This window comes from Pelodiscus sinensis, chromosome 18, assembly GCF_049634645.1.
Source record: "Pelodiscus sinensis isolate JC-2024 chromosome 18, ASM4963464v1, whole genome shotgun sequence".
NCBI classification, from domain to species: Eukaryota; Metazoa; Chordata; order Testudines; family Trionychidae; genus Pelodiscus; species Pelodiscus sinensis.
Window position 1 is genome coordinate 22,742,656 of NC_134728.1, and position 114,877 is coordinate 22,857,532.

A 114,877-nucleotide genomic window follows, 5' to 3' on the forward strand; every position below is an offset into this window, starting at 1 on the left:
CACTGTTCACAGTCACTAATGTCTTGGATGGGCTTGCTAGATGTGGCGACTGCTTTTCTTCCTTACGGTTCCTGGTGAAACAGTTTCTGCATGAAGGCTTCACGCAGCTCCCTGCTGCTAGCCCCCTCTACTCTGCCTCCGGCATCCTTCCCTCTGCACCCATGGTTCCTTGCCATGTAAAATAAATCCAGAACATCTAAGCTGACCTTGGTTTTACATCTTCATGGTTGAATGAGCCTTCTAACAGGTTGTTATACACCAACTTCATCCCCACATAAATTTTTGCCACTGTGTTTTACAAGATGTCTTTAATAAGCCATTAAATGACACAACTGCATGTAGCAATCAGCTACAGATTGTTAACATGTTCATAAATGGGAATCTTAACTGATTTTTAAACAACCGGAATTTTGAACTCTCATTTTCTCTATCTTGAGTGTCACTAGTGCAATTCTCTGATGTGCTGCTTATTTTTAAACATTCCAGTGAAACATCATGACTCAAAAGACCTGGAATTCATAGCAGAGCCTGGAAGCTTTATCACCAGTGACTGGCAGAGCAGCTCTATTTGCATTTGTAACGTTTAGTCTCTAGACACAAATCAGGCAGCTCTTGGCTTGGAAAACTGCTTGGAATTCTTCCCTTTAGAAATTTTATTGTTCATTTCTTATTTGACTAATGTAGAAGGAAACATGAAATCCCCTGTTTGGGTGACACAGATAGTGTATAATATAGAAATTTAGGGGGCAAGAAAGGATTCTTGTTGAGAGGCTTTCAATGAAAGCTGGTCAAAAAAATCCAATTTGTAATTATTTTGTGAATAAAAGCAGAGTTCGGTGCATCCTTGCTCATGGGATCATATTGTTTGTTCTTCATGAACCTTCAGGTTACCGCTGGATACACGTGACTGAGTGTGTGGAATCCCCAAAGCTTCACAAATGACAATTCTCTTGACAATTCTTTTTGGAAATTCATTGCTCATTATTCTGCAGCCAATGAGTTTCAGTCATCCACACAGAATGCAGGATCAATACCATGTGACCAATCACACACCACACACAGTGGGTATCAAATATTTGTAGATGGAAAACTGTCAGTATCTGAGAGTGACTCTGGTGACTTCTCCTTGTCTAACTCTGTACCACATGGGAAACAGAGACATCTAGTGCTCCCTGAATTGGGAGTCTGGGCGAGTGTATACTATATACATGCCCACCCACCCCGAGAGGAGTGGGGAGTGGGTCCCAGTAACCACCCATAATCTGGCCAGCAGAGCTGCACTGTTATAACTGGAGAGGGGAAGTGGTACCCTTTTGAGGACTACTTTCCCCACAGAGCAAGGGTGGGAAGCAAAGAAAGAACTGGGTCTATACTTCCTTCATTTGTTATTTTTGACCATACGTAGGAGTGTGCAAAGCACTTTGCAGAACAACAGCAACAAGAGACAAACTCCCAGAGCATAAATTGCAAACAAATGGATGTGATTAGGCAGGGACAGCTAGGTGAGGATGTTGGGAGGAAGAACTAAGGTTGTTTGAGAGAGGCTATTGGACTAGATAGACCACGGGTCTGATCTAGTTTGGCAATTTTTCCCTTTCAGCAGAATGAACGCATGGTAATAGCTGTGATCCAAGAATCCCTTAGTGCCAATTGGCAAGAGGGTTACAGGCATATCTTGATTGTGGGATATACATTCTGGGTCACCAAAGAGTGCCATATAAAGTCTTAAGTGAAAGCTGAAGTCATCCTGGCCACTTCCATCATTGTGAGATGTATGCACCAATACTATGTATGGAATTATCTTTATATCTGGGAAATACGGTTTTAAAGCCTATATCCAAGGCAGGGCTGAAAAACAGGTTGTCCTCTAAACAGGAGATAAGAAGCATATCTCTCTGTCACCGTATACATTAAATGTGGTGAACTAACACAGTGCATGTCAATTTACATACAAAATAAAAAAGCAAGGAGATGTGAAGTTAACAGGGGAAGGAGCACCCTGAAAACACAAACCACAGCTAGTTGGTTGTCCTGGCTGTGTTCAAAACTAATAAGGCTTGGGGATATATCTATGAGGCAAAGAAGACACCCCATCATCCTGCACCAAGAAGTAAATCAGCAGTGTGTTTACAGTCATGAAAACAGGATCTCAGTCAGCCTGGATTGAAAAGCTGCAGAAGACACTGAGTCTGCGAGAAAAATCTTCTTTAGACAAGTGGTTAACTGGTTAAATTTTGTCTCTAGAAAGTGTGCTATGATTTTGTTGCGTATGTAACTATTTGTTTCCAATGTTCTTAATCCTAGTCAATTGAATCCATGATAATAGGCTTCTTATTGGTTTTCACTATAATTATATGTAAGTGCTGTGACACCTAATCAAAGAGCTGATCCTGAGCAGAATCATGTAATTTGGTGTGTACACGGCTCCTTTTGGGGACAGCAGACCTAGTATGTTTGTGAGTGTTCATTGGATAAGGGGACTGGACACTACATGTGAATGCTTCCAAGGCACTTGGGGGTACACCTATTGTTAACCTGCAAGGCAAAGGAAGGGCTGGCATGCTCTGGGTATTCATAAGCCTGTGATTGCCAGAAGCTAGGATTAGCCAACAGGCAATAGATCAGTTCATAATTGTCCTCGTCTTCTCAATTCCTCGGACGCATCAGGCATTGACCACTATTGGAAGACAGGATACTGAGCTAGCTGGACCATTGGTTTGGCATAGTATGGCCATTCTGATGTTCTGTTGAGAAAAAATAGACTATTCATTATTTTAAGGTGCAACTGACAAATAAATTGTTTCAGAGGCAAGAAACAGAGGGAGGCCAGTGAACTAGCCAGAAGATTAAAGGGCCTATAGTTGAAGTGTCCTCCTAAAATAAAACATTGTGTTATGCAAGGCAGATGTGAAATATGGGAGTCCAGTGCAGGTTCCGTTGTACCACATGTAAACCCCAGCTAGGAAAAATTGTGGAGAACATGCTCACAGGAATAATTCTGCACTGGGTGATGGGTTGGGCTACATGGGACAAGACAGATATTCATCTTTACTCCTATGATTCACCAACAGCAGAAAGCTAGTGGGTGGTTTGGATACAGCACATTCCTTCAGTCCCATCTGCAAAATACAGTTCCACCAGCTGCTGTGGGTTATCTTCCTTCAAGGCACAGCTTGTAGACACTATCTCTGATTTCACAGTGGCATTTCTGTGGTTTTAGTTTGCAGGGGAAGGGAAGTTGATGCCCTTCAGCACACAAAAGGGGATGTTGGTGTAGGGCACCTGTCGGCAATCAAAAAATAAATTATTAGCAGAATGGAATGAAAATAATTGAGATGCAGAAGGCTGTAGATGGCAACTCAAAAAGATTTCACTGGCAAATGGAATATCACAAGCCTATCTAGCCAGCGTAAATGAATGTAATTTTACCCTCAGACAGACAGGGCCTGAGACCTGTTATATTGGTTGGCAATTTCACATAATCACCATCAACTATCAATACAAATAAAAAAACCAATCCAGCTCTGAATTGACAGCACGATTCAGTGGGAGGATTCTGAATTGATTCTGTTGCTAGCTAAATTGAATACCGCTCACAGTTGACCCAAGCTGTTAATCTAGTATCCTTTTTCTTTTTAGTGATAGAAATGTAGCCGTGTTAGTCTGGTGTAGCTGAAGCAAAATACAGGATTATGTAGCACTTTAAAGACTAACAAGATGGTTTATTAGATGTTTTTTCGATACAAGAAAGTACAAAATAAATATGTAAAAAAGAAAGGTTTTAAGTCTATTGATAACGAACCTTGAAACATACCAAAGGGAACCCGACTCTTGGGCTATGTCTAGACTGCAAGCTTCTTTCAGAAGAAGCTTTTCCGGACGAGATCTTCTGAAAAAATGTCTTCCAAAAGAGCATGTCCACACTGCCAAAGCACATTGAAAAAGCGAACTGCTTTTTTGAAAGATAGCGTCTCCACTGAATAGACGCTATCTCGCATGTAAGCTGCGATTGCTATGGACAGAGTGGCCATCAGGGCACCTGTGCTTTCTCCTCTTTCCTCTTCTTCTGAAAGAACTCCCTCTTCCCCGTGCACACATGGGCTTTTTCCAAAAAAACTCTTTTGGAAAAAAGCTTCTTCGTCGTAGAAAGAGGATTACCAATGCTGGAAAACCCCCTCTGTTTTTAATTTTATTTCAAAACATGATTGCAGTGTGGACATAAGTGACGTTTTTTCAGACAAATGGCCATTTTCCTGAAAACACTCTGTAGTGTAAACATACCCTCAGGGAAGGCACTGGCCTGGTAAAAGTGGCATTGTTCTCCCTTATCTCGCTACCATCTCTAAATGGCACAATCTACCAGGGGCATTTAGAGTAGGAATAACCATACTTTCTGCTCCGTTCTCTCTTTTAGTTGGTCTTTTCCCTTTTTTTCCCCCCTAGTTACCCTTAGTATCCTCCCCCAGCATTTAAGCAAGAGCTACTCAAGCCAGATACAAAAGAGGCCCTATTGGCTGGTGTAAAAACACAAATCCTGCCTGGTTAAGTGCTTGGAAGTTCTAAAACCCACTACCCAACTGGTTGCATATCCTGTCTCCCTTGGATTGGAGTGCATTGGCTTCTGTCTTTAGCTGTAAGGCCTGGGAACTGGGGCCCACGGTCAGTTATGCACTGAGCTGTATGGTACAGCAGCACGTGTACTTATAATTATCACTCTTTAGAAAGGCCATTATGCCCGGCAGCTAGATTACCATGTTGGTGCAAGGCAAAATGTCATCTGGTGGCTTCGTAAGAGGCAATTAGCTGGGATAACTGTACAAGGCTGAAATTCCCAGCCACGTTCCTGAGCTCCATGCTGTTACTCCATTGCTGTGCTGCATGCTAGGCATTAAGGTGCTAAAAAGGGAGGGCTCTATCAGTCTGGGGAGCAAGAGTCTCATGCAGCACTCACTCTGAAGTATTAACCTGTCCTGGGGTAGGCCTTCCAGCAGGTTTTTCTTGCACCAGCAGCTGTTTGGTCTAAATAGACAGGCCAGCCAAGGACTTTGCAGCTTCACCCACAGATTCAGGTTGGGTAGCTTGATCACATGTGAGAATTCTTAGTGGAGACGGTGGAGGGAAAGGGCTCTCCACAGTCAGCACCCAAAAAAACTGAGAGAGGAGCAGATGCCTTCTTCCTAACCCAAGCCACCTTCCTCCCGGTCATGCAACTCAAGTCACATCAAACCCGGTTGGTGGCAAGGAACAGACAGAGGAAGAGAAACAAGATGCAAAAGGGATCGACGGGAATATTCTAGTGTCAATATCCAGGATAATGGGCAACCCTGAGGCCAGCCGAACTTTTAGAGAACTCCTCTTCCACTCGTCGTACAAGTTTCCCTTTCATGACAGGAAAACATCTTTGGATTGGTATTGCTGTCACTACCCAAATGCAAAAAATCCTTTAAGAACCCAGGAAGATGCCTTTGGGAATTTTGTCCTGTGAATACCTTCAAGTTCTTTAACCCTCCTTCTGGAGAGACCTTGAAAAAGCTATTTTTTCTTACTAGCTGGCTTTGCCATTTTAGGCACAGGTACACAGATTCTCCTGCCTTCTAGGACACAGGAATCTCATCGTGGTCTTAAAAAGGTGGTGGTGGGGGGGGTTATTAACAAACCAAAGAACACATCCTTGGTTGCCAGGTATTACAGAACAACTGAAAAGAAAAAAGAAAAAGATTAAAACACAGAGAATTGCTTCCCTAGGAATCAGTTTGGAGAGTTACATTGTAAGAGCGTAGTTGCATGTGATCAGCACAGAGAAGTCCAACAACCCCCAAAATAAAGAAAATAACCTGACCGCATCTAACTAACATTCCCTGTTCTAATAACGTATTTGTTGTTCCAAGATTTAGTCCTTCCAAGGCATGAATGTCGCTGGATACCCCATGCTCTGCCCACTGGTCACACAAAGACTGGAACAGAAGGTCACTGTGTTACCCACGCAACATTCTCTGTCACTGTCACACTCCAGGAGCACACATCTTTACCCAGTTCCTTGGGCTCGAGGTGTAACCCGGTTGATTTAAATACCCACCGTCACCCACTTCCTAGGGCACAGGGTATAACTTCCTGTGGGTTTACAGGATCTTTTACCAATGAAAGAGCCTTACACAGTAATATCCATACTTTCTATTTATTAACCATTAACAAGGGAGAATAATATACATGCTAAGCATACTGTGTCATGCTCACCAATCCTGATCAAGGCAGACAAATTTCCCCTGTTGGCCAGGCAAGGTTAGTCTTGTCTGGATTCTGGTTACTGCACGTCCCGGTCATGCACTGGATTCTTGGCAGCTCTGGTCTTAGGCTGTGTCTTAGAAGTGAGTTCTTCTTCTTCAAGGTCATTCCTTCTTCCTGTTCCGCCTTTTCCTTTCATTCTTCCTCACTTGCCTCCTCCTTCAACCTCAGTTTATATGGCGAAACCCGAGTCCTGCTTAGATATACCTTAACCCAGTGTTTCTCAACCTTTCTTTCTAAATACTCCTTTAAAAAAATTATAAATACCTCCAGTACCTACAATTTTCAGACACATTTTTTTCAACCATTGCAACACATTTGTTTAAACAACTTAATCATAGCCAGGTGATCGATGAAATTTTCGGGTGTAAAAAATACAAAAATAATAAAACGCTGTAAAACTTAAAACAAAAATTCAGTTTTTCTTCAAATTTCAGTTGTATTGACGTTCCCCCCCAGATTTCTCTCAAGTACCCCTAAGGGTACTTGTACCACTGGTTGAGAAACAGTGCCTTAACCAATTACTTTACTAATATTTTATTAACCAATCATAACATATGGTAACAGAATTGTCTAACCAATCATACCCCCACCACCTTAGTTGATTTACATCTAGAAAAATTAATTATATAGCAGACAGAAACAGTTACAAACCAGACAGAGATCAAACAGAATTTCTTGCCTAGCTAAATGCTGTCAAACTAAGTTTTCTTTAACCATCTTGAGCTCTGCTTCTTTATCTGGTGATAATGGGAGCCATTAGGATGGAATTGCTTTTAAACAGTCTGGTGTCACGCTATTTTAATCCAATTTATATGGAACGTGAGGATGTGATTCCCTGCTTTATAACTAATGGCTGCTGTTCTTTCAGTCTGACTGCATTTGAAGGCCCTATGCTTTAGACCTTCCAATATGGCTTCCAATGGGTTCCAATTAAAAAACCCACACTCTGTTTTCATTGTCTCTCTTTGCTTCCTGCCAACTCACTTCCTGCTTCCCTCGCAAATTGTGTAGCTTATTTTGGGTATATTTCGAAATAAAGAGCTATTCCAAAACATCCTTTAATCCTCGTGGAACGAGGTTTATAGGGATGTGGGAATAGAGAGCCTGTTATATTTTGAAATAACAGGCTTGCTTAAAAGATGCAGAAAAGCTATTTTGGGATACTGGAAGTATTCTGAAATAGCTCTGCTCTCTAGATCAGTGTTTCTTAAACTGTTTAAGACCAAGGAACAGCAAACAATTTTTTTGTGAGGAACGCCACGGCTTTTTTGTTAAGCAAAAAAGAACTCATCTGCCCCTTTAAGGGCAGCCATTTTGAATTCTGTTGTTCTCCGTGGCACACTGATGTGCTGCAGAACACAGTTTAAGAAATACTGCTCTAGACGTATCCTAGGACCCACTGTCCATGGTTTTAACTCTGACAGACACTTCAATTAACTGAATGGCTGGACTGTCCAGAAAAGGGGAGCACCCCTCCCATTCATCACAGTAGTAGATTGCAGGTAGCCATGCCTCATTCCCACAGAATTCTGAGAGCTTTTTCAAGGGCATTCATTTTGCAGAAGGTTTTAACTCCAATCCTGCCAGATCCTGTGGAGGGTCCGTTCATTCTACTATAGGGGAGCTTCTCAAAAGGGGGCTTTTGTACCCGGAAGTGAAGCGCACTGCTCTACACAATGGAGCTGTGGAGTATGCAGTGATCCTGGGCATATTCTATTCTCATTCCACCATTAAAGGAAACTCTAAATGCAGATCGAGGAGGTATATTCAGTCCAAACCTATGCATGTGGATGAGAAGGGGATAAGAAGAAACAGGGCAGGTACTTTTTTAGTTATGTCCGAGGGCCCTAGAATAGGTGAGAGACATGCAAATGGCAGGATCGTATCTAAAAAATGCCAGGTGAAATACTTTTAGAGTCAATTTGGCCATAATCTAGATGCGGAAACAATACTTGGGGATTCTGCCTTGAGCAGCAGGTTTCTCCATTTCCTATTGCTCATTCCTGCAGCAGTTCAATTGGTGAATCTTCTTTTGCACATTTCTCTTCCACTTCCCTTTCGAAGGGCATGTCTACACTAGGAAATTAATTCAATTCAAAATAACAACTCCAGAAATAACAACATAAAAATAGCATGTCCCCACTTTGGGGGATCCTCGAAATTAGTCCGAGGCAGGCTCCATTATTGAGGACATGCTGCCTTGACTTAGAGCCCCAGGAAGCGCTGGGGAGTAATTACTTGGAATTACTCTAGGGCATCGTTATTTTGAAATAGCAGCAGCAGAGCATCCTTACTATTACCACTATTTCAAAATAACTATTTCAAAATAAGTGTTATTCCCCAAGGAAAGCAGAACAAATTTTGAAATAACCAGCCTGTCAGGGGGTTCACACCCCAGTGCGCCTCAGTGCCCCCTGACTGTCTTCATATAGCCCATCTCAGGGCAGAATACAGTCTGTATGGGTTGCTCATCATAGGCATTTGGGCTTATCTCCGTGGCGCCGCTTACCTAAGCCAGGCTGTACCTGTCTCCACGCCCGGGCCTTTCCTCCGGCCCCTCATCAAGGTAGCCTTAGCTGGCCTTCTCCCAGCTCTAGCTGGCTAGCCCCAGCAGGTCTCCCTCCTGGGAGCTCCTGCTTCCTCCACAGCCAACCCCTCACTGGCCTCTCTCCTCCCTCTTGAGCAACCTGGGCTTCTCTATATATACGAGCCAGCTGTGCTCATACTCGCCCTGATAGGTTCAGCTGGCTGCCCCCAGCCACTCGGGCAGTCCTGGATCTTTGCCAGCTGGGCTCTCCCACACCCTGATAGGTTCAGCTGGCTTCTACCAGCCATTCGTGCAGTCCTGGGTCTTGGCCAGCTGGGCCCTCTCTAGCCCTAACTAGCTCCCGCTGGCCTCCTCTCTGCTAGCCCCGGCTCCGGGCCGGGGTCCTGGTATTAAAGGGCCAGTGCAGGGCAGGCGCCCTGTCACACAGCCCATTATTTCAAAATAACGGGCTTGGTTGTGTGGACACTCCGCTGATTATTTCAAAATAAGGAGCAGTTATTTTAAAATAATTCCCTAGTATAGAAAAAAAGAGCAAAAGTATCTGCTTGTATGTGTAGATACCAGCGATCTCTTCCTTTACCAGGAGAGGCTCTCAGATTTACATGACAAGAGCTAAGCCCAGCAATGCACACCACAACTATCTAAAATAATAACAACACTGAGTTCTTATTAGTAGTTCTCAAAGCGCTTTACAAAGAAAAGGAAGTGTCAGTATCCCAATTTTACAGATATGGAAACTGAGGCACTGAATGATTAAGTGACTTAGCCAAGGTCACCCAGCAGACCAGTGGCAGTGTCAAGAATATAATGTGGTTCTCCTGCATCCCAGGCCAGTGCTCTATCTACTAGGAAACACTGCCTCTCGCTTTACCTGCTGTATGACTGGGTAGTAGATTTTGCAGGGGAAATTTGAACTGTCTCAGAACAACACAACTTGACATATACTTTAAGAGAAGTCCTGCTAACTCATCCAGCGTGCTGCCTGCATGTCTCTCCACCCAGGCAGGCTCCTTATTCAAGGTTTGTTAATTCTTTCTGAACCCTGCTTTGAGTTACAGCCTCTCATCAAACGGTACACTCTCTGATCACCGCTGTAAAGTGGGCCAAAGAAAATTCCACACCTGTTTTGCAGCACCTCCCTGTGTCCACTGTCCTATACACTCCCCGGTGCTGATCTAAGGCCTGGATCAACAAAAGTATGGAGGCACCCAAGTCCTTAGGTAAAATTCCCTTTGAAGTCAGTAGGCTTTCTGCTTGTGTAAGTTCTGAGGAAAGATCTGTGCAAGGCCCCGTGTATGGCCCCAAGTAGGTCTGATGTGCACCAACCACTTCCTTCTGGACACAGATCCTGGGCCTTCATGCCATTGAGGTAATCACCTCCCCGTTGCTCCAGGCTGGCAGGCAAGGAGAATATCCTCTGTCAAAAATTTCTAGTATAAAAATGTCCAGCACTTGGCTCAGCTAATGCATGAGCCAGCAATATTATTACTCTCTAGCTGCAGAACAGCCAGCCAGCCAAGAGAGCAAACATTAACTAAGCAGCTGGTAAGAGAAATACTGGGGAAGAGGCTATTGCAATGAGAAACGGAGAAGGCTCCGTGTTTGTCAATGAAGTGCCACTGAGCCGGGGGGGTGGGTGGATGTTATATTAACACATCGGGTATAGAGGGGTAGTTTTCAGAAAACATGGAAGTGAAAATAAATTAAAATAATCTATGCTTAAAATTTTGTCCGTTTCCCTTTAAATGGGAAGAAGGAGGAGCTCTGGGAAGTAACCATTCTCCCTGCAATAGGAGCAACAGACTACGCAGATCATGTGTAAGTCTATGGTCACGGCATCAGCTTTGGATGGTCAGGGCCCATCCCAGAAAACCTTTCCTCCCACAGAAGACATTGCCCCATTGATCTGACTGAGGTCACTTGCTTCCAGCAAGCTTTGCAGGGCTGGGCAGCGAGTCAATGTGAGAGGGACCAATAACAAGCAGAGTTATTCAGGGTTCAAAGCTGGCATGTTTATTAACCTTCCCTCCTGCAGGCAAAGAGCCCAAGATCCATCTGCCTAAATAAAGCAGGAATCCTTTCCTTTATGCTTTGAGGTGGCTGGTACCGATGACACATTTTAACCATTGGATTAACTTCCTCTGTCCCTTCAGCTATCCCATGTTCACTGTACTCCTTGGCAATGGGCCAGGCACCCTCCACCCCTCTTGTACAACAGATAGGACATTGCTCTCACCATAGATCTCTGTCTTCAGTCTCTGCTAATTGTTTCACTCCACAGCAGTAGTACATTTATCTTAGAGCTCGCCCCTCTCCAGGTGATTACTTCCCATTGTTCCATAGGTCTTATCCATGCAACCAAATCACCCCCTCTTTAGTCATGTCTAACAGACTCCCAGGCTATGTCTACATTGCGGGTTCTTGCACAAGAACGGCTGTTCTTCCGCAGAGCGTCCACACTGCCCACTGCTCTTGCACAAGAAGATTCACAGTACGGCGTCTGAAGACAGGGGTTCTTGCGCAAGAGCTACGCTCTTTTCTAACAGGTGTAAGCCCTATTACGCAGAAGCTCTTGCACAAGAAGGAAATGTGGACACGCGACAGGGGTTTCTTGCGCAAGAAAGCCCTATGGCTAAAATGGCCATCAGAGCTTTCTTGCACAAGAAAGCGTCCACACGGCCATGGATGCTCTTGCACAAAAGCACATGGCCGTGTGGACGTGTTCTTGTGCAAGACTTCTTGCACAAGAACCCGCCAGTGTAGCCATAGCCCCTGAGTCTAGCGAGTGAGGATTAAGGGCCTGATCCAAAGATCACTGACATCAGTCAACAGAGTTCTGTTGACCTCAGTGCCCATTAGTTTGGCCTATGGTGCCTATAACCTCAATAGAGACTCCAGAATCTGCAGGCAGGTAGCCGAGAGGCAAATGCTGCTGAGATCCTATTTGTGGGACTCAGACTGAAAATTTCATAGCTCTCCTTGGTCTCCTTTGAAATCCCATTCAAATAGGCCTCAGTAACAGAGACAGCCACAAATCAGGCTGACAACCTCAGTTAAGAGGAGGGAACACATTATTAAAAATACATAACCATACCGTTCAGCTAAAATGCTCAAGCCCCCTAAGGCTGTGCCGAAGATCTGAATAACTGGATAGAGACTAAGCTTTATAGAGGGGAAAGAATGGATGAACCTCAAGTCTATCTACTGTCTATATTTTAGAAATGTGCATCTGTCTGTCTGTGAGTTGGTTTGTTCAAGAACTTCTCTTAAATGGTAAGGGCTAGTACCACCAAATTTGGTATGCAGCTTCTTCTCTTAACTTAAAGCAAGGTCATAGGTTGGTTGTGCCAAGAAAATGGGAAGTGCTGGGAACGGAACTGTTTTCCATAACATGGAAAGGAAGGGTCACAGAGAGGAGGGACACAACCCTGAGCATGGCCACTGGGGGCAGCAAGCGCAAGGGAGAGCTATACCACAGCGTGGCCACTGGGAGAAGCTGCACCACCAAGAAACTGGCCAAAAGAATTGAGGATCCACCATCTTGCTTGCCACCAGGTCAGGGAGGTAGCCAAACCCTTTCTCCCTCTCCGGTCCTTGGCCACAGCACCGGGGAGAGGGGAGAGAGATAAAAAAAGGTTCTTGGTGGCTGGTGGGGGGGCTCGGAGGAGACAGATGGCCTGTGCTGGCTGGGGGTGGGGGACTGGGTGGAGAGAGAACGTCTCTGCAGGCCAGAGGGGCTGGGAGGAGGAGAAAAGGCCCCACTGGCTGTGGGGGAAAGGAAGCCCTACTGGATGGGAACTGCATCCTGAACCCCTCCTCACCACCAACCCTCACTCTCATATCCCCCATGGCCCCAGCCTCCTGCCCTAACCCCTCATATCACCAGAACCCTGCCCTGATTTCTGCACCCCCCACAGCATCAGCCCCCTGCCCTGAAGGACCTGGGCAACACTGGGTAAGTCTTCTAGTTAAATAATAAAGTAAAATATGGTTCATTGGAAATTATCTGGTGTCACATTGTTCCTCTGAGCTAATTAGTTTGACACACACTCTGGGAGCAAAGCAAATAGCCACTGTTGAAGGAGCAGCCATTGAGCATGGGAGGCGTAAACCGGCTGAGAAAAGATGGTCTCAGCCATATAATATAATCAATTACATTAAATTTGTTTCATTTGCAGTCCCTGCTTGGAAAGGACTCCTGGGAAGCTTTCAAACAGCATCTATGCTCCTGTCCTCTGATGTGGAGAGCTCAGTGGCAGCTCTTCAGCACATTTTTTAATCAAGACCTTTAGTTTCACAAGTGTATTTAAAAAGGCCGTGCGTCAAGCCCTGGGTTCATAGAGGGGTCCTTCTGCTACAGAGTAATTTAATTTTCTGAGCACTCCAGCTGCATGGGCAATGCTCCCTGACACAGAGCGGGTGAGGCACTTTTGATTCTGGTGTGCTGGTAACGTTCAGGGAGGCTGATCTACATGAGCAGTGAAGCTCAGTGAGCGATGGCTGGCTATTTAGAATCACAACTGGGGAATCATCAGTAGTGGTGCCAAGGTAGGGGGGTCACGGTGTTCGCCTCCCTGGCTGCAAAGTTGCTGTCTTACTGCACAAGCAAGTGGCTGCCATGGGTCTGGTGCCCCCCTTCAGGAGGGTGTGCATGCTGCCTCCCATCGTAATAGGAAGCACCCTCCCTTGCACACTCGGCCATAGTGCCACCTGTCCACACCTTCGCTCTGTCCCTGAGGTGGCAGGAGTGAGTGGTTCGTGGCCAGTGTTTGCTCTGGAAATACCCCCACCGAAATCTGGTTTCTGGGTGTCAGCGTGAGTCTTTCCACTAGCTTTGGACCAGCCATGTATGGACTGGCCTGATACTGTCTGTATGTACCATGCATTGCAGCAGAGCCGCCGAATTTCTGACTGGCTCCGGGACATGGCATGGCTCCTGGCTTTACCTCTGTATCATTATTGTGCAGCTCGTTTGTCACCCAGGGCTGTTCCCCTGGCAGCCTAATGGCAGCTAGAGAAATAGAGTCCAGGGTGTTTGGGTTGTTCCCGCTGTCACAGTATTGGAGAGCCTCTTCCCAGAGGGAGGGAGTGCTTACCTCTAGCTACAGACATCAGCCCGGGCTCGGCTCACACACACCAACATTCCCCTGAGTCATGCACATACATAGCTCTGATCCTTGTGCTAATTACTCTGGAAATGGAAATGTGAGGTGACGCTTTAAAGAAATGAATCTCCATCTGATGGCATCTCTCTGCTCTGCTCTTTTCTTTCTTGGCCCATTGACTCCCTTGCCTTGTGGCTTTTGGGCCCGGTTCTCACCCTTGGGAGTAGTCCCATTCATTCATAATCCGGGCTTTTCGGGAATTGGCAGGGTGACCACTACAGTCAGGTACTAGTATTCAGTATAAATTAAGGTGGCAGAATCCGGAGTCTCTGTGGGGCTGAGCTGGACAGTTAGGAACACAGGAATTGCCTGACTGGACCAGGCCCATAGTCTGCCCAGCCGAGTGTCCTGGCTGTGACCAACACCATCTGCTTCAGAAGAAGGGGCGAGAACCCCCCCAGTGCACAGCTATCACCTACTTAAATGTGACACTGTTTGGGGCCACGGAGGCAGGACTTCCACCAAGCAAGCCCTGCACCCAACTTCTGAGGGCTGAATAATGTGAGAGGTTGCTATGGCTGGCTGATATACAGGAACACATAGAAAAGCACCTGTCGGATGCTCTGTCTTATGTCAGCGGCACATTCACAGGTGTTTGTATTGACCCCTCTGGATGGAAACTCAGTCAGAGTAGCAGCTCCATAGTGCCTCCGCCACTGTTCCATGTTAACGAGGCTTCCCTCGTACAGCTGCTTTTCTAAAGTACACTGTTTCTTTTAATATCCACTCCACAAGTTGTGCACCGACTGTGCTGTTGCTATAGAGACCAGGGAAAGGACAAACACTTTACCGCTTCTCATTATGTCTCTGAAAGGGAAAGGATGTTGCCATTAGCGGTGAAGAACTTTAGACAGAGTAATAGGCTCTCCAAGCATCTCGGAGCAATACTTTTAAAGGAAGTTTTATGTTCCGTTTTGCAGGGGAATAAGCGTTTATGCCCTTGCTTTCCATTGTACGCTTGTCATTAGCCCTGCTTCTACCCACCAACAAATCCAAGTTTCTTTGCAACAAACATGATTTTCAAAGGGGATGAAAAGGTTAGGGTTGTGCATGAATAGCCAGCCTTAGAATAAATAACTGAGCCAGAGCCTGATTTTTTAGAGTGTGTAGGAAGCTGTCAGTGCCTACAAGATAGAAGTTCACCCAGCTTATCTCTGGAAAAGAGACTCAATTCCAGAGAAACTGTCTGTATGTCTGTCTTTGCAGACGTGAGGCAGAAGCTGTTCCAAAGAGATAAGATAAAAGCAACTCCATCTATGTCTGCTGGGGACTCCAGGCATCCCTCAAATCCTTGTGGTCAATGGTACCAAAAGCTGCTGTCAGAACTAAAGGAATTAATGGGCTATCTCCAGCCCTCATTCGCAAGAGATCAGCAACCCAAGCAGGCAGGGATGTCTCCGATCACTCTGTACCCAGGCCTGAAAACTTGATTGAAATCAAGAAACGTTAGTGGAGGCACCATCAGGTTCCTGGGAACAGCTTGGGGGACAGTCTCAGATTAGGGCATTGTGGGGAGGGGAAGAGAACTCATTGGGATTCTAGGCCTAGGCCAAATTCAGGGTTCAGTGGAAGGGAGGATTTGGGCCCCTTGACGATGCAACCGCTCACCGACTGATACCATCAGTTATTTCAAATAAAAAGTGTTTATCTCCGACAGGCAGTGGCAGGGATTTGCTATGCTTTGTAGACACAGAAATAGATCAAATTCAGACAGCTGCTCTTGGGGCCAAGCCCCTTCCGAATGCCTCGTAAGTTCTAGCCTGCAGCTAGTCCTTAGTCTGTCCGAGGAATTAATTTGTCAGCCCTGGGCATCTGTGAGGGGTTTTGCTCCTGCTGGAATGCACATATCTGCACGTCACCCATGGCCGCTGTTTGTGGTGCAGAGATGGGGGCTGGGGAGCTGTCCAGCTGAAGGGGGTTAACTCTTTCACCATTCATAGCAAAGCAGCAGGTATCAGCACAAGGAGAATTTATTTCTCTGCTTCCCATCAGTGTTTCCTCTAATTATTTCCATCCATGTGCAGAATACATTTTGTTATGTGCATCAAAGCATGTGCAGATGTGCACCACTGGTAGAAACACCTGCTGCCAGCTATGGGTACTATGGGCACTCTGCTGATTAGCTGGGGGGCATTTGAATCTCTCCTGGGTGGCTGCCCAAGCATTCAGCTTTCAGGAAACACTACTCTCCACCACACAGACCTGTTGATGGGAAAAGGCGGGGGAGGGCAAACAAGGCAGTTGCTTCAGGGCCTGGCCAGTCAAAGGGGTCTGGAGCTCCTGACTGCTGCTGTTGGCCAGAGCCCGAGGCCAGTGTTCCCTGTAAGCCGGGCAATTGGCAAGCTGCACAGGAGAGATTTAAATGCTGCCCAGCTAGTTAGTAAAGCGCCCACAGCTAGGTTTCTGTTTGTACTGGTGGTGCACATGCACATGCCTCAGTGCACATACAATTATTCCACACATGGATGGAAAACATCCACATACAGAAGGAAAAAATTAGAAAGAACATTGCCCTGGGCACTTTAAATCCCTGCCAGAGCACCGTGACTTACACTGCATGCAGTTCTAAGGGTTGGGAGGGGCACAGCATGCTGCCCCTGCCCTCCTGTTTCTGCCCAAGGCCCCACCCTTTTTGTGAGCATGGAGCTGCCCTCCCCTCACTTTGCCCAGGGACCTATGGAGGCTGTTGGCTCCCCTGCCATCACATGACTTGCAGAGGATAAGGCCGAATGAGCGGCCAAATCCATTCATTTCATATTGACAGGTATTCTTTGTGTTAGTGGCATTGAAAGGTCCCAAGCGAGATGGAGAGAAGAACTGTGCAGACACATGGTAAGAGACAGTTCCTGCTCTAGGAGCTTACAGACCCAAACACCGTAACTGGATGGTGCTGCATTTCTCTGCCAGGGAAAGCTTATGGGTGAATAAGCTCTACCCAGATTGGATGGCTCGGGGGAGCTTAGGTTTACTGAATCTGATGTGTATCCCCTCCGCAACTGGGTTCTCCAGCTGCCCACCTGATTCTATCACTCCCACCCTGCATGTGGTGCACTGGCCCGTGAGGCAGGCACACTCATTCCCCCTTCGATGAGCTGCTGGCATGCTGGCCACCCTGCACTGGAGGCTGCCAACTCCTTCGTAAGTTGCTGTCCCGCCAGGACTCCCTTGGAGACAGAGTCTTGCGTTGTAGCATCCATGTGGACACCTATTCCCAACCCCTACCCTGCAGCCGAGGGTGTGAGAGGCAGCGTTTGCTATTTCGCTTTTCTCCCTACAGCTGCAATCCTCACCCCTCCCACCCCATTGCATTTGCAGGAATTCGATGCATGCTGCAGTTGGCTCCTCTGGCTTCTCCCGCTCCCTACTCGCTCACAGGAGCAGGAGTTCTCTTGTTCCAGCCAGTTGCTCCGTCTGTGGATCTCTGGGCACATGCCTGACGTCAGGGCTGTCAGCTCTGAAGATCTCCAGGGGCTCCTTATAAAGTCATTGGATGGGGCCCATAATAGCTTATTCTGTTTATACGTTAAACTAAGGAGGTGAAAACCCCTTAGATAAACATGCACAGAGGCGCCAAATGGAACCAGGACTATGATGTAAATGCAGGGCTGAATCCTGCTCTGTGCTGGACAAGTGGGAGAGGTGAGGATCAATGTCCCCTCTAATTTTTCCACCCATGTGCAGGATAAATTTTGCTATGTGCCCTGAACAGCTCCATTGATTCATGGGGGTTAGGTCTATCAATGGCTATTAGCCAGGATGGGTCGGAATGGTGTCCCTAGCCTCTGTTTGTCTGGAAATCACGTGAGGATTACCTGTGTTCCCTCCCTCTGGGGCATCTGGCATCAGCAGACAGGACACTGGGTTGGATGAACCTTTGGTCTGACCCAGTCTGGCCGTTCTTCTGTTAAGCATATGTGGATGCGCACCACTAGTAGAAACGGGTGCTGTTGGCGGTGGGCTCCGTGGGCACCCTGATAATCAGCTGAGAGAGATCTGAATCTCTCCTGGGCAGCTGCCCGAGTGCTGAGCTGAGTGGAACGCTCTTCCCTGTTTCCTCTTGGCCCTAGCGACGCAGCAGGGCGGGAGTCCTACCTCATCCACAGCAGAGTGCTCGGAAGGGAAGCTGGTTTTCTGACCACCTGAAGCACCACGGCCTTGTGAGGAAGGGGGCCCTGTTGGCTGGATGGCAGGGCCAAGCGCTCAGCGGGTCTGTGCTCCTATTGCAGCTGGAAGCACATTACCAAGGGAGACAACGTGCTCTATCACAAAACAAGCACCACATGCATGTTCCCCGTCCCCTGGCCAGGCTGCCCTGGGCCAGCAGCAGGCTCCTGAGCTGAGCCATTTGTTGTTTTGTGCCAAGCCATGCTGCCAATCAGGGTAAGGCGGCACAGTTAGCCTGCGTGGCTCTCTCCTCCCTGTCTCTCACCGCAATCACCTTCCTGCACAAAAGTGGGGGCCATTCAAAGCAAAAAGAGAAACACGCTCTGTCTCCTGCCTTGTTTTCATTCTGTCCCTTCACCCACCCACCAGCCCATGGGTTCCCAACCTGGGGGGCATGAAGAAATTCCAGGGGGGGCATAAGGCGACCCAGCCACATACACCCCCATCAATTCCACCCCAAATTTTGCTGCTATTTTTTTGGGTGGGGGGGGCATGAGGGTTTCTCAAAAATCAAAAAGGGGGCATGATGCCGAAATGTTTGGGAACCACTGCACCAGCCTGTCCACCTCCTCTTGCATGAGTTTTCCCTGGACACAGTGAGCTCAGTTGTGTGCAGCAGACTCCCTGTCTCTGAGCAAGAGGTGCCTCTCAGACTTGGGTGAAATGCTTCCGTTTCCCTTACTGGGGTTTGTGCAAATTGTCCTCTGTGAGCTTAGTCCACCTGGGTTTGCAGCAGGATTCTCTTTTCCTCCGCTGTAGACTCCCCGCTATGGTCTTTTCACCCATCTCTAGCTCATGTCCCCTGAAATTTTACACAGTGTCACAGACCAAGAAAGCTCAATCAACACTGCCAGAATTTCCCAGGATTCGTGTAGCATCCGGAAAGAGGTAGGAGGTAGAATTTCCCCCGGTTGGTGCGGATGTGAAACTAGCAATCAGCCCGAAAGGCCAGTCTTTTGACAAACCCTGCCTGGAGTGTATTGTAGTTTATAACAGGACAGGAAATCACATGGTTGCATTATAAACATTCCGCAGAAACAAAGAAACTGCTACAGCAAGGCAGCCCAACAGGCCAGCTAGTCTGTAACCTCTCTCTGATGGGAGCCAAACCAGATGCTTCAGAGGAAGCAGAAGCCCAGAAAGGGCCGTTTATGGAATAATTTGCCTGTGTGGGTGAAGAGCTGTTGGGCTTCATCTCAAGAGAAAGGTCTGTGTGCTTGGGATCAAAGGATGCCCAGGTCATTGCAAGAGCTAAGGTTCCATGATACATTCATGGAGGTTAGATCCATCAATGCTTATTAGCCAGGATGGGTAAAAATGGTGTCCCTAGCCTCTGGCTGCAAATGGGAGACAGAAGAGGGATCACATGATTAGGATAGGAAGCCTAATCCGAACTAGCTAGTCCGTGCCGCGTGTAGCCGCGCGGCACGGGGTCCGACCTAGCCGGCATTTAAAAATGGCGCCGGCCGGCTTTATGGAAATGAAGCCCAGGAAATTCAAATCCTGGGCTTCATTTGCAACTCCGTATGACTACATTACCCCCCCTAGTTCGAATTAGGGAGTAGTGTAGACATACCCCAAGTCAGAGAGAAGAGACAGGACATCTAACCTACATGTCCACTCACAGCAGCTCACGTTAATGTGTCAATAGTAAATGAGTAAAGTCTGTTAGTCTATTTGTGAGTAAGCGACACTTTAGCGTGTCGAAAAATAGAACTTTTTTGGCCCAGGGGAAATTCCGAGATTTTAAAATTTGGTTTCCTCCCAAATTGGAACCAATGTCAAAGTCTGCACATTTTTTGCTAAATAAAATATTCTGAAATGTTTTGATTCAACCTTATTGAAATGTTTGCATTTCTGCTAGGCAAAAAAAGTTGATTATTTTAGACATGCATGTAGGAGGATCAGGGATTTGCCTGTGACTGCTGATGCTCAAATGTAGCTAGAAATTCTGCTAGAGAAATTATTCAATGAAACTAGAACAGAGAGGGGGAAATATGGCAGGGAAAAAGCCTTTTCTGTGAGCATTAGGTATGTTCAGAACCTCTTGCCATGAAGCGCCAAGCCATACAATGCTCATAGCTAGAGGTGATCATTGTTAACACTCCTTTGACTCTACAGGAACTTGCTAAAAGCCCTGTTTAATGAAGCCATCAGCAATAAAACTATTGGTACCCCATCACCATTCCCAGCACTGTTACCTCCTGTCCAGGTGGAACTGTCCAGCTGGGAAGTGACTTTTCTCCAGGAAGTTCCAGCCATAGTGATCAGAAGAGAAATTTCCAGGCAGTTAGCTTAGTCAGTTAGGGCAGCCACCAGCCATTGATCAGACTTGTAGTTTCAAGACGCTCCAGGTGAAAAGCAAAGGGGGATTGGGGCCCATCATGCAGTCCCGTGGGGTCACTGCTCACTGAAGGACAAGGCTGAGTAAACCAAAGGTGGGGAGAGTTGCAGCTGAGATGACTGGCAACTTAATCTGCTTCCTGGCATTGAATCTTAGAATCATAGAACTGGAAGGAACCTTGAGACTTCATCAAGTCCAGTCCCCTGCACTCACAGCAGGACCAAGCACCATCTAGACCATCCTTGACTGGTGTTTATCTTACCTGGGATTCCAAAAAGCTCCCTACACAATTTATTCTAGTGCTTAACCACCCTGACAGTTAGGAGGTTTTTCATAATGTTCAACGTAAACCTCCCTGCTGTAATTTAAGCCCATTACTTCTTGTCCTGTCATCAGAGGTTGAGAATAATTTTTCTCCTTCCTCCTTTAGGTACTTGAAAATTGTTATCTAGTCCCCTCCTCAGTCTTCTTTTTTCTAGACTAAACAAATGCAATTCTTTCAGTCTTCCCTCATAGCTCATGCTTCCTTGACCTTTAATCATTTTTGTTGCTCTTCTCTGGACCGTCTTCAATTTGTCCACATCTTTCCTGAAATATGGCACTCAGAACTGGACACAATGTTCCCGCTGAGGCCTAAACAGCATGGAGCAGAGCAAAATAATTACTTCTCATTTCTACCTTACAACACTCCTGTTAATACATCCCATAATGATATTTGGAGGGGGTTTTTTTGTAACAGTGTTACACTGTTGACCCATATTTAGCTTGTGATCCACTGACTCTTAGATACCTTTCTACAGTACTCCTTCCTATACAGTCATTTCCCATTTTGTGTGTGTGCAACTAATTGGTCCTTCCGAAGAGGAGTACTTTGCATTTGTCCTTATTGAATTTTTATCCTATTTGCCTCAGACCATGTTTCCATTTTGTCCAGATCATTTGAGTTATAATCATATTCTCCCAAGCACTTGCAATTCCACAGACTTTATAAACGTACTCTCTATGCCATTATCTAAATCATTGATGAAGATATTGAACAGAATCAGACCCAGAACGGATCCTTGAAGAATCCCACTTGTTATGCCCTTCCAGCCTGACTGTGAACCATTGATAACTGTTCTCTGAGAACAGTTATCCAACCAGTGATGCACCCACCTTACAGTAGCTCCATCTAGTCTAAATCTAGACTACAGGCTTTTTTCGACAGAGGCTTTGTCGACAGATACTGTCGACAAAGCCTCTGTTGAAAAAGAGCATCCAGACTACAACCAGTTCTGTTGAAAAAGCAAGACACTTTTTTGAAAGAGAGTGTAGACGCTCTTTTTTGAAAAAGCACAGTGTAGATGCAATAGCGCCTTTTTTCTACAGAACTCTGTTGAAAAAAGGCATTATTCCTCGTAAAATGAGGTTTACCACCGTCGACAAAACTGCCGCATTCTGTCAACAGTAAGTGTAGACAGGTAGTGTAGACTCAGGTATAGTTTTGTCGACAAAACCCTGTAGTCTAGACACATCCGGTGGTATTTCCCTAGTTTGTTAATGAGAAGGTCACATGTGGCTGTATCAAAAGCCTTACTAAAGTCTAGATATAGCACATCTACCACTCCTCCTCCCATCTACAAAGTTTAGATTAGAGAGATCCCAAACAAAGACAGATGCGAGAAGAGAGGCTGTAGGGAGTAGCAGGGAGTAGGGCTTTGTGATAGGGAATTAGCTGCATGTTTATGAAGGCAAACAAGTGAATTAAGAAAAACTTGCCAGAGGCAACATTGCCCAGGAAATAAAAAGCCCCACAGTAATGTGAATATGAGTCCAGCCATGGATAAAGTGCTGGCTGGAATGGAGTTTGGGGAATAGAAGGCAGCTTTCTCCAGCAATATCTGTGCTGCAGTCCTAGGGAGTGATTGTAGCTCCCAGGAGCCCCCAGAGGCATGCTTGAGCTAGCTTTGGGTGCTGAGCAGTGAAGCCATGGCAGCGCACACTTCTGTGGGGGCTCTGCAAACCTCTCTGGCATGCTGGGTAATTACACACATGGCTCGCCTGTGCAGAAGGCTGTCCTGCTCTGGCTTTACTGTGCTGGTACCCCAAGCTAGCTTGAGTAATGCAAAACTTGGATTCTGTGTACACCTATTACAGTGACTCCCTGTGATTGCTCAGGAGCCAGACTCTAGCAGCACATCTTTCATCTCTTGCATTTCTATTGCAACCACCACGATAGCAGCTCCGTGCCTCTGTGGGTATGTCTGCACTGCAGCTGGGAGGCGGGCTAGCACACTCAAAATAGCAGGGTGGATGTCGTCCCACCTTGGGTGCACTGCCCAGGCTCAGACTCAGGCGCTAGCCTGAGTTACCATCAGTGTCACAACATCTTGTGTGCTACTTTTTGCACATTAGCTCAAGCTGGGCTAGCGTGAGTCTGTCTAGCCACGCTGCCAGTAGCACAGAAGGTTTATTAGTTGACAGGGACACAGCATAGAACAGACTTGTCAGCACAGTAACCAGAAGCAGTCAGCACAATCCATCTATGGGGAGGGGGGGAGCCTGGACCTGACTCTCCCCCTGCACCACAAGCCAGCTGAGACTGACCCACTCCCAGCTTCTGGTCCCAGCTCCCATCCAGGCTCCTCCTCCAGTCTTTGTCCTGGTGACAAAAAGAGTCACCTGGCTGCACCCCCTCCCATGCTCAAAGGGCATCAAACATTGTGGAGATGGGGAAGCCTATCGCACTTTACATTCTCATCACCATCTAGGTATTAATGCAGTGCCCACAGGGTTACTGTAGGACAGTGGAACTCACATGTAACATAACATGGGGGAGTAAAATCCCCACAGTCCCCACTTCACCACACCCTTCGACCCCCTTTCTCCACAATGAGTTAGTTGCTAGAAGTACAATGATGAGGTGGACCAAACCAGCAAACATCTTGTGCTGAGCGATAGCTCACATGCCTCTGAAGCTTGGGAAGCTGTTGGAGCGAGAGAGGGAGCATTGGTTGGGACACCGGATTTATCCTGAGTCTTCCCTATAATCACGGTGGGAGTTTTTTCTTCCTCCCAGAAGGCCCATGGTGGGAGAGAAGCAGAGTCTCTGTGGCAGCCCCAGCCTTGGCTAGCCTGGAGCAAGCAAGTGGGCCTGGGTTTCTCCATAATGCAGAGTATTAGCCGCACACTTACTGGGACTGCCTCTGAAAGAGCCTTCTTGGATTTCAGGCCTTTACACAAGAAGGAAAAGACTCTCTCCTGTTCCTGTTGAGGCTGTCACGTTACCCAGCTTTCCTGTGGAACAAGAACTGAGGGTATGTCTACACTACAGCACTAATTCGAACTAACTTAATTCGAATTAGTTAATTCGAACTAAGCGAATTCGAACTAACGCATCTAGACCTAAAAACTAGTTCGAATTAGCATTTTGCTAATTCGAACTAGAATGTCCACATTGTGTGGACCCTGAACTGAGGTTAAGGATGGCCGGAAGCAGTGCCGGCAGGGCATCAGGTTAGGACTTAGAGCGTGGAGCTGCTGTCTCAGGCTAGCTGAGGGCTGTGCTTAAAGGGACCCGACCCCCACCCCAGACAGACAGTTCTCAGGGGTGCCCCGCTTGCAAGCAGTCCTGGCTTGGAGTGCCCTGAGTGCCCACACTCGGCACATCCCAGCACTCGGCCATCAGCCCGGCTGCACTTGCTGCAGGCTGCCATCCGGGGGAGGGGGGTCAATCGAGGGGCTGCAGGAGAGCTTCCACCCCAAGGAGTCCGCAGAGCCACCCCAGTCCTCCCCATCGGAGACTCGTACCCCATTCCTCCCTCACCTCCTTCCACTTACCCCTTCCTAGCCCCCCCTTCCTGATGTACAAAATAAAGGACACGTGTGTTCAAAAATAGAAACAAAACTGGGGGAGACTGGGAAAAGGAGGTGGGAGAGGGGAAGAGAGAGGGTGGGAGAGGGGAGGGCAACTAAAATGATCAGGGGTTTGGAACAGGTCCCATATGAAGAGAGGCTAAAGAGACTGGGACTTTACAGCTTAGAAAAGAGGAGACTGAGGGGGGATATGATAGAGGTCTATAAAAGCAGGAGTGGTGTGGAGAGGGTGCATAAAGAAAAGTTCTTCATTAGTTCCCATAATAGAAAGACTAGAGGACACCAAATGAAATGACAGGGTAGCAGGCTTCAAACTAATAACAGAAAGTTCTTCTTCACAAAGCAAATAGTCAACCTGTGGAACTCCTTGCTGCAGGAGGCTGCGAAGGCTAGAACCATAACAGAGTTCAAAGAGAAGTTAGATAAAGTCATGGAGGTTGGGTCCATGGAGTGCTATTAGCCAGGGGGTAGAAATGGTGTCCCTGGCCTCTGTCTGTGGAAGGCTGGAGATGGATGGCACGAGACAAATGGCTTGGTCATTGTCTTCGGTCCATCCCCTCCAGGGTACCTAGTGTTGGCTGCTGTCAGCAGACAGGCTACTGGGCTAAATGGACCTTTGGTCTGACCCAGTATAGCCATTCTAAGCTCAGGGCTCAGGGTCGGGGGTCTCACTGGACCACCCTGATTTTCATGCACACCTGCTTCTGGGTGGCCAGGCTGGCAGCTCTCCTGTCCTAGACGGCCACTTTCCTGTGCCTAGTGCGGAGGTCGTGGATGAGGTCCACGATGTCCGCTCTAGACCAGGTGGGCACCCGCCTCTTGCGGACCTGGGCAGGCTCCCGGGAGCCGCCAGCCTGGTCCCGGGAAGAGGCGGAGGGCTGGGTGGCAGCGGGTGGCTGGCTCGTGCCATGCCAGGTGCAGGGTCTGCTGCCTGGGTGCTGGCAGGCTTGCACCTGGCACGGGCACCGTAGCCAGACCGTGCCCCTTTAAGGGCTCCGGGGCCAGGAGGGGGACAGAAGAGTTTCCCTGGTGGTGCCCAGAGTGGCCACCAGGGAAAGCTGGGGAGGGCTAGCCTCCCACTAGTTCGAATTAAGTGGCTACACAGCCCTTAATTCGAACTACTTAATTCGAAGTAGGCGTTAGTCCTCGTAGAATGAGGTTTACCTAATTCGAATTAAGTCCTCCGCTAGTTCAAATTAAGTTCGAACTAACAGTTTGCCCGTGTAGCGCCTATCAAAGTTAATTTGAACTAACGCCTGTTAGTTTGAATTAACTTTGTAGTGTAGACATACCCTGAGAGTGGCGCCCAAGTGGCAAATTCCTGCTTTAATCTCCTGGAGGATGGGGGGGTGAGGAGGAAGCTTTGTCTGGAGTTTTTATCACCAGCCTGATTTTAGAGCCATGGGGTGAGGCTTTGGGGGGCAGCAGGCAAGGCAGGCACTCCTTTGTGCCTAGGCCCCTCGGAGATGAGCTGCTGGTACCCAAAGCTACATAGCCTCCCTGAGAAGGGCACAAGGGGCTCTGCTGAAGGCTCCCCATGACGACCATTTGAAGATGACACCCGCAGCAGGACATGGCTGTTCAGGTGGCTCTCAGCCAGCTCTCACTGAAGTCAATGGGAAGTCATGGCCAGTGGCTTCCCTAGGAGCTGAGCCGGGGCCTTCATTAGCCTTATGGATCCTATTATCCTGCTTGCCAGAGAACTGATCTGCAATTCACTGTGGCATGGGAGCCAAGGGGGTTGGTTTTTCCTTGCGCTAATACCCAATGATGTCACTCTGGAGGCAGGCCCACTCCTTGGAGAAATAGCCTCTGAGCAAGAGGCCATTTCCCTGACATAGAGCTGCCAGTGGCCCTGCCTCAGCCCACCTCTAGGCCCGACCTAAGGAGTACGTCAGAGAGGCAGGGGTCAGGTTAAATCATAAGATAAGGAACAAATATTTCTTGCTTCCCACGGCCCTGGTGCCCCAGCTCTCCTGTGCTTAGCGCAGGGAGGAAGTGACTGAGACTGAAGGATGAGGACAAAAGGTGGACAGTGATATGTGAAGCCCTCCATGGACTGGGCTCAAGAGAGACCAGCTGATCTCCATACGCATTGTCGTGACAGCTGAGGTCAGCTGTTGCGTGCCCTAGTTTGGCTGCTCACGGCAGGGCATTACAAAGGACAGCTTGCCCTGCAGCCTTCAGCTACTAGGGCTGGAACCCAGCACTCTTCTCCTGCATGAAAGGAACAATGTTGTAATTATTAGTAATGATGTAGTCATTTTCACTGCTTTAGGAGCAAGCCCATGCCCTCTGCCCCTCCTGCCCAGCTCCATGCCCTGCCTTTCTCTGCCTTGTTCCTGGGGAGCGGCTCCATGCACCAGCCTGTGATTGATTAGGTGCAACCCAACTCTTATTACTGAGCCCTCCCCCACAACCCTTCTCACAGGGTGTGAATGAATGAGGTGGCTGGTTCCTCTGTGATTAGTAGACTAATTTCCTGTCCTCTCAGTCTTCCTTACGACATTCATTCTCCCACCAGATCCCCTGAAAGACTGTCTGACAACTGCATGTGCACCTCCCTCCCTGCATGGTCTGAGCCTGTGTCCATAAATTCATGCTGTCCTGTTACTCTGTAGTGACTGGCTGGTGTCCGGGTTGGCCTCTCCAGAAATAGAACATGAATCTGAGGTTCCAGCAACTCTGGATTCCTCCACTGCTGTTAGTTGATCAGCCCCTGCTGAGCCCAGGAAAGCCGAGCCAAGCATTGCTCTCCTGTTCTCACCCATAAATCTTCCTGCCTTCCTTATGCTGATGTCCACGTTGCTTGGAGGGTTAGCAAACAATTCACAGTCATGTTGTAAACAGGAGCTGAATACAGAGTGAGGGCGAAGCACTGCATGGACCAGCTGATCTCCCAGATTCACCACTGATTTTGGACAGCTCCAAATGCTTAGGGTGAGGAATGAATTTGAGTAGCTCTTCCTGCTTCCACTCTGTTTGCAGAGAGAGCCACATCCGTCCCCTGGGCTCACTGCACTCCTCACCCTGTCTTTCCCTGCAACTTCACCCTGAGCTTCTGATGCTGCTCCTTGAATCTGTCTATTCGGTGGCCTCTGGGGTAGATGATCAATGTCTGCCTAGCAGACGTGGGGCTGTGTCGATTTGGACGAGGAGTAGCACCTTGAGAAGTTGGCACAATCTGGATGTGCCTTTGCTGGGTTGCATGACACTGGCGGAAGGGTGGAAAACAGAAAAAACAACATAGTTACTAGGAACCAATCCGAGACTGGGCAAGGGATGGAAAAAGCAACTTATCTGCTACCCGTCCCATTTGCTGGTGATGGGTTGTCTTCCCTGGGGTGCAGCCTGGGAGCCATGAAAACTACTTACTCAGGTGGACTGGGCCTGCTCACACTGCTTTGTTGGCAATATCACCAGCTTCACCAAGCCCTGTTATCACCCAGCATGACAGGTGGTAGAGCTACACACCCAACTGCCTGAGTGCTTTAGCACTCAAAGACAGGCAAGAGACAACAGCCAGTTTCCCAGATTATCCACCTTGTCTCCTTGCTGGAGTATAAACCCAGAATTATAGTCTCTTACCCTGCACAGGCATCTGTACAGCATAAGCTCATTAATTTTGCTCATTGTTCCCTCAGTGTGGGAAAGATAGAAAATGGCCTTTGTACACAAAGCTGAGTTCCAAAGGTGACTTCATTCAAAATGCACTGGTTGGGAAAAAGCATAAACCTTTTTAACCATAGAAAAGCATAAAGTTTATTAACCATAGAAAAATAGATTTTAAGAGTTAGCAAACAGATCAAAGCAGGTAACCTAGCAAATAAACAAAAATACTCACTAAGTCTAACATGCTAAATGGAGAGGATTTGAATGAGCTCGCCCTGATTAACAGTACAAGCACTTTATCTAGTTTCCATACATAGGCTAATTATCCCTGGGACCAGCACTTACCCCAGTTCAGTCTTTGTTCTGCAGGTTTTTCCAGGAGTTCTCTTGTGCAGGGAGTGAGACACCAAGATGATGTCACACTCCACCTTATATAGCTTTCCCCTTATGACAGGAACCCGTTGTTCCAAACTCTGTGCCTTATCCAGTCGTGGAAAAATACAAGTAACAAAATGGAGTACAGCGTCACGTGTTTGGTCATAGCAGTCATTACTCACATGCTGCCTACAGTGGGTGTTCCCCAGATGTACCCACATTTGAAATACAGATTTATAGTCAATATTCATAACATCAGATATGAAAATGATAGAGGCACACAAATAGCATAATGCTAGTCAGCAAATCATAACTTTTCCAATGACACATCACAAGCTACATCTTGTACCAGAAGCTTCACAATTATGTTATAATCAAATCATAATCATACAGTTATGAAGAATGTGGGGTGCAGTGTCACACTAACCACCACTATTCAGTTAGAACATGTACCGGGAGTCAGCATTCCTGGGTTAAACCAACTTTTCCATTGATTCGGACACCTTACCCTCTCTGTGCCTCAGTTTCCCACCAATAAAAGGCCAAGATGAGGCTCAAGGATGAGCATTTATGTATATTTGTATCCATAAGTCAATTTTATAAAGCACGAGGGCGGGGGACCATCACAGTAGAGTTATAGTATATATTAGTGTTATAAGAATGTGGCCAGATTTTATGGAATGCTTATAGGATGCTGCATGTGTTAATTGTACTTAACGCTATAATGTCTGTATCCCATGGTATAATATTTAAATGTTCACTCTGCAGCTTTCAAAATGTTTGCTAAAAGGGGTGTCATTTCCTGCCCAACAAGAGAAGACAATGGGCAAACCATTGTGGACATATGACTTTGTTGATGGCTTCCCCCACATTCATGCACAAACCCTCATTCCCCTCAAAGCCTGAATAGTAGGGGAAGAGAATAAAAATGACTGTTAAGGAAAAATTGTTATTCCTATGTTGCTTGAACTCTGGGGCTATGTCTACACTGCCGGTATTCCAGAAAAACCCCGCTGCATCCAGGGAATGCGTTTGCTCTTCTGCTTTTTTTTTTTTTTTTTTGCGGAAGAGCAGATGCACTCTTTTGAGGAGCCCTGTATACCTTGTTCTATGAGGAATAAGGGCTCCACTGAAAGAGGAGGCTTTTCTGCCATTTGGCCTCATCTAGACAGGGTCAAATGACGGAAATGCCTCTTCCAGAAAAGCAATTGGAAAAAGCAATGCAAACTGCGGAGTGCAATTTGCATAGCTTTTTCCGAAAAAAAGCCTATAGTGTAGACCTAGCCAGTGTGTGTGTGTGAAGATTTCTAAGTGTAAGCAAGGGATCCCCAGCTATTTAGGATATATAAAGTCTGCATATTATAGCAGCTATTATCATCTTTTTGTACCTAAGATTATATGTAATTTCAGTGTGTATCTTTACTTGCTTTAATTTTATAAATTACCCTCATTTCTTTTTCCTAGTTAATACATCTGATAGTTGGTTTGTTACAGGATTGTCTACAGGAGTTGACTTTGCTTTGACAGCGCAATACAATTGCCCTGGGTTAAGTGACTGGTCTCTTGGAACTAAGAATAACCTGAATATTGTTGTGTTTTTGATGTAAGGGGCCATCTGTCACAGAGACAAGCCTGCTTGGGTGGCAAGAGAGCCCAGTGCCCAAGAAGACTATCTGTGACCCTGTGGTAAGATGGTAAGTGTGCTTTAGGAGCTCTCACTTTCTACTGGGTGGGTAAAATCTAATTAGAACATAAAACCAGTTTGTGTTTGTGCCCTGTTCCTTGGCAGTCTGCTCTGAGGTTGACATTCCTGCTCATGAACCACATCAGCACCATGGCAAGAGCAGAGAGGGGCAGTCTTACAACTGCTTTTTGGCTCCTTTTTTCTCAATGCAGCCTCCAGAGAAAGGAGGTCACAGGTCACCAAGGACCGAAGCCCTAACATTTATTGAGCACTTTACGCTCTCTGCCAGCACCCTACAAATAATTCTGATTCATGGTCTGATTCATGGTGACTGATTCATGCTCACTATACCCCAGAGAGGTGCCATGGTACAATTACCTCCACTTTACAGAGGAAGAAACTGACCTTAGAGAAGCGAAGCGACTTGCCCATGATCACACAGAGAGTCTATGGCAGAGGCTAAGAATAGAAGCCAGATGTTTCTGTCCCAGAGCTGCTCTCCACTAGCCCTACTGCTTCCCTAGCGTATTGGCAAAGCACAGAGGGGTGCCCACCCTATAGAGGTCCATGCAAAGTGGCATTAGACGCGAGTGTGTCTCGAGAAATGTGCTTGACAGCATGTTCAGCTAACGGATGGGAACATTTGCTTAATGATTAGAGTGCATGGTGTTTGGGCTGCTAATGCATCCTAAATCCTCACGGCTAACTGGCTGTTGTTTGTAATTGCCATTACAGTGGAGGTAATTAAGGCAGCAGGTTTAGATGCTAATGTTTATTCTAATACTTTGAGAAGAAATGTGTTGTCCCCACCCCCGTTACCCTCTGTCTTGCCTTTGTTCTTTCACATTTCAAAGTCTTTCCCCTGCATTTGACACTCATTTTATTTTTTTTCCACACGCTTCCCCAGTGCCCTGCCTGTCTGGGAAACAGAGATAAAGCCAAGCAACCATGAGGAACTCAGACTGGCAGATAGTTACATGAAACATTCCACGCTCTCCTCTGTTCTCCTGGATGGTGCCTAGATGCCAAGGTGATAGGTACCTTAATACTCTAGACAGAAAGGTTAGACAGACAGTAGATGCAAGTGAATTATGCATGAGAAGGAGAGTAGATTGGTTTGTGCCAGTGCTCTGATTTCTCCTAAGGTGCACAATGTCTATTAAAGCTGAATGAGAAAGAACTTCAGGTATATTTTTAACATAGTGAATAATATGATAATAAAATGCTAACAATATTCCCTCCTTCTACAGTACCTTGCATCAGAGGCTTGTAGACTTAATACTCCTCAATGCAAGCATTCATTCACTTGTGATGCAATTAATGGAATAAATTTCAGAGTTCCCCTGTAAAGTAGACACGTTTTACACCCATTTCACAGAGCGGAAAAGTGAGTCATGCCGTAGGAAAAGCTCCCATTTTCCTAAGTGGCCACTAATTTTGTTGCCTCCATTTTTCGATGGCTAACTTGAGATACCTTTGGCCTGATTTTCAGAGAAGTTAAGCATGGACACTGGCATTGGCTTCAATTCAATCATTGCCTGACGTATCACTAATTGATGCCCTAAATGTGGCTACAGTGTCTTTAAGGACACAGAGCTCTGTCCTAGTGGGAGGAGCTAACTCCAGGACAGCTTCTTACAAGGGGAGAAGCCTGTTGTGTAGTAGTAAGCCTGACTAGTTAAGGAATCAACAGTAGGTGGCAGTAAAGGGTTGTACTTGGCAAAATAACCTATTTTCACTTGATCAATATGTGCATGATAAAAAGGACCATTTCCCCTCTGGGGGACACTGCCTGCCACTTTCCCAACCATTCAAAGTAAAGACAAGAAACATCTGGCGTTTGTGCAAACCTTTGTCTCGCTTAATCAACTCTGCCACTGCAGCGACTGCAGTGCGGATGACCGCTTGGTCTCTGCTGTTCTGTGCCAGTGGCACACAACAACATGTTAGTCTTCTCTCAAGAACTAAGAAGCTTTGCTTTGACTGAAGCCATCGGGCCCAGCACCGGGATGCTTGATGCTGTGAGCTACCCAGACGGTCAGACAAAGTGCTCTAATGGCTGGGGCCCTAGACTCTATAGGTCTACACTGGCCCCCTACCTTCCAACTAGGGAGGCTAATGTAGGCATTTGAAATTGCAAATGAAGCCTGGGATTTAAATATCCCAGGCTTTATTTGCATCTTCCCGTCCAGGTGCCATTTTTAAATCTCCTTAGTCCGAACTAACTGCGGCTACACACGGCAGTTAAACGTTAATTCAAACTAAGTCCTTAGTTCGAATTAACTGTTACACCTCATTCCACCCCCTCTGCTCCCCTCTCCCGCCTCCTTTCCCCAGTCTCACCAGAATTTCATTCCCTCCCCACCAGTTTTGTTAAATAAAGAGAGTTTGTGTTCATGAAAATACATGTATTTTATTTGACATCAGGAAGGGGGGTTAGGGAGGGGTAAGTGGAAGGACGTGAGGGAGGAATGAGGTACAAGCCCCCAGTGGGGCAGTCCAGGGAGGCTCTTAGTGCTCAGGGTGGAAGCTCTCCCGCAGGGCCTCCTGGATACTGACAGCCCCCCAATGGACCTCCCGGATGGCAGCCAGGCTCACAGCAACGCGTCCAAGAGAAGCACCAGAGTGCCCAGGGGCAGCTCTGACTCCGTGTTGCAGAGTGCTGTGGTGTCCCGAGTGAGGGCAACCAGAGCATGCAGAGACAAAATGCTTTGCTGTCCCTCATCGAGTTAGGCAAGCAAGCAGGGAAACCTGAGAACTGGCTGTCCGGGGGGGGGGGGGGGGTTCCTTTAAGCACAGACCTCAGACAGCCTCAGGCAGCAGCCCCACACAGTAAGTCCTGACCTGGTGCTCTGCCAGACCTGGTTCTGGCCAGCCTTAAATGCAATTCAGAGTCCACTCAGTGTGGACATGCTATTTCGAAATAGCAAAATGCTATTTCGAAATGCATTTTATGTATAGACGCGTTATTTTGAAATAAGCTATTTCGAAATAAGACATTTCAAAATAACACTGTAGTGTAGACATACCCCCAGAGACTTCCTCCTCTTCCTATGTAACCCAGGAAACAAGAGGATTCAGTGTATGAATCCCCTTTGTGTTGCACACAAGAGCCAGTTTCCCTGTGATGGACACACACTTCACCAGTACCGTGCAGGAACATATGCATCTAGGTATTATCACCAGTGTGTGCACCATAGTGTAATCTTGTACATGTGCAAGTGTTGGAATTGCAGCGGCTGGCTTTGCAGATGCAAATGCTAGTATTTCTATGTTTGTTTCTGCTGGGCTGCAGATGTTTAGCAACAAGGATGCCTGCTTAATCGGACAGCGATGTAGAGTATAAGTTAGGGCTCTGCTGAAAATCAACCTCTCAGTGTCTTTTACATCAGATGCAAGACTGAGGCACTTTGCGCAAAATGTGTGATGTGAGCAAGGCTAAATTCCAACCTGGTAATTAGATTCTGCTGGTCTGCTTTCTCCGTGATTGAAACTAGCAAGGAGGTCATTTTCCATTTCCTCTTGTAGCAACAATCGTGTGGTGAATTCTAGCTACATTCCACCCCGGTGGATCGTCAATTTCAAAGGTGAGGGAACAGTCTCGGTCTATACTGTGTGTGAAGCAGTGGGTGATCTTTAGGATGAAAGGTGTTATACAAGAATATGTATGCCCTGTTATTGTAAATTGCAAGTACCGCATGTGCAATGCAAGCAGGCCATGTGCTTTCACTGACAAGTCTTGGAGGGGCATTACATTTGAGTAAATATCAAATCTCTGTGCCTGTCTGAGTTTGACCAGTACATCTGGCTAGTTGGTTGTCAGTACTATCAGGTATTGACTACATCACGAGGTTCTTAAATCAGCCCACAAACGGATGGCGGAAGTAAGCTGGTGCGTTCTGGTGCAGCGTACCGATAAGAGAATGGCCAGCAGGGGTCAGGGCTCTGCTGGCCGACATATACTGATGGGCTGGGCTGGAGCCAGCATCCACAGGTCATTGGTGGTGTGACCAGAGCGCACACAGGCTCCAGCCCCAGTGCTTGGATGGTCGGGCAGCATGGTCTCCACTGCCCCAGCCAGACCCAGGGATCCAACGTCCTGGTAGCGTGGTCCCTGGTGTTCCAGCCAGCCCCACATTCTCCCACCTCCCTGTCCTGACTCCTGCACCTCCCACATCCCCACACCCTGCCCCCCAGAACCTCCAACCTCCTGCCATGAGCCCCCCCACACCTCCCAAACCCTCCACACTCCATCCCACACTAACATTTCTTACAGGTATTGTGGTATCACAACCTCCTCCAACTGCCCTGAACCCCCTTCCCCAAAGGTTGAAATACAACAGAACCTCTATGAAATGTAAAAACTTCAGAGGGGGAGCTGAGCGAGTCTGTAACAGGAAAAACTTAAAAAACAACGATTAGTCTAGTAGCATCTCAAAGACTAAATAGTTACAAAAGGCTGATAAGAACCATTAGTTTGTGCTTGGAAAGAAAGATGATGATGATGTCTGTGTAGACTCTGGTGTTGGTCATCTTCCTTTCCAAGTGCAGACTAATGGTTCTTTTCTATTTAGTCTTTGAGATGCTACTAGACTAATTGTTGTTTTTTAAGTTTTTCCTGTTACAGACTCACTCAGCTCCCCCTCTGAAGCTTATCTACTCACTGACTTTTTTTTCTTCCTCCCCTTCTATGTTTTTCTTTACCCCTATCCCCTCCCTTCCCTTATTTATTCTTGGATCTAGACTTCCAACACTCCGGTCATCTGAAGAAGTGGGTTGTGCTCACAAAAGCTCATGATACCTTCTGCATGTTTTGTTAGTCTTTAAAGTACTACTAGAATATTTGTTGTTTTTTAAGTTTTTTTATTAAATGTAAGTTACTTTGACCCCTGCCTCAAATTTAGGCAGTAGTTTGGAGAAAGAAAATTACCGCATCACTTCCTCTCTTCTCTGTCAATCCAGAGAGATTGTGGAGATGAAGGTGCAAGCTGAGAGCCAATAGTAAGTTCTTAGGGCTTGTTTCTACGACATGGTGGATTGAAGTGGCAGTGATCAATCTACCGGCAGTCAATTTATCATGTCTGCTAAATGCGATGAATTGACCTCCGAGCACTCTCTCATCAACTCTGGTACTCCTCCAGGATGAGAAGAGCAGTCGGAGTTAATGGGAGAGCAGCCCCCGTCTACCTTACACACAGAAGGGCTGTATCTAGACTGGCCAGTTTTTCCGGAAAATCAGCCGCTTTTCCGGAAAAACTTGCCATCTGTCTACACTGGCCACTTGAATTTCCACAAAAGCACTAACTTCCTACTGTAAGAAATCAGTGCTTTTTGCGGAAATACTATGCTGCTCCCGTTTGGGCAAAAGTCCCTTTTGCGCAAAACTTTTGCGCAAAAGGGCCAGTGTAGACAGCTGAGATTTGTTTTCCGCAAAAAAGCCCCGATCGCGAAAATGGCGATCGGGGCTTATTTTGTGCAAAAGCACGTCTAGATTGGCCACGGACACTTTTCCACAAAAAGTGCTTTTGCGGAAAAGCATCTGTGCCAATCTAGACGCTCTTTTCCGAAAATACTTTTAACGGAAAACTTTTCTGTTAAAAGCATTTCCAGAAAATCATGCCAGTCTAGACGTAGCCAAGATGTTGCGGTAAGTACGTTGACTTCAGCGATGCTATTTGTGTAGCTTAGATTGACCGGGGATGCGTAGTGTCAACTAGGCCTCATGTAACTATGTTATGAGCTTTAGAATTGTTCAGTCCTTGGATCTGGACTACAAAAAGAAATTGGCTGCTCTATTTATTCTTCAGTCATTTTCCCAGAACTATGCCGATATGCCTTAGGGCCTGCATTTATTTCCTCCAAGTTCAGCAAAACACTTAACCACATGTTTACATCCTGTAACACTGATGAGACTGAAGCATGCGAATAAGTGATTTCTGGATGATGTCTAGGACTGCCAGAGCAGTGAATATGAGTAACAATTTTAGATGTCTTCTTCCACTCTTCTGCCAGAGGTGCCAGCATTCACTGCCCACTTAACCCTTTTTCAAACATGCACTTTCATGCTTTCTCCCATGATGCCCATCATGTCTCCCCATGAACACGTGTAAAGCCACCTCATTGGGCAACTTCAAACCCCTCCTAAAAGCTCTCTGGTGCAGGAATGCCAACAGAAACTTGGCAATGGTTAGAGAGCTGGTGTGCAGAGACCACAGATAGAAGCACAAACTCTCTGAAATACACACCACATTTGTGAGGTTCACTTGACTTTTGTAGGCGATTTGTGACCTATTTTTGTGCACACCATTAATGCATTTATTTGTGCAAACCATCCTGGTGGGCATGTGGTGGCTGTTTAGATAGTCAAGCTTCATTTCCATTTGCAAGTCTTCTATGAAAAAATGCCCCTGGAACTTGGGTCTCAGTTTATATTCATGATGAAGGAGGGAAAAGGGAGGAGAAGGGGGTAAGAGTTAGAAGGCACTTTACAGAAATGCACAGTGGACAAGTAATCAAGCCAATTAACTGTAACAGGGGATGGGATTCATAAACTAGTTCCAGGCTTGTTTCATGCCAAGTGAGCAACATGCCCTGGATCCTGGGAGATCTGTAAGTTTACCCTGTCTTGAGGCTATGGTGAGCTATTCCCAGGGAAGTGCTGCTAAGTTTCTGATTTCACTCAGCTGTTTGGGCTGGAGAATGTACACACGTAGCCCCAACTGCTGCTGATGGCAACCACAGGGCAAGCACACATACTCCTGTACATGCGTGGCTGCTGCTCAGAGACACCTGTAGGCTAGAACTGGCTGTAGGAAAGCCAGGTCCTGTACACTGCAGCGTGCAGCCTCGGCACATCTTGGCCGCAGATCATCCTTTGTGCCACCCTGTGGCCAGGAAGGAAAGGAATCCAAATTTCCCCCAAGCTCTGCCCTCCCAGGCTGGAGCTGTAAGGAGCCACTGTGTGCATGGGAGGAAGAGAGGTCCCCCTTTCAGAGACATGGATGGAAGGTCAGTCTCCACTGTCACCATCCAGCCACACCCTGAACATTCATCCGTGGGTTGTCCTGTTTGTGGTTTTATGAGGTGATTTTTCAGAAGGCCTGATGCTTGGATTACCTCCCTCATGGGGGCTCGAAGAATTCATACCCCTCTTCTTCTGCCTGCAAAATGAATTGCGGGCAACAACCAGCGCGCCCGCACCATACTGTATTTAGACTTAATTTATAAGCCTATAGGCAAGCCTTGGGCATCAGTACAATGGGCTAAATTCATAGTCCCGCTGGGCTAGCCACGCGGTGATAGAGCAGCCTTTCCATGTAACAAAGCACATTCATCTGAGTGGAAAGAGTAAGTGCCCATATTTGTTCCTTCAGTGTTGTTGCAGGTATAGAAATGTGGGCCCCCAACTGCACCTACACCAAAGGAGGAGGGGGCCTCACCTCTTCCACAACTCTGGCCCTACAAATAAGCATAAGAGATGTTAGGATGTTATGATTGGATGTTAGGAAAAACTCCAAGTACAGTTCTGCACTGGAACAGGTTAACTAAGGAGGCTGTGGAATCCCTGCCACTGGGTAGTTGGGTGGGATTTAGAAACAGGCTAGACAAACACCTGTCAGGGATGGTCTAAGGCTACTTTATTCCACCTCAGCATGGGGGCAGGACTAGGGGACCTCTTGAGATCCCTTCCAGGCTCAGCCCTACATTCCTCTAATTCTGAGTGTAGTGTGTGTGCACGCGTGTGTGCAGGACATATTTGTACAATTGTGTGTGTCTGTACATCCATTGTGCTGTGTGTCTCAGTGCTAGGATGGGTAGGAATGGTGTCCCTAGCCTCTGTTTGTCTGGAAATGGGTGACAAGGGAGGGATCACGTGAGGATTACCAGTTGTGTTCCCTCCCTCTGGGGCATTTGGTGTTGGCCACTGTCAGCAGACAGGATGCTGGGCTAGATGGACCTTTGGTCTGACCCAGTCTGGCTGTTCTTATACTCTTATGTTCTTATGTTCAATGTATAGGACAGATTTGCATCCACGAGCGAATGTTCCATGCTCACCACTGTAAAGTTGGTTTACTGGATCTATGCTTATTCTAGCTCATGCTTTCTCACTCAAAATGTAGGAGAACACTGCGCTACATCACAGCTCACATTGTGGGCAAAGGTTGATTTTTCAATGGTGACCACTTTATTTGTTGCTGAAGTCAAAACATATGCATGTGCACGTGAATATGTCTCTGTGCATGGAACACAAGACTAGCAGCAACTGGCAAAGATCTAGACAGCAAATGACTTGTTCTCCCCTTGTGCATTATGTATATAGACAGGACTTGTAAGGAATCCAGAAAAGACAGCAGGAGGTGTAATGAAATCATCTGAGAGAGGTGAAACACCAGAGTCTGCAAAGGCACCAGTTACCAGCCACCCCACAGGGCTGCTATCTGTGAAAAGGCCGCACAACCATCTGTCACCTTGAGTTGGCACAGGAGCTGATGGCCAAGTTTCCAAAAGTGTCCAGGTCCCCCTCTCCCTTCTGAGAATGATGGGAGCTGCTGCCTGATTGCCGTTCAAAATCTTGTGGGGCTGGAAGGCTGGGGAGAGGAGCCCAGAGGGGAGGCTGGTGTCTCCCCTCCCTCCACCCCGACTTTCCCTGGTCCAGAAAACTCCATTGTCTGGGACTGGTCAGGTCCCGAGGATGCTGGACCAGGGAGGTCCAATCTTTATAGAGCAACAATGCCCTGTTCACACCATGTATATCCATTGCCCGTGTGTCTAAATTGCACTTCAGTCTGTAATGCCATCACTTTTCCAGCAGAGGGTTCTCAAGCCCCAAATATAAAGGTATAGGAAGACAACTGCAGCCTGAGGTTGGCAGGATCACTTTCTGCCTGGGAGTTATTTTACAACCCCTCTATTCTATCCTGGAGCTGGTATTTTGGGGATGGAATCTCTGCGGGGTATTAGCTTTGGAATCTTTCTTTGCAGTAGCATGTGGATCGTCTCACAGTTTTCAGATGGGGGTGAGAGTCTCTTTTATTCCTCCCAGGCCACCCTCCCCCCACGCCTTAAACCAACAACCTGCATTAGGCTGAAGCAACCCTTCCAGCTGAGAAGGCAGCAAGAATTCCAGAGCCTGTGACAAATGCTTCCAAGGGCATGCGCTGACCAATGCACAGAGTAGGCAGCCTCTATAATGCTCCCACACCATCCACCCCAGCCCCTTAAATGACATTGCCTTTCTTGGCTGCACTCAAGGTGCCCGCTATTTCATACATTCTTCCTTGAAATTAAAATCAGCTCCATAGTTAGAATTATCCCTTTATCGCTCATAAACTGGCGACTGTAAGTTGCTTCTGAGCAAAGATCCGCACACACTAGCTTGTAATTTACTGAAGAATCTCCTCCGAGTGCTGAAAAAAATGTATTCTGATTCGTTACAGTATTGTAGCATCGGTTGTGAACAGTAGGCAGCGTGCCCTGCTTTGTTGTTGTAGGGTCTCTCCCATAATTGGGTGCGCCAATTTGTTGCAGTGTTGTAAGGTCACTCAGGAGCAGTAGGCAGCATGCATAGAGCCCTGCAACTCTGAGAATATCTGCTTTATACCTGCAGGTATCCACATCCACAGACAGGGATGCAGATATCCATGGTTCATTTTTGCAGATGCAGATACCAATTTTGTATCCGCGCAGGGCTCTAATGCACTGTTTTGTTATTGTAGGTTTCTAAATGGGAGCAGGGCTGCTAGCGTCAGATTTTGAAAAAGCCAGACCTGATGTGTATAAAAGCATTCCTCAAAAGAACCATGAATTTTACATACAGATGTAAGGGAACAAAGTCAGGTGCTATAAGTCAAATTCTGGGTCATGCAATCCTAAGTATTCCTTTCAAAGGTAAGGATGCCATGTTACCACATCCTACATGCACCCTCTATGGTTTTTAACTTTACAAATACACACTAAATAAGGTGAGCAAATAACTGTTTATTATTGCACGTAATCCAGCAGAACGGACTTAACATTCTGGCCAATATTATACTGAGCATAGTACACATCTTTCAAAGCCTGTGAAGAAGGCATTCTCTGTGAAGAATGAAACCGTTCTCTATCTTTGTAAGACCTGAAAAGTTAATCAAAATTTCCTGGTCATTTTTGCAGGCATGCAGTTTGAGGGAAATTTGTTATTCTGTATCTAAAAAATCCCCAAAGCCCTAAGAGACTATATATATATTTAAATATGCCTCGTAGGGCTTTTGTTTATGAAAGCAAATCTATCTACTCGTCTACTTTTCTGAGAGCATTACTGGGAAGAAAGCATACTACTGAGTGCACATCACATGCATACAAAAGTGGGAGAGAAATTGCCTCCGCATTTTTTTAAAAGATCCGGTTTTGTGCTTAAATATAAATAACAATCTCTTAGATCTCTCAATCATATATGTGGTTAAAAAAAGCAACAGGCATATTGAAACTGTACAGCTGGCAACTAAGTACCAGCAAATGGGTCATAACATTTCAAGCAACTGAGCCTGGTGTTTACATTTATATTTAGAAAAAGAAGAGAGAGAGAAATAAAAAGATGAATTGTTAGTACCTTGTGCTCTGTGAAAGTTCCTAAAAGATACTTCCCTGCTTTCTCAGGGCTGGAACAGCCACATGGTTTCCAGAAAGGGATCAAATTAATTTTCCCTCCCACAGTTAATACCATGTATTTGCTACTGTAGCAACATTCCTGAGCTAAATAAAGTCACAAAATAAACATGGTTGGAGGAAAAAAAGAACAAAATTATCATCACTTATGTTTATCTTAATTTTATCTCCAACAACCGATAAATTATACCTAAGCAGAGTGAAGATTTTACCCCAGTGTTTCCAAGATGTATCAATCCATACACATTTGCTCCATTGTATTTGAAATCCTTGCAGATTGGCATCTGGAACTCTGTTTCGCTCCCTCCTCCTTCAACAATCAGTTTTCTTCCTTCCTTTCCTATTTCCTTTCCCATTTCTCATTTTCCTTTCCTATTTTCTCCCAACCGTGCTGTGGGACCTCAGGGTACATGAGGTGCATGATCAACTGTAAATACATTACTTAGGTACCTTAGAAATTTATACAAAATACATACTGATTTTAAAGAGAAAAAACTGTCCAAGCACTCAGTCTCACACTAAGCTGTAACTTCATCTGTGCCATCTTTATATCCTTGTATTGCTAAAGGTCAGAACATACCATGTAGGAAGCATCTCATTACAAAAGCATAGTAGGACTCTCAGTTTTAGTTCTTTTTAAGTATTATTGCATAATGTTAAGGCCTTTCAGTCTCAAATACCAGAATGATGCCTAGAATTATCGCCTCTTTATTTGATTGCTGGTTAAGGCCTGTGTGGTACTGTCTCTTTTAAAATCTGAGGCCCAAATATATCAGAGCCTGTCTGGATTCCTTGTGTTGTTTCCTTTCTCTCTTTTAATGGTTCCACAATATGCTTGTTTGAAAAATCCATTCCCGTTGGTTGGAACAAGAGGGTCGGAAGGCCATGGCTGTAGCCCAAGGATGAGAGACAGCAGACACTGGCGATATGTAGTGATGGTGTTTCTGTATTTGGAAGCCAATTGCCTAGTTTAATAGCAACTTACAGCAGCAGCATTTTAACAGGGGTTTTTTTTTTAAAGGAATTAAGGCAAAATATTTCGTCTCAAGTTACAGCTGTGGAGTAATTTGCTGCAAAAGAATCTTATGTAATATTGGTGACATGAACAACTCTCAGCAGCCTGATCTGGTGTAAGAGGTGCTGTGTAGTTTTTAAGCAGACCTGGTTTCCACCTGCTAATATTTGCCCACTCAAGTAAACAGCCTCTAATTAGCCTGTTAAGCATGTACAACACCATGCAACCTGCCTACTGGTTCTTCAGCAGCCGCATGTATGACCCAGCTGTCTGGTGTGAGGCTGCTTGCTTGCTTTACACTCAGCTCAATTTCAGTTGCCCCTCAGCAGGAAATTATTATGGAAGAGAGGAGAGGAAATTATGTTGGTTTCTTCATGGTAGGTGATATTAGATTCACTGACTTCCAACTATGGGGTCCCTCAAGGCTATGCCTTGTTCGTAAGTCATTTAACTCCTTTTGTGGAGCAGCAGGGGAAGTAGCCTAAGGCTTTTGCTAAGACTGATAATACTCCTGGGTTTGGTGGAGTGGTTAAACAATTCCAGCTCTGGGAGGGTGTGATGTGTGCTCCTGCTTACCCCGTGCATTGCATTGTCTCCTTGCTTTTATTGACATTTTCTGGGAAAATTTTTGACATTGAGTCGGTCAAGGGCATCAGAGAACAGAGGGCACTTAAGTGTACACACTTCTACAACTACAGATAAATCCCTCTTCCCTGGCATGATCAGGGACTTTGGTGAGGACACGTTAAGGCAATGGCTAGTTCCTACAAAGGAAAGAACAAGAAAAGTTTACAAAAATCCAGGCTTCTTGTCTGACTGGAGAGTCACCCACCGACTGGGAGCAGTGAAGCTAGCCAGATACTCAGAAAACTTTCTTTGAAGGTTCATGTTTCCTGTGCAACGTTAGGTTCTAACGTCCTCCTGGTTGATGTTTCTGTATGTCCAAGCATTTAATCCCTGCCAAGGTCCATGGTTTACAGCAGTGGCAACATCTGTCCTGAGCAAAGATCAATGGAAGAGTCAGTGAGGAGCAATATGTACAACCATTCCTAGGTGTGTGGTATGAGAACGCAAGGAGCTTCTGGTCAGAGGGAGTGTGCTAAGATGGCATCTCCCTTTCTCCCTGGATCCTTTATAAGGGAGGATGCTGGGATCTGGTCCTTGAGGCTTAAACACAAGCTTCACATTCTGCAAATTGTCTGTGGGCAGACCTGGAATAAACTTGAACTGGCCACTTTCAAAACCATCTCTTTCAAGTCAACCAAAGCCTCAAGAAGAGTCTTTTATCCAATGGGGCCACTAAGAGCTGCTTTTTGTCCTACTGCGAAAGGCAGCAAAGACAATTAATGTATTTCCCCCACTGGTTTCATTCACACACTTGAAATAATGATTAATACATTAAGCCACATAAAGCAGGGTTTAGCTGAGCTGTTTTATCTACTAGTTGCCCCAACAGAGGCTATGTCTCGAATGCAAGCTTCTTTTGGAAGAAGCTTTTCTGGAAGAGAACTTCCAGAAAAGCTTATTTCGAAAGAGAGCGTCCACACAGGAAAAGTGCAATGAAAAAGTGATATGCTTTTTCAAAATAGTGTGTCCAATCAATGTGGGCGCTATCTCACATTTAAGTTGTGATTAGTCTGGATGGAGTGGCTACCAGGGCACCTGTGTTATTTCCTAGAGGTCTCTTCTTTCAAAAGAACTGCCCTTTCTGCCTCCACACATGCCTTTTTCTGAAAAAGCTTTTTTGGGAAAAAGGCTTCTTCCTCATAGAATGAGGTTTACTGCCGTTGGAAGAACTCCTCTGTTCTTTTGACTGTCTGTCTTTTGACTCATTGGCAACGTGGATGCAAGTATTATTTTTCCGGAAAAATGGCCATTTTCCTGGAAAAACACTGCAGTGTAGATGCATCCAGAAAGGGAGCTTGATTCACGTTTTGAGTGGACGTGGGCTGAAAAAAGGCCTGTGAGCACTAGGTTCAGGCTTGAGGCCAAGTTAGGACTAAGGTTAAGGTGCAGATTCAGTAGCTGTCTTGCTTGTTTGCAGCCCAAGATAGTAAAAAACTTGTGTGAACTTATGATAAATTTACTGTTTGGGGTTGCAGCCTCATGTGGACTGTGTACAAGGTGCCACCATGCATAAACTAAACCTTCATCCCCATTCAGTGTCCAGACCATCCCTGAACTGTAGTTTAATCCTAATCTGAACCAGGCTAACTTTACTATACCTGGAAATCTTACTCTGTAAACAGGGGAGCCGACAGCCTGTGCGAGCCCTGAGCAAGGTGGGGGAAGGGCCTGGCTCTCCTCTTCCAGAATGCTGGAATGGGTGGGGCCTTAAGCAGAAGCGGTGGGGCTGGGGACAGCCATCCCTCCACGCTGCCCAGAGTGTGGCGCACTCTCCCCTCCCCAAAACCTCTGAGGTGCATGAGCACATGGTGTGGTGCACCAGCAGCAATTTAAAGGGCCTTGGGCTCCCAGCCGCTCCCTTTCAATTGCAAGGCCTTGGGGCAACTGGTCCCTTTGCCTCATCCCCCCGCCCCCTACCCGTCAGCCAGCCTATCTGTAAGTCATGCTCATTTACCTTGAGTGGGGGGTGAAGGGTAAAAGTTTATCATGCGACTTACATTCAATCAAAGCAGTTAAAATTTGAATGTTGGAAAACAAAGTCCTTCCCATGAAAAAAGCAAATGACCAAGAATTCATCAACTACAGTAAAATTTAGCGAATATAACCCGCGCACGAGTATAACCCGCAGTTTTCCCCGATTGAGTAAAAAAAGTCTTGTATACCCCGCGCACTTGTATAGCCCGTGGGGTATACAAGACTTGGTTTTACCTTGTATTTCACACTGTGCCGGGGGGGGGGGGGGGGGAATTCTGAGGCCGGAAGGTTGGGGGACTTAGCCTGCTTGCAGGAGAGGAGCCACACTCACCCCCTGGTTCCTGTGCAGCCGCAGCAAGGCCCAACCTCCGGGCGGGGGAGCACTTACCTCCTGGTTCCCGCGCAGCTGCACTCACTCCCCGGGTGAGTAAAAAAAGTTTTGTATACCCTGTGGACGAGTATACCCCACGGGGGTGGGGCGCAGGGTTTGTAAAAACACATATAACCCGTGGGATATATGCGCTAATTTACGGTAATAGTTTTGATCATGAATGCATTTGAGAATCCCTATCTGTTTGAGAACTGACAACACAAAAAGAGGTGATCTTTGTTGAATGAATTATTTGTTGTGAATTATTGGCCCAGAAGGAATTTAAAAAAGAAAAAAGGCGGAGTCTTTCTTTAAGGAATTATTCAAAGCAGGCGTTGGAAATTTTCTCCCAATCAATGCATGTCACTGTTTCATTTCCATGTATTTAGCAATCTTACCTTGTCTGAGGGGTGCATCATGTCAGAAAATGTACAAATAAGATGGCCAGACCAATATTCAATAAGATGACCATGCAGATCATGATTGTGTTAGGTCCCTAAAGGGAAAAAAACAAAGCAGAGTATTATCCACCATGATTCAAAGGAGGACACAGATACAGTTCCCTGAGCTACTGCCTAATTTAAAAAGGATTTTAACCAATTTCTTTCAAAAACGGGTTCTTAAGTGTAGACAATTAATTGGCCTGATTTTCAAAAATACTGAGTACCTCGCAGTTCCCACTCTTGATCCTCTGATTAAATTTTCTTTCCTGTCTCACCAGGCTGAAAAGACCACGGCAGGCTCTCTGCTCTTGTCCCAACAACTAATACAATTCAAAATTCTACCACCTTTATCACAAATTGTCTATGTTTGCAATGTTGCTGTTTTTAAGAAGAAAAAGTTGTTTTATTTTTGTCAGAGTGTCCTAATTTGGGACTAGACAAGAAAACAGCCTGTGAAGAAACGAAAAGCCATTTCCTTGTGATATTGATTTTCCCATCGTTGTTTTATTGTATTATCTGATGTTCTAACACTGCCATGGGTCTGGGAGAAAACCATTTTAATTTCCTCATAGGTGAAGAGATAGATGAAGCACAGGCTTATTTTATATACCCACATCGGATGTGTGAAAATGGTTTCAGTCATCGAGAGAAACAAAGGAACATTTTAAATACAATGTTAGACAGTAATTTTCTGTATGACCATTTCTTTTCCATCCAGAGGCAGGACTTGCTGTGAAAGTTCCTTGGGAGGAGGGGGGAGAGAATCTCTTACAAATGATCATGGGATCCAAAGGAAAATTGGAGGCCTCTAAATAATTACATTGCATCACAAAAACTTGAAGTTGTGGATCCCTTCTGATCCCTTCTATGTGCACAGCTAGACTGCGGCAGCAGTGAGTGTTACAGCGATCGGGGAAGGGAAATCCATTACCTGTAACCGGAGCAGCAGAAATATGCTGCGAACAAAACCATCAAACTGAATGCGTATTAATTTCAGGATGAACAGTAGTAACTGGATGCCTTCTCAGGGGGACAGTTTTAGACAGTAACCTGAGGCCGTAACGATCAGTCACCCTGACCTGTTTGTCACTGGGGCTGCCTCACAATGGATAAGAAGAGCTTTCAAACAGAATTCTGCCATCAAGCAATGAAGCCTTTGTCAAGCCATGAGCTCAAACCAAAATCCCAGATTAAACTGTCCCCAGGAGTTGGGGTCCTGAGCTGTTGGCCAGCGCTTTCCTCTCTAAGTGGGCAAACTTAAACCTGGCATCCAAACACAAACAGAAACTTCAGGGGACATTCAGATCCCAGTATCAGGACAGGGACTTGTGCTAGTATAAGGCCTTGTCTTCACTCCACGGAAGATCAATGCTGCTGCAATTGATCTTCCGGAGTTTGATTTAGCAAGTCTAGTTAAGACTCACTAAATCGAACTCAGAGGGTGACCCCACTGATGGCCAGTACTCCTGCTCTTGCGAGGACTAAAGGAAAGCCGCTGGGAGCATTTCCTCCCATTGGCCTCCCGCTGTAGGGATGCTGCCAAACTCAGCTTAAGGTAACCCAAATCCCGCTACGTGTTCTACATAGCTGGAGTTGCGTACCTTAAGTCAAGCTGCCGGGTCTAGTGTAGACCTGGCCTCAGAGAAGAATGATACTCCAGTGGTTAGGGTGGTAGCCTAGAGCACAGAAAACCTGCATTCAATTCCCTACTCTACCACAGAATTCCCATGTGACATTAGGCAAGTCATTAGACCAAGATTTTCGAAAGCAAGTAATGTTTCTGAAAAAAAATGAGGGGTCCTATGGCACCTTAAAGACTAACACATTTATTTGGGCATAAGTTTTAGGGGGCTGGGACCCACTTCATCAGATGCTGATGATTTTGACCACTGGTTCACTTGATACATGCCACCGACCCATTTGGTAGCAACTAGGGCTTTTGATTACTGACAGTGAGAGGTAAGCCAGTGAGGATAAAGTAAGAACCCATTCTAACAGGCACCCAAACGTTGAGGCAGAAAGTCAAACCCAAACCTCATCTGACAGTCAAAACAATTAATGTTTGTAACAAAAGATTCCAAGCACCTATTCCTCCTGAGCTTGGAGGCAGAATTATCTTTAAATATGATGAGAAACACAGTGTTTATCATATTATGGCTCCATCTAAACCCGGTAGACTCTGGGAAAGCCATTTCTTATGAGAGTTCCAGCCTAATTTCTAGGCCATAAAGGTTTAAAGATGCCTCTGAAACTCTAGGCATGTAAAGCTTCAGATCCTTTTGAGGTTCATTGCCCAGCTCTTCTAGATACAAACCAGTGAGCTGGAGGTGAAAGGCCAAGTCTCGATCTCCTGAGCCTCCTGTCACTACCAGGAAACCCTGTATTAGGAAGGATAAAACTACACCAGAGACCTTTCAGAGCGTCCTAGATTTTAAGGCTAGAAGAAACCTTGGAGCATCTAGTTATATTACATTTAAATTGCCTTCAATTAACCCAGACACTGGCAAAATGTTTCACTAGAAGCTGAACTCTCGACCCAGCCTTTTAATGTGCACGTGCAAATTTTGAACACACATTTGCACATGAAAATTGGTGAGAGGTGTGCTGCCACCCCCAAGCGAACACAAAATTTCAAAGGCCAGTTTGACCCCACATGCAAGAAATTCCCAGTCAGGATACCATGCAACATCACCTCTTCAAATTCATCTACTTCCTGTGCTGCTGCTGCTTCAGGGGGAGTCTCCTTCTTAGCTACCACTGTAGGTTCGAGTTTAGCCACAGCCTTCATCTCAGTCTTTTGCTCAGGCTTGGCTTCAGTTGCAGCTTCTGCTTTCACGGCCACCTTGTGCTCAGCCTTGTGGTGTTGCTTCAGATCTTGTTTATGTTTGAGCTCTGGCTTGGGCTGCTCCGATTTAGATTCTGCTGTGGGCACTGGTTTCTCTTCAGGTACTGGCTCATGCTGAGTGACGGGTGTGCCTCCCCTCTTCTGCAGTTCTGCTTTGTGTTCAACAGCCCTCACCTCAGTTCTTGGTTCTGGGGTGACTGATTTAGTAGGTGATTTGGGGACAGGGAATGATTCTTCCTCAAAGTCCAAGGGGGGAGTGACTGGGGAGGTCCTCACTGCGTAGCTGTGATAGCCTTGGTATAATTCGACATCGGGTTCTTGCACAATCCTCTGAAGGGGCTTGATCTCCATCTGATCTGCCGAAGTCCTGGTGTTGCTGAAGCGAATGGAGCTCTGCGAGGCAGGTCTGCTGCTGGCTTTCTCCCCAGGTGCCAACAGTGCACTGGATGGCGTGTTGGGCCTACTTCCTGTGTGGCTCCCGTCTCGGTTGGTATCCCCATTCCAGCTGCCAGGGCTGAGGAAGCCATCCCTCTGTGAACTCTGCTTTGCCCGCTTTGCCACCGGCGGTGTTCCAGCGGGACTTGGTGATGGCATTTGGGCTGGATTTTCCTGGGGGTTGGCAGAGTCTTTCTCGTGGAGCTGAGGGCTTTCTGGAGGGGTGGGCTGTGGTGGCACTTTGGTGGGTGGTGCAGCCTCTTCCAGGTTCCCCATATTCTCAGCATTCTCAATGATTTCCTGGAGCAGCTTCCTCTTCTGGTACTCAGGGCCTGGAGGAGAAGAAAGGAAGAGATGTTCAACATCCTCAGAGAGTAGCTGCTCACCTTCCATCTGCCCCCATGTTCTCATGAGCTAATGGGTGTGAGTGAACTCATGCTCAAAGACCCCTTCAGATACTTGCTATCATGTGGGAACACAAGGGACCTACTTTTCTGATGCCCTGTGACCTCCCAACTGCTTTTTTTTTTTGAGGGTGCAAGTTCATTTGAGGGTGCAAGTTCACGTCTGCAAAAAACTGCATCTACATTTTTGTGTCTGCATTTCACTACACATCAAATGATCTGATTTGTAGGTACGCACAGGAAGTTAGATTCTAGCTACTAATATGCATCATGAACCTAAATTTGCACCTCCAAAACTAAATATCTGAAGCTCAGGAAGAGCGTGTTTTCAGAACCACTGACATTACAGATGGGAAAGATCCTTGAATTGGCCATCATTGCTCCCTTCAGTTAGAATCAGGACCTGCTTACAGTCTGCAACATCCACATAGTCACTTTGCCAGGATAAGGTAAATTAGAGTGTCGAAAGTGGGTGAGGTAATATCTTGTATAGAACCAACTTCAGCGGGTGGAAGAGACAAGCTTTTGAGCTACACGGAGCTCTTCAGGTAAAGGTAAGGTAACACACTCTGTATGTGCTGGCTGGGTCCTGCAGGCCTCCTTGCTGTTTCTGTCATGTCCTCTATATACAGCCTTGGTTCAAGTAACTAAGGGTATGTCTACACTGCCACCCTAGTTTGAACTAGGGTGGCTAATGTAGGCATTCGAAGTTGCAAATGAAGCCCGGGATTTAAATATCCCGGGCTTGATTCGCATCTTGCCAGGCGCCGCCATTTTTAAATCCCCATTAGTGCGGACTCCGTGCCCGCGGCTACACGCAGCACGGAGGTGTACCGGTAGTTCGAATTAGAAAGCCTAATTCGAACTACCTACTCTATGCCGCGTGTAGCCGCAGGCACGGAGTCTGCACTAACGTGGATTTAAAAATGGCGGCGCCCGGCAAGATGCAAATGAAGCCCGGGATATTTTAATCCCGGGCTTCATTTGCAACTTCGAATGCCTACATTAGCCACCCTAGTTTGAACTAGAGTGGCAGTGTAGACATACCCTAAGGCTTTACCTTAAATATACTGAAGCCCACTTCTGTCTAGTTCCACTGGATACTGTCTAGGTCAATAGCTTAGATGTGACTCATCCAGGAAGGCTGTGCACCCTGACACTGTATTTTTAAGGACAGCCCTGATTTTAGGGGGTTATCCTGTATCTGCAAGGCCAGTCTGATACGAGCACCAGTCGGTAATTCAACACATTCCTCTTTGAAACTGGTACTTACAGGGTTCCACTGAAAACCGCCCCCCCAGAATTTACAGGAAGAAAAGGAGGTTCTTCCCACCTGGAGAATATTACTGTATTTCATTCACATTCCTCACAAACAAGCCTTTTGTTTGCATTTCCCAACAGCTAAACAGTCCTGCTTCATTTCTCCAAGTGAATGACTTAGCCAACTGGGAGATTTGCTGACGGTGACACCCCAGATCAGGTTAAAGGATATGCTGAAAAATCCAAGAGAAAATTCTCTCCCTCTCTGTTACTAAATCTGTGGACTAAGAAACCCCCCTGATAGTCCAAGATGTGGGGGAGAGGGAAATAAAAATGATCTCATATACCTTTGTAGCTCCTTTCAACCCAGGCGCAAAATGTTCTTTACAAACAATCAGGTATCACAATCGCAGCTCAATGGAAACACAGTGAGGTAGCTGCCATTCTCTCCCTTATACAGACGGAGAAGCTAAGGCCCAGAGACACAAGGTGATGTACCAGGGTCACACTGTCACTCCAGTGAATGGCTGGAATAGGACCCCAGAGTCCTGACTGTCCCAAGTATACACTACTGGTATCAGGCTACTTTGTACATGTCGTGACTGCCATCGCTAGCAGGTTGAGAGCTAAGGTGAGTACAAATACATGTGCAAGAGAATCACACCCCACGCTCATAGTGTAGACACATAGCCTCAATCTCACCTTCCTGTTTTTCTCCAGATCCCTTCATTCCCCCCCCCCCTGTTCTGATACAAATGGGAATGTCTCTCCCTCTCGTGTTCTTTGTTCTCATCACTTGCCCTAGAGATAGGTTCCATGCGTGGATTTCCCTTTGCCTGAGGAAAAAGGACGTTGTAGCCATCTCACGTGAAAAGAGCCAGGTTGGATTTTCTGCACTGCATCCAAACTCCTAAAATCACAGTCTGTTTTCGGAAGGGTATCACCACACTCTGGAAACAGTCGTGTAGCTGACACTGCCCTTCAAACAGGCAGCTAAGGGAAAACCAGGACAAGGAGCTATAGGTGCACATATTTTTAAAAAAATCATTCCTTGATTGGACTCCCCTGCACCTGCATGAGGAAAGTCGAAGGAGTCATTCAGACAAAAGGGCATATGTAGCCTGGCTGTAAACCAGGGGTAGGTAATAAGATGGAGGCAGTTCATCAGGGTTAGCTCCTAGAGCACCACTGCCACTTTATTTATCTGCACCTCTGCCAGTATGGGCGCTTGCACCTCCGGTTGTCTGCGGACCGCCGTTCCTACCTAATGGGAGCTGCGGGAAGAGGTGCGGATGGGGACATTGATCCACGGCCAGAGGGAACTGCAAGCACCTGTACCTGCAGAGCTGCAGATAAATGCTGTGGCAGTGGCCCACTAGGGGCTAACCCTGGTGAACTGCGACTGGCCCATGGGCCGGTTAATGCCCATAACTGCTGTAAGCAGAGTCACAGACCTGAACAATGTCCAGCATGGTGACCTGTGGCATGGAGATTCTGTTTATAACCACAGAGCAAAGACCCGTTGCAATTCCACAAGGTGACTCCGGGATTTAGGTTTCACTCTGACCTCATTTGACTTGCTGATGTCAACACATCTTAGATGATTGTTTGCCTATCAGTAAATCTCTGCTTCTTGATAGCTCTGCCTGCAGGACCAATCCCCACCAAACACACCTGCTTGCATTTGGAAGCACACTAGAACATTTTGGCTTCTTGAAAACAATCCGCAAAGCCCTGCCAACACAACCTGCCCTGCACAAGCCTCTCTCCATGGGGAAATGGTGAGGAAACAAAGAACAAATAGACATGTGGTCACATCACTTAATGCACGGCTGGAAGGAGCTTAAATATCACAGGGGCGGGTGCAGTGCAGGAATCTGAACAGAATGGGATAGAGTCATTGGCCTATGCCAGCTGCCAACGGGCAGCAAGCAAAGGTGACAATGCAGGAATGGTGCTTTGGTCCCTGGTCTACAGGAGGGTGGTTATCGTTATGGATATTACAGTGGTGCTGAGAGGCCCTGAGACCAGGGCTGCATTGCACTAGGTGCTCTGCATACACATGGTAAGAAACAGCCCTTGCCCCAAAGCACTTGCAGTCTAAACCAGACAAAGAGTGGGGGAGAAAACAGAGGCATGGGGAAAGGAAGTGATTTGTCCAAGATTACACAGGAGTTTAGAGCCCTGGTACACTATGCAGGAGACCATGTCTCATTCCCTCTGGTTGCAAAATAGCTTCCTTCCATTCCCCATGATTACACTCCCTGTGACAGCAGCTCCGCTAAGAATCCTTTGGCGAGGTGGTGGAGAAGCTGGGGTCTATTTCAGCTAGTATGATTGCCAAAAAATCCTGCCGACACTAGAGCAAACAAGCGTGATTTAAATCAGAGGTGGGTGCTTCAGTAAAACACGTCTGTGGCTATTCGTCTGAGTAAAATACTCAGTTAATTCTGAATTCACATCCCTTTTGCGGTCACTGTATGCCAGTATTTCAGCACACAAGTGTGCTGGCACAAACGGTGAATTTTAGGGGATTGTTCAAATATATCATTGAGAAAAGTAAATTTTGAATTTGTAATCATGCCTATTCAGACTGAAAACCTCATGATGAGAGCTCTGCATTGCCGATCAGGAAACAGAAATACACCAGGTGTCCAGTGTGCGTTTTGAATGTCAATGCAACATGCTGCCAGTGACTGATCAGTGGAGCAAGAAGCACGGGCAGGAATTACTTGGTGAATCATTTTGAACAATGAATTTGTCCAGTGGTTATCCAGCACCAACCACACTGGGCTCCTATCCACAATAGGCGCTGCGAGTTGCTATGGAAATACAAATGGTGAACAATACTTGGAGCAAATCTTACATCGCAATCCAGGAACAGGCAGAGGCAACACACATGAAAATATTATTTGCTCTGAATGATGCTTTTGGCTCCTGCCTTGGAAAACAGGATCCTGTGTGTTTCTGCTGAACTCGAGAGCTTCTGGGGAACAGAATGTGTGTAGCAGAGTATGTGCTCCCTAGGGAGAGGGTCTTTTGAGTCTCCCTGCAGTGGACTGTCTAGCCAATTAATCTCGTTTTCTCCCCGCCCCCAAGCATTAACTAAAGTTTTGAGCCTGACCCGGAAGCTGGGCTTTGGCAATTTACTCCTTTTACAAACTGTATGCTGCTAACTCTGACCTGCAAAGGATGGGAGGTAGGGGTGAAGCATGGCATTTATTTTAGCCACCCTGCCCTGCCTGCACGCTCTTGTCAATCATAAAGAGATCCATTCAGGGCCATTTATTTCTGTCTGCAACTAGATTATTTAGAGGCCATTTCACCAGTTGTTCAGTCTCCTCAAAATAGCGACCTCTCCGCCCGCCTTGGCTTCTTCACCTCTCAGCTGGTGCCATCTTCTCCCTCTGAATAATTCACATAAGAAAAATCAATCTCACAAACATACTGGCACTCCCAACCTCTCTCCCTCTCTGGCTTCTGCCCTGAGCGTGCAACGTTTCAGCGAGGCCCTTTCCCTGTAGGACTTTTGCCCCCTTTTCTTACACCTGTGATATTGCACTTACTAAAGGGCTGGTGTGATTTGCACTGGCAACGTAGGCACTATTTTTGCACCTAAGTGAACTGCAGGTGCAAATACGAGCACTTTGTACTTCCAGCTACTTGAGGGGCACCCACAAAAGAGGGGCAACCCTCTTGGGATATGGCTTCACTGCACAGTTACTGAGGCCTCCGTCTGAGTTTAACCCCAATACCCCAGCCATCCACACAGAAAAACCTCTGCCCTGGGTTTGGAGGTGCTTTGAGTCTGGGGCGTCTGGCTTAGCTGAGGGTGCGGGTTAGAACCTGGGAGCTTCACTCAAGCTGGAAACTGCCTGTTTTACAGTGAAGATGCCAGCAAAATCAGTCAGACTTCCAATGCCTCCCCACCATTCCATCAGGGGACAGACAGTTCTCCCACAACTGAATTATGAACTGGGAATGACTCCTAGGGCAATTCAGCATGAAGAACCACTGGCAAATACAGAACCAGTGAGGACACAATAACATGATATAGCTTTGCTATGGAGGCGCTCGCAGCCAGATTAGGCAAACTGGGAGCGCCGAGACTTGTGTGCCAATTGCCCGAATTAAATCTGCAGTGAAGACATACCCTTGGGAACTTGGCTGTGTCTGTCCAGGGCTCCTCTCACAAGAGCTGTGACAATAATGGATTTTTCAGTTCCAAACTATCAGGACAAAAATGGTTTCAACTCTAACCAAAAATTAATTTTGGCCTGAAAGAAATATTTCAGTTGGCCCTGAAATATGAGTGTGAAAAAAATGGTACCCAGCTCTACTTCACACTTATAACACGGGGGGAAGGATGTGCCCAGGATGAACATCATGCTGCCAGATGTGTGCAACTAGTTGTGGCCTGAATCCTGAGGTGATCGCACTGTGAATAGAAATGACTGATGTGTCATGTGATGAGAAGCCATGGGAGTTACTGCCATGGGATTGGAACCACGCAAAAAGGAATAAAGAACATTTATTTTCTCTTTTGTGTAGATATGATTTCATGGACTTTATTTGGTCTCCATAAACTCAAGTCTGCAGAGAAATTGGCGGTTGTTTTGTTATTTAAAAGCCATGTACTTAAAATAAAGCTCAGTAAAAGAGAGAGGAACATCCTGACACAAGAAAGATTGGCATGAAGGAATTCCATTTGTAATCCATTTGGTTGGAATTTGATTGAGAGTAGGCCAGATTGTCAGGTACACTCTACATTTACACCTATTTTGGCACAGCAGTATGAAGGGATTTTAGTGAAAATGAAAATTCAGGCCATTACAGTTTTGTTTAGAGATGCGTGTTTTCCTGGTACTGTTGTATCATTTTGCTTTTCTGTACTCCACTTTCTCAGTAAAACCCAATTCACAAGCCCCCTAGTTCAAACTAGGGTGGCTAATGTAGGCATTCGAACTTGCAAATGAAGCCCAGGATTTAAATACCCCGTGCTTCATTTGCATGTTTCCGGGCGGGCGCCATTTTTAAATCCCCTTAGTTCGAACTGACTGCCCGTGGCTACACACAGCAGTCAGAAGTTAATCCGAACTAAGTCCTTAGATCGGATTAACTGTTACTCCTCCTGCAATGAGGTGTAACAGTTAATTCGAACTAAGGACTTAGTTCGAATTAACGTTTAACTGCCGCGTGTAGCCGCTGGCAGTTAGTTCGGACTAAGGGGGATTTAAAAATGGCGTCCGCCCGGGAACATGCAAATGAAGCCTGGGGTATTTAAATCCCGGGCTTCATTTGCAAGTTCGAATGCCAACATTAGCCACCCTAGTTCGAACTAGGGGGGCTAGTGTAGACATACTCTCATAGACTCATAGACTCTAAGGTCAGAAGGGACCATTATGATCATCTAGTCTGACCCCCTGCGCAATGCAAACCACAGAATCTCACCCACCCACTCCTGGAATAATCCTAATCTGATGAGATTCTGAATGCAAAAGGCATTGAGATGATTCAAGCACTTGAGGTTTGAAGAAAGAATGGCAGGCTGTTTCAGCCCCAGGGGGACATTTTGCAAAGGCTGCACAAATTACGTCATGGAATCACCACAGATGAAAAAAAAATCTAAATATATACTTTAAAAACCCCTCACACTGGGAATTCCAATTTCCTCTTACATGCATGCTATAAATACGCTGGTGTGCTGGGCGAATTGTGGAACTATGAGTGACAGCTGATGGTCTCATGCTGGGATCAGATGAGCTATTGTTAACTGAAGCGTCACATGTTGGCTCACATACATGCCAAGGCATGTTGGTGTGTCTCATCTTAAAGCCAGTTACAGTAGAATTGACCATCCTTTGGTACCCAGGAAGGTCCCCCCACAGAGATGTATCTCCACTATCATACAAAAGGGACAATGGAAGTCTGCAGGGAATTTGGACAGTATGGGTGGGGATTTTTCTCCTTCAACCTGCAGAATGTTTCTCTGTGATGGAGAGGAGCAGATCTGCTTTCCTAATATATGTCCTGTTTTCATATGTTAATACCAGAAATCATTGTAATCCTTAAGATGTTCAAATCAAAAGAGAAGTAAGCACCATCATCTACAGGTTAATGAACGGGTTTGGGAGTCTGGACACTTGAGTTGTATTCTCAACTTTACTCCTGATTTCCTGCACTACCGTAGTCAAATCATCTAGCCTTTTTGTACATACAGGCGCTCAGAAGAGCAATGACAAAACAAGTCAGGAGAAAAATGTCAGAGTATGGACTGAAAGTTGTCTGCGTTGGCCACTAGAACTGCTCCACTGCTTGACAAAGTCAGGTTTACAAAACTCAAGAAGAATGCCTTTCCAGTTGGCTGTAGTTCGGGAAAGTTTCTGACATTTATGATGCAGGTTCTAGCACTAGCTAAACCATCTAACAACTCCCTAATGCTCAATCACTAAACCATCATTAACTCCCTAATGCTCAATCTCAAGAAATAACCTCCTAAGTATTTTCCCAACAGAATCACTGGTATCAGAGGGAACAAATTAAATAGTAACTAATGATAATATTTTGCTGTAGCAACTTTCTCACAGCATTTTATAGGCATTCATTAGCTAACCCTGAGAACCTCCCCTCCCACGCAAACCTAAAGGAAACACTGTATTCCTCTGGCAAAGTTAGACCAAAACAAAAACAAGGTAAAGCTCTTTAAAAGCGCAGGTCTGCACACAAACTGCTACAACCCTGATGCACAAGCAGAGGATTATAGGAACATGATAAAGGCCCAGGCAAATCTGAAACTAGATCTGTTGAAAGAGGGAAACAGCGGTAGGAAGGTATGAGCACTAATTTATTTAGCTATTTACTTGCTTACGGGCTTGCTGACAGAGAGGGCAAAAGGGGCAGTTGCCCAAGGGTTTAGTGATTCAAAGGGAATCACTGGAGCTCCTGGTCACCAGTGCTGCAACTGCAGCAGCAGCCAGAACCCCAGGCCCTTTACATCACCGCTGGAGCACCACACCGTGCACTCAGGGTGGCTCTGGGGGTGAGGCTGGCTGTGCTCTGGGCGGTGCAGAGGGCTAGCTGCCCGGGCCCCGCCCCTTCCACCTAAGGCCTTGTCCTTTCCAGTATCACAGGCTTGGGGCCCTTCCCAGCTTGCTCAGGGACCCACGGAGACTGTGGGCTCCCCTGCTTGCTTATTTCCCTCCAGATCAGTTCCAGCCCTTGCTGACCTGGGGAGCAAAACGCTTTTGGGAAAGTGTCTTGGATTGGTAGCACTGAGCAAACTGGCCTGCTGTGTTTGAGGAAGTAGCACAGCACTCCGCTGCTCTTCTCAGCCTCCCCTCTCCCAGCTGATCAGGGTGCAGCAGCTCAGAATGAACTAGAGGCTGCTCCCCTTCCCCTCATCTTACCTGGCTGATAGAAGTCTGGAGAGAGTTCCCTGGCCATCGTCCTGGCTACGCTGGATTCATTGTTAGCTGCCTGAGCGGCTTGCTCAGCTCCATCTGCCTTGGCTTTGGCATGGGAGGTCCTGTGGAAAGAACACGATCGTGACACCGAGTACCTTCCAAAGCTCTGAGCTGCGCTGCCCTAGTGCATGGCAGGGGCTACACGGAGAACACTAAAGAATTACAAATCTGGCACCTCATTTCCCAATAATCCCTTTGATAAGTGGGCTGAAGGACCAGAGAAAAGTGTAATGTTACTAAGATATTTACTGCCACCCCTACTACCACAGACCTGGGCACCATTATGTAGTTAAAAACAGACACACTTATTACCACTGACAGGTGGCAAACTAGCACTGTGCTGAGCTACCCATGCCAGCCAGCAAACAGAAGCCACTCAATCGAAGTGAAAATCCACGGCCTATTGAAAGCAAAGCAAAAAGGGACAGATGGGCAAATAAGCTAGGTACACAACTGCTTAAGCAGAGTGGGTACCCACTTGTGCACTTAATTGTGCATGAGAAGAGGGGTCTGTAGAGCCCTGAATAGAGACAAAATTTTGTCTCTGAATCTGCATCTGTATCGGTAAAATTAGCTGCGCATATCCACATCCACAGCCGGGGATGCCGATATCCACAGATATCCACAGATTTGCAGGGCTCTGGGTCGCCGTCTGTACAAATGTGCCTAATTAGCCAGCAATGATGCTAACAAATGTCAACTGTAGAGACTGCAACATGCCTCAAATTAGACATGCAACGGCACAGATGAACTCTAAAAATACGGCCCACCACATACATCTTGCAGCATGCTCTCTAAAACAGTGTGGCCAGTGTCTGACTCTCATCAGAAGCAAGTTCTTGAGTGAAGGACCTGCCACTATTCAGCAATATTGCACGGCTTCCACATGTTCAACTTTGAGGAGTTGTAGCAGGAGTGCCCCAGCCAATCACAATTGCTGCAGTGGGGTGTGAAGGGAAAGACCCCCTTTGAGAGATGGCATCGTTGCAATCTACATGATGGAATTCCATTTCCATAGCCAGGGGACCCCAAAGAACGGCTTGTATGTCACACTCCTTCCCTCTCCCCTCCTTCGTCAGTTTGGTGGCATTTAAAATGGTAAGTTCTTGGGCTAGGGGCCATGCCTTTGTGTGCGTGTTTTGAACACTGTGGTCATTTATACACTGTACATGACAATAGCATCATGGCCTCAGGGCCAACTGCAGCCTCAAAAGTCTCGAGTGTGGTACACAGCCAGGTTCATCTCTCCTGCAGAGGAGCAGTCTGTGGAGGCCACAGATCCTGGTTTGCAACAGTGGGCAAAATTTGGCAAGTTCTGTCCCAAAAGCCTGTCAGATGACCATAAATAAAACCAGAGTCCAGTCTTCCAGGCAGATCCCCCTGTCCATATTACTGCCACAGCTGTCCTTGCAATATGAAAATCACCTGTAGTGGCATTGATGCCTCCTCTTGCATAACTTGGCTTCTTGAGTCCTGTTCAGAAACATCTCCTGCTTGTTTCATAAAGCTAACTCAGCTCTCTGCCTGTCTGGGATAGTTCTAAATACATAGCATTTTGGTCCCTATGAGCTTCACAAGAGAAGTTAAACTAACCTTGGAACAACAACGGAACAAAGCTGACTTCAACCGTGAAACTGAATCTTCAGACCAAAAGAGATCAATTCTGTGCATACACAAGCCACCTGTTCCCTCAAGGCTAAGAGTACTTGTTTTCCTACTCCTATCATCAAGCCAGATTTTCAACAGCTTCCTGAATCATGCCAATCCACTTTTGCAGACACGTATATATGCATATGCAAAACCACATGCATTTGTTGCATATGGACAGTTAAATGTACAATTATCTATCTGAATGTGCAAACACAGTGTAGGTCTACACTGCAAAGATAAATTGGAAAAGAAACACAATTTGTGGTATGCAAATTGCTATCTTTTTCTGCTTTACTGTCAAAAAAGGCTTTTCTGAAATTTGGTGCGTCTACACAGCACCAAATTTTGGAAAAAAGCGCTCTTTCGACACATCCCTTCCTCTTTGTAAAACGAGGTTTATAGGGATGGCGAAAGAGAATGTCCACTTTTTCAAAAAAAAATTCCAAAAAAGCGGACGCTTTCCTTGGACACATCATTGTTTGCCCAGGATGCCGGAAAAGCACTGCTGTCTAGACGTAGCCACAAATACTATTAATTACAGACATTATTAATCCTTGCAATAATCTACGAGCTAGTAAGTGACCTCTAGTGGTCCTTTTCCCCCACATTCATACACAAAGCCCTTTGGGTGAAACATAGGTGCTGTTCGATGGCACACAATGACAGAACAACATCTTGCAACTGAAACTGAGGGAAGACACTGTATTCCATTAGGACTGCAAAGGGAATTTTTGGTACACAGAATGTAATCACTCAAGTTTAAACTTAGCCAGGGGAGCAGGATAAATATTTTTACTCCAAATGCCCACTTGCATATGTGTGAGAAGGAAGGGTGATGGTTCATGCAAATATTGCAGGTGCAATAAAAGAAGTTGCTGAAATCTTGCAGTTAACTTTCTTTCAGGTGAAAAGTGAGAGAAGCATCTATGATTCTTGGTCACAATGGTTATGGGGAAGAATTAATTGCCTAGCACGTTTCTGAATCTTCATGCTCAGCAATGCTGTAAAATACCTGTGAACTAGAAAGGCATTCTGACTCGTAACACGAAAGTAACCACAATATAGCTCTTTCTATGCTTCAGAATTCCTATATCTTCCTTTATGCTGGAAATAGGAATCATCCTATTGCTCACATTTACCTCACATCTTCCCTCTTAGCTTGCAAGCTGAGCTGTCTGGGCTATTTTTCAATTTTTGTTTTTCTGTCCAAAATTATTAGCGCTCCCGAAACATCCAGAGACACTAACTGATGAGACAGAAGTCTGCAATTTTAAACCTCGACTGCATGCAGGAGATCACGGGAATCTGTAAACAGAGAAAGTGTCTCCTTTTTTGGTAGCATATGATCAGTGTGATTAATTCCACTACAATCTGGGGAGGGCGTGGTGGCATATTTATGTGCTTTTCATGCCTAGGGAATCAGTGTGGATTCACAGTATTCAGCGCAAAGCCTGAAAACTGCCTTCACCTTGGGGAGAGGTGCTCATTTTAATTCTCCAAAGAGATGCTCCAAGAATGAGCCCAACTTGACAAGCTCTGATGGTGCAGCTTCCACAGTTGGATCCCCGAGGGTCTACCCAGAGAAAGAAGCCCAGGCGTTAGCTACTTATTTAGGGTGGGATTCTCAGAACCTGCCCTACATGTGTCAGGGTGTTTGCCCCACTGATCAGATGGCTGAAATTGCACATTTGGGGTGCATCTAGACTATATTCTTCTTTTGAAAGAGGAATGCAAATGCGGGACATCGAAAATGCAAATGAAGTGCTGATTTACAAATCTCGTGCTTCATTTGCTTAATCTCTTCTGATCGCTTTTTCGGAAAAGATTTTTTTTTTTAAAAAAAAGCAGTCTAGACGGGGTTCTTTAAAAAACCACCTCTTTTTCGAAAGAACCCTGTAAACCTCATTTTTTTAGGAATAAGGGGGCAAGAACAGGCTGCCCTTGTGTGTGCTGGTGAGAACTCACTCTCTTGTAGTCATGTTGAAGATGATGCATCAGACTCTCTTGTTTCTGGCAAAGGCACTAGGGGGTCTTAAGCTACCATGGAAACTCCTACATTCCTGGGCTTCTCTCAGCCTTTCTTTTCAGTTGAGTTGCTTTGTGGTCACCCTTATACTCATCATGCTCTGGCCACATCCTCTTCCTCTATGCTGGGGGCTGTGAGAGAGGCAGTGTAGAGCCATTTGGACACAATGTGGCCCTCGAGGTGCTGGAACAATTTGTATAGTGGAGATACTGTGAGCCATTGGGCCAAACTGTGAATCCTGTATAGAATGGAAACCATTTCAAGATGGGGTGGGGGGGTGGCTGCACCAAGGCCATCCTTAGGGTTTATGGGGCCCTACGCAGTACGAGTTGGACCTCCCTGGTCCGACACCCTTGGGATCTAACTGGTCCCAGATGAGGGATTTTTCCGGACTGGGGAGGTCATTTCAGGCCCTCCCCAATACCTCTCTCCCCACTACCTGGCTCTTCCTGCAGCCTAGCTGAGCTGTGTACCAGCTCCTGGTGCTCTCCCACAGCACAGCTGAGTCACGTGTACTTCCTGACCCTGCTACTCCAGCAGCCCAGCTGAGCTGTGGCTAGGGTTGCCAGATGGTTGAAACAAAAATACCGAATACTCCCCCCCCCCCCCGCAAAAAAAAACCACCATGAAAAAATTCTGTTGAAGGGGAAAAAAAGGGGGGGAGGCCAAAGTTGTTGGGCAAAAAAAAAGGGGCTACAAGGACTTAAGCCCTTTTGTGCCGGCAGCCTTGGGGAACCAGGTGAGCATGAGGGCTGGGGTCAGGGGGCTGGAGGTGTTGGGGTCTGGGAGGGAGGAGGGGCCGGACACTGACTGTTTGCAGGGTTGCCAGGTGCCCGGCATTTTCATCTCCTGGCCAGGGAAAAATTCAGAAAATACCAGATATCTCAGGTGTCTGGTATTCTCTGAATTTTTTTTACCAGACAGGAGGCGAAAATACTGGACTGTCCGGGTGAATACAGGACACCTGGCAACCCTACCTGTGCCCTGGCTTCCTGCCCCTCTTCCAGCAAGGCATGCTAGCTCCTGGTTCCTCCCTCACAGCCCAACTGAGCCATGTACTAGCTCCTGGGCCCCCACCCGTCTGCAGTTCACCAGGACATTAATTCCAGGTCATGCAGGACCCCGGATGTTGCCGGATCAGAGAATCCCAGATTTTAGAGGTGCAACCTGCACTATTAAATTGGTGTTCCTATGCCTTATGGGCAATTGTTAGAGATGTGATTTTATAAACTTCAACAACACACTAATGAAATAGTTTTAAAGCGAACTCAGGTCCTGTAGACTAACAAGTAAATTCAGGAATGGATGGAATTTACCTGGTGTTGGCAAACACCTGTTAAATGGCTTTGTTACCACTCCAATGGCTTTTTCACAGGTTTGATGTCACCCCATATCATCATCAGCCTGTTTGCTTTTGTATACTGCAGTATGAGCTAACACAAAAGTGGGATCTCACTCTAAAGTGATTAATTTGAATGGACTTTTAGGAAAGTAAAACTAGGAACCAATTCTGGGTGTATTAAGGCTTATCTACACAGGGGCATTAATCCAAGTCAACTATCTGAATTTGAAGGGCATTAATTAAACCCCTGTGTACACACTCTATTTAAAAATAAACTGGCCTTAATTTAGTTTAGTTTAATTCACTTTAATTCTGGATCACTGCATCCACGCAAGGATTCAATGCAGTTTAACTAATCCACTTCAAATTCTCACCATTAGTTAATTCAGATTAATTTTCCTGGATGTTCCAGTGTAGACATGACCTCAGTCTCTCCCTGAAGGGTAAAGAAAGGAAGTGATTTCTAGGCTTTGCAAATCAACAAGGCCTCAGACCCAGTTGCCATCAATCATGTCATACATTGATTCATGGTGGGGTGTGGCAGAGCAGAACTTTCAGAGCTCCTGTCTGGCTCAGGCTTGGTCAGCAGTGACACGCCAATTGGGGAACTGCTCAGTTATTACAACACACTATTCAAGCAGAGGATGGTGAGGGGCTTTCAGCAGGGACAAATGACTTTTGAGTGTGAACATCCTGGGTGCCTGGTGCCAGGCTGATACACAGAAAGTAGGCTTCCCTCCTCACTGGTGCATGAGGAATGTGCATGCTAATATGTTAGCAATGGCCAACGCAGCTACCCCTATTCATTCCTTAATGGCCCAGGATGAAACACAGCTACGGGATGGCCAGACAAGCCAATTCCTGATTACGCTAATCCTGTGGCAGACCCTGCTTGGTACACAGAGGTTTCCTTTCCTCCGAAATGCAAGATACGGCAGCCTCTTATCAAGCTGCTGCCTGGGGCTCCAGCGGTGGGACAAGCAGGTTGCTCCCTCTGAGGTAATACAGTTCCTACAGGCCTAGGCCCAGGCCTGGCAAGAACAGCTCAGTGAAGTCAGCCTGTCACATGAGCTGGTGCAAGGACCCCAGCAGCCCTCCCAAGCTAAGCCTGGCTGAGCTCAGAGCTTGGATGAGGAACACCAGGGTGCTGCAGGGCTCGGTGATGGCAATCCAGACCTAATTCTAGTGTAAGTGGCTGTAGCTCCTTTGAAGTCAATGGAGCAACTCCAGAGTTACACAGGTGTGAGAGCCTAACTCCTGCCTCCTGGGGAACCACACAGGAGTTCATGACCGGAAGTGAAGGGCAGCACACCGCCCACTGGCAGGGCAACAGGTCTGTAGCTCGGTAGAGTGTAGTCGCCTCACTGAGGTGTGGACAAGGCAGATCCTACTCTCAGTTACTGCAGCCAACAAAGTGAGTCTGGATTGCCACCACAACAAGTGATGGTGATCTGCCCCAGCACATAGTCTGAGTGCAGGGTCCTCCAGGTGCTGTGTACATAGATATTGTTCTAACAGCGGCTGGTTCCCTATCCCTCTGTCTCACTTCCACTCATAGGCCTGGGAAGTTGGGGTATGGAAGATGTGCAGCACCCTCACGCTTTGTGCCCAGCATGGCCCCACATCAAGATCCTGGCCACCAGCCAGAACCTGGGAGACCCACTGTCACCTGGAGTCCTGGTCACCACCAGTGGACTCTGCTCCTGGCCCTGGCCTGGGGCTCTGCAGCTGCCCCAAGCTGTGGGCCCAGCCTGGGGCAGTAAGGGGCACCTCACCCTAAAAATTGTTCCAGTGCCACTGCTTTCACTGAGGTAGCATTTTCTTGCAATTCTTCTAACACTATGGATTTGGGGCCTACAGCTGCAGCACTTTCTGGAGCCACTGCTTAGAAACTGGCACTTACTCGCCTAGGGTTGCCAGGTGTCCGGTTTTGAACAGACAGTCCAAAATTTGACCTTTCTGTTCGGGAAACAAATTGTGAAAATATGAATGAGAAAATATAAATGTCCAGTATTTTCTAAATAAGATGTAATGTGGATTGTGATGTCATGTCAGGTGTGTCCGGTGTTTTTGTTGAAACCATTTGGCAACCCTATACTCGCCTCCTGCATGGAGATCAGCTGGGCACTGGGAGCCTGAGCAGGCAAGTCAGCTCTCAAACCTGGGCCTGTGCAATTCACACAAGGCCTCTTTCCCATAGGGTGTTGTCCACCTCCAGCTCCATGTCTGAACACCCCCACAGAAGGCAGGCTCCTGCTCCCACACAGAGATGCAGACTCCCTGGGCATGTGTGCTATCATTGGGTATGTCTACACAGCAAAGTTATTTCGAAATAACTTTACTAGCATCTACACAGCCAAACTACTATTTCGAAATTAATTCAAAATAGCGGAGCACTTATTTTGAATTTGGCAAACCTCATTCCACGAGGAATAATGCCACATTTGAAATAGCTATTTCGAAATAAGTGCTGTGTAGACATTTATTTCGAAATAGGGGGCCTCCAGTCTTCCCAGGGTTCCCTGGTGGCCACTCCAGCCTCAACCAAGAACACTCCTCTTCCTCCCTCCTCCCCGGAGCCCTTAAAGGGGTTGACTCTGGCCACAGTGCCTGTGCCAGCTTCAAGCCTGCCAGCCCAGAGCCAGCAGTCACTGCCCCTGACCCAGTGGCCCCAAAACATGAGCCAGCAAGCCACTGGCAGCCAGCCCTCCACCGCTCCCCAGGAGAAGTCTGCCAGCTCCAAGGAGCCTGCCAGGGCCTGGAGAAGGCAGGTGCCTTTCTGGTCTAGGGTGGAGATCATGGACCTTATTCAGGTTTGAGGGGGATGCCCCCAACATCCATGATTACCGCACTATATGGAGGAACGCAGCCATATATGGCAGAATAGCTGCCAGCCTGGCCAAGAAAGGCCACATGGGAACCCAGGAGCAGGTGTGTATGAACCCAAAACTCTGAGCCCTGAGCTCCCCCTCCCCCTTCTTCCCCTAGATTCCCTCTTCCAGCTCTGTCTTCTCAGGTTTCCCCCTCCCCTCTCCCACTCTCTCTTTTCCCCTGTCCCACCTCCTTTCCCCAGTCTCACCAGAGTTTCATCTCTCCTCCACCCCCAGTTTTGTTAAATAAAGAGAGTTTGTGTTTATGAAAATATGTGTATTTTATTTGACATCAGGAAGAGGGGTTAGGGAGGGGTACGTGGACGGACGGGAGGGAGGAATGAGGCACACGCTCACAGTGGGGCAAACTAGGGAGGCTCTTAGTGCTCCTCAGGGTGGAAGCTCTCCCGCAGGGCCTCCTGGATACTGACAGCCCCCCGATGGACCTCCTGGATGGCAGCCTGCAGAAAGTGCAGCCAGGCTCACAGCAACGTGTCCAAGAGAAGCACCAGAGTGCCCAGGGGCAGCTCTGGCTCCATGTTGCAGAGTGCTGTCGTGTCCCGAGTGAGGGCAATCAAAGCACACCGAGACAAAATGCTTTACTGTCCCTCATCGAGAAAGGCAAGCAAGCAGGGAAAGCTGAGAACCGGCTGTCCGGAGGGGGGTGGGGAGGGGAGTCCCTTTAAGCACAGGCCTCAGATAGCCTCAGGCAGCAGTCACACAAAGTAACTCCTGACCTGATGCCCTGCTGGACCTGGTTCCGGCTGGCCTTAAATGCGATTCAGCGTCCATTCAGTGTGGACGCAGTATTTCCAAATAGCAAAATGCTATTTCAAAATGCATTTTGTGTGTAGACGTGTTATTTCGAAATAACTTATTTTGAATTAACTATTTAGAAATAAGATATTTCGAAATAATGCTGTAGTGTAGACATACCCATTATGTAGATGGTTTATTCCAGCACAGGTTCTGGGGTTAGTACCTGTGTTTTTCAGGCCTTGACAGGCTTTGGAAATAAATTGGTTTCATTCAGCTTCCACAGACCACATGCTCATGGCCGGTGATACGGGTACTGTAGTGGCAAGGAAGGTCTGATTGGAAACTGCCATTGTTCATTACCATCTGAGGGGCACCGCTAAGGGTTTATTAACATGCTGGTCTGAGAGGGGGTGGGAGTGGGATAAGGCATAACCCTATAGCTAAAAACCTTATCTCTAGCCAGCTGCAGGCTAGGGAGAGGCATGCAATCACAGTGTTTGCTGGCCAGCCAGATGCTGGTTTTGTGATTCTGAATAATAACAAAACCTCTTACACAATCATTTTGAAATTATGAATTATTATTTGTATTACTAGGACCCTATGGCACTAGATGGTGTACAAACACAGAACAAAAGGATGGTCTCTGCCCTAGAGAACTTCCTATTTAGATAAAGACAAGAGGCAACGGTTGGAGACTAATGTTCTCTCTAATCTTTTCCATCCAGGCGTGGATTTTTTCCATGTACAGAATACATTTTGTTATGTGCAGCAAGGCATGTTTGGATGTGCACCATAAGGAAAAACACAGACCTAACTGTGGACACTGGTAATCAGCTGGGCAGCATTAAATTCTCCTTGAGCAGTTGCACAAGCGCACAGTTTACGGGGAACACTGATGGAGACAAATGGATGGGGAAGCCTCAGGAAATGGGGAGACAATACGGCTCAGCATGATGGGCAGTGGACTCAGCACACCAGCCGCCTGCTATCACTAAGTTTTTTGTAGGCATCATCACAACGGAGAGTCGTAAGGAAGGATTTGTAGGACAAAGAGGTTGCTTTAGATCTCCAAGTGCTTAGGGGCTAGCAATTTCCCCCAAGGCTAAAGCCGGTAAAAAATGGGAATATATTTTACCAAAAAATGAAAATAAAACAAAATTGTTCCTTTTTCTCCATTCAGAAAAATGTAAAAATTGGAATATTTTTCTCGGTCAGCTCATTAACTGATCAAAACCAGAATGCATTTTTAATGAAAAATCAATTTTTGTTTCTAACCGCTCTCCACAGAACATCTAGCACCACACCAGGGAGCAATCCACGGGGAGACAGAACAGGGCAGAATATTTCCATGGGGCGGAGGAGCCTGCATGACTGGCACTTTTGAAAATTCCAGTCTAAACTTACCGGTGGCAGAAGTCAACAGCTCTTCAGACCAGTGCTAAACAATACACCCCAAACAAATCTAATGTGCAACGGTAAGTGGAAAGGAAGAAGGAGGCTCCTAAAAATCACAGAGCTCTCTCAGTCCCAGCTAGGAAGGCAAGGATCTATGAATACACCCCCTGGGGCAGCTAGCAGCCACCTACATATTAGGGAGCACAGACTTCAGGTTGTTGCAGTGGAGAAGTTCTCCTCCTAATTTCAGCTCCCCAGTCGGCACGGTTAAAAATAGCTTGCAGGAATTCTTTGGAAGGGGGCACTCGTCTGAAGCTGAGGTCAGGAGGAGATATACATGTGAGGCATGCAGCACGCTGCCCATTGCCTCTGGAGTGCATTGCCCTGTGTTTTGGTCCTTGCATGTTGATCTGTGGAGCTGGCATCCTACTGTTGTTCCAGAATCATCCTTTCCAACTCAATATGGTGGTGCTTTGTGCTTACTTTCCCGCTACAGGCTGGATCTCCCTGGTTCGGCACCCTCAGGACCATTCCCGAATGAGGGAGTTTGCTGGACCAGGGGAGGTCAATGCTGTCCCCGCCGCCGCCAGCCACCAGCCCCATTGCTACCACTCCAACAGGACGCCTGACTCCGGCAGAGCTGCTGGCCCTGTTACCACCACCCCTCAAGGCTCCCAGCTGCTGGCTCTGCTGCTACCAGACACCCTGCCAGAGGGGCTCTATGGTCCAGCAAGATCCATGGTCCAAAGTTTAGAGAGGTTCCACCCGCAGTACCCCATTTGAGAGAGCAGAAAAGCTCTAATACTGTAATCGTTTTTGTATAAGGGCAGGGATACAGCACCATTCCCCTCTTTTCTAGCTGACTCCAGCAGTGCTGCTGTCCACTCCATTCCTCCGGTTGCTACAGGGTATCAGAGCTGAAGTGGACTCTGACCACTCACCAGTGAGCCCATAATCCAAGCCCATAAACCTGTCTTCTCGGACTGTGCTTGTGTTTTGCACAACCTCATTTCATAAGGCTATAGATGAGATTAGAACTCGTAACGAATACTGCAAATGCCAGATACAGCCCCACTCGAGAGCCACTTACAGCCTACAGGTGCTGAGTTGACCTTGTGGCCAGAAATAGGGGAATAGCTCAGATGCCTGTCCCAGCTATGTTCCGTAGGGAGAGTTATTCTGTGCACAGTACCGGAAGGACAGCCCCATTCAGCACAGCTCGTCCCACTTTGTGTTTTGCTTTATCAGCCTGATTCAAAGACCTCCCCCTCCCCTTTGGGAATGACTAACCCAGCCCCTTTTTCTGATCTTTTCAAATACAAATGGTTCAAAAAATGTCACACGAATTTGACTAATCAACATGTTAAATGAAAGGCAACTTTGCCTGTTTGTTCTATTAGTATAGTCTATTCTCGCACCAGACCTACTCCGTTTGTTTCATCAGCTTGTTGTGTCCTGTCCTATGAGGTCTGTGGAGCAGGACTGCTTTCTTAATCACTCATTTGTACAGCACCTAGCACAATGTGATCCAGGTCCTGTCTGAGACTCTTAGGTGCTACCATAATACAAATAATAATAAGAATGCCTGTATATTACATGCATTAATTTGACAGGTCAGGTAGTTCTGCATATCGTACATGTAATAATGTTTAGTATCAGAGGGGTAGCCGTGTTAGTCTGAATCTGCAAAAGCGGCGAGGAGACTTGTGGCACCTTATAGACTAACTGAAGTGTTGGAGCATGAGCTTTCGTGGGCAAAGACCCACTTCATTCACATGCATCTGACGAAGTGGGTCTTTGCCCACGAAAGCTTATGCTCCAACACTTCAGTTAGTCTATAAGGTAATAATGTTTGTTGGCCTCAGGTTTTCAGAAAAGTTGGATGTACAAAACGAAGCTAGAATCGCACATCTAACTGAACGCACAATTTCTGCAGTTGTGAGTCCAAACTCGAAAACTGTGTATACATATGGCTGGTTATGTTCATTTTGAATCCAAGTACCTGATTTTGCATGCACAGTCACTCTAACTACACCCGCAGAGTACACACCCAACTCTTCTACAAGTCTGGTCTCCATCACTGCTGTCCATTTCATTTAATGTCACAATTGGTATATTGCATTAAGAGTATGGCGGGAAAGATACTGTATATTTCAAATATCAAGTCTGCTGTATTGTTTCCTTCTGATGAAGTTTAAGGTATAATAATTTAGTTCAGCAATAATATTTATATATAAATATTTATATTTATATTATAACATTTATAGCATTCTGGAAAAAAACAGGGTCTGTTCCACGAACATTTTTCCTAAGGCAAAACCAGAACTTCCATAGTGCCAACACTTTGGTGGTGACAGTGAAGGATCAAAATGTGTATGAGAGCATTTACACAGCAAAAGTTGTGGCGGTGCGTCGGGGTTCCCCCGCCTCCTGCACCCCCGTAGTGGCATGAACAGACTCCACCAGCCAGTGGAATAGAGGGAGTTTATTGCTTCTCCAGGATACAGCACAGCATAGATGTAATCTGGTTACAGGGCAGGCCTAGGATGCCTCAGCCCCCCTTGAAATGGGGGAGACTGGGCCCCTAAATCCCAGCCGTTGCTTAGGCTGCTTCCTCACTTCCAGCCCCGCCCCCCACCCAGGTGTTGGTCTCCGCTTTCCTTCGTCTCCCTCCCTGGGAGGCTGAGCCTGGGTGTCTGGGTTAATACACATTTGGGAGAGTCAGTGGCTGTGTCTACATTGGCACCCTTTTCCGGAAAAGGGATGCTAATGAGACAAGTCGGAATTGCAAATGCTGCGGGGATTTAAATATCCCCCGCGGCATTTGCATGAACATGGCTGCCGCTTTTTTCCAGCTTGGGGCTTTGCCGGAGAAAAGCGCCAGTCTAGACGGGATCTTTCGGAAAATAAAGCCTTTTCCGGAAGATCCATTATTCCTCTAAAAATCAGGAATAAGGTGCTTTTCTCCGGCAAAGCCCCGAGCCGGAAAAAAGTGGCAGCCATGTTCATGCAAATGCCATGGGGGATATTTAAATCCCCCACGGCATTTGCAATTCCGACTTGTCTCATTAGCATCCCTTTTCCAGAAAAGGGTGCCAATGAAGACACAGCCAGTGAGAATCTCCCATCACAGCGCAGAGGGACCCCGGGTCACAGAGCAGACAGCACCCCCACTACGCCACAAAAGTGCATCGAAAAAGCGATCTGCTTTTTCGAAAGAGAGTGTCCAGACTGAGTGGACGCCCTCTGACATGTAAGCTATGATTGCTATGGATAGAATGGTCACCAGAGCACCTGTGCTTTTTCCTCTTTCCTCTTCTTCCAAAAGAACTCCCTATTCCCTGTCCACACACGCCTTTTTGCAAAAGAGCTCTTTTGCAAAAAGGCTTCTTCTTCATAGAATGAGGATTACCAATGCCAAAAAAAACCCCCTCTGTTCTTTCGATTTTCTTGTGGAAGAACACAGTTGCAGTGTGGACATTCCTCAAGTTTTGTCAGCCGTTTTTCCGACAAAAAACTCTTCAGTGTAGACATACCCTACATCTTTTCCCCCTCCCATAACTCTACTGTAACATTCTGCTCTACCTACTCCCCTTCTCCTCCTTCCCCTGCCCATACCTCTTCCCCCATACAAACAGAGTTGGCTACAGAGGCTAACTGGAAGCCGCACTGATCACCCTTTGCATATCCTCTTTTATGTGCATCATATCCATGCAATTTAGACTGTAAACTCCTGGGCTACGTCTAGACTGGCATGATTTTCCGGAAATGCTTTTAACGGAAAAGTTTTCTGTTAAAAGCATTTTCGGAACAGAGCGTCTAGATTGGCACGGATGCTTTTCCACAAAAGCACTTTTTGCGGAAACGCGTCTGTGGCCAAACTAGACGCGCTTTTCCGCGGCTGATTTTCCAGAAAAAGAAGCCAGTCTAGACACAGCTGTTAGGAAAGGGTTTTTGCTGATAGTAATAAGCATGCACCTCACGGCTGCTCTGTAAGTAGCAAATACAGTACAAACAATTGAGCAACTACCAGATGCAGGAAATGTACCATTACTGTTCTAAAGCATGTCGCTGTATTTTTTTTTAAAGATAAAATCTAATAACTTTGAAATTACTTTGTGTTCTAATCTCAGTTCTCGGACATCCAATTTGTGAGATGCACTGGAATTTTCACTGAATTGTACCAACACCCAGATACTGAAGTGACTGACACTTTGGAAATACCCATGCTAGATAGCTAGATAAACAGCACATTCTCTCCTTCCTTCTGGCATTAAGAGCAAGGCCCAGACCATCTTGTCTGGGAGAAAAGCATCTTCTTTGTATGGAATGCTTAAAGAGCAAGGAGTTGTTGTCAAAGTTCACTGAAGTTTAACAAGCTGAGCAGGGCCGTCCTTAGGATTTATTGGGCCCTACTATTAAATTAGTGCCCATATTCCTGATGGCAGCTGGGGCTGGCAGAGGAGGATGATTTTTTTAGAGCTGTGATTTTATATTCTTCAGCCACACACTAATGAAATATTTTTAAAACAAATTTTAATCTCTGGTCCTGTTGACTAACACGGTAAATTCAGAAACGGATGGTATAGACCTGGGGTTGGCAAATGTCTGCTTAATGGCTTCATTACCCATTTCACAGGTTCAATGTTCTGCTAATAGATCTAACAGCCTGTTTCACTTTTAAGTTAACTAGATCCTCTCTGGAGGAAGTAGAGCCACAGAACAGGGCTGGGAAGAAGCAAGTGGGTGGCCATTAAGACCCAGTGGTGCCCCAAATTTTCAGGTGCCCTATACAGCGGTTTATTCTGCATATGGCCCTGAATCTCAGAAAGCATTGGGACTAAGCATTGGGACTAAGCATACCTGACCAATTTGAAAAATACTGAAATATTATCCTCAGCCTTAAATAGCTCAAAGCTACTTGTATCCTTCACTGAACAATACTTCCCCATAGAACAATTCACGAAACATAAAACTACAGCTATCTTCACCAAGATGTCTACTCAAAGATCCTTGTTCTGAGCGGGGGAAATAGGCTAGCTAAATATTCTACGGCTTTCTGAGTCTCAGTATTGCTTTCTTAATATAGCAGGTTCTTTAATGTTGCAACTGGAGCAGCCATTGATCCAGATGAGGGTCCAAATTGAGCAACTGACTGGGAGTTAGCTGTCCTTCTCTTTCCTAGGGAGATGCCACTCATGCAGACTGCGGGTCCCAACATGCAGGGCCTAGAGGCCACTCAGGATGAAATGCTGCCTACTGGGGACTTGCAGTCTCCATAGGCTACACATATCAGAGATAAAGCAGGATGTATTAAACAACTGCGTGGGCCTTGTTTGCCCTGTAAGAGTGGAGGGCCTCCGAGATATCAGTATAAGGAATGTAGCAAATGCTTTCACTCTTACTGCTGTCATCTCTCTGCTGCAGGAAGAACACGGAGCGGAGCCCCGATCTAGCATTTCGGCTGGTGAAAAGCTCTTCTGTACATCCTGCAACCTGGTTGGGAAGTATGTCATGACAAAGTCAATGCAGTTCGCTGCAGACAGAAGGGTAGGTTCAATCTCTGTTAGCTGCTGTACTTCCTTTCCTCTGTTTTCTTGGCCTGCTCCCAGGCTTCTGTCTGCAGCTTTGCCTAGTAGCAGGAGGGTGAGCATGAACTATAACTTCCTCCAGTCAGAGTGCACAGCCCACCAACCCTACAATAATAAACCAGTCTGTGCATCCCAGCGCCTGTAATCAGCCCCATCATAATACTCCAAGGCACACTGGTGATATGAACCATAACAGAAAATACTAATGATTTAGATTTATAACCTAGATAAAAAGAGCTCATCTCATGGTCTGGGCATAAGGTTGCCAGGTGTCCAGTTTTCACCCGGACTTTCCATTATATTCCGTTATGGTCTAGACAGTATTTGGTCCTGCCATGAGGGGAGGGGACTGGACTCGATGACCTCTCGAGGTCCTTTCCAGTCCTAGTATTCTATGATTCTATGATTTGGGTCCTCCGTCTGGTAAAAAACCGCAGAAATGTCCGGTATTTCCTGTTTCCCTCAGACGGAAGCCCGGCGAGGACAATTTTCCCCTGCCACATTTGGCGGGGGCAGGGGAGTGAGGAGCATGGGCCCCCCCTTTTTTTTCTTAACAACTTTGATCTCCCCCCTTTTTTTCACAACAGAATTTTTTCCTGATATTTTTTTGGGGGCAGGGGTTGGTATTTTTTGTTAAACCACCTGGCAACCCTATCTGGTTACCCTTTTTATATTTTACTTTCACAGTAAGGTCAAACTGGACTATGCATTCCATAGATGGACACATTAAAGCCAATAAAGCAAACCCCTTTGCAGAAGACACAGCAATCAAGTGCTTCCAACCTTCAGCCCACTCCCTCCCTGGGGGTGCATTTGGGTCTAACAGCATGCACCTTAGGGTGACAAACTGGCACTATTCCATGCCAAGTGCACACACGTATGCACACGCGTGTGCACGTGTGAAGAGGGTGTGTGGGATGAAATCCGTTCCAAAGACACAGACACCATACAGAGAACATCCAGCCAGCAGCCTCCTCTTGGTCATTTCATGGGCAGCATGGCAGAGGGAGAAAGGTGAGGTCATAGGATGTACATAGATTCCATGAGTTATGAAGGGAATAAATTTCTCAGTGGTACTTAGATTAAATATGATGTATTTATTGGTAAAGATATATTTTTTCCTGACTGCAAACTATACTTGGGCTCAAGAGCTGGTCAGCAACGGATATTTTTCCTTGAGGAAAATGCTGATTTTTTATTTAAAAAAAAATCAAAGTCCACTTTTAAAAAAAGTTTCTGGCAACCAGAAACCAAACCATTTTGGCCTAAAATGTAGGAAAAACCCAAACTCAAAATACTTTGGTTCTTCGGCTTTCCAACAAAAAGGAAAAAACCTGAACTTTTCAAGGAAAATAAACAGTTTCTGTGAAAAATTTCCATTAAAGCAAAGAGCCAATTATCCGGGGCAAATAAACGTTGACACAAAATTGTCTACCTGACCCTTTTGGCCTCAAAATCAAAATTCACAGATTTTAAGTCCAGACCTCTATGATAATCTAATTACAGGCCCGCCAGTGGGGGGATGGGACAAGGGGGCAGTGGCAGCCAGAACCTGGGACCCTTTAAATCGCTGCTGGTGACCCAGCACCGCTGAAGGGTTGACAGGGGAGACTAACCTCCACTCCAGCCCCGCCCCTTCTGGTAGTGTGGAGCTGCCCCTCCCCCACCTCGCCCAGGGGCCAGGCAGTTCTGTCCACCCTCTGCAGAAAACGGACTGTAGAATTTCATGCAGTTTTGGGCTCTCTCTCTCAGTACTACTACTAGTCAGAAAGGTTGTGCAATAAATAAAGCCCCTCAGTGACACCTCTGCCCCCATTGTCTTCTGTGGCTTTGCCCAAGTGTGACTGACTGCAACTCAGTAAACAATTTTGCTGACAATGCACATGAAGGAATAGAATCCAGTTGCCTGTCTTGTGTATCAAAGCTCAGCAAAGCTAGCCGGAATAAAAAATGAAAACACTCATGTTTGTCAGAAAAGCAGGTGCATACATACATACACACACAGCAGTTCTGAGGAGCAAGAAACTGACATTTTTTACAGTCATTCTTTGGGGGAAGCTGCACTCTGAGTTTCCTGATTATTTCCCTGTCGATGAGGGATCTGGAAAACTGATAAAATGGCGTGCAAAATGCTTTTGGAAGATGAAATCCTTCTCAGTTTAAAATTGTGCTAAGCCAAAAATATGTCAACATCTGTGGTTTTGATTCTACAGAAGCAAAAGCTAATCTGTGTTTCTGATGAAAACTCTGTTCTGGGGATGATTGGAAAAGGGCAATTTGTATCAAGCATCTTATTTACATGCATTCTCTGGTGTTAATATAGTATCTTCTCACATCTCAAACATTAATTAATGAAGCCTCACACAAGTCCAGTATTATCAGCCACATTTTACACATGGGGAAACTGAGGCACACAGGAAGTATGCAGCAGGCCTAGCAGTAGAACTCAGTTCTCATGACCCACACGCCTATCCCTTAATCGCAAGGCCATCTGTCCTTCTGCTCACAGTGTAGGTGCGTTGGAAAGAATTGTTAGGCTACTCTGAATTCTACCCTTTTATTCCCAGAATAACTGTCAATGAAAATAACCAATGGGACTCTCACTAATATTTGTCATCTGAAGAAGTGGGCTGTGCCCATGAAAGCTCATGATACTATTTACATATTTTTGTTACTCTCTAAGGTGCTGCAGGACCATTGTGGTTTACTCTTTTTTCCTCTGCTACAGTTACCAAAGGAAAAGGAGAACAGGCAAGAGCAGCAAGGACTTTTTGTTAGTCCATTTCCTTAGTGTTAAAAGACAGATGGCGTCATTCCAGGAGGTCTCTGACAGAACCCAGTTGGAGAAGCCTCGCTGACATGATGAGTCTGCAGTAAGATACAAGGGGCCAGTGGAAATGGTTCTATGGGCCCTGGGCTACAATGGCGATCAAGAGAGGCAGGCTAAATGCTATGAGGATCTTGTCCCCTGTAGAGAATGGTTTGTTCCAGCCACTAGCTGTTATTATGGACAGGAGCAGGCCCTGCCTTAGGGCAAGGTGAGCAAGGCAGTTGCTTCAGGGCCCCACACTGCAATTGACAGCGCTTTGGTGTGAGTCAGGTGGCTAATTCAGGCTCACAAGAAACACCTCAGGCACTGAAACTGCCCTCCTGTTGAGGGGTGCTTGGCTATGGATCACTAGCAGCAACACTTGCAGTGGTGACTGTCCCCGGCCACTTCCATGCTGCCCAATGGGGGTCCGGGCTTGGGTTTAAAGCCCTGCCAGAGACCACTCTCCCCACACTCCCTCCTGTCTGCTCCTGCAGCCTGGGGGGTGCCTCCTTCCCCTTGCTGCTCCTGGCCCTCGGCTCTGGCTGTTGCTGCTCCCTGGGCTGGCTCCTATGGCCCAAGCAAAACTCACCTGGGGCTTGCGGGTAAGTGGGGAGCTTCCTGATCTGGCCCCCACATCAGAATGGAGGGGTGGGGGCAGTTCCTTCCCTGGCCCCACTCCCTGGGGCTTCGCCTGCACCGTTGCATCCACCCTCTGGGCCCACCCTCAGCATGCCGCCTTGGGCCCCACGAACTCTTTGGCCGGGCCTGGACAGGAGCAGAGGAAGTCTCATCTTTTTGGAGCTGATGGGCCCAGTTTAAGAGCCCAGCTAGAATGGGGAGAAAGGGGTGGGAATATATTGCACTGGGATTTCCCTTCCGAACGCTCCTGCCCATGTCCAATGTCTGAAATCAGAGGCACCTGGAGACCTCAGCTTCCTGCCCAGTCTACCCAGAGCATTCAAGTTCTCCTGTGACTATTAACTACCACCCCAAGAGCAATGAACCCAACACCCTGGGCTCCTTTGGCACCAGGCAGGCAAAGTTTGGGAGCCCTGGGGTGAGCACTCAGAAGCTGTTAACACAAATGGAAGGAGTTTTATCTGCACTGGGGGGTAACATATCACCCAGCCAGGCTGCAAGGAACAAAATCCCCTGCAGCTGCATAGAGGTATATAATGGTCACCCCCTGCCCATGTTAGAGACACTTAAGCTAGCAGTGTAGAATAGCAGCAAACCCAGCAGCAACCACCTCCACCCGCAGCAAACCTACTTCTTGCCCAAACAGTCCTAGTGCCCCAGGTGAAGCTTATATGAACCTGCAGAGCCCACAGGCCAGGTGAACGTGATTCCCTTAAAGGGGCTGTTCTCCATTCACCAGGCTCCCTGCTGCATCCTTTACCTTAGCGCCATGCAGCCATCCTTCCTTCCAGCCCTGAATCACAGGCATGCTATAGGTGAGGCCATAGCTAGCTCAGCTAACTGAGAGCAACTTGCGCCTTCTAGGACGCTGTGGATAGACTCCTGGTGGGACACAGATTGACATCTGGTGGAATTTACAACAGTGCCTAGCTCCAATAGATTTCAATGGGATTTAGGCACCTAGATGCTTGCTTGGTGCCTAAATATCTTTAAAACCATCATCCAACTCAATACAAGCAAGATTAAAAAAGGAGACAAGAAATCCATGGTGGTGTCAGCCCCTCCTCACAAAACCTGATTCAAAAGAGAGAAGCAGACTCTCCTGTAACCTGACTACAACATGCTGCTGTACTGAAGAGTCCTTCCATCATGACTAGGAAATTGCACTCAGTGAAGAGAAAACTGTGGCCTCGGAGACAAACGCAGCCGACTTCTAATCCCTCTTGACGCCTGCGTGCCTCAGTCTCCCCAGGGACATGAATACCCCCTTCATGAGGAGGAGATGAGGAGAGAGCAGCTGAAGTGTATACAGTACTTCAACACACTGAAGTGTGTTGGAGTGCTATAAGGGCTCAGTATTGGTGTTTTGGTGCAGTACTGCGGAATACCAAAGTATTTCTTATATTTTTTTCTTTAAAAACCCACCGTCTTCTGATTTAGTTTTCAGCTTTTTTGTAGCAAGAACGACCCTGTGTTGCCTCTGCAAATGCAAAAATTGTTTCTCTGGGGTTCAGCCCCTAGAATTCAGGCTCATGAAACTCGAGTGACCAGCCAAGTAGCTCCAGGACATGAACTGTCTGATAAGGAGCCACTAGACTAGTGCATAGTCCATATACCGAGGCAGTGTTGTTGATCTGTCACATTAGGAGTGGGGGTAGAATTGGGGTAGGGAGAAAAATGCCCCCTTCTCTAGAAATGATGCTGCCAAACCTTTACTCACGATGACCTTTCATATTCTTTTTCCAAGGACAAATAGGGACCCAAACTCTTGGAGAAATGCCACGTAAGGGGGGAGGGGAGGAGAAAAGGTAGACATGAGAGGACACCAGAGGAAAGCAGCCCAGCAGCATGTGCTGTCTAGCAATGCAGCCTGCGCTGTTCCTGTGCCAGCAAGGTTGACCTCAGCCGAGAGAGTGACATTCACATCCATTCAGCCACGCAACAGCCTGGAAAAAGAGGCCAGAGAGCCGCTTTCTGCAGGCATCCCACACAAGAGGGAAGGGCTGCACCGACTCAAGCCAATGTGAATAAGGGCCCAGTGGCGCCAGGGAATTTCAGTCCATGCCATCTGTGTGTGTGTGTGTGTGTACTTTCCGTTCCCTCCCCCTGCTCCTTCCCCAGAGCTAAGAATGACAGGCTGATGTGTCTCAATGCCAGGGCTGCCTCAAGCAGTGACGGGGCAGGTTCCCATCGCTTCCCACCAATATGCTTCACCCCTGGCCTGGAGGAACAGCCACTAAGGGTGAGAAAGGAGCTGAGTCTCCCTGGCCTACCCAGGGCCTGGCCTCTCTGCTGAGCCTTCTGAAGAAAGGACCGATCACTACAGATAGTTGTCAAGGAAGTGGAGGAAAATGTTTCTTCAATACACGTCAGCGCTCATCAGAGCTCACTCATCTAAGTCAAAACCTCCAAGGTGTCTGGCTACTCCACCCATGACCCTCACGGCTGTTCTTGTTTCCTAGTGCGAGAGACAAAACCAGCGAGCTGTTTCCCCTCAGCGTTCCTGCGCCTTAGCACGAGGCTCCCTCCCCGCTAGCAGGCTAATGGACTTTGCTCCTGTTTTGCAGACAGACCCATTTTATCTGCATCCATGAGTCAGCCTGGAAAGGAAGTTATGGGACGTGAGAATCTGAGGCAAGGAAAGCAAACAGGAGCGTGGAAACTCTCTCTTCATCCAAAGTGAACACTCTGAATCACAGTAACCCAATAGGGTGCAGGCAGCAGATTCTGTGAAAGCCCCTGAGGTCTCTCTCAGTGATTTCCCAGCCGCGAGGTCCCTCAGGCCTTCAGTCTAGTAATAGGGTCAAAAAGCGGAATGCTATGGCTGTAGGATGGTCCTGGAGTCTGCAGGAATTAAAGGTTAATCTTGAATTAAAGAGTATGCCAACGCATGTGATGAAACCTCTAGGAACACGTCCAACCAACATTGGCAGCCCTGCTACGGAAGCCCAAATTTCCAGCCAGCCTCCCCTTTGTGTCTCTGTTCCCTCCTTTGTATGCACAGGGCTTGATTTTGCACTGGCAGACAGCTCAGATAGGATACCGTGTGCTCAGTGCCCGCAGTTCCTGTGGACAAATAGAATCACACACAATGCAGGGATCTGCCAGTGCAAAAGGAAGAACATTCCTGGGGCTGGTGCAACTTGAGGATGCCTATAAAAAGCATTTAAATACAACAACCAGCCACAAAACAATGATGCTACAGGCAGGTGGCCTGGGGATACAGGAGGCCCCAGATATGTGACTGCCCAAATTCCAACCCCCTGCACTTGCAACCAGTTTTGTAAGTGCGGAAGGGGCTGAAAACCCCCAACTTACATCCTTGGCCCGCATTTACGACAGTGCACAGCACCTATTGTAAATGAGGGTGCAAGTTACGATGCCCCCGACTTGCAACACTTCCCCAGGAACGGATTGTGTCACACAGGGGCCTCCTGTATATATGACTTTATCATGAATTAACAGGCTCTCTTTAGTGTCACACCCTTTCCAAATGCATGGAATTTTAATGGCGTGGGAGCTGTCTCATGGTACATTTACACTTCAAGCTGGAGATGTAATTTCCAATGTGAGGAGACCGACCTAAGAATCAAGGTGTGCCTGTGGCAGTGAGACCAGTTAGCTGTCCTGAGTACATACTTAGAGCCTCAGAACATGTCTTCACTCCAGGGGAGAGCGATGCTGCCACAATCGATCTCCTGGAGTTCGAGTTCGCAGGCACAGTGAAGACCTGCTAATTCGAACTCAAAGGGCACTCCGCTATGCAGACAGTACTCCTGCTCCTGCAAGGAATAAGGGAAGATTAATGGGAACGTTTGCTCCCTTCAGCCTCCCGCTGTGGGGACAGCAGGAAAGTTTGAAACATGGTATGTTGACTCCAGCTACATAATTAACGTAGTTGGAGTTGCGTATCTTGATTCGACCTTCCCCTTTAGTGTAGACCTGGGCTCAGATAGGATTGTCCCTGGCACAGCTAGCCTCTGCTGCAGCCTTTACTTCTAGGGGAATTCTGCATCACTGTGCAGGTGCAGAATTCATGTCCCTTGCAGATTTGTTTGCTCTCCTATAGAAAAATTACTTCTGGTGAGAAAGCAAAGGGAAGTGGCAAGAGTGATCGGGCACTCCTTCCTGGCAGTTGGTTCAAGCACCTGGATCAGTCAGGAGAGATGTAAATCAATGGGGCTCTGCAGTTAACATGGAGGGGCACAGCTTCGGGGTGTTTCTGAGGAGCTGGGCATAGGACAAGCTCTTTCCCTTAGGCGGAGCAGAATATAACATCTTGCCAGCTCAGTGAATTTTTCCCATTGTCTTTGTGAATTCCCCCAAGAGAATAAAGCAGAAGTAAAAGTTTTAAGGCTCCTTGACATTGCCAGCCTGGTGCAAAGAGTATGGCCTTCTAAATGCTTATGGTGCATTGTGATTAGAATTGGTCTAATTGTTCAGACTGAAATAATTTCCTATCAAAATACTGATCTTTCTGGAGATTGTCAGTAGCAAATATAAACTGTGAGTTTGACTCCCCAGCCCTCACTTGCTCATTAGTTGCCTGTGATGTAGCACTGATATGGATGCATATATTTGCTGGCTGATAACTAGAAATAAAAGGTCAAAACTACATACATTAGTTAGGCAAGGTGGACTAAGGATTTCCTCTAATGTTCCCCACTCCCATTATCCATCCATTGTACTGTCATTTAAATACATTACCAAAATAATTGAAACCAGAGTGATTACATTGTATTATTTTGACAAATAAAATATCTGGAATCTTGCAAAATTTTAAAATATTGTATGTAGAATGTTTATGTTTTTTGGTGCAGAATTCCCCAGGAGTAAGTCTTGCTGCTATTCTATTGCAGCCATGTGTACCAGGATGCTGATGGCTTTTCTTCCCATTCCCCTAACTATCGGGGAGAGAGGGGAATCAACACAGATTTTGTGAAATAATTCTCTTCTCCTCCCCTCACGAACCAGGAGAGGCATGCACAAAAGCCGTGTTGTTTCCCCTCGCTTCCTAATACCCCCTCCCCTCCACTCTCCTGAAATGGCACCCTTGGCCAGAAACACATACCGCTGGCTGTGGACAGCTGTGCACTGAAGATTGGCTGGGTGGCATCTGACTCTCTCCTGGGTGGCCGCCCAAACACTCAGCGTACAGGGAACACCGGGGGACAGCCTGGCGAATGAGTGGAAACTGAGCATGCTGCCGGGTCTGAGTTTGGCTCCCTGGTTCAGTCACTTACTGCCCCGCCCAGCACAGCCTGGGGTGCCTTTTGCAGACTTGGAGTGGCTCCCCCTCTTGCTAATTCGTAGACTTCAAAGCCAGAACTCACCATGATTTTGAGTCTGACCCCGTGTATCCCAGGCCAGAGAATTCCACCTAGTGATTCCTGCATCGAGCCCAGGGCCTGGCGGTGGAGCTGGATGGCATCTTTTCGAAACTGTAAAGCTTCATGTGACAGATACGCTGGGAAGCTTTATTGGGCTCTGGAGGGGATGGTGTATAATGCAGCTTGGCAAGGAGAAGGGCTCTTCAGTGGAGCAAAGTAAAGGATCAGGAATAAACTCTCCCTCCCACCCTCTCAACATTTTTTTGCTCACTCTATGGAAACAGGCTGGAATGAGAGTGTGCACTGGGACGCAGTGATGTGACCCGTGTCTCCTTTCAGTGGAGCAACAGGGCCTGGTGAGCACTGGCTATGGAACCATGAGGCTACATCTACATTGAGGAGCTATTTCAGGATACTTCCGGTATTCCGAAATAGTTATGCCGTATCTTTTGAACAAGCCCATTATTTCAAACTGTAACAGGCTCACTATTCCGATGTCCCTATAAACCTCGTTCCATGAGGAGTAAGGGACGTTTCGGAATAGCGTTCTCTTTCAAAATTATCTCCAAATAAGCTACGCAATTGGCATCGCTCAAATTACATAGCTTATTTCGAGCTCCGGGTGTAGTGTAGACGCACCCTAACTGGCAACAGAACTTTATTTTGGTCCACTCCTTTTTTTCTTTAGGGGTCTGATCCTGTTACCGTTGGGTCTGTTCCCAACTATTCTGGCTCCCTGACAACCCTACCTGGAGGGGTGTCATAGCCCATGTCCCATGTTAGACTCAGCCTGGGATTTTGCTCTTAGCAAGCAGGCCCCGTTTAGTTCTTCCCTACAGCCTGCTTGTTACACAGATAACACACAATTCTACATCCATCATGTGGTATGTAGGCCCAGAGGCCACAAAAATCAGAACAATGCAGAAGGGCCCAGAGCTTTGATTACACCAGGGATTTTCAAACTACGGGTCCCGACCCAGTACTGGGCTGTGGAATGTTGGGCACTGGGTCTCCTTGCTGCAGGGGGATCGGGTGAGCAGTGCAGGTGCTAATGCAGCTTCCTGCCTGTCCTGAGATCGCAGACTTCACTGTCCCCCAGAAGTGGCCGGCAACAAGCCCAGCTTCTAGGTAGGGGAGAAGCATACAAGGCTCCATGCACTGCCTCCCCTGAGCTCTAGCACCACACTCCCATTGCTTAGAACCTGCTGCTGGTGGCTTCTGAGGCACACCATGGTCTGGGGTGCCAGGACAGGCAGGAAGCCTTAGCACTGCTGCTGCACCGCTGACCGGGAGCTACTCAAGATAAGCCCCTCCTGATACCCCCAAAGCCAGTGTCCCCTCCTGCACCCCAAAGCCCATCCTCAGCTACAGCCCACATGTTAGTCAAATTATGTTGGGTCACGAGCATCAACAATTTTCTTCAACTGGGTCATAAGGAAAAAAGTTTGAAAACCACTGATCTACCCGGATGGGTACTGATGGCTCTGAACTACACTCCAGCATTGCCAACTCCAGCAATGTTATTGTTAGACTCACAGGCTACGTCTACATTGGCAAGATTTTGCGCAAATACTTTTAACGCAAGAGTTCTTGTGTTAAAGTATTTGCGCAAGAGAGCGTCTACACTGGCATGTGCCTTTGCGCAAGAGATGTGCTTTTGCTCAAGAGCATCTGTGCCAGTGTAGACGCTGTCTTGCACAAGAAAGCTCTGATGGCCTTTTTAGCCATTGGGCTTTCTTGCGCAAGAAATTCATGTTGCCTGTCTACACTGGCCTCTTGCGCAAGAACTGTTGTGCAAGAGAGCTTATTCCTGAGTGGGAACATTATAGTTCTTGCACAAGAAGCACTGATTTCACACATTAGAATGTCAGTGTTCTTGTGCAAGAACTCCCCGCCAGTGTAGACAGGCAGCATGGTTTTGCGCAAAAGCTGTGTCTAGACTGGCCAGTTTTTCCAGAAAATCAGCCGCTTTTCCAGAAACATTTGCCAGCTGTCTACACTGGCCGCTTGAATTTCTGCAAAAGCACTGACTTCCTACTACAGGCAGTCCCCGGGTTACGTACAAGATAGGGACTGTAGGTTTGTTCTTAAGTTGAATTTGCATGTAAGTCGGAACTGGTACATATTGTAGGGGAAACTCTAGCCAAACATTTCTCCAGAGCTCAGTTTTATTCTCCCACACCTCACTTCCCTCAGTCCTTTATTCTCAAGCTGAGGTGTCTGCTGAGAAAAGCCGCTCCGCGTCTCCCTAGTCTGCTGGGGGGGAGCGCTAGCTTCGCGTCTCCCTGGTCTGCTGGGAGGAAGCAGCTAGTGCGGGGTTGCCTCACCCCGTTTGTAAGTAGGGATCTGATGTAAGTCGGATCCATGTAACCCGGGGACTGCCTGTATAAGAAATCAGTGCTTTTTGCAGAAATACTATGCTGCTCCTGTTCGGGCAAAAGTCACTTTTGCACAAAACTTTTGTGCAAAAGGGCCAGTGTAGACAGCTCAGATTTGTTTTCCACAAAAAAGCCCCGATCGCAAAAATAGTGATTGGGGCTTTTTTGCACAAAAGCGCGTCTAGATTGACCACTGACGCTTTTCTGCAAAAAGTGCTTTTGCGGAAAAGCGTCCGTGCCAATCTAGACGCTCTTTTCCAAAAATGCTTTTAACGGAAAACTTTTCTGTTAAAAGCATTTCCGGAAAATCATGCCAGTCTAGACGTAGCCACAATGTTTGGTCTTTTCTTAAGCCCGCAGCACATGGAGCTTTTGAATACATAATTATGTGACTACAATAATAATAAAAAGTATGCTGCTGCCCCTCGTGGTGGAGGAGAAGAGCTCAAAACCATGACTCAACTTCACACTAAACACCCACAAACCAGTAGGGAACAAATGTGAACTGAGATTGAAAATCTCATTATTTTAAAGCCAAATCTCCCAATCGTGAGTAAGTTTTGAATGCTCGGGGCTGGCAATACTGAAACTCCCAGATTCACACGCTCTGCAACTTTGGGGAAGTTTAGAGACACATACAAACTTTGCAGTTATCACCTGCCTGTATCATAGATTGAATCGGCACTCCACGCTCCAGGAGTAGGGGGAAGGAGTTTAGCTCCCTTTCAAAGATCGTCTGAACAGTGTGTGTGGCGTTGTTTTGTGAACGGTTGTGAGCCGTTCCTTATGGTGCTTGATTTGTCTATAGGCTGGAGTAATGCTTTCCAGCATCCCAAGACAGAATGAATGGGGCTTTTGGGTGTGGCTTGGGAAAGTCTTGACAGTGCAAGCACTTTATTACTGGCACCATGAAGGTCCACTTGAATGGGCTCAAGTTTTATTGGGTAAGAGTTCCAGGCTGTGGCTCTCAGCTGTTGCATTCTCCTGTAGCTCCGATAAAGCACTGCTGTACATTCCCTTATTTAGTCAGGGACGCTCTGCTGACTCCAGTGCTTTCACTACGTCATTTACACCATACACCATGGTCCCCTAAGGAGACGCTCATTCCTGCCTAGGTAATGGAAGTTTGAAAGGCTGAGCACACGGAGATATAAGTAACATTGCTGAAGAATGTGAATGGGCAGGAGAGTTCAGAAAAGTGATCTGAGAGCTTCGGTTCACATCTCAGCAGAGACGTGCCACTGTTAATTTAAGGGCGAACTAAGAAGTGCCCACAGAACACAGGCTATTTAGAGTTCAAAACTTTGGAACAAATCATTTAACTGGCAAGAAGAGAGTTCTTCTCACTATTTTAACTCAAGACAGGCCTTGGGAAAGAAGGTCCCATGGTGTTTTCCTGTACCCAGAACTTCATCCCGTTTCTGTTATGCTATTTACAAGCTGCCTGGCCTCTCCTTAAATGATTTCAGTGTACTGTATTCCTGAGAGTTTTTTTGTGATGTATTAAAAAGACCATGTGAGGCACTTTGAATCTATGCTATTTAGCCATGGAAAGATGTTCAAATAGCAGATACCCGACTGCTTTTAGGCCCAACGATAAAGCGGTGCTGATTTTTATTTGTCTCTAGTAAAAAATCCTGGTGCTCAGATGCCTCCATGTGAGGTGCCGGAAGATAAATGGCTGAATTGTGGCAGTGATTTCTTCCTGCTGTCAAACATCTGGATTTCCTGGTGATAATAAATATGATGTGTCATGTGACAGATATATTTCAGAGGATATTTCTTAACAGGATATAAGGAGTTCAAAAGACCAGGCCAAAGCTACATAGTACCCATTACTTTACACATAGCAGTGCCCCTTTAAAAACACTGATTTCATTCCAGCTGGCTAAGAAGTGCTCGGACTGAAGTTGGCACAGACGCCAAATCACAGAGACTTATGATGGTCTCTGAGAGCAGAGTGTGACCCAGGGCAAGAAGGGGTTGCTGAATTTTCATTGTAGATTTGGCCCTTTTAAAAGCCACCGTCAGCAAAGAAGGAAATTCACTCTCCCTACTTACTGCAAGGAGTGCTTTGTAGTGAAGGAGCTGTCTCAGACCTCCAGCTGAATGGCTCAAGTGTTACCAGAGCCAGGCTGACTGATCCTCCAAAAGCAGCCAGGCTCTGTGCCTCGTCTGGGGGTTTGATTTTTTAAGGAGATGAAAGCTGTCCCTCAGCTGCCTGTTTGCGAAAGGATCACTTACCCTCTGCTTGACAAGTTAGCACATAGCCGGCATTCTGGCACCGATGCCATCAGGTAACTGCACAGACACACCAGCCTGCCTAATTGCACAGCTCTCAGCAGTTCTGCCTTCTCCCCCGATCATAAACAACAGGCGCTTCTCCGGGAAGCAGAGTGCCAGCCTGGCGAACAGGCCATATCACAGCTGCTCGAGGCTGCGTGGATTTGGGGAATCAGCTGCACAGACCCAACTAATCTCAGGCTGGCCTAACAGGAGGGCAGATTTCCCACTGCAACCCTGCAGCTTGGAGAGCATCTTTCAGTAGGGGCACCCCAAACTGAAATACGGGCTTTAGAGGCATACGCACCATGGTTACTTCTCTCGCCTTAGGACCATGCCCCATGCTGGATATCTTGTCCTATCAGTTCACGAGGGAACTTGCTCAGAGAACAAGGAAGAGAAAATCAAAGACTGCTCTTTGGAATGGGCAACATTCCCTGGCATTGTCATTCCCGCTTGAACGAAACATCCCAATACAACTTGTGCCTCCTTGGTTGTTATATAACCTGGTCATTTGCCTCTAAAAGGTCATTTATCTCTTTTCACTCCCCCTAACATGATGTGTGTCCTGTAGGCCAGTGTTTCTCAACCTCTTTTTATAAAGTACCCCTTTAAAAAAAAATTATAAGTACCCTCTTTAAAAGAAAAAAAAAGTACCCCCAGTACCTACAGTTTTCAGACACACGACATTTTATTCTACCATTGCAACATATTTGTTTAAACAGCTTAATCGTAGCAGGGCGGATGATGAAATTTTTGGGTGTAAAAAGTACAAAAATAATAAAGCGTTGTAAAACTTAAAACAAAAATTCAGTTTTCTCCAAATTTCAGTTGTGTTGACTCATCCCCCCAACTTCTCTCAAATACCCCTAAGGGTACTCATACCACTGGTTGAGAAACACTGCTGTAGCCCACCTTCCTACATCAATGACTCACAAATGACTTCCCATGTGATAGCTCAAGACCTTACCTGTCATCTTTCCTGAGCCACACTACCTGCCCTGTATGGCACATTTTCACTTAACGAGCCCCCAGACTGAATGAAGAGCTCTGCTTTGTGCCCAGCAGTTAGTGAATTCATGATGCGCCACCCCAAACAACTTGGCTACGTCTACACTGGCACCCTTTTCCGGAAATGCTTAAAATGGAACAGTTTTCCGTTATAAGTATTTCTGGAAAAAGCGCATCTACATTGGCAGGATGCTTTTCCAGAAAAGCACTTTTTCCGGAAAAGCGTCCGTGGCCAATGTAGATGCGCTTTTCCGGAAAAAAGCCCCGATCGCCATTTTCGCGATCAGGGCTTTTTTGCGGAAAAGACTACTGTGCTGTCTATACTGGCACTTTTCCGAAACAGCTTTTCCGGAAAAGGACTTTTGCCTGAACGGAAGCAGCATAGTTTTTCCGGAAAAACACTGACAATTTTACAGTAGATCATCATTGCTTTTCTGGAAAAGCAAGTGGCCAGTGTAGACAGCTCGCAGCTTATCCCGGAAAAGCGGCTGCTTTTCCGGAATAAGTGGCCCAGTGTAGATATAGCTTGGTTTCAATTCAGAGTTTACAAGTGAGTGTGATGGCCAGGCCTGCTGCCGGGTAGGGTGAGGGGTGGGGCAAAGTGGTCCATTTCCCCGGGGTCTGAAGATTCAAAAGGGACTGGAGCTCCTGGCTATTGCTGCTGCTACTATGCCAGTGACAGCAGCCAGAGCCCCTTTGAATTGCCACCAGAGCGCTGCTCAGACAGCTCTGAGGGCTCTGGCGGTGGGAGGGAGCATGCTACGGTCTGGGCGACGCTAAGGACTGACGGCTCTCGGCCCCATCCCTTCTGAGTGAGGTCTCACCCTTTCTGGGGGCATGGAGGCAGGCCCCTCCCACACCTTGCCTGGGGCCCATGGAGCCTGTGGGGCCCATTGGTGATAGTCAGTCTAATTTGCACTTGATGCTTGGCAACATCACAAACCTGTATCTGGGCTTACCTGGCAGTCTCAGCTCACTAGACTGGCCGTGGTAGCTCTTGAATGAGATACCCTGGCAGAACTGTGAGGCAGACCCAGGGACAGGGGAGGTCAATGCCCTGACAAAGCTGTGAGAGGGAAACCTGAAAACTGCCTGACCACACTGAGCCAGCATGTTCAGGGTGACGCTAACTTAACCTCTTCAAAATTTCTGAATGTGAGGTGATACCAGGTAGGTCTTCAGCCACCTGCAAAACATGGAACGTTGCTGGATTTCTTAGTCAGAAAGAATTATAATGGGCCCTGCCCAGGGCCAAAACAATGTGTTTCTGGAAGGAAAACACACGCAGAGGGCCATGTTCTGGCTGGAGATGCTTAGAGGCACATGCCAGATAGTCCACAGCCAGCGGGGGCAGAGACAGCAACCCAGAGTCTCCTCCCCCAAGACCTTTCGCAGCCAGAGACATGGAAGAGGTGTGACCCAGGGGTAAGCTGAGCTGCATGTTTGTCCCCTGAAGTGTCAATGCTCGTTAAATATAGACTGCACATTAGGCATGAGAATGTTTAATTGCCGTGTAGATGTTCAGACTCGGGCTGGAGCTCTAAGACCCGGAGAGGGTCCCAGAGCTTAGGTTGCAATCTGAGCCTGCATTTTCAAATATCTACACCACAATTAAACAGCCCCTCTTAGCCCAGCCCCTGCAAACTTGAGTCAGCTGGCTCAGACAGGGAGCTGACGGGATCAATGGGCCCCTGGATAACGGGGAGGGAGGGGCTCTGTGCTCCTGGAAGGGGTGGGGCTGGAGCACTCAGCCCCCAGTGTCACTCAGATGGTCTGGGCCTCCCCCTGCCAGTTCACAGAGCCAGCTGGAGCATGCGGTACAGGGCTCTGGAGTAGGCCATGCACGCTCCGGAAGTGATTCTAAAGGGCCAGTAGCAGTGGCAACAGCTGGGAACCCCAATGCCCTTTAGAATCACAGGCCCCAGGGCTGTTGCTCCCTTTGCAGCCCCCATCGGTGAGCCTCTGCACAGGCCAGCTGCAGGTGTCTAACTACAGTGCAGACGTACCCATAAATACCTTAGTGAGACAGATCACCACACCTGCAAAAGTGCCCAGAAGCCCAGCTGCAAGAAATGCTCTGTGGTTAGAAAAACACTTTCTTTGAACTGAAGGATTATTGAGCCATTTATAAATATTAGTCAACTAGCTCTCATCAAGGTATTAGGCTAATTTTATAAGGGGGAAACTGAGACAGAGAGCAAGCCCAAGGCCACAGAGAAAGTCAGTGGCAGAGCTAGAGATCAAAAGTTTCTCCAGTCAACCCCCTAAGCATTAGATTTACTCTAGACCTCAAAGCTGAGATTAAAAGAGGAGGAAGGGATACATTAACAAACATGAGAAGTCTCAGTGAGTAGGGACATAAGCCCCTTACAAACCAAAAGTAGCAAATATGGCCGCAATGGTAAATATTCACTGAAGTTGGGAACTGATTTTGAAGTGAGCAGAAGACAAAGCTGCTGGGCTGGATCACCTGCAAGGCCCGTCCTCTCCTTGCAATCAGAACTCACTGCAGGCAGAAGTCAAAAGCCAGAGCAGTACTCTAAGGCCAGGTCTACACTATGGGTCAAAGTTTAACTAAGCTACAGAACTCCAGCTGGGTGAATCGTGTAGCTGGAGTCAATGAACCTTAGCTCAACTTACCGCAGCACCCCTACTGCGGGGGATCAGTGGGAGAAACTCTCCCAGTGACTTCCCTTTCTCCTCCTGACCTGGTGGAGTACTGGAGTCGACAGGGATGCGATCAGTGGTCGATTTAGTGGGTCTTTACTAGACCCGCGAAATTGACCCCTCAGGAAATTGATTCCCACAGCATTGATCTCCTGCTAAGTGAAGACAAGACTCCAATATGTGGCAAGACTCCCTGAGCTGATTGTTACTGGGGCAAACCCAGGCACAGCAGGAGCGAGGCTGGCACTGCCAGGCAGACCAGATGAACCTCAGCAGGTTCCTTTGAGCAAAGGAAAGGACATTCTTTGGGTTCTAGATAGGCACCAACTGGAGAACCAGTGAACTGTGCTTAGAGGCAATCTATCCACTGCCTGGACAGAAGCATTAGCACAATGTATGAGAGGGGAGGACTCCTTAAGGAAAATGGCTGTGATGCCTTATTTCCTCTGACTCAAAAGTTTCCTTAATAGGAAATGGTTTCCAAGCTGTGTGAGCGAGGATGCTGGCCCCTGTGAGAGCAATGGATGCATTCCAACCCTGATGGAATCAAAACACGGGCAGTCTCGCCTTTGGATTTGAAGTGTAAATCGTGTGTACAGAAAAAAGCCCTTATATAAACTGACCAGTGCTCGGGGAGCAGCTTTGCCGCTCTCACAGCATTATTTATGGCCTTGCAGCTCCTTGAATGTGCCTTTTCCAGGGCACTACAAAGCCAAGCAGAAATGGAGAGAGCACCAGGCCTGCCCAGATGATGTAACAGGGAGTGCCCTGTGCCAAGACGAACATGGCCCAGTGCCGCTCGTGAGCTCAGGCAGCAGCACTGGTCTGTTCTTTTCATCAGAGCCTTCTCCACAGGACACTCTTTTGAAATGTGCTGCTATTTTCCTGAAAGTCTTTGCACAGAGCTCACTAAAAGCTCCACTCAGGAGCCTTGGTTCCCAATTCTGAGGTAAAATATTATCGGGTGAAGAACCTGCCTGGCTTCCAAGGGATTTTGGGGGGAAGCCAAGAGCTGATGGTGTTAAATGGAGGCACCATCCTGCATTTCACCAGGCAGATGTTAGGGTATGTCTACACTACCCCGCTAGTTCGAACTAGCGGGGTAATGTAGGCATACCGCACTTGCAAATGAAGCCCAGGATTTGAATTTCCCGGGCTTCATTTGCATAAGCGGGGAGCCGCCATTTTTAAAACCCCGCTGGTTCGAACCCCGTGCAGCGCGGCTACACGGGGCACGAACTAGGTAGTTCGAAATAGGCTTCCTAGTTCAAACTACCGTTACTCCTCATTCCACTAGGAAGCCTAGTTTGAACTACCTAGTTCGTGCCCCGTGTAGCCGCGCTGCACGGGGTTCGAACCAGCGGGGTTTTAAAAATGGCGGCTCCCCGCTTATGCAAATGAAGCCCGGGAAATTCAAATCCCGGGCTTCATTTGCAAATGCGGTATGCCTACATTACCCCACTAGTTCGAACTAGCGGGGTAGTGTAGACATACCCTTATTCCCTGTGCCTGCGTGGCAAAGAAAAGGGACAAGTCAAAAACCACCCATGAGCCCCATCCAGAGGCACTGTCTCAGCCAAACTCCCATTGAATCCAATAGCTGTTTGCCTGGGTACAAAGTGAGGATAAATCTAGTTCTGGATCTTGCCACTCACACTTGCACTGAGTAGGACATTACTCATGCCACTGAAATCAGCCTGGTAACATATAAAAGGAACGGTTTGGGGTTTTTTAATTACGTCAGGCCCAATCCTTTGGTCCTTATGCCTGGCTAGATTCCATCACCATTACTCACGCTGAAACCCGTGAGACACCGCCAAAGTAAGCTACTACTTAGCGTAAGGGTGGCAGAACCTATCCCTCAGTGAGGACCTCAGTACCTGGCCCTGCATATATATTAATAAAAACCTCCTATTCTAGATTGTCAGTGACTCTTTTGATCGTTAAAGCCGAACAAACGTTCAGAAATTGACATGCCCTTTTCCCACCATTGCTGCACTTCACTTTGCTGGTGTCAAACTCCCGGCCCTGGAGCCATCAATGGCCCGATCACTTTCCTAATCCAACCAGCAAAATATTTTGAAAAAGTTATTTAATCAGGCCTACATGGCTGCTGGCCCACAGCAGTTGGGGGCAGAGTGCGGGCACTCACCCGCACACTCGGCTCCCAACAGCCCCCAGACTCCCAGCCCCCAGAGTCCTAGCCGCAGAGGATGCCACTTGGTCTGGGAAGCTGCACTGGCTGCCTCCGTTGCGACATGAACTGTGCTAGTCAAGGAGCCGCCTGAGCTGATGCGGGACGGTGGGGTTCACATTTGGTTATCCTGGAAGTGGGCCAGTGTAAGAGTGCAGATGTTCTGGGGAAGGGAAGCTTTGTAGGATCCAGGGCTCGTCCTGTGTCCAGGAGCCCAGGCAAAGACACTATCAACTTGCCTATGCTGTATTGCCCACCTCAAGCATTCAAAACTCATGAATCAGTCCCACCACCCCTCAAAAAGAGACTGGCTTCTTGAAATCACAGATAAAAATACACTTGGGGATCTTTTTATGTGACATCTGGTGTTTGAGGTCTGTGGCTGAACTTGGGGTATGTTTTCTAGCTTTTCTCCCCAAACCATAAGATCTTAAAAAAAAGAAAAGAAAAAGAAAAAGAAGACTGGGATTCTCTTCCAATATCATGCACCAACAAACAAGCATAATGTACTAAGTCAAAGCTATCTCAGTTGATAGCAACACAGGCTGCATCAGGTCCCAGATCTGGCTTAATTCTAACAACATGGCTGGGGCTTTCCACATACAAAAAAAGCCCCAATGATCAGGAGGCTTGTGATCACATCAGCAGAGTTGGCATCACTGATAACTAGCCAGTGTCCCAAAATGAATTAATAGTTTCACAGCTTGCACCTGTGGATGGGACGGCTCTGCACACACCTCCTCTCGGCTGCAGGGATGTACCGGCAGCACTTTGGAGCTAGCAGCTGGAAGTCCCGCTGCACTGTGAGCTCTGGCAGGTTTTTAATTTCCTAGGGGCAGCAGACAGGGCTGGAGGATGGGTCTATGGGGGGTGGGAGGAGGTGATGCACAGAAACACACATCCCTGGAGCTCTGCCAGAGGGGGATGGCCACTGGCCCACGAGAAGCATTTGAGCACTGGCACTGGCCATAAGGTAAAGTGAGTTTCAGACCCCTGAACTAGATAGTCAGTTCCATCTTCTGTCTATAGGCCATTTCCCTTTGCATCTCACTCTGACATTGGTAGCATGCTGTATTGTTTGGGTCTCCAACAGATCAGGAAGAAAGATCAATTTTTAAAACTACAATTCTTTTCAATGTGTACTGATATTTCTATTCTCCAAGGCTTTTCTAGTGCCTATATTTTTTTTTGTGCAAGTACAAACCTAAATGGATGGTCTGCGCTACTAGCCAGTGTTGCTTTAAGCAAAGAGTCAGCAGGATTTATTTACAACCTGCAGCTGTTTGGCGAAAGACTCTAAGTGCACAGACAAAGAGAGAATCTAGCCAAAGTATTTCATATTATTTCTTTCTAGAGGATCTTAAAGCAGTCTGAGCTGAGAGGGCAGTTTCCAACCTGTCAGTAGCTGAGTTGACTTCTGCCTCATGATCCTGATAAATCATTAAAATACCTGGGTAAAGACAAATCGATCACTGGAGCAGGTACCTAGTCTCTAGACAGATACATGGCTTAGCAGTGGAACCGACTGCACCTGTCTGCCCTCCCCCACTATTCAGCATGGTTCCCGATCCATAGCCCTACCTCCTGAGTGGTGAAATCCAGCCAGTTTGCCTGACACTGAAGTTAGACTTACTGGCCTGTAATTGCCAGGATCATCTCTGGATCTCTTTTTAAAAATTGGTGTCACATTAGCTATCCTCCAGAATATTTGGTACAGAAGCTGATTTAAAGGATAGGTAACAAGCCACAATTAGTTAATTCTGCAATTTCACATTTGAGTTCCTTCAGAACTCTTGGGTGAATACCATCTGATCTCGGTGACTTGTTACTGATTAGTTTATTAATTAATTGGGAATCTCCAGAGTTTATGCTCCTTTCTATTTTCCTCACTAGGATTTAACTTCCACTTTTTAAGCAATACTTTTTTGTCTCTCACTGCTTCTTTTACTTTGTTGTTTAGCTACAGTGGCATTTTTTTGGTTCTTACTGTTTTTTAATTTGGGGTTCACATTTAATTTGAGCCTCTAATATGGTGTCCTTAAAAAATTTCCATGCAGCTTGCAGGGATTTCACTTTTGGCACCCCGCCTTTTCATTTCTGTTTAACTAGCTTCCTTATTTTTGTGTAGTTCCCCTTTCTGAAATCAAATCTATAACTTTGGGCTGCTAAGGTGTTTTCCCTACCACAGGGTTGTTAAATTTTATTACATTATGGTCACTATTTCCAAGCGGTCCAGCTATATTCACCTCTTGGACCAGACCCTGTGCTCTACTTAGGACTAAATCAAGAACTGCCTCTCCTCTTGTGGGTTCTCAGACTGGCTGCTCCAAGAAGCAGTCACTTAAGGTGGAAGAAACTTAATCTCTGCATCTTGTCCTGAGGTGACATGTACCCAGTCAATGTGGGGATAGTTGAAATCCCACATTATTACTGTGTTTTTTATTTTTATAGCCTCTCTAATCTCTGTTAACATTTCACAGTCACTATCACCATCCTGGTCAGGTGGTTGGTAATATATCTCTCCTGCTATAGACTTATTCTTAGAGCACAGAATTACGATCCATAGGATTTTTAGTGATCAACACAAGCAGTTCCATGCAGCAGAGAAGAAGTATAGGACTGTGATGAGAGCATTAGCCTGGAAATGTGGGTGCAAGTCCCTTCTCCACCACAGAGTTCGCCGTGTGCCCTTGGGCAAGTCACTTAGCCTCTCTATGTTTTAACTCTCCATCTCTAAAATGGGGATAACAGAGCCCCCCCCAACCCACAGGGTTGTGTCTAGATGCTACAGGAGCCAGACTGACAGCTTGGTGGCATGCACTGACATACTATGCAGCTGCAGGGAGCCTTGCTCGACGAAAAGCTACTCTTCTATAAAACTGCATTAACAAACATCACAACTGGACATGCGGTGTGTCTACAGTGCCTGGGTCAGGGCTGGAGCTCCTACCTGGAGGCTGCAATCTCCGCCTTCTGCCTGGCAATGGCCGCTGCCCTCTGAGCCCCTTCCACGCTCCTGTCCACCTTCAGCCTGATCTTGGAGCTCTTCAGAGGGATCACCCGCTTCTTCATGCCTTTGATCAGGACGTTCAACCGGTACTTGCCTTCCTCCTTCTTGCCATCCGGCAGGGTGGTGCAGCCATAGCCATGCCGCACATTGTCCAGCCACTCGCCCTCGTACTTCAGGCCGCTCGACCTCTCGCTCACCCCGAAGCCCGAGCGCTTGTCGTTCTTCCACTCGCCCATGTAGGACTCTGTGGTGGTGGCATCGATGTCAGATTCGAAGGGCGGGAACTCCTCCCCTTCCGCCCCTTCACCCAAGCTGACAGTGGAGGTGGCATCGCTGGCCGCCGAGCTGATGCCGCTCTCGCTCTTGAGGAAGCTGAGGCGGCTCTTCTGGCTGGCCAGGGAGGTTTTGGACTCCGATTTCTTTAGCTTCCCCAGCAGAGATCCCCGTCGGAAGAGGCCCCCTTTTTTCAGCTTGTTGGCTGCAGGATCTGCATACAGACTGAGGGCAAAGCCTCCCCGATTGATAGTGGGGGACAGGAGGATGCTTTCTGGGCTGGCCACCGGTGAGTCCTGCTGTGGCAAGGTGCCGTTGCTGTGCTCGCTACGGAGGGATGACAGAGAGGTTCGGAGCGGGGAGCGGACCACAGACGCCATGCCGTACGGGACGCTCTGACGGACGCCGTATCCGTGACGCATGCCGTTGGTGAATTGGCCTTGGTACGTTCCTACAGGGAAGAATGGGGACTTTGTTAAGCATGGCACTTTCCCCCTCAAACCGTTGCCTGGATACAAGGCACATGTACAGCCAGTGAAACCACTGCATGGCATAATGGCGGCTCTCAGGCCTGTACCCCTCTGCGTCAGAGCTGCACAAGTGATGATCAGTTTGTAGCAGCTCCTACAGCCAGGCAGCTTGGAGAACAGATGCCAGCCATATTCCCTGCCCTGACAGACAATGAGTATTCTCCTTTAGCTCAACAGGTACAGGCCAGCGGCAAAATTCTGCTCCAGTTACACCAGGTGTACACCCAAAATATCTCTAATGGACACTGTATTTACACCAGCATGACTGGGAGCAGACTTTCTGACCAAACAAAACTGAACACCCTTGCCCCGCCCCTTCTCTGAAGCCCCGCCCCACCTGTTCCATCCCACCTCCTTCTGTCACACCCTCACTCATTAGCTCACTCATGTTCACTGGCCTGGGAAGGGTCCCTTTTTGACTGGATGTTCAGTTGAAAACTGGACACCTGGAAACCCGCCATACCTGGAATTTTAGGTTGTGTGTTCTATACCTGCTGGCTGAGAGCCACTGTATCCATTCTGTATTGTGCAGTCTGCGACTGAACTGGCTCCGCTGTAGCCTCAGGACAACCCCTTTCACTCTGTGAGATTCATAATATTGGCCACCACTATTGCTGCACCTGGTGAAAATAGCTAATATAGTGTACAGTGACAGCCACCTCCCCATGGACCAGCCCCACACTGGGCTGCCTAGCAGAGGCGGGGGGGTTAATTAAAGGTTGGGAAGAAGGAGGGTCTTGTGGCCAAGGCACTGGACTGACTCGGGGTCAGTTTTTGGTTCTTCCTGTGAGTCTTCGGGTAAGTTACTCAGCCTAGGTTCCTCATTTGAATGATGGTGATAAAACATCCACCTACTTCACAGGGGTGTTGTAGGTTGCGAGTGCTCAGATATCAATGTGCACATTCGAAGGTTGCGAGTGCTCAGATATCAATGTGGCTGGGCCCAAAGAAGCACCTGGATAGAGCAAAACTGTCCTCAAAATGCTGGGGAGACTCTAGAAGACAACTCTGAAAGGAGTGTGTGTCTGCCCTGGAGGCTGGGATGTTTGGAGAGACTCCTCTCCATTTCCCATCCCCCTTTGAAGGGTTTGCATTACATTAAGCTTCTCTTTGGCTGAGGGTGACTCCCTCAGCATCCCCCCGTGGAAGAGGAAAGAACAGGGCTCAGAGTGACACCAGAAGTTCCCTTCCCTGTCAGGAACAAGCAGGCTGCTCCCACAGCGCTCCCAGCTCCCGCTGGTCTGCGGTGTCAGGAACACAGTGTGGACTGCAGCCGTCCCTCACGCATTACCTCAGCATGGAGTCAAACTGCCCCTGGGATAAGCCACTGTCATCAAATCATCAAAATGTAAGGCAGGAAGCGACTTCAAGGGACCAGCAGAATGTCTCCCCCCACACTCAGGCAGGGTATATCTTGGCCCTCCCCAACAGGTGTTTGTCCTGTTCTTCAAAACCTCCAGTGACAGGGATTCCACAGCCTCCCTCAATAACCTTATAATTAGAGAATTTTCCTAATGTGCAACCTAGATTTCCCATGCTGCTAACTGAGCCAATTTACTTCTGGAGCTGCTCTCGGTAGATATGGAGAACCACTGATCACCAATCTCTTTATAATGACCTTCCCAGAGTTGTAAACTGTTATCCCGCCTCTCCCCACCCCCCATTCTGCACCCTCCCTCCCCCAACCTTCTCTTCACTAGACTTTGGGTAAGTCAGTTCAGTGCCTGTGCCACAGTTGGCATAGTTGTAAAACAGAGTTAACCTGCCTGTCCCCGGAGCTGAATGAGGTTTAATTTCCTAATGCAAGATCCACTCTTGGAAGGGTAGTAGAGAAGAGCCATGTGGCCTACAGAGAAAATCTTTCTTATACTGTGCTGGGGGCAGGAATACCATTGTGGCACCTCCATACAGAACGATCAAAAGAAGCAGCGTTTCACTGGGGGGAGCCTGTTTCCTGCCCGGCCAATTCCAGCCCCAGAATGCTAATGTGGCTCACACCAGAATCTCTGTCTCCCTGGATTTCCCTCACTCTGTTGATATGGTTGCCTCAGTAACTGCTGCTTTTGTTTTTGGGGGGTTGCCAGTCAAGCTCTGCCTCCATCCATCCCTGGTGCTGCAGCATCGGAATGGGCCATCCCTTCCCGAAATCTGCAGAGCACAACACAGCACAGAACACACTCCCCCCACCACGCTGCTCTCAGGCTGCAAATGAAAGGTCCTAGTGGAGGGCAGGTGTTAAATACCATTGCATAGCATGATCACTCACCCCTTCTAAAGGTTCCATTTCTCCAGGCAAATAGACAGCTGTGTAGGGGGCATTTTTACGGGCATTTGTTCTAAAGCAGCCACTTCCCATTAAACTGGGAGAAGACGTACTGCCAGACTGATTTACTGGCAAGTAGCAGAGTGCAAGCACCCGTAGAGAAGAAAACCTTAAGCAGAGATGGGCACAGAAAGCATATGCCCTGCCACAGCATGTTACTGGAGACACTGCCTGCTAATTAGCATTAGGAAGGGTGGTGATAGCAGGGGTGTTTCTTCCATTAACTTTGACTCCCTTCCTTTTCCAGCTCTCCCCAAAAGGGAAGGATCAACCTGGTTCCAAGAAATTAAATCCCACAATCTATTACTCAGCTGAAAATGGTCCTGCCCAAGGGATGGTTTCTGATTCCTTCTTTGGCAATAATGGGAGTGAATGTTTTACAGTCTCCCCAGCCAGTTCTGCCAAATAATCTTCACTCTCAAATGACCGATTTCATTGAAATCCTCTTTGAACCTGTCAGCGGGGTTATAACTCCAGCAGCTGGGGACAGAAGATGGGCCCAGATGCAGCAGCAGCACAAATCCATCCCCAAGGGCGTCTGTCCAGCTGTCTAAGTTCTCACGTTGTACTCGTCAGCAGAGTGCCTGGCACCTCAGCCTGGAGCTACGAAAACTACAAACGAGGGCACCAAAGAACCCAACCATCACTCAGCATTTGGTTTCCCTGTTGAGATGGCTAGACCAAGGGCTGGGTTTGAGCTAAGAGCTGTGGTGTGAAGTGGCCACCTGCCGAATGGGAACAACCTACCATGACAAAATTCTCTTCATCCTGTTTCCTGGCATGGTTTGGAGAAACTGCTTTAGAGTCAAGAGGCACAGATTCCATTCTCTGCTCGGCAACTATGGGAGCTTGGGCACACATTGGATCCCCTTTTCCCCTCTGTAAATGGGAGCAATGCTCCTTTCTCACGTTTAATGCTCATCTATAAATCAGTTCACATTCTGTTTAGGGACAGCCTATGGACCCTACCACTTTGCTCTGCTTGTACAGGGGTTGCAGCCTGAGAGCTGAGTTGCCCCATCGTATGAGACCTTTCTGTAGGACATTAGTGACCTTCAGCCTCTCTCAGTGCCTTAAGGCTAGAAGGCTCCATCCAATACTAGCTCCATATTAGCTTGAAGCTGAATTCTAGCAAGTCTTTGATGCCCAATACATTTAAACAACTCACCCAGGGTCACATCCATGACGAGACCTCCTGTTAACTAAAACTGTGCTCTGACCACTAGACAATGACACCTCCCAGCCACATTCTCTAGGCACCCAGCCACATTGGAGGGGTAGGATTTTAAAAATCTCAATTAGGTGCCCATCTCCGCTTGACTGTCAATGAGATTTAAGTGCCCAACTCCTTTAGGCACTTTTGAAAATCCCACTCAAGGTCTTTTACGTGTGTTCACAGGCCCATTTTAGAACTGGTTTAGGCTGGTTTAGCCTCAACCATTTAAACCTAGAATGGCTGGCCAGTGATGCTACACTTGGTTTAAGCTGGTTTCAGACCTGACCATGCTCCCTAGCCCTCCCTTGTTAAGGATTAATTTGTTTCAAACAGTTAAGCTCAGGTGGCTAAATGTCTCATGTGGATGGGGCCTAAGCAGAGTCCCAGACTAAGCAGGCAGAGAAGATGAGGCACTGAAGTCTGTGGCTATGCCCACCGCATGAAGTTGGACAAACAGTGATTCCCTGTGAAGGGCCAGGACCCAGTTTTGGGCACAATACAGGAAAGCCATGCTTTATACCCTCTTTCAGAGCTTTCACCCTCTTGCCCTGGAAAAACCATAAAACAAACCCCAGAGCCTCACTGGGCAACTTCTGACAGTCTGAGGTGGCCACTGCTGTGTAGCATTGAATAATGAAGTCAAGGAGTAGCAGAAAGACAACTTATATTCCTGCACCAGCCTGCCAGTCACATATCATTAGACAACATATGGAACTGGTCAAGGAGACGGGGGAGCCTGTATCCTCTTCCCAGCAAGGTCCGTCACCAATGCAAGAGGGGCGGGGAGAAAGCCAGGGAAAGAGGTGTTAAGCAGGTGGAATCAATGTTAGCATAAACCTTCACTCACAGTCCACTCATCTGCTAAAAGACACAATGCTCCTCTCATTTACACTGATGAGAAACAGAAGTCGATTTCCTTATGGTCAGTAGAGTTACAGTGACATCAAAGTAATGTCATAGGACAATTCCCAGCAATTAGCGTAGGGCACATGGAAAAGGAGGGGCGGTCAACCACGAGTAGGGGCGGAAGAGGTACAGCACAGAGTCACCTAGCAACCTTGTTACTTACCTCGCTTTAGAAACCATTTTTGTATCTGAAAACAAGGCCAACGTGGACCTAACTGGCACCTACTCAAAGGCGAGTCAGGGTATTTACCAAAGGCATGTTCCGGGCTACCAAAGGGTCATCCTACTATGGTAAGTCACAAACACCTGTAGGCTAGCGATCAATTAACACGGTATAAAACTATAGTGAAGACAAGCTCTAAAAAGAGGCATCATCTTTATTGCAAGGGGAGTTTGAAATTTTAACCCAGGATAATCAACATATAAAGATCCTCATGTAGACAATACTTCATTTTAACATATATTAGACTGAACTCCTCTTTAGGTTTACACCAAGGCTACTCAACTTTGGAAGCCTGGGGGACCACAATTATATCCTCAGCACATGTCGAGGGCCACAACTTAAGTGTGGTTGCATGTACATGCAAATATATGTGCAAATATATGCAATAGCTTTTTTCACACTGACGGGCATGAATCCAAAGATTAAGGCAAGATTACACAACATGCAGGCTCCATTTAAGTCAGTTCTACTGATATTAATAAAATGCAATATTTACCCAATTTCCACCCATATGACAGTACTTTTAATAAGCAATGACAGTCCAGGAATTGAACTACTAAAATGCATATCAACAGAAGACCATTATATTGACTACTTCTTTGTTTTGGCTTCACAACAGTCCAGGATTTTAACTACTAAAATCAGTACTTTTTTTGTGATGGCACGCCCCGGGCATACTGGTAACTATTGTCAGAGGAGACTTCACTGGCATTTTTCTGGGGCTGCTTGGCTTCCGACAGAAGGTGCCAGCGCGCTTTTTTTTTTTGGCTCAAAAAGTTTTTTGTTTTTTCTTTTTTGCTCAACAACTTTCCCCCAGAGTACCAGCATCATTTTTCTTACAAAAAAAAGCACTGACTAAAACACATAACAACCCAAACTGCACAGTAAACCCAAGCTGCACCGCGGGCCGCAAACAAATGGGCCACATGTGGCCAACGGGCCGCGTGTTGAGTAGCCCTGATTTACACTGACAAGATAATGTACCTTGTTTACATTAGGGCTTAACACATGAAAGCTACTCCAGGTGAAAAATGCATCCATCCTTTCTTCCCCCCTAGAGTACATGTTCAGACAAGGTTTTTTTCTGATTTAACTAAATTGGTTTAAAAAAACATTTTGCACTAAATTGTACAGAGCCAAGCCCTTAGCTAATACTGCATGTAAAGCTTTTTAAATTCACTGGATTAAAGGATCTATAAAATGTAAAACTATTTATTCTGCATCATTAATACATGTTGGATTAGGACCATGTACAAATCGGCCATCTTCCACTGTGTGAAGATCAAAGCTGTGTGCCAATTTTAATAAAGTCATACGATTTAAACACAAAGATGGGTGGAGGTTGGAGGGGTGGGCATGGACAAAATGAGTACATGTTTTTCCTAGATATGTTCCCCCGTTAGGGCCGGCTTTAGTAAATAGCCACATTCAGAAAGAGCGAAGTCTGTACTCCGCCCCAGCAAATTGCTTTCCTCCTAGAAAATCACAATGTTACCCCTCTACCTAAGCTGAGCTACGGATTTGTATGTGACCTGGTTAGGCATCTGCATGGAAACATTTCTTCTCTTCTTCCTTCACCTTTTTTTTTTTAATGGTTACAATAACAGGCCCTGGCCTTTGAGACCTCCCATATGCTTTCCCTCCAAATCAGAGGCAAATACAGAAGACTGCAGCAGTTTGAAGAGTCCTGAATATCTGAATTTTGTCTCGGATGGGGCAAAAACCTTGCGTTCTTTCATTAGAGCAGGAGTGGAGAACTTTTTTTGATTCGGCAGCCACTGACCCACAGGAAAATCAGTTGACGGCCGCACACAAGTGAGAAGCAAAAAACAAAAAATAAACCCTCACTGATGTAGCCCCCGACTGAGAAGGAGAAAGATGCACCCGACATTGCCTTGGCACACCAGAGCCTAATGGGTCCCAGGCTAGTAGATTGTGTGTGCTCCAACCCCATGGGGGGACAAGCCAGAGGCCATATCCAGCCCTCAGGCCTTAGGTTCCCCACCTCTGCATTACAGTCAGAAGCTTGGTGCTGGTGACCCCCATTTCAGAGCAGGGGTAGAAATCTGGCAAAAGCTAAAAAAAATTAAAAGTCTTCAAAACAGTTTTGAAAAATGCAGCTTCATGGCATAATCTTCTTGGTATGAAAAATCATCCAGAGTTGGAACAGCAGATACCTCAGGGGTGAGTGAAGGCAGAAGGGAAAGAAACAGACCTGGGCTGGAAATCACATCCAAGGCTGAAGCAGTCAGCCTGGTCTCTTTCTTCAGATCCATATACTGCTGGGATAATTCATACCCACACCACACTGCACAGCACGGAATGTGCAGTCCTCTCACCGCTACATCCTGGAGAAATACAGTTGTTCACAGGACCAAGGGTGGCCACAGGAGTGGGGCAGGGAAAAGTGACACACAGCTGTGCTCTGTACAGTCTGGCTAAAAATACCCACTCATCACCGAGTTGGAGAGAAAGCACCGGTCTTCCCCTGCCAAGGCCCATCAGGACAAACCCAATGATGCAAAGCAGAGAAAGGAATGTACAGAGGCAGGTGGGAGAGGAAACAGAACCTCACTTTCTCTCACCACGCAAGGCAAAGCCGGAACACACAGATGTGCAGAGGCGAATGGCCAGAATGTTAATTTGCTGAGTCACTCAGTCACCAAGAACTTCCCATTGGTTTCAGCTCCCACCTGGGCATGCTCAGGCCAGGCCAGATGGCTGATAGATCAAGTAACAGGATGGATGGGGAGCTGTGCAGATTGGAATGAAAACAATAAAAAGCAAAAAAATCCAACATCATGAGTGGGAGGGTTTGTTGTTGTTTTTTTTTATGACAAGAAATCCTACAAATTTCCCCTGTTCTCTACACAATAGATACCAAACCTGACTCTTACTAACCCCTGTTAGGTACATAGGGAGTCCAGCTGGTTTCTGTGTTTTTGCTGGGTTTCTAGAGATTTCTGGGTGTGCTCCTAAAGAAACGGAACTGACCCTGTCTATTGTTAGACACACTAAAATGGGAAGGCTCAAGCTGCAGTGCGGATTAAACATGGTCTCTGGAGCCCTCAGTCTCACTCATTCTGGCTGTGTCTACATTGGCATGATCTTGCGCCAAAGCGGCTGCTTTCGCGCAAAAACATGCTGCCTGTCTACACTGGCGGGGAGTTCTTGCGCAAGAACACTGACATTCTAATGTATGAAATCAGGGCTTCTTGCGCAAGAACTATGATGCTCCTGGCTCAGGAATAAGCCCTCTTGCGCAACTGTTCCCGCGCAAGAGGCCAGTGTAGACAGGCAACATGAATTTCTTGCACAAGAAAGTCCGATGGCTAAAATGGCCATCAGAGCTTTCTTGTGCAAGAGAGCATCTACACTGGCACGGATGCTCTTGCGCAAAAGCACATCTCTTGTGCAAAGGCACATGCCAGTGTAGACGCTCTCTTGCGCAAATACTTTAACACAAGAACTCTTGTGTTAAAGAGTATTTGCTCAAGATCATGCCAATGTAGACACAGCCTCTGATTCACAAAATTGTGGGCAGTGTTCTCTGAAAGCTGAGTTTTTGGGCGGCCACCCAGTAGAGATTCAAATGCTGCCAGTGGATTACAACAGCGCCCACAACCATTTCCACTGGTGGTGCCAACTTCACATGCCTCGGTGCACATACTAAAATTTTTCTGCACATGGATGAAAAAATTAGAGGGAACATTGGTTGTGTGTGCCCTCTACTTATGGGCGGATGATATAATGCACCTTCCTTGAGCAGCAATGGTCATAGAATCATAGAATCATAGAATAATAGGACTGGAAGGGACCTCGAGAGGTCATCGAGTCCAGCCCCCCGCCCTCAAGGCAGGATCAAGCTCCGTCTACACCATCCCTGACAGATGTCTATCTAACCTGTTCTTAAATATCTCCAGAGAGGGAGATTCCACCACCTCCCTTGGCAATTTATTCCAATATTTGACCACCCTGACAGTTAGGAATTTTTTCCTAATGTCCAATCTAAACCTCCCCTGCTGCACTTTAAGCCCATTACTCCTTGTCCTGTCCTCAGAAACCAAGAGGAACAAATTTTCTCCTTCCTCCTTGTGACACCCTTTTAGATATTTGAAAACCGCTATCATGTCCCCCCTTAATCTTCTTTTTTCCAAACTAAACAAGCCCAGTTCATGAAGCCTGGCTTCATAGGTCATGTTCTCTAAACCTTTAATCATTCTTGTCGCTCTTCTCTGTACCCTTTCCAATTTCTCCACATCTTTCTTGAAATGTGGCGCCCAGAACTGGACACAGTACTCCAGCTGAGGCCTAACTAGTGCAGAGTAGAGCAGCAGAATGACTTCACGAGTTTTGCTTACAACACACCTGTTGATACAACCTAGAATCATATTTGCTTTTTTTTGCAACAGCATCACACTGTTGGCTCATATTCAACTTGTGGTCCACTATGACCCCTAGATCCCTTTCCGCCATGCTCCTTCCTAGACAGTCGCTTCCCATCTTGTATGTATGGAACTGATTGTTCCTTCCTAAGTGGAGCACTTTGCATTTCTCCTTATTAAACCTCATCCTGTTTACCTCTGACCATTTCTCTAACTTGCTAAGGTCATTTTGAATTATGTCCCTATCCTCCAAAGAAGTTGCAACCCCACCCAGTTTGGTATCATCTGCAAACTTAATAAGCGTACTCTCTATCCCAATATCTACATCATTGATGAAGATATTGAACAGTACGGGTCCCAAAACAGACCCTTGAGGAACTCCACTTGTTATCCCTTTCCAGCAGGATTTAGAACCGTTAACAACAACTCTCTGACTACGGTTATCCAGCCAATTATGCACCCACCTTATCGTGGCCCTATCTAAGTTATATTTGCCTAGTTTATCAATAAGAATATCATGCGAGACCGTATCAAATGCCTTACTAAAGTCTAGGTATATGACATCCACTGCTTCTCCCTTATCCACAAGGCTTGTTATCTTATCAAAGAAAGCTATCAGATTAGTTTGGCATGACTTGTTCTTCACAAACCCATGCTGGCTATTCCCTATCACTTTATTACCTTCCAAGTGTTTGCATATGATTTCCTTAATTACCTGCTCCATTATCTTCCCTGGGACAGACGTTAAACTGACCGGTCTGTAGTTTCCTGGGTTGTTCTTATTCCCCTTTTTATAGATGGGCACAATATTTGCCCTTTTCCAGTCTTCTGGAATTTCCCCTGTCTGCCATGATTTTTCAAAGATCATAGCTAAAGGCTCAGATACCTCCTCTATCAGCTCCTTGAGTATCCTGGGATGCATTTCATCAGGACCTGGTGACTTGCTGACATCTAACTTTCCTACGTGATTTTTAACTTGTTCTTTGTGTATCCTATCTTCTAAACTTACCCTCTCTCTGCTTGTATTCACTACGTTTGGCACACCTCCAGACTTCTCGGTGAAGACCGAAACAAAGAAGTCATTGAGCATCTCCGCCATTTCCAAGTTCCCTGTTACTGCTTCTCCCTCCTCACTAAGCAGTGGGCCTACCCTGTCCTTGGTCTTCCTCTTGCTTTTAATGTATTTATAAAAGGTCTTCTTGTTTCCCTTTATGCCTGTAGCTAGTTTGATCTCATTTTGTGCCTTTGCCTTTCTAATCTTGCCCCTGCATTCCCGTGTTGCTTGCCTATATTCCTCCTTTGTTAGTTGTCCTAGTCAATTAATACCAAGGCAGGATGATCATTGATGGCCTCAAAAGCGAGGGTGCTTCATGGCATGAACCATGGTTTTTTCTTCAGGAGATAGCACCCTCTTTCCTTTTGCACACTGGGCATAAGGTGCAGGATAACAAACTCTCATTGTGGTTTTAGAGAGCTTATTTGCCAACTTATTGGAAACAGCTAACATTGTATCCCTAATTTTTACAGCACTGATACCTTGACGATAGACCTGCTAGAAGTACTTAGTGTGACTGACAGATATATTAAATACACAAGAAAGACAAACTAATGAAAACTTAGTGCCTGCTGTTAGAACAGAAGTGAGGATTGATTTGTGACCGTGCATAACTAAAAAGCCTCAGTTTGGGGGCCAGATTCAGTCTTGGTAAAGCACCGCTGAAAAGACAGCATGGCAAGTGGACAGGAAACTGGATTCTGAACTGGAAAACTGGGATGCTGTTTCATAAGAACGGCCACACTGGGTCAGATCAAAGGTCCATCTAGCTCACTATCCTATCTGCCAATGATGGCCAATGCCAGATGCCCCAGAGGGAGGGATCACAACAGGTAATCATCACATGATCCCTCTTCTGTCATCCATTTCCAGACCAAGGCTAAGGACATCATCCTACCCATCCTGGCTAATAGCCATTGATGGACCTAACCTCCATGCACTTCTCTAGCTCTTTTTTGAACCCTGTTAAAGTCCTAGTCTTCACAACATCCTCTGTCAAGGAGTTCCACAGGTTGACTGCGAACTGCGTGAAGAAAAACTTCCTTTTGTTTGTTTTAAACCTGCTACCTATTCATTTCATTTATTGACCCCTAGTTCTTATATTATGGGAACAAGTAAATAACTTTTCCTTATTCACTTTTTCCACACCAGTCATGATTTTATAGACCTCTATCATCTCCCCCTTAGTCTCCTCTTTTCTAAGTTGAAAAGTCCTAGTCTTTTTAATCTCACTTAATATGGGACCCATTCCAAATCCCTAATCATTTTTGTTGCCCTTCTCTGAATCTTTTCCAAGGCCACTATATCTTTTTTGAGATGAAGCGACCACATCTGTATGCAGTATTCCAGATGTGGGCAAATATAGAGGCAATACGATATTCTCTGTCTTATTCTCTATCCCTTTTTTAATTATTCCTAACATCCTCTTTGCTTTTTTGACTGCCGCTGCAAACTGAGTGGATGTTTTCCGAGTACTATCCATAATGACTCCAAGATCTGTCCCTTGAGCAGTTGTAGCTAAATTAGTCCCCATAATATTGTATGCACAGTTGGGACTACTTTTTCCAGTGTGCATTACTTTACATTTATCAACAATAAATTTCTTTTGCCATTTTGTTGCCCAATCACTTAGTTTGGTGAAATCTTTTTGAAGCTCTTCACGGTCTTCTTTGGTCTTAACTATCTAGAGCAGTTTAGTGTCATCTGTAAATTTTGCCACCTCACTGTTTACCCCTTTCTCCAAATCATTTATAAATAAGTTGAACAGGATTGGTCCCAGGACAGACCTTTGGCGGACACCACTAGTTGATGATGACCTCTGCTAGAGCCATGCTGCATGACCCAGGTGAACCACTTACCCACAGTTAAATGAGAACGCTTTCTTTGTAAAGCACCTTAAGGAGGAGCTGTACTGTACAAGCCCTGTTATTGTTATTTTCGGTGGGCCCTGACTTTTGGGTGGATGGGCAATGACAGACTGTGTTAGCTCAACTCCTCCCCCAATGCCATGCTCTCTTCCTGTCCCTGCCATGCCCAGACACAGGGCTTCACTTGCCAAGCGGGGCTGCTAGAAAATGGCAAAGCAGAGCTGCCGGTGTGTCGCTTTCTGAGGGGCGGACGCACAGCTCTGCCCTGGATTTAGGTGCCTGAGCGACGCTCTGGGCTTTTGAGGCAACACTGCACCCTGGCTCAGATTTGGCTGGGCCTGGATGCTAAGCGGGTGGCCCCTGGCCAACCTGTGGCTATGCTCTGGGTAGGAAGTATGAAGAATCCCCAGACTTTTGCTAGCTATTGTCTGCACTTGGCAATACACAGTGACAGAACTAGCAGCAAAATCATGGCTACTGCCTGAGCTCCAGCCCTAGAGAAATCCCCTCTAAGCCTCAATCCCCTCTCAGCTTGATTAGTGCTGCTAATTCCCGCTTCAGTAGCATCCCCGTGGCCCAGGTGCCCAGCCCTGCTGCTGCTCACTTTCTCATATACTCACAGACACGTCGCTTCTCTCCTTAGTTTCCTTCCCAGGCTCCACATTCATTTCAGGGTCCAGAGAATTGCCCTACCTGCTTTTAGAACCTGCCACAGACTCACCTTGGCCAGCCCCATGGACCTTCTGCCTCTTTCCTTCTCTAATCTCCTCCCATCACTCATCATAACACACAATTTCACTACTGTGGATGCATGAAGCATCTTCTCTGCAGGGCCTATCAGCTGCAACAGCCTCTCTCTAGCTCTTCACCTCACGGAGTCTTCAGCTGAGTTCATAGCTCTCCTGAAACTTGCTTCACTCTTTTTCACGTTTCCCACCAGTCTCATGACAACTGAATTGAATTATTTCCCTGTGAGGTGAATTTACACCAGGGCTTTCTCTCAGCTCCCTAGAAACAGCTGGACACAGCAAACTGTTTGCAGGCCATAGTTTGGACAAAAGACATTTTTAAAAGTTCTACAGTTGCATTGAAGATCAGGAGCTGAAAATCAGATATTTACATTAGCAGCAGCTCCTGAGTGGTTTAGTGTGATCAATTCCCCCCCCCCCCCCCCGGCTCTCCAGACACACCCATCTTTCTCTTTTGTACAAAAATGACGGGGGTTTGTGTCGGTTAGGAATAAGGCCAGGGCGGGGAGCTCAGTCAATGAGTCATTTACTCAGCATTGTAACATGCTTAGCTCACTCACACACACATACAGGGCATCCCCGATCCTAGCTCCTCTTCGCCTTCACTTATAAGGTACTGTACTCTTAGAGGGCCCCAGTCTCACTCTGTGAACAAAACTATATCATGGTGCTCTGAGTTAATTACATTTTTAAACAAACAAACAAACATGTTCTTTATACCTTCAAATATGACAACAGGCTAAGAGCGGGTGACGGACCTCACCTTATTGGAGCTCACCCTCCTTTCATGCCTAGTTGCTAGGGAGTTAGAAGCAATTCAGGGTTGCTCTTTGTCACAGCACATGGTAGGTCCATCTGGCTTTCCCAGATCTTTCATTCGGGTACCTCAGTACAAATTTTGATCTTGCAAATGGCCAGCAGGTGTATGTGGGGAGACAGGTTGGATACATCAACCACATGGCTTATCCAGTTCCTACTTATCCCACCTTGCTTCTCATTTTCAGTGTCAGTTACTACTCACAAGCCTTGCATAACACTCTGTCAGAGAAATTCATATGTTGAATGACCTGCTCAGACACACATCGAGCCTGGACCTAATTGTCCAATAAAATTAGGAGACACTTGACAGCTCCACCACCTCAGTCTGGGTACAGATCAGCTCTCTGCAGCTAACCAGCATCAAACTAGTTCAGTATTGGGGATGGGAGACCCCACAGGCATATCAATAACTAAACATTGCATAAAATGATTTCGGTGATTCAGTAAATCACGTCTTTCTGGATCCATATTTAGTCAGTGGCCCAAGGTTGTGTCAGGCATACTTTATGTGGCATGGTCCCTAATGAGTCTAGATTCTACTTTAATGGTGAACAAGACCCAAGGAGTGTGACACTATTCCTGAGGAAGTTCTGTGCCACTGTGCCCATGCAGAATTCATGTCCCCTTAGGTTGGTATTTTTTTCCCCTGAAGAAAAGTGATTGTTCTGGGAAGATTCTGCGGTTACAACTTTTTACCCACCAGAGGCTGCTGTGGCACCAGAAGAGAAGACAAGTTGGTTCAGAACTGGAGCAGCCAGTTATGGAGACAGAGGGGCCAGAGGCTGCATTCTTCACAGCTCCCTGCCTGCAGGACCCAGTGAGGAGGCACAGAATATGGGGGAATGTGGAAAAAAATGTGGCGCACAGTGCTGCTAAGGGGCCATATTGATTGGGATTCAGAAGGGTTAGTGGGACTGAAGGACATGGGAGCTGTACATGATCTTTCGAAAAAGGATTTTTTTTTTAAAGAACCGCATCTAGTCAATAGTTTCACTTTCAAAATACCCGTTTTCGAAAGAACGTGTGGCCACCATTATGAAATGAAGCATGGGAAATTCAAATCTCGGCTTCATTTGCAATTTCGATCTGTCTAATTTACATCCCTCTTTCAAAAGAGGGATGTAGTTTAGACATAGCCTTACATAGCAGGTAATCTACTTCTATATTGTAGTTTAAATGAATTATCACTTAAAGTTCTTCATTACTATACCTAGTAAGGAGTCTAAACATTTCCTGAATTTTGTTGTTGTTGAGTGTGTTGTTACAGACATACTTCCTGACAAGCCTTTTGAAATAAATTACCAATATAATTTAAACTGGTGTGGTTAGATGTTATTTTGACAAATAAAATACGCAGAATTTTAAAATATTGTGTACAGAATTTTAATTTTCTTTTTTGCACTGAACCTCCCCCTCACCCTTGCCAAGAATAAATGTGAGCACTACTGCCAACAAAGGTGCCATAGTTTAGATGACACACAACATTACAGTTCTGACTTACGGCAGAGGAAACCACTACAGTGATGCTTTCTGGGGGGTTGGATTTATTTAATTTAATTTCATTATTTATTTATCTATTTGCAGGGAAGAATATGGAAGTGTTCAACCTAGAATACCAGTTAAACTCCAATTTCTGTGCCAAATTCAGCCTGCATAGATGCACTGATGTCCTTATTGTGTTGTACTGGTGTGGCTGTGTCTGGACTGGCAAGTTTTGAAAAACTTGCCAGCTGTCTACACTGGCCACTTGAATTTCCACAAGAACACTGACGATCTCATGTAAGATCGTCAGTGTTCTTGCGGAAATACTGTGATGCTCCCGTTCGGGCAAAAGCCCTCTTGCGCAAATCATTTGCGCAAGAGGGCCAGTGTAAGCAGGACAGTACTGTTTTGCGCAAAAAAGCCCCGATCACAAAAATGGCGATCGGGGCTTTTTTGCGCAAAACCGCGTCTAAATTGGCCACGGACGCTTTTCCGCAAAAAGTGCTTTTGCGGAAAAGCATCTTGCCAATCTAGACGTGCTTTTCCGAAAATGCTTTTAACGGAAAACTTTTCCGTTAAAATCTTTTTCGGAAAATCATGCCAGTGTAGACGTAGCCATGTGAGTTGTTGAATACCTGCAACATCATATCCCAAAGGTAGCTGCATTTTACTGGTGGCTGTAGCAATCGCTATGCATGGTTTAAAGCAATTTGACATCCTTCAGAATAAAGTGTTATAGTAATGAAAAATATTTACTCGACAACTGTATGAGTGCGCCATTACACTGAACATATGCATATCTTACAAATGACCCGAAGATCCTTATGTCAATAGTTCAATTCATTACAAACATATGTAGTTTAGCTCCTGCCCTGTATTATCACAGTCTTGTAAACTGCAGTTGGATTATTTAACAAATCCCATAGTCTGAAGACAGAAGAAGGATGATGTTGAAAAATTGGACAAATGAATCAGGTCATCTCTAATCTTCAGCTTTAACTGGAACTTCAGCAGGGCTATTCACATGCTTAAATTTAGGCATGTGATTTAGTAACTTACTGTATCAGGGCACATTAAAACAAAACTCTGGAAAGCCAATACTGTAGCTTGAACTCTCCTAGTAGTTTAACGTCTGTATGTGATATGCTTTTTATTAGCAAGAGATACATTTCTCAAATTGTTTTTCTTCATAAATAACTGTCATTGTGGGGCCTAAATAATAATAAAGCACAATCTTCAGGAATATATTTGCAAGTACTTCTCCCCTTCCCCCTAGCACCCTTTGACTTAGCCATGGCAGCATGCAATGTTATACTATTGAAAAACTACAGATTTACTTGCACAGGATTCCTGTGATATTGCATTACTATTGTTCATCAGCCTCAGAAGCTTCCCCCCTTGTCAAATTAATGTTTTTCTTCACTGTTCAGAGCATTTGCAAATTGCATGATAAATACTTGTCTATTGAGTGCCTTTGTGGATGAACATGGGCTGAGATTTTCAAAGTAGCCTCAGGGATATATATTAGTGGAAGATAGGTTACTGAATCCCCTAGACAGCTTTGATAAACATACTGGTTGGGTTTAAATCGTGCACATGTTCACTGCATTCACTCAGTGCATTCACATAATGTGGTATTTAATAAATAGACACGAAGCAGTAAAATGCAGAAGATGACACACTGATGTATAAGGCAAAAACATTCACAACTCTTTGCCCTTTGAAAATTAATTCTTAACACTTTGTAGTTTGCTCTAATCATGGGCCCATGATTCTGTTAGCAGATGTCCCATACTATAATCCAATGATAGATTAGTCCAGCATTTCATTAGCCACTAGCTCAAGAAAATAAAGTTTGGGGGTAACATCGATAATCATGACATTTGTGGACATTGTTTCAAAGTAGAAAGCATACTCATCCAGAAGCTTTACAATTTTTTTGTTTTGTGAATGGAAAATGGAAACGTATGTAGATTACGGAATGTTGCAATTTCCCAGCCAGACTACAGAAATTAGGGCCTAACTCAGAGTATATTAGAAAGATATCACATACAAAGTGTGCTGTACTGCAGAAATATACACAAATGTATTGCAGAGGTAGAATGTTCCAGTCAAGTGCTTTGCAAGGGCTTCTGCCGTAGGTAATCTGCATTAAACTCTCTCTCTCCTGAGATGATGGATAGCCTCGGGATGTACAAGTCAAATATCATGTTGCTCACTGACCTGACCCCAAGTGATATCTCCAGTGTCCCCCTTACCTCCATCTGCGTAAGTCTCAGTGCCATAACCGTCCTGCAGCCCGTTATTCCAGGTTCCTTCGTACTTTGCGCCACTGCTCATGCTCTGCCTTGTCCCGTACCGTCCCTTAAAGCCATGGGTCCATTCGCCTTTGTAAAGCCACCGTCCTTTGGTCTCGATCCCCAAACCGTGCCTTTTGCCTTGAGACCAGTAGCCTTCATAGGTGTTGCCACTGGGCCAGGTGTATATGCCCACCACTTCAAAGCCATAGTTCCATGAGCCCGAGTACTCCCCTTGGCCCTTGGGACCAGTGCAGATGCCATGGCCGTGGGCTTTTCCCCCTTCCCACCCCCCACAATATGCACCTCCATCATCAAAATCAAACCTTCCTCCACTCATGATGCCATCCAAGCCGGGATCTCCACTTTGAGCCTTTCTTCCTCTCTTTCCTTCCTACTTAGCAGGCCTGTTTTCCATAAGCAAAAGTTTGGGGAGTTTAAACTGCTGCCACATTTCCAAATTAAACAGGCTGGAAGCAAGATTCTGGGACAACGGGATGGTGGCTTGGTGCTGCCCAGGCAGAGGACTGAGGAAGGGAGGGATTTGGGAAGGGATCCTGTCTTGGGGAGGGGAGAAGGATCGGGTGTGAGGACACTGCCGACGCTGTGAACGCCACGGGCACCTCTCTGCAAGCCAGCACCCCACTCCGCACTAACCTGCCATCTAGAGGACCGGACAAGCAGGCATGGACCATGCTGCGGGACTGGGGCAGATTGGGAGGGGAGGGGTAAAACCTCAGCTGCAAGATCTGACTCGTATCTCTGCAGGCTTCTCATTACCCTGCCGGTGCATTGGGGACGCGTCCGGGCCCTTTAAGAGGCTCTCCGGGAAGGGGAGGGGGGGCCCCTGGCTCCTCGGAGGGGGGCCCCTTTCCTGGTCACACCCGCCCAGGCTGCTGTGCTCCCCACGGCTCCTGCTGCTGCTCCGGCTGCCTGCCCCGTCCCTCCCTTCTCAGAGCCCCATTGCGCGTCTGTCTCCTTCGCTGCCCCTTCCCCCTCCCCTCTCTCCTCCTCCTGCCGTAGAAAGGTCAGCGCTGCCCTAACAAGGCCATCGGATCCCAGGAGCGGCTCCCAAAATAACCCCCCGAGGCCCAGCCCCTGCTCCGGGGGCCTTCTATGAAGGAGGAAAGAGACAACCCCCCCCCCTTGGGCAGGAATCCAGAAAAGGAAGAGGGGAGGGAGAAGCTGGGAAAGTAAGTGCCTGCTTAAAAATAGCCCATGGGAAGTGGCTGAGGAGGGGGGGGGCGGATCCGAGGGGAGGGGGATTCTGCTGGGTCCTGTTC

General features: G+C 46.8%; 1 protein-coding gene across 3 annotated transcripts; it reads right to left on the reverse strand.

The window, feature by feature from the left end:
• Positions 1–39,990: 39,990 nt before the first annotated feature.
• JPH2 (junctophilin 2) lies at positions 39,991–114,666 on the reverse strand. Of its 3 annotated transcripts, none has more exons than XM_014578147.3 (6): positions 113,556–114,648; positions 95,410–96,193; positions 57,456–57,574; positions 47,798–48,717; positions 45,061–45,158; positions 39,991–42,683 (listed from the first exon to the last, which is right to left on the reverse strand). In XM_014578147.3, the coding sequence occupies exons 1-5, from the start codon at positions 113,932–113,934 to the stop codon at positions 45,078–45,080; spliced, it is 2,283 nt and encodes a 760-aa protein (XP_014433633.2). In that variant the 5' UTR covers positions 113,935–114,648; the 3' UTR covers positions 39,991–42,683; positions 45,061–45,077. The 3 variants fall into 3 exon arrangements, with proteins under 3 accessions (XP_014433633.2, XP_006132287.2, XP_006132288.1); XM_006132225.4 differs by having other exon boundaries at positions 39,991–42,688; positions 113,556–114,646; XM_006132226.4 differs by lacking the exons at positions 39,991–42,683; positions 45,061–45,158; positions 47,798–48,717; positions 57,456–57,574 and adding an exon at positions 84,608–86,032 and having other exon boundaries at positions 113,556–114,666.
• Positions 114,667–114,877: the final 211 nt, after the last annotated feature.

What these genes read in the sequence shown, in the direction of transcription:
- JPH2 (XM_014578147.3), bottom strand. Translation starts at nt 113,934, where the DNA reads ATGAGTGGAGGAAGGTTTGATTTTGATGATGGAGGTGCATATTGTGGG. An exon ending in TCCAGACTTCTATCAGCCAG is followed by an intron (nt 48,718 to 57,455) that starts GTAAGATGAGGG and finishes CTTCTCCTCCAG; the next exon opens with GCCCTGAGTACCAGAAGAGG. An exon ending in AAGTAGATGAATTTGAAGAG is followed by an intron (nt 45,159 to 47,797) that starts GTGATGTTGCAT and finishes TTTTCCCTTTAG; the next exon opens with GGACCTAACACAATCATGAT.